The sequence below is a fragment of the Mus musculus genome, chromosome 2 (assembly GCF_000001635.26).
Source record: "Mus musculus strain C57BL/6J chromosome 2, GRCm38.p6 C57BL/6J".
Taxonomy (NCBI): domain Eukaryota; kingdom Metazoa; phylum Chordata; class Mammalia; order Rodentia; family Muridae; genus Mus; species Mus musculus.
Window position 1 is genome coordinate 151892399 of NC_000068.7, and position 141911 is coordinate 152034309.

General features: G+C 50.1%; 3 protein-coding genes, 1 long non-coding RNA gene and 1 other non-coding gene across 15 annotated transcripts; 2 read left to right on the top strand and 3 right to left on the bottom strand.

The window, feature by feature from the left end:
* The first annotated feature begins 18808 nt into the window (after nucleotides 1-18808).
* On the top strand, nucleotides 18809-52939 carry Angpt4 (angiopoietin 4). Its single transcript, NM_009641.2, has 9 exons — nucleotides 18809-19269; nucleotides 32989-33144; nucleotides 34666-34787; nucleotides 36982-37220; nucleotides 42009-42124; nucleotides 44269-44370; nucleotides 46507-46673; nucleotides 50906-51036; nucleotides 52096-52939. The coding sequence occupies exons 1-9, from the start codon at nucleotides 18934-18936 to the stop codon at nucleotides 52254-52256; spliced, it is 1530 nt and encodes a 509-aa protein (NP_033771.1). The 5' UTR covers nucleotides 18809-18933; the 3' UTR covers nucleotides 52257-52939.
* A 1637-nt stretch (nucleotides 52940-54576) lies between these two features.
* On the bottom strand, nucleotides 54577-63686 carry Gm14154. 4 transcript variants are annotated; one of them, XR_001783513.2, is made up of 5 exons: nucleotides 63482-63686; nucleotides 58186-63087; nucleotides 56738-56943; nucleotides 56476-56640; nucleotides 54577-55024 (listed from the first exon to the last, which is right to left on the bottom strand). It is a non-coding gene; the product is annotated as a predicted gene 14154 (long non-coding RNA). The 4 variants fall into 4 exon arrangements; XR_001783514.2 differs by lacking the exon at nucleotides 56738-56943 and adding an exon at nucleotides 57265-57345; XR_001783512.1 differs by lacking the exon at nucleotides 56738-56943 and having other exon boundaries at nucleotides 62923-63087.
* An 11444-nt stretch (nucleotides 63687-75130) lies between these two features.
* Mir1953 (microRNA 1953) lies at nucleotides 75131-75219 on the bottom strand. Its single transcript, NR_035478.1, has one exon. It is a non-coding gene; the product is annotated as a microRNA 1953 (primary transcript).
* A 1778-nt stretch (nucleotides 75220-76997) lies between these two features.
* On the bottom strand, nucleotides 76998-87821 carry Fam110a (family with sequence similarity 110, member A). Of its 6 annotated transcripts, XM_006500268.3 has the most exons (3): nucleotides 80901-81004; nucleotides 79942-80092; nucleotides 77000-78526 (listed from the first exon to the last, which is right to left on the bottom strand). In XM_006500268.3, the coding sequence occupies exons 2-3, from the start codon at nucleotides 80043-80045 to the stop codon at nucleotides 77560-77562; spliced, it is 1071 nt and encodes a 356-aa protein (XP_006500331.2). In that variant the 5' UTR covers nucleotides 80046-80092; nucleotides 80901-81004; the 3' UTR covers nucleotides 77000-77559. The 6 variants fall into 6 exon arrangements, with proteins under 6 accessions (NP_666239.1, NP_001276079.1, NP_082942.2 ...); NM_146127.3 differs by lacking the exons at nucleotides 79942-80092; nucleotides 80901-81004 and adding an exon at nucleotides 87595-87821 and having other exon boundaries at nucleotides 76998-78526; NM_001289150.1 differs by lacking the exons at nucleotides 79942-80092; nucleotides 80901-81004 and adding an exon at nucleotides 81505-81583 and having other exon boundaries at nucleotides 76998-78526.
* Nucleotides 87822-104112: 16291 nt separating this feature from the next.
* Slc52a3 (solute carrier protein family 52, member 3) lies at nucleotides 104113-116860 on the top strand. Of its 3 annotated transcripts, none has more exons than NM_027172.3 (5): nucleotides 104113-104253; nucleotides 111654-112280; nucleotides 113134-113621; nucleotides 115083-115206; nucleotides 115548-116860. In NM_027172.3, exons 2-5 carry the CDS (start codon nucleotides 111723-111725, stop codon nucleotides 115758-115760), a joined length of 1383 nt encoding a protein of 460 aa, NP_081448.2. In that variant the 5' UTR covers nucleotides 104113-104253; nucleotides 111654-111722; the 3' UTR covers nucleotides 115761-116860. The 3 variants fall into 3 exon arrangements, with proteins under 3 accessions (NP_081448.2, NP_001158291.1, NP_001158292.1); NM_001164819.1 differs by lacking the exon at nucleotides 104113-104253 and adding an exon at nucleotides 107468-107540; NM_001164820.1 differs by lacking the exons at nucleotides 104113-104253; nucleotides 113134-113621 and adding an exon at nucleotides 107468-107540.
* The last annotated feature ends 25051 nt before the right edge of the window (nucleotides 116861-141911 follow it).

A 141911-nucleotide genomic window follows, 5' to 3' on the forward strand; every position in this document is an offset into this window, starting at 1 on the left:
TGCCTGACTCCAGAAATATCCTACATCCAAACACTACTGAACCATCCTTTGCACATGTGGACCCAGGTGCTGTCGGTATTTGTGACAGAGTGCCCTAGGATGGAGGCGAGAACTTGTTTCTACCAGTACTGATTGCCAAGGCCACAGAGGAACAGCCATCTCTAGCAACTGGAAATGAACAAGGTGAGGGGCCTGGGCGTTGGGGAAGGCCAGTGGGATGTCAGCCTTGTGTTTGGGAATCACCTAGGACGCAGGTCTCCAAGGAGGATCAGCTGAGAAGGAAAGACTCACTTGAATATAGGTAGCACCATCCCATGGGGCGGGAAGGGTGAGAACAAGCATGAGAACCTGAGTTCAAATCCCCTGAACCTATCTATGTTTTTTTTTTAAAAAGAAGAGAACTGAGCAGGGCAGTCCACACCTATAATCCAGTCCAGTTGGAGCTACAGGATCAGTGAAAAACCCTATCTCACTGGACCAAGGTGGAGAGAGGTTGAAGAAGACACCTAATGTTAACCTCTGCTCTTGACACTCTCTCTCCCTCCCTCTCTCCCCCTTCTCTCCCCCTCTCTCTCTCCTTCTTTCCAGCACACACACATATCCATGCACACCAGCACACACAGTGTTCACACATATCCACACATATATTTATACACAGCAGCATCGGTCCAACTCTGTCCCCTTCCTGCAGTGACAGTGCCACCCCACGCTCCCACAGTCGTGGATGCCCTTGCATTCATGGGCTGTAACTTTGAACTGTGAGCCCAAATTAGACCCTTCCTCCTGCGAGCTGCCTCTAGCCTTGTGTTTGATCACATCAGTGAGAAAAGTAACTCATAGAAGCGGGGGAGGGGAGGGGAGGGCATTGGGAACTCCACACGAGGACACAGTCTAGACCAGCCTGCCGGTAAGGTGGACTGTGGCTGAGTCCAGCATTAAAGAATGCAGTGCCCATCGGCCTCCAGTCTAGTACACTCCCTTGGAGAATCGGGCTTGTGTGGACACAGTGGCACCAACAAGGACTTCCCCTCAGCCCTGCTAGTAACAGGACACTAGCCCCAGCTCAGCTGCCCCACAACAGCAGCCGTGTGGCCCAGCCACAGTGCAGAAAATGATGCAGTGATGAAAAATTCTGACGCACAGGCTCTGTGCTGACAGGTTATGTGCAGAGCCCATTGTTGCAGGGACAAAGGAAGCTGCTGGCCATCGTGTGCAGTGTGAGTCCTGAGGAACTGTCTGCGTAAGGAGCCGGGAATGAGCAGGAAGCGGGGCCAGGAGGGGACGCATGCGTGCAAAGAGTTTTAACTCACCGGTGACCTTATACCTTCCAGGCCTTTCCCCACTGAATCAGTAATGACATATCAGATTTTTTTTAAAGAGCTGTGTTAAGCACATAATAGGAACACAGTTCAAGTTTGATGAGGGTGTTTTGAACCCTTGTAACTGTGTGGGAGCATAGCTGCTCGCCAGTGTATGCACTGAGCATTCCGGGGAACTGGGAGCTGGGAATAGGAAGGAAATGGACCAGAAGTGGATGCATGAGCACAGTGTGCCTGAAGCCCCTTCCCCAGAACTCCAAGTGTCTGGTGGGTGGTAGCAGCAGGAAGAGAGGACGCTAGGAAGAAAGGAAGGGAAGTTGGAAGGAGGAGCCTTCCAGTGGGTGTATTGAGTACTGGTTGTGGGCCAGAACCATTCCCCTGAGAGAGCTTTACCATCCCATTTTCCAGATGGGGAACCTGATCCCAGAACACTCGCATCCCTTGCAGCCAGCAAACAGCAGCAGCATAAGCCACACGTGCTGGCTGCCACCACAGCCTGAGCTCCCAGCCTCTGCTTAGCTCTGCCCATGAACCGTGACCAAACTGCCCCCCAACTCACAGGCCAAGAGCCTGAAGCCTGGCTCCAGGTCTACACTCGTCCCTTCCAGTGGAGGATGAGGGCAGCCAGCAGCCGGTGGCTACTTAGCCAAGATGCCTGGGAGTGATTAGGACCAAGCCCAGAGCTCTGGACAGAGGCGCCTTCTGAATTTTAATTGCATTTTATTGGAGCTGGGCCACAGAGCCCATAGGCAGGTCACTGTTCTGCAGTAGAGCAGGCCAGCCTTCAGGAATGTGAAGACAAAATGCCTCCCCGTGAAAGAGGAGGGGAGGGGCAAGGCCCAGGTAGAACTCTGGGACAAATAGGAAGACTCAGTCCTGAAGGAATCATCTGTTCCCACTCCCACCCCCCAGCCTAGGTTGAGCTTCCAAGTGTCAATAGCCACCCTCCCACACACTGACTACTGAGCCGTCCACCCTCTCTAAAGCCAGAAGGGACCCGGGTCAGGGTCTACATAATTATCCTGATGACAGCCCTAGCAGCAGCCACAGAGAGGCAAAGAGTGGGAATTTCCCACAGTGACTGATGAGCTACCTCATGGTGACCTTGGGAACTGAGCCATCCTTGTTCCACAGATGAGACAGGAGCTAAGGACATGCTCAGAGACAGACAGCCACCAAGTGTGGCTTCAGACTAACCCACTCCTGAACAGGGAAGAGGCGGGCCCAGAGAGGGCTCAGGGCAGAGCCAGGTCACACAGTGAGTCAGGGCTCTTTGGGACAGTGAGACTGTGATCTAGGTTCTAAGGGCCTGGATTCAGGCCTGAGTCTCTTGTCTTGGGAGACTCAACCTCTACTTGCAAAGGACCCGGAGACAGAAAGTGAAAACTGGAGAAAAGGCCAGGAGGCACCAGCTTGTCATATGGTGGGGACTGAGACATTCCCATCTCCAGGATTCTCTCCCCTACACCCCTTGACGCTGGCCTTTAGGTAAGGCCTTCTACTACTGCCCAATAGAGTTAACCTTCTCGTCACAGGTCAGGCATGACAGTCACACCATCTCCTTCCTTCTCCACTTGATCATTCTGCTCTTCCTTCCACTCCATGATGACTGACGAGCTGTTCAACCGCAGGACCTTTGCACGAGCTGTTCCCTCGGCCCAGAGCAGTCTCCTCACCAACACTTCAGGGGTCTCCTCTGCCACAATGTCTAAGCTCCAGGACCAAAAGCAGTCCCCAATGAGGAGGACCCCAAGCCCTCCTTGTCTGTGTCTTAGGGTCTTCGTGGCACTCATCCCCACCAAAACTCTTCAGGTTTATTTTCTCACCTGTGTGTCGTGTACCCCTTTCCCCTGATGAGCCATGTGCCTCAGGAGGCCCAGGGTTTCCTCACATCAAGCTCTGGTGAGCATGGCTGTAAAGGTGCCAGGTGTTAGCCCAGAGATCGAGCTGAAGACCTGGCCTGGGGAGAGCACACCAGTACGAAGCTCAGAGACGGCTCTGCCCACCCAAGATCTGTGTTTTCATCAGTGAAGCGGGCTGACCTCAGCAGTCTTCTTTCTGCCTGAGCTTGGATTGGATGACCTCAGCTTGCCAGCCCTGGCCCCTCAATGCCCTTGGATGCTACAGAGGCTCTGTGATTATTACCCTTGTTACAGTTAGTGTCCTGTCCCGTCGCCAGACCCTCTGCCCACTTGGGCGCCGTCTGGTAGTCTGGGGGAGGGATCTAGAAACGTCTGGCCTGGGCTTCACAGAGTGGTCACCAGGACTCTCCCAGGCACCTCTCTTGCCTGCCTGCCCCACTGGTGCCCCACTGGAGGCCCTGGGATGGGCTGTCATTGATCTGCAGACCTTTGAGGGCTCCGGGCAGAAGGTACAGACAGAGTAACGTGAGGAAACCAAAAAGGGCTTTGTGCCAAAGCCCATGCAGGCTGACTTCCCCTGCCAGTGTCTAGCATAACAACCCCTGCAGAAGGAACTAGCAGCCCTGACTGACCAGCCCAAGCCCAACCCCCAAACTCTGGCACCTCCAAAGAGGAGTGCCATCACAGTTTCTATTGCTGTGATAAAACACCATGACTTAAAGCAGGTTGGGGAGGAATTGTTTACTGGAGTTTATTTGACTTAAGCTTTCACATCATGCATGGTCTGTCACTGAAGGAAGTCAGGGCAGGAACTTGAACATGGCCAGAACCTGGAGGCAGGAGATGATGCAGAAGCCGTGGAGGGATGCTGCTTACTGGCTTGCTCCATGTGCCTTGCTCAGCCTACTGTCTTATACAACCCAGAACCAACAGCCCAGGGATGGCACCACCTACCATGGGGCTGCACCCTTCCCTATTAATCACTAAATAAGAAAATGCCTTACGATCTTGCCTACAGTCCAATCTTACAAACACATTTTCTCAATTGGGGCTTCCTTCCTCCTCACCACTGAGAGGGAGGCCTGTGGACAGGAGCCTGGTCAAAGGCCCCTCTTCATCAAGGCAGGGCCCTGGGAGACCTAGGTGAGGCTGTTGCTTTTTTAGATGTTTCCAGCCCTGGTCCTAGGACAGTAGGATTGCTGATGAAAGAGAGGAGGGAAGGGGATGAGGAGGGGAGGGAGGACAGAGAGGAGTCAGCATTCCAAGGGCTAGGGAGAAAAACAGTATGACTCCATGACCAAGCAAGGCAATGCTGGCCTGGAGGCCAGAAGGAGGCCAGTGCATCCTGTTCTCTGATTCATGTATCATGGCTTAAACTTCATTCCCAGGGAGATCCCACCTGTATTAGTCAGGGTTCTCTAGAGTCACAGAACTTATGGATAGTCTCTAAATAGTAAAGGAATTTATTGATGACTTACAGTCGGCAGCCCAATTCCCAACAATTGTTCAGTCGCAGCTGTGAATGGAAGTCCAAGGATCTAGCAGTTACTCAGTCTCACGCAGCAAGCAGGCGAAGGAGCAATAGCAAGAGCTAGACTCCCTTCTTCCAATGTCCTTATATTGTCTCCAGCAGAAGGTGTAGCCCAGATTAAAGGTGTGTTCCACCACACCTTTAATCCCAGATGAAAGGCGTAGCCCAGATTAAAGGTGTGTTCCTTAAACTCGGAGATTCAATCTTCTGGAATCCATAGCCACTATGGCTCAAGATCTTCAAACCAAGATCCAGATAAGGATCTCCAAGCCTCCAGATAAGGGTCACTGGTGAGCCTTCCAATTCCGGATTGTAGTTCATTTCAAATATTGTCAAGTTGACAACCAGGAATAGCCACTACACCACCCAAATGAAAAGTCCGGAGGAGCCATAAACCAGAGCCTCCGTGTGCCAGTTTCTGTCATAGGAACTAGAGGGCCAGGAGCATGTCACCGCTGACGCAGGACAGGAAGTGTGGCCCCCACATCTCTCCTCTGTGGGAAGACCCTCCCTGACTTGACGCTAGGAACTGTCCACATACACGCATCTCCTCAGCAAGTATGGCCACCCAAGGAGTCAGGGTGTATCTGCACCTGCTGGTCATATGATCCATTGTGCAATAGGAGTCTGTCCCAAAGAGAGAAGGAAAACTTTTCGTTGTGGTTTGGTTTTTTGAGGCAGAATCTTACATGTTCTAGGCTAGCCTTGAACTTTCTATGTAGCTAAGAATGACTCTAAATTTCTAATCTTCCTGCCTATACCTTTGGAATTCTGGAGTTCCAGGCATGCACTACCATTCCCAGGTTATGTGGTACTGGGGACTGAAGCTGGAACTTCACACGTGATAGGAAGCACTGTACCAGGTGAGCCACATCTAAGCCCCAGAAGGACTCAGTTGAATAGCCGAGGGGGTCAGCATGAGAAAGAGTGGCTGTTGGAGCCAACCAATGCCTTCCTAAGGGGTTTGGGGGCTTTGAGGCAAAAGGTGAATAACTCAGAATGCTCTCTGTTGTCCTCAAGAGGAATCCTGTGTGGTATTGAAAAAGATCAGTTTAGTTTTCTCTTAGGTTACAGGGTGACCTTAAGGTTGGTCCAGCTTGTTTTTTAATGTGTCACCCCCTCTCCAAATGCTGCCACCAGTCCTGCTTTCTGTCAAGGTTGCAGAGTGATGTGCAATCCAGGACATTTAAAGCAGGCCAAAACAGGGCGGCATAGCTCCAGACATATCTGCCTCTTGGATCTGTGCAGCAAACATCTCCCCTACAGCCAGTGTCCACCCACATCTCTCAAGCTAATCTTGTCATACAGAATGACAGGAAAGGGGACATTTGACTGCACAGTCCCTGGAGGAGGAATGGGTTAGCCAAGGCAGAGTTCTGGGTTAGCCAAGCCTGAGTCCCATTCCAGGGTGCAGGTCTTCAAGCACCCAGGAAGGTCTCACAGAGAGCACAGAGGGAGCCTGGGGAGGGGAACAGGAGAATTCCAGAGTCGGTGATGGGCACAGTAAGCGGTGAGCTCCAGCCTGGAGCCAGCAATCTAGGAGAGGGAGATGGTGGGGGAGGGAGCAATTCTCTGCAGTGGCCGATGCTAGAGAATGGAGAAACGAGAGAAAACGGGCATGTGGAGCAGCCCAGGAGTCGACCAGACATTGTCTTCTGTTGGGTTTCAGGAAGCCACTGATGTCACGAGATGAGCTTTGGATAAGCTTTTGTTTGTCTGAATTCTGCTCCTGTGGCTTGAATCTGCCTTCCCAAAGTCCATGGATCCTGTTCTGCCCAGATTGCTGCATCTGCCTGTGGACTGTGGGGCCACTCTGTAGCCGGTGGGGTCTAGTGCAGGAGGTGGGTGACTCTCCTGGTTTCACTCGTCTGGGAAACAGGGATGTACCTAGGCCATGGGAGCCCAAAGCCTGAAGCGTGTTACTGTCGGCAGCCAGCACGGTGTGTAGAGATATGATCGTGCAGACAGAGTCTGTTATATGGACCAGTTTGGCAATGAGACTTAGTCTGCAGTGGAGACCATTTGAGCCAGCATTGTGGACTGAATGGGTGCTGCACCTCGGGCTCAGTGTGGCTCCATCAGGCCATCCCTGCTGTTACCCAGATTAACTGCCTTGCACTGTCCTCAGTCATGGAGTGAATGACCTGTCTCTGCGTCTCTAGTCTATGGGAAGTCCTTGGTAAATGTTCTAGTAGCCACAGAAAAGTGATATCAATGCCCATAATGTGAGTCTGGCCAACCCTTGCTGCAAGCACTGATGGCGTCGAATGCTGATCTAGTAACATACACCTGAAATGATTTAAGGTTGGTGAATACAGGACTAGACCCATTTTACAGGCAAGGAAAGTGAGGCTCGTGGACAACAGACCCAATCAGCCGAGGAACTGTTCTCCTAATCTTTCAATCTCTCCCTGTCACCATTGCTGTCTGTGCCCATCACTGACTATGGGAGGATGGCAGATACCAACCTCAAGTGCCAACACCTAGGATGCCATCTGAGGGCCTGAAGCTGGAAAATGTCATGCCTCTCAACCCCTTGGCACTGCTGTACTGCCCCCAAGGAGCTAAGCAGCAGTCTTGTGGGAGAGAAATGGGCTAGCCAGTGAGAACAAAGTACATACCACCGTTCCGTGGGCAGGTACAGAAGGCTCCAGCACCCGGAAGCATGACAAAACCAAAGCCTTCACTGGGACAGCCAGAGCCCAGGATGGACTACCGGGAAGGGAAGATCTCAATAGATAGTTCAAAACTTTCTTGTCTCTGTTTTTTTTTTTCTTCCTTTGTTTGTTTGTTTGTTTCAAATTCAGGGTTTACCCTCCCCCTTCATTGTATTTATTTTACATTCTGACTACAGTTTCTCCTCCCTCCTCTTCTTCCAGTCAGTCCCTCCCCTACCCCTCCCCTCTCACTCCCCACCCAGCCACTCCTCCTCCATTTCTCTTCATAAAAGGGCAGCCTCAATGGCCATCAACCAACCATGGCATAGCAAGTTGCAGTAAACCTCTCGCCTCTGCTTTTAATGGGTTGTTCTTTATTTGACCTGGTCACATCTTCATATGTATGTAACTCCTTCCATCAGATACGTTCTGCGAATATTTTCTCTCAGTCTGCAGTTTTCCTTTTCATTACCTTACACTAATAAATTTTAAGGAGTAAAATGATATTGAGTTATGTTTATTGTGTGCAGCAGATTGACAGGTTGATAAATGGGACCTCACGATACAAAAATGCTTCTGTAAGGCAAAGGACATCATCGATAGAGCAACTCAGGGAAGCTAAATAAACAAGAAGGGGTCAAGAAGCCTATGGAATAGGAAAAGATCTTCATGGACCCCACATCTACAGAGGGCTAATTTCCAAAATGTATGAAGAACTCAAGAAACTAGACATCAACAAACTAATAATTCAATCTTAAATGGGATAGAGATCTAAACAGAGAATTCTCAAAAGGGGAATCTTGAAGACAGAGAAACACTTAAAAAATGTATAGCATCTTTAGCCATCAAGAAAATGCAAATCAAAACGACTCTGAGAGTCCATCTTACACCTGTCAGAGTGGCTAAGATCAAGTGACAGCTCATGCTGACAAGGATGTGGAGCAAGGGGGGGACACTCCTCTGTTGCTGGTGGGACTGCAAACTTGCACAGCTATTTTGGAAATCAATATGGTGGTTTCTCAGAAAATTTGGAATCGATCTAAATCAAGTCCCAGCTACACCACTCCCGAACATATACCCAAATATACCCAAAGGATGCTCCATCCTACCACAAGGACACCTGCTCAACTATATCCAAAGCAGCTCTATTCATAATTATCAGAAACTAAAAGCAACCTAGATGTCCCACAACTGAAGAATGGACAAATAAAATGTGGTACATCTACACACTGGAGAATTACTCAGCTGTTAAAAATCATGACATCATGAAATTGGCAGGCAAATGGGTGCAACTAGAAAAAAATCATCCAGAGTGAGAAAAGCCAGACCCAGAAAGGCAAATATGGTATGCACTCAGCTAGAAGGGAAATTAGCTGTAGAGTAAAGGATAATTACGCTACAATCCACAGACCCAGAGACGCTAAGTAAACAAGGAGGTTTCGGGGAGACAAACGGATCTCCCTGGGAAGGGGTAATAGAGTAGATTTCGTGGGTGTTCTGGAGGAGAGTGGTGATGGGGACAGGAGGGAGTCAGGTGGGAAGGAAGGACGGAAGGAGAGTGCTGGGGAAAACAAGTGGAACTGGGGGAGTGGGTGGGGTGTCTCGGACTCTTTTGCCTGCTTTGGGGACCCTTTTCCTCCTGCTGGGCTGCCTCCTCCAATCTTGATATGAGGGGATGTGCCTGGTCTTTTTGTAACTTATATTTGCTTGATGTTCCTGGGAGGCCTGCTTTTTTCTGAAGGGAAACAGAGGAGGAGTCTGGAAGGAGAGGAGGGAGGAGAAGCTGTAGTCAGGGTGTGATATCTGAGAAAAGATTAAGTAAGTATGTACACTTTGAAAAATAAATTTAAAAAAGTAAAATGACTAATTTTGGTGAAGTTCAACTCATGAGCCTCTCATCTTTTTTTTTTTAATTTATTTATTTTTATGTGTGTGAGTACACTGTCGCTGTCTTCAGACACACCAGAGGAGAGCATCAGAGCCCATGACAGATGGCTGTGAGCCACCAGGTGGTTGCTGGGAATTGAACTCAGAACTTCTGAAAGAGTGGTCAGGGCTCTTAACCGCTGCGCCATCTCTCCAGCCCAAGTCTCTCATCTTAAGTCACAGGTCCTGTGACATGACTTTTGTGTCTGAGACCACACCTGACAGAAACACCTGACAGAAAGACCCCTCCCTGCCAAGCCCAACCCCTAGGACCTGTCTCTGCCAGCCAGGCCATAATATCTCCTAAAGGCTCCACAGCCATCATAGAGCCCACCCCCCCAAGCTGGGTTTAAATCATGAACCTGTGGGCACTGTACATATTCAAACCGTGATATCTGATTCGATTTTGTTGGTGGTGGTGGTTTGTTTAAGACAGTCTCTTTCTATGTAGCCCTGACTGTTCTAGGACTTGCTATGTAAACCACACCGGTCTTGTACTCAAAGAGATCCACCTGCCTCTGCCTCCCAAGTGCTGGGATTAATCTATGAGGGTTTTTTTTAACCCTATGATCCACTTTGAGCCTTGCTCTGGGATATTGAAGCCTGTGAGTTTGTTCCTGTGAGTTTGTTAGTTTCCTTTCCTGCTTGGAGGAGGAGGCTTCCAGCAGATAGCAACCAATCCCCACAGGCATGGGGGGAACCTCTTTGGGCTCAGAGGACAGCTGGCCATCCACCACACAGGACTCTCTCAGTGCCTGCCCCTCTAGTCTGTGCACAGTGGGCATTGCTTGGGGAGAAGACTGGGCATGTAGTAGTTGTACAGTCCACAAATCAAGCAGACACAGGAGCAAATGAACCTGACCTACTAGCATGCTCCAAGTGCCCAGGAAAGCCTCACAGACTCCACCCCATAATGTCCCAAAGAGGTCCCCTCCCTTGGTGGCCATATTAGACAATGGATTTTGGTATATCCCTTTCCCAGTCCACCTGAAGTGCCACAAAGCCAATGCTTAAAATGACAAAAATGGCCTCGCCCAGAGCTTTGTACCAGAAGGCTGTCATTGCTGTGCTTTTGGTCTCCCTCTGGTACCATTCTCATCCCTTCCTGGCTCTTCTAAGCCTCTGGCGGTGGCCATGGCAACCAGGGTTGCCTATCACTTGTAGCCCCATTGCTCCATCTTTAGTGACATCTCCACAGAGAACCCTGCCTGTTGAAGGAAACCAGGTGGCAGGTTAGGGAGTTGTCCTGCAGTCAGAGGGAAGGCTATTCAGCTGGAGAAAGATCTTCATACTCAGGGTTACATGTCTGCACCTTCCAGAATACTAAGTCAGACAAGCAAGTTCAGAATAGAACAACCAAGAAGAATGCTAAGAAGTCAGGAAGGTCACTTGTTGTGTCTGGGATGTGGCAGTGACAAGAGCTGTGGGGATCGAGTCCTCCCTGTGTGACCTTCACATGGACCATTCATTCCATCCCAGCCACAGTTGGGAACATACTTGTATTCACCAAATTACAGAGACTGAGGCTCACAGCCTGTGGGCTGGCTGGCCAGGACCGCCTTGGCCCCTGCTTCCTCACAAACCCCCACAGTGGGTATCTTGAAGGACCAGTGTCCCCCTCTATGAGTCACTTGGGCTCCATCGTTCAGGGTGACCGAGTCTGTCAGACTGAGGCAGGGTGACACAAAGACCCACTTGGCCATGTCTTACCCTCTAGCAGGTTAGCCCAGCATCACTTTCAAGGTGGCCCCAAGGGTTCCCAGGAACCAGCAAACCACGGGGCACATGGCCAAGCCAAGCCTCTGCATGCCTCTGTCTGACAGTGTCTCCCTGGCCAAAGTAAGTCACTTGGCCACAGCCATTCTGGAGAATTGGGGAAGAGAGCCGGTAGGAGAGCCGATGAGCTGAGGGCCTGGGGAATGGAAGAGGAATGTGCTTCTGGACTTGCGGGGAGGTCTACCACAGAGAAAACCCTCTGTCCAACAACAGGGGGCACTTAGAGAATTCCCACTGGAGGCTTGGAGGCAGAAGCCACTACTAAACACAATTACAGAAGATTGTGCAGAGGAAAGTGGCTCTTTGTGTGTCATGAAGTAGGAAAGGCAAGCTAGAAAGGTGCGCAGGCCCTTTCCCAACCAGCACATTGTCACAAAGAAAAAACTGGACAGTACCAGTGGCAGGTGGAGTGATGATCCAGACTGGTGGGAAGTAGTCTGTAGAGCCAACCACATCCCAGGAGGAATGCCCTTCACTCAACCCTGAGACACATGAATCCTTGCTCTGGGTCAAAAGGCTCTTGCGGGTGGCGGGGTGGGGAGGGGAAGATACACACAAATTCACTAGGAAAACAAGTTTCTGGATGGAACCAGCATCCATCTGCAAGGCTGAAGGAACATGGGGTATAATTACAGGATGCAGCACCTCCCAGCAGGAGAGAAAATGACCCCAGGCCCAGGGCCAAGCCAGGATATGCAATCTAGACAAACCTGGAAACTGGGCTGGAAACAATGGCAGAAAAGAGCATCCCACAGAAGACTGCCGGTCTGCCTTTAGAAAACACAAAAGTGTCTGTATCGATTGTGTACCTCTACAGGGACCAAGGAGCTCTGTGAAGGAGCTATAGGCATGCCTGCCTTGCCTGGACTGTTTCAGTCCTTTCAAAGTTGAAGACAAATATACAAACCCTTGACGTATGTGAGGGGTGTGTGCACTGCAGGGTGGTTTGTTACAATGTTTTTTTTTTTCCAAAAGATAAATCTGAAATAAGTAAAATAAAATTTAAAAATTGTTTACAGACTAGCCTTATGTGTATGTGTGTGTACAAGCATGTGGTGTGTGTGTGTGTGTGTGTGTGTGTGTGTGTGTGTGTGTGTGTGTGTGTTTCAGAAAATATCACTAAAAACTCATGTGCATGTAGAAATGGCTGAGGGGCACGACTGTGAAGCTGACTGTGGATTCTGCCCCAGCTGGGGAGCTCTTCCCATCAGGGACATGCTGTGCTTGTTAAATGAAAATAAACAGAATCCAGAAGGGGCTGTTGGGTCTCTGGGTCACAGCCTCCTCCGGGCCTCTGCAGGGTCCCAGGTTCCAAAATAGACCTGCACCCCCACCACCACCCTGACCTGGCAGTCTTGGTCCTCTCCTCCTGGAGGAGAGCCAGAGAATGGCTGGGGCTGAGCTCCTGGCCTGAGAAAGGACAGGCATGGCCGTGGCCAAGGCTACCCAGGGCAGAAAGGATACACAGCTTCCGCTGTGGTCCTCAGGACCTCTGGCTTGGCAGGACCAAGGTAATGCTCAGGAGCCCAGGAGGAAGACAGGCCAGGAGGATCTTCCACAGAGCCCATGTATTGACCACAGAGGCAGCTGTAGCTGAGGCCAATCTGTTTGGGCTGCTGCTGCCACACTGGGTGACTCAGGACAGAGCCGATGCAGTTTCTGGACCACTTTCTCTAGCATCATACATGGAAAGAATTCTACCTTTGATTGCACGTTCAGGGTCACCGGGGCTGAAGGATGATAGGGTGCAAAGAGAGGCTGGCTCCTTCTGACACCAACACAGATAACAGTAAGCCACCCGGAGTTCTCAGATGCTAGCATTTAAGTGGGGCTGCCTCACCCCGCTCTGTGGTGACCAACATACCACCCAGAGACGGTGAGGTGCCTTTTACCCTGTTCCCCAGTAAGGATTAGGTCTCTTCCACTTGACCTTGACTACCATGCTGAAGGCTTAGGTTTGAGGGACTTGAACACTCTGTGTTCCACCCTCCCTAGGATATCTGTCTTGGAAACCAAAGGGCTGCCATGCCATGTATATCAGAGCCCAGGCCACTCAAAGACCCAACTGTCTTGGCCAATAGTCATAACTGAGGCTGCACATAGTCAGGGAAAAGGTTGCTTTTATTTTCTCTCTTTCTGGTGTGTGTGTGTGTGTGTGTGTGTGTGTGTGTGTGTGTGTGTGTGTGTGTGATAGTGTAGGGTGTTCTGCATCTCTGGGTTTGGGTTTGAGTGATGGTTACTGGAAGTAAGAAACTTGTGACATACTGATATCTTGGTGAAAGATTATCAAGGGTACCTGATGCATGAAACTTGGTTCCTGGCATCCTGGGGACACTAACAGACCATCATCTGGGGTTGTCATTGTCTCCAGAGCTTCCTGCCAGGACCTTACCATCAGTGCTGTGGGAGATGCCCGAATAATGACCTCTGGGAGTTGGGTAGCACTGTGGGGCCAGGCTGGTGGTATCCCTCAGTCACTACCCAGAGGATGAAAAGCAAAAATCTGGGGGAAGTTATTGGAAGATGAAGGATGCTGGGTGCTGGGTAGTGACCATCTGTGGGGCTCTAGATTGGTGGCATTTGTCTTCTTTTTGCTCCAGATACTTCAGGAGAACAAATCAACAAATGGCTGGCACATCAGGAATGGCTCATTTCACCACCGAGCTCCTGAGAGCAAAAAAATCAGTTGTTCTGGACCACCAGGTCCTGAGTTTGGCTTTGGATGATAGCCTCCCTCTCCTGCACTGGATGTCAGTTCCCTGTGAGATAACACAAGGCAAGGCCCAGGACCCCACAGGCTCACTGAGGACGTTGGTGTGGAGGTGGGCAGGTGGACCATGACTTTGTGCCCCCTTGGGTTTCCGAAAAGACTACCAGGGTCTCAAGAGAGCAGGACCTGTTCCACTGCTCCAGGCTTTGGCAGTATGACCAACCCATTCAGCCCTCTAGCTGTAGCGATTGGTCCAGGAACAACTATGTGCTCTGAGCTAGGATGATCCCAAAGCTATCTAGAAAGAGGTATTCATTTCTGAGGGCTGCTGAATTGATAGAAGATGGTAACAGTCATGGCAGGGATTGTCAGAGGGTAAAACCAACAGAAAAAAATCACCCTGGACAAGAAAGAATATCTTTACTAGCTTTTAAATATCTAGATCCAGCCATGTCTAAAACTAGAGCTTAACTTCTCAGCTTTATTGCTTACTCATTTTTGGCAAACTATTTGAGCAAATGTCAGTGTGCCAAATAGCAGAAGTATATTCTCCACTCTCTGCCCCCATGCTGGTAAAGTCTAAGTACACCTTGGGGTTGGCCGGTTTTCTATACTTGGAGACAAGACACTTACAATGACTCAAATGGGACTTCCTGCTGCCCCTGCCCTGAAGGAGAAAGATGGCATCCATGCCTCTGCTTTGGGGCATTACTAAGCCAGCTCCTGCCCAGTGGTGTGGAGTTATTCACTCAATAAACTCCCACAAGTGTTTCTATGAACCAGACCCTTGGACTGGCACCAGGGGCTAAGACAGAAAAATGACCACAAGCAGGGGGTGCTGAGCCTGGCTCTAAGTACATCCTTTATGAGTCAGGGGAGTGCTTTGATGGGGACACCGTGGCAATTATTAAAGGCAGAGAGATGGACAAGGTTCTTTTCCTCCCAGGGGAATGAGGGTGGTCATAGAGTGACTTTCAGGTACAGCTTTCTGCAAAAATGTCAGCCTTGAAGCTCAGATGGCAGAGCACACACAGAGAATCCAGCCAGATAGCAGACAGGCCCCTCAAGGGGTCTGTGAGTCACCAGTTTACTTCAAGCCAGAGAGGCTTACAGCACAGAGGTTGGGCGGGTGTGTGTGTGTGTGTGTGTGTGTGTGTGTGTGTGTGTGTGTGTGTGTATGTCTGTGTGTGTATGTATGTGTGTGTATGTATGTGTGTGTCTGTGTGTATCTATGTGTGGAAACACTATGGAAACACATTGCTGATTGCCACTTTGGAAACAGACAAACACATCTTCCCAGCAAGTGACAGGCAGTCCTCATTACAGTGACAGCAGAATGTTCTGGTCCACACAGGCTGAGATGTAGCAGAAACCATTGACTCTCAGTTCTGGAGTTCTTTCAGGAAGCCCAAAGCAAGGTGCTAGCTGGAAAGGCATCTGGGAGCAATGTTCTGCGCTTCAGTAATCCCAGATGTCATTCAATATCAATACCTCTCTCCTCAGCACCCCACCAAGGACAAAACCCCAGGCTTGCCATGCCCTTCTTGGACCTCTTTTCCATGGCTATTAATCCTGTTCATTAGGCCCTGCCCTGCCCTAGACACACAGCCTCAAGGGCTTCCCATATGATATACAGACTTGATTAAGTGTCAACGTATGAACTGGGGAGGAGGGCAATAACCCTTAAACCACAGGGTCTTTATTTAGTACATACTATGTATTGACTATAGGATTTCCTTTCCTAACTTTAAGCATTAATCAGGCAATGGTGGCTATTAGCCCATTAGACAGAGTCAGAGAGGTGATGTAACTTGGCCATGGCCACAGAGACAAGAAGCTAGAATTGCAGGCTAGCTCAGCCAGTGGGCTCAGGACATGCAACTGGAACAAGAAGGTATGTGCAAAGGCCAGTGGCAAAGCAAGGCTGGCTGGCTGTGGAGCCAGGGCAGAGACAGAGTGAGATTACGAGATTACGGTGCCCGGGCAAGCCCAGCTACACAGCCCAGGCCTCAGCACCGAACACAAGCCAAGCCCGTTGTGCTTTCATTGAGAATTCTCAGACATGACAGAGTGTTAAGCCCACTCATTGGTGGAAATACTTGAAATAATTTCTAAAACCAAATGGCAAGCAAGAGATAGTGTTAGCATTCCTTCTAGGCTCCATCCAACAGTTACCTGGCAACAGGAAAGTAGACCTGGCTTGCTATAAAAGAGGCTATTTGGCTCTCTCTCTCTCTCTCTCTCTCTCTCTCTCTCTCTCTCTCTCTCTCTCTCTCTCTCTCTCTCTCTCTCTCTCTTCTCTCCCTGACCCCTTTTTCCCTCTGTCCTCTTCCCCCTCCCCCCTTCTCCACATGTTCCTGGCTGTCCTCTCCTCTCCTCTCTTCTCTCTCTCCCGTTCTCTTTCTCTGTCTCTACTCCCTTCTCAACTCCCCTTCCCACACCCCTAGATAAACTCTATTCTATACAATACCCATCATATGGCTGGTACCTCAGGGGGAAGGGATGCCTCAGCATGAGCCCGCAAAGGCACACACACACACACACACCCACCTCATCATACCTAGCTCTACAAAACATATCCCGCTCTGTTTATAAGACACAGCCTTCCTCTAGCTCTCAAGATCTGTGTGCCTCTGTGAGAAACCAGGCTAAATGAAGCCACTGTGTTGGTGACATCTCTGAAGAGACCTAGGGAAGGTCAGCTGCTGACAGAGAGAGGAAACCTTCAAATAAAGTCAGAGCAACCATCATGCTTCAGTGGGGAGGATGAGCAGAGCCGCAGGGAACGTCCATGCTCCTGACCTAAGAGATGATAGTTGGCCACTGCACCTAAAGCCACCAAGCACTGGGATGACTTGTGGGTGCTGTGATAAATGGAGAGGCAGAGTAGGTGAGCAACAGTGCTCTGGACAAAGAATGCTGTGTGTGCCCATGTGCAAAGGCCCTGGGAGGAGGGCAGTGCTGAAGGCAGTGGGGCCCATGGGTAGCCATCCCAACATGTCCACTGGAGACCCAGCTCTTCTATTGGTCTTGCTGGTGTTCTTCTTTAAAGTATGACAGTCTCCTCTTTGTGCTGAGAGCTGTTCACATAGTTCCGTGTCTATTTGACAAACCTTGTGCGGGGAACAAAGCCGTGCTTCATTCATTCACTCATTCATTTGTTCTCTCCATCTCTCCTGTGCAAGAGGCTTTCCACTGTCATCTGGAGGCCACATCACACCCCACAGGAGGTGTGAGGACTATTTCCTATGTCGGCTGCAGACAGGACCTGGGAGGGCTGAGGGTGCCCACACTGCCATGGGTAAGAAGCAGAGAGCTCTGGTGGGAATTGGGCTGAATGGCTGCTGAGTCTTCCATGCTCTCTCCATCTCCTCTCCCATCCAGTGTAAGGCCTTTCAGACTGTGTGTCTTTTAGCAGATTAACTCAGCTGCTCTGGGCCAGGTTTGGTTTTCTCTGTAGTAAAATGGAGAGGAATCCCACAGGCCTCATTGGTATCAAGAAGCATGTTAGCCAATAGCCATGAGGATGGCGCCCTTTAGCCTACACTCCTGTGTGTCAGGCACAGGGCATACACGGAGCTGCACTGCTGTTCTGAATTCATGTGTTTCTGCCTCCCTGGCCTCATCTGTGATCAAGGCAACCAAGACAGAGCTGGCCTGCTGAGCTCTGGCAGGCAAGCAGGCAGGCACCTCGAATGTCCTCATGTGCAGCTGTTTTTCTTACCAGAGCCTCCTGCCAAGGTCCTACCTGGGCCAGGACTCAGGTCACAATGAACTCTTATTCGTTCGTTCATTCATCCATCCATCCATCCATCCATCCATCCATCCATCCATCCATCCATCAGGAGTTCAAAAAAACATAAGAGAAGAAACACACCATGAAGCTGGGCTGCCTATACCCTGAAGCACAGACTCAAAGGCACCCCACTAGAAGCAACTACCAGTCCCCCACCCCGCACCCCCATGACCATGGCTGCATGACTCCAGAGACCAATCCCTGCATTCTCAGGCTCTCAACGCTGTATCTGAAGGAAGAAGAGACAGAAGCAAGTGGTGACACTGTGCCTCCCCAGCATGTCCCTGCACAACACGACCTGACTCGCTTGTGTTACTGTCATGCTCAGTGGAGTGGGTACTGGGACTTTCCTTGCTCAAGAAGCTAAAGCACAGAGGTTAACAGACTCGGTGAAAGCCACACAGCTGGTAAGCGGCACAGCTAGGCTTTGAACAGCAAACTGAAAATTCCTCAAGTCCCGGAGCCAGGACATCCACGCATTCCTCAAATAAGAGCTTAGTCTTGCTCTGTTTTGCAGCAGGAGTGTAAGATTTAGGGCCAGCTACATCTGATTCTAGGGGTACTGGCCAGGATACTCCCCTGGCCCAAGACTTACCACCCAGAACAGGAAGTCCTGGGACAATCTACCCAGGAGACTTCTGGTTCCTGGCGCCACCACGAAGCCAGAGCCGCCACAGGGTGGAATGCCCCCACCCCAGGCCCCAAGGGAGAAGGGAGGCCAGGAGCCAGTTGTGCTGGGCACCCACAGGACTCTATTCCAGCCTTGGAAAGCTCTCTGTCTCCGGGCTGTTTCCCCAACATCACTTTGCTCCCTCCCTCCCCAGGCTGCTCTGGGGGTCACTGCTTGTGTTCCAAGCCTAACTTGGAATCAGAGGGGGAAGGTGGAGGGACTGAAATTTGAGAACCGGGCTTTGGGGGACAGGGGTAAGAGTGGAGAGAAGAGAAAGCTAGGGAGAGGGGAGGAAGAGACTCAATGCTTCCCACTTGGGAGAGAGCCTTGCCTGAGCTGTGGTCCAGCGTGTGCGTGTGCGTGTGCGAGTGCATGGGCGGCCTTGAGCACGCCAGGGAAGACAGGCCCCACTGCACAATCAAAGCAGAAGGAAGAGGCAGGAAGGGACAGAGAAAGGACAGAGGTGGATGGGGGGGGGGGAGCAGGAGGCGAGGCCTCAGAGGGGAAGCCAGCAGCTGTGGCTGCCCTGAGTATAAATAGCCCAGAGGAACTGGCCCTCAGGACTTACAGCAGTTGGACTCTGCATCACAGGCCCCAGCTGCACAGCACATCTGGGCGAGGGCTGGCTGTGAGGAGTTACCTGTCCTGGTACCTGACAAGACCACCTCACCACCACTTGGTCTCAGATGCTCTGCCAGCCAGCTATGCTACTAGATGGCCTCCTCCTGCTGGCCACCATGGCTGCAGCCCAGCACAGAGGGCCAGAAGCCGGTGGGCACCGCCAGATTCACCAGGTCCGGCGTGGCCAGTGCAGCTACACCTTTGTGGTGCCGGAGCCTGATATCTGCCAGCTGGCGCCGACAGCGGCGCCTGAGGCTTTGGGGGGCTCCAATAGCCTCCAGAGGGACTTGCCTGCCTCGAGGCTGCACCTAACAGACTGGCGAGCCCAGAGGGCCCAGCGGGCCCAGCGTGTGAGCCAGCTGGAGAAGATACTAGAGAATAACACTCAGTGGCTGCTGAAGGTACAGCTGGGGTCGTGTGATGGGCTAGAGGGTGGCTAGGGGACTGCCCGATCACCAGGTGGCGTCAGCCCAGAGGTGTTCATCTCAAGACAGAGAGGCCCAGGCTCTATGTGGTATAGAGCCTTTGGGATGTGGGGTCCAGAGAGGGCCCTGGGTGAGGATGGCTGTGAGGCCTCCTGTAAGGCTGAGCACCATTTGGCCAGGCTTCTCTCAGATGTCCATTCATTCATCTAAGAAGAATTTGCTGAGTGCTGACCATGAGTCAGGACCATTCTAACCATCCGGGTATCCCCACAAGAACAGAACAATACATTCCTATCTAATGGGCTGGGGAAAGGGTGTGAAAAAGTTGTCTGCTCTGTGTGGGACCGTGTCACACATGGAGGTAGAGACTGGAAGAAGGCACAGGGGGGCTTAGCCAGGTCAGATGCTTGGGGCGTCTCTGAGGAAGTAAAGAGAGCAATGGGCACCTAGAGGGCATCCTAGCAGAGGTGAGGGTACAAGACAGAGCACATAAGTTGGGAGTAAGAAGGGACATGGGCATTCCTAGACAGATGAATGAACCACAAAGGCATTTGGGACTTTGGCTTCTAAGTGACTTGGCTACCACTGCCTTGTGAACAGGCTGAGACTGGTGAATTTGGTTTAAGACATTATGGGGTGGAATGGTCTCTGGGAGGCCAGGTGTGAGGTCTCCATGGATTCTGCAAGCTCTATACATGTGGGTCTGAAGACCTATAGGATGGGCGTCTGATTCTGATTTATTCTGGCGAGTTGCTGATAAACTGGAAGTCAAGTGGCTAAAAGCCAGGAGTTAAGGTATAACACTGCAGTGTAAGCCCAGTGCCAGGGGTCTCTGGTCATTTTGCTCCTTCTGCAAATGCTGAACAGCTTATACCTCGGCAAGCACTGGCTACAGAGCTGAAGGAGGCAGGCTGGGCTATGACTGTGTGGGCAGCGTCCTGTCCTGTGGGGCCAGGATGTGGCCAGCCAGAGTCCCTGAGTAAGAGTCACCCAAGAAAAGAGGAGAACTAAAGACATATGGGAGAGGACAGAACCAATCCATGGAGGCTTAAAACAAGGTAGACAGCAGGTATGCCTGACAGTTAATAAACCAAGTAGGATAATGGCCGTCCAGAACACTTTTATTGCCCCTGTGGTTCTAAACTGCTGGGTATTATTATTGTTGTTGTGGTTATTATTAATTATTATTACATTTATTAACTTATTTACCTGTGTGCACATGTATGTTGGCATGCACATGCCACATGTGTGGAGGTCAAAGGACAGCTCTTGGGAATCACTTTGCTCCCTCTACCATTTGGGTCCCAGAGTTCAAACTCAGGTCACCAGGCATGTCAACAAGGACCTTTACTGGCTGAGCCATCTTGCCAGACCCTGAACTTCTTAAATTATACACTCAGTTGATAGGAAAGGCTTGCTCTCCCATAGAACATGCACATTCATTATTTACACACATGAGCCCATACTAACATAACACACACCCCTGGGTGATCTCCCTGTAGTGAGTAGGCTGGACTACATGTACTGAAGTCCTGTCTCCGCACGCTTTCACACCCCCACTCCTGCCACACATGAGCCTGCTGTCCCTGCTGCATCCCAGATGCTGCTCCTTGGCTCCTGTCCCTCGGGTCTCTCAGCCCACCCCATTCTGTGCCCATGTCCCCAGCCTCCCTTGCTGACTGCTTCAGGCTGCCTGAAGCCCGGTTCTGTGGGCAGCTGACCCCAAGTTCTATGAGATATCTGAGCCAAGCCTTCCTCTCTAACCTTCTCCTTCTCTCCACCCATCTCTCACCAGATGTGTCCCAGCTATAATAAACAGTAGAAGGTATGGGGACTATCCTATGCCTCCCAGTGCCCAGATCTTGCTCAGGCTCAGACAGAATAGGGGCCCTCAGCCTCCTCGGCTCCCCCTTCCCACATCAACTTTTCTCTCTCTGCTGCTCATCTCCTCCATGTCTAATCATTCCCAGGCACCCCCTGTGCTCACAAAGATGGCAGTGTCTATAGTCCATACTCTGCCTCCTTTTCCTCCCAGGTCCCAAATCCTATGACCACAACTCAGCTCATCTTCCTAGACCTCAGGACAATGTTAGCACTCGGCATCATCGTCTTGGGTTTTCCCAGAAGCACTCTTCTTGCATCCAGTCCATCTCTCATAGCCCCACCTGGACCAGCTGTGCACTTCTCTGTGCTCACTGGCCCAGGACTTGCCATCTCTCCTCTGGACACTGCCTTTACTTCCTCCTAGTTCCCTACCCCAAGTCCCACCCTCGTGTCCCTTGAATCGCCCAGTCCTGGTGTTTGGGAAACAGTTGAGTCAACAACAGAATTTGACTTGATGATCTTTGAGACAAAGTCACCTGCCCCAACACTTTCTATGGCACAGGATCGTACCTGGGTGTCACCCACCTAGGCTGATAATCCAGGGAGTCCTGTGGGGCTGGCTGAGCAATGATGAGACAGTCCTCCATCCTGACCTCACATTGGTGAGCCAGATTTTTCATGTGGCTGTGGATGAGCAAGCCTGTTCCCTCATCTGACAGAAGGTCAGGTGGTGCTGGGAATACTGAAACCCTCAGGCTCCTTTCACTGCATGTCCCAGGAGTATGAATCACACCCGAATGGAGCAACTCTCCACAGGCGCAGAGGCCGGGGGTGGGTGATGGGTTTGTAGCTTCTCAGTGCAGTTCACACCGGAGTCATTCCAACTCTGAACTCATTCACGGTCCCTCTTAATCACATGGGCCAAAGGGCAGTTAGATATCCCTTGGGGCAAAGGATGTCACCCATCCATGCCAGATTCTCAGCAGATTCCAGTCTCTGGGAGGCAGTCTTGCCAGCCTCAGGTAAGGGGCCTCTTAGTTGAGCACAATCTTTTATGCCCCTCAGCATTCATGCCTGGTGATCCCACACCTGTAGAGACTGCCGCAGATAAGACGTACGGACCTGCACAGATCTAGAAACCACTTGGCTTGAATACGTAACCTCCTTGAGAAGCAGCAGAGCCTGGAGCGGGAACACTCTGACCCTGAAGCTTCCATCGAACCCTCCCTTTTCACTGGGGTGTCGGTGTGTGCAGATTGTTTGCTCCAGGGTCCTCTTGCAAACAGATGGAAGTCCTGAAGGTGTGAGTCTTTCACTGCCTCCCAGTTGAGATGTGTAACTCCTGGCTTTGAATACACACACACACACACACACACACACACACACACACACACACATACAAGTACACTCACACACACAAAGATCGTCCCACACAAATTCTCACCCCTTGAACACACCTCATCCCAGGCAAGGGATGCTGTGCTGCCTGTGGATGCAGTGGGACTCTCTTTAAGCTCCTGTTCCTATCTGGCGTGCCTCAGAACTACTGAAACTCAGTCTCCTCTTTGACTTTTTTTTTTTTTTCATCTTGAAAGAGTTTGAAAACATTCCCTGAGCACATCTTCATCACTGCAACCACCACCATAAGCCTATCCAAGCTCTCTAACCACAAGGTCCATTTCTTTGAAGCTGCAGGGGGTAGGGGGACAATCCCTGCCCCCTGCTGTGAGCTCCAGCAGCCTGCAGTTACTCCATGCTTTTAGCTCCCTGCCTGTTCCTACCGTGCACCTGTGAGGAAACTGAGGCAGAAGGCAGCCATTCTCCCTCCAGCTGTATATGCCATCTCCTAACTGTGGAAGCTGGGACTCCTCTAAGTCACACTTTCCCGAGGTGTGGCTGCTTGGGTCATCCACACTCATGTGTTAGCTCCAGTCTCACCTTTCTTCTCCCCCTCTTCCTCCTTGCACCCCCCCCCAACACCTTTGCCCTTCTTTATCCCACTCACTCCTCTCTCCTAGAAAGTTCAGTGACTCATGCCTATTGTGGGCATCGGTGATCAGGCCCCCACCTGGGTAAACTACTGCGGCCAAGAGAGATGAGGGGGCAGGCACAGGCAGCTAGTGAAAGGGGTTCCTGCTGAGCAGTGTGGTCCAGTGGTTAGCCAGAGACCTCCTGGAGTGATCAGGATCCTTTAGTTGGGACAGCAGCTATAAGACAGAAGAACAACAAAGATAGCTAGCTACCCTCTTTTTCTCTTTGTTTCTCTGTCTCTCTGGCCTCTCTCTGTCTCTATCTCTCTACCTCTGTCTGCTGTCTGTCTGTCTCTCTCCCAGTGCCTCTTCTCTTCTCTAACTTTTCTTGTCTCCTTCAGGGGCTCTCCCCAAAGTCCTTAAGCCACCCCTCCTGACTCTACCTCCCCAGTTGTCCAATCTGGAGACCTTGGACCCAGGACCCCAAGACTAGTGCATTCCCCCCGCCCCCAGCCAGGCTGCTAAGCTGGGGTCACTCTGCCCTTCTGTCTACAGCCACTCTGGGAAGGAGTCAGCCTCCACTGCGGTCAGGCTCCTGGCAGCAAACAGGACAGTAGGTCCCTCAGCCCGGTGGCCTGGCCTGCAGGCCAAGGGTTAGGAAGGCATTCAGCAGGAGCCTAGTGTGGGGTCCTGGCCCCCCTGAGACCCTCCCTGGCTGACAGGGGCTCTCAGCAGCCCTGGCCTCCCCAGGCTGCCTGTAAATTCTTGGCATTTTCAGCCTTCGGTTATGCAAACAAGAAATAAATCTCAGTTGCCACAAGAAATAAATCTCGGTTGCCGAACGGAATAGCTTGGGGTTGATTTCCTAACCGCTCCACTGGCTTTCTGGGCAGTCAGTGCGGGGGATGGGGTGGAGCAAGTGGCCTCTGCTTCTCAAAGGAATGAGATGATATTTCCAAGAAGGGCTTAAAAACTGCTGTTCCAGAAGTCCTGGCTTGGGGATGAGCAATTGGCTGATATTCAACTGGAAGCAGCAGCAGCAGCAATAGTGGCCGCCGAAGACCACTTGCCCCAGAGGGACAGGTTTATTTGTTCATGTGGCTTGGCTAGTCAGTCTGTGAGCCAGGGCCATGTGTGTCGAGCTCTCTCCTCCAGTGTCTAGAGTGCCCAGGCTAGGATGCACATCCTCTCTGTCTCCCTCAGAGCAGGAAATGCAAGCCCCAGACACATCGATGAGCTGTACTTTCTCCGTAACATTTGATCCCTCAACCTTAGCCACATTCAGTTACTTCAACTTCAGAATGGCCCTGGAGTATATCTGTGTTGGCCTTAAGGGCCACCCAGTACCTGCGGCACATGCAGCTGTGGTGAGGAGCACATCCCCAGGGTGCACCGGCCAGCAGTGGGACAGCGGGGGAGGTCCTCTTCATGGATGGTTTCTCTTGGAAGTGGACGTCTCCATGCTCCCTGCCTCCCGGCGTAACCGACGAAGGATCGGGCCAGGGACATTATGGTTGGCATTCACTGGGCACCCAGATTGTGCTCTGTACTTTGTGTCGATCTTAGCATTTAATTCTCACGGTGGCCTTAGATGACGAGGTGGTCAGTGATGAGGAGACTGGGGCGTGAGGAAATGGGTGACCCATCCACGATCACATGACCAGGGAGTGTAAAGTCACGATGAGAGCCATGCTTTAAGCACCAAGACCAATTTCTCTGAGTTGTGGAAGCTTAAAAGCCAGGGGGTGCAGAACCTCTGCATGGGGGGGTCCCCAGCTGAGACACCCCAATCTTAGCCAGGCCACAGAGGTGGCTTCTGAATGCTTACCATCTCTGTCTTTACAATCACTTGGCCTCTCTGGGCCTCAGTTTTCTACCACAGGAGGAAATGCAAAAAGATTGATCCATGGACAGGGCAAGGAGAGGCAGGGAATCGACACTGGAGTCAGGCACACAGGTCAGCTTCAGTCTCTCCACTTGCACAGGAACCTCTTTGTCTGTTTTTTAACACACACACCCCTAAGCTTCAGTTTCCTCATTAAGAATTTCCTCAAGCAGGGCAGTGGTGGCACATGCCTTTAATCCCAGCACTCGGGAGGCAGAGGCAGAGGCAGGCGGATTTCTGAGTTTGAGGCCAGCCTGGTCTACAAAGTGAGTTCCAGGACAGCCAGAACTATACAGAGAAACCCTGTCTCAAAACAAACAAACAAACAAACAAACAAACAAAACAAAAAAGAATTTCCTCAAGTAAAGACAAGGTCAAATAAAACCTGCAAATATCTGGTGGGGTCTCCAGATAGAGATACTTCACAACCCTTGAAGTTGAAATCGCAGCCACCTCCCTCAGGAGGTGAGACCAGCAGAGCTTTGTGGACCCCTTCTCCTGATCCTAACCCAGCCTCTATAGGTCGATAGCACACCACAGGACCACCATGCAGGGGTGACAGAAGGAAGACCATTTCTGAGCACCTTCCTCAGGAAGCTCTTCAAAGGGATGTCTCTATCTCAGAGGGAGAGGAGGACAGGAGGGAGGCCAGCAGCATCCATCTGCCTGGCATAGTCTGCTCCTGGCCAGCATCTTTGCCAGGATGCTCAGCTTGCTATCCGACACATAAAGCCTTCGTGGTCCTCCCCATCAGCACCAGCTTGGTGTTTGCTTGGTTTCCTTTGGGCACTTTAAATGTTTGCTGAAATGGCTCAAATACATGAAAAGATAGAGAGAAGAGGCATCCAGCTAAAAAGGCAACGTTTCACCAAGGCCGTCATGCTCCTGCCTCTGCTCCTTCCTCCCAGCACAAAAAGCTATTCTGAACCTTGTTCTGGGATACATACTCTCTTCCTGTTTCCTCCGAGCAGGAAATGCAAGTCGTCAGGCCCAAACCCTGCCTGTGGGCTGTACAGCCTCTACCACACACGATCACACCAACCTCCTCCAGGACCCTGTACCTGACCCCACTCTCATGTCCTGAATGCCATCTTCAGGGTCTGCCTTGGCTGCCAATGGCTCACCCCAGGCCTGAAGAACATTGCCTGCCCTCTGATTAACAGCCACATTTACTGGCTTACTCAGTTGCCAAGTAGGGACAGTCATCCTTTCCCCCTGGGTTGCTGGGGACTAGGTTAGAGAAGGGCCTCGCACTGGAGCTAGCAGGGAGGATGGGGAGTGCTCTTTCTAGATCAGACTCTGAGGCTGGGGAGCACAAGCAAGGCCAGAGACTGTCTGAGTTCTGTGTAGATTCTTGGCTTCACTGATAAATGAGCTGGTTTGAAGCAGAGTTGGATTTTCTTCTTAAAAGCAATGTTGACGGTGGGGTTAGTAGAAAGAGATACTGTGGGAAAGGACAAGGCGCTCCCAACTGTGGATATGCAAGGTCTCACTGAAGTGTCTCAGCAGAAACCACCTTTTCGATTTTTGATGGCTCCAGGGTCTCAAAAAGTTGCTAAGAAATTTTTTTCCCGCTTCTTTTCCTTTTTAAGTACGTAGGGTTGCAGGGTAGTCCTAGGGATGCCTTAGATGGGGAAAAAAAAAAACTTGTAAGATAAAGGCTTGGGTCACAGGGTTGACAAGGGCATAAGGCATTCCTTTGACAGTAAACGGCCGTTTCTTGTGAGATTCCTAACAAATTGCAGGTTTGCAGTAGGGAAAAGAGAAAGGCCATGTGTGTGTAGACCTCAAGCATGACTCGTCGATATTTTGACTTCTTATTTGAAAACATCTTGATATCAGAAGAATCCTGTCTGTATGTTGGCAATCCTCACCGTTCACGTTCAGTGTGCTGGAACTTTTGGCTCGGGGAGACGGGGGAGAGAGGGTTTGGGGAGGGGGGTGAAAACTTCAAGCAGATTCCAGAATGAAGTGTTCCTTTTGCTCAGTGCCGCCCAGTGGCGTTAGTCCAGGGGACCTTGCCGAAGTGTGACCTGGTACAGCATTCCTGTAACCCAGCCATTCCCCTTGGGAAGGTCATGCTGAGTGAGCTTGTAGCAGAGGGTGTAAGCAGGCTCAGCTGTGGAGAAGGCCACAGTGAAGGGGGGGGGGGCTCTCTCCCAGTGACCACAGCAGAGTGAACTGCAGCTGGGCAGGGGTGGGAAGCTTGCTGTTCACATCATTCTTCTTGGCTCCTTGCCTTCAAAAAAAGTTAAAGTTATAGCCTAAATATGGTGCACGCCTGTAATCCTAGCACTTGGGAGGTAGAGACAAAAGGAGATGGGTGTCTCAAACACGAGACCCTGACTTTATATATATATATATATATCATAAATATATGTGTATATATATAGCATATATATTATACACACACATATACACACACATACCACATACATACCACACACACACACTCACACACACACACACACACACACACCACCACCACCACCACCACCACCACCACCACACACACCAAGGTCAGAGGTTAATGTGCAGGGTTTGGCTCCTGGGATTAGACTTAGGTCATCAGGCTTGTCTGCAAGCTCCTTACCCTCCTCTGCCATCTTTCTGGCCTTTCATTGTACTTTTAAATCCAAACTTATTTGAGATGTCATCTCCCCATTGTCACTCCTCCCTAAGACCAGTCACTGTGTCCAGCAGCCTGCCATCCATGCCCTCCATCTGTGCATACACAGAATACATCCCCAGCATCTTTCCACAGAACTCGGACCATGCCATGACAGGTGTGGATCCCCACCATGACCCAACTGAGTTTGCACTATTGGTGGTGCTTTGGTCATGGCCTGTGTTCACTCACACGCCTCTGGAACATCTCTGTAAAACTGCAGTGAAGAGGCTCAGCCAAGCTGTAAGCCTCTTTGCTAGGAGGAGACCTGCAACATATACATCCTAGGGTTTGTTGCTCACTGGTTACATAACCATACAGAGCTGTTTTACGCAGTCACCTCCACTGTGCTCTCAGCATTCCTGGGGATAGAAGCTGAGAGGGTGGCAACCACTGATCCAAGGCATGGCCCACTCTACACTGACAGTAAACAGTTGCTTATCTGAATCCTGAGCCTCATGCACCTTTCCCGCAGAAAAGACACAAGGAGCATACGGCTGTCGCAAGCCTCCAATCCTTGCACCCTCCCATCTCCCTCGGGGGCCTTTTTACTTGCTTTCCCTCAACCTGAAATACCTCCCTCCTGGCTTTCTTTCAGTGGTTGGGGTCTCATCCTTTCAGCTCAGATGACCCTGACCAGCTTGCCCCAATTGTTCTTCCCGCCTGGTTTGTCCGTGGTTCACATCACTACTGCGGGTTCACTCATGGATCTAGTCAGAGCCCTGGAATGAGAATACTTGTCAACTCTGCTCATCCCTGAGTCCCTATACCGAGGACAGAACTGGCACATAGCAAGTGTGCCTGAGTGGGTGTGCCAGAAACCCAAGGTCCCACACTGGTGTAAGAAAACAGTTCAAATTATAATACATATTTATCTGGGACTTTTTCTAGAATCTTGTGCTGGCAAGTTTCTTCTTATTGAGACATAATTCACATATAGGAAAATCCATGTACTGCCATTTTATGACATAGGACAATGTCAACATCCCTAAACATTCCCATGTCCCTTTGAAGTTACACACACCCACCACAGGCCTGATGAAGGTCGGTTATGACTTACTAAAAGGTCCCCTTGGTAGAATCCCACATTTGCAGACACCAAGTCTGTGTTTTTCACTTTGGAAACCTGTCGCCGTGACTGGGCACACTAAGGGGACTCATCTGTTCCTTCTCACGGCAGACTGGAGCCTACAGGGTGACTGGAGCTCAGCTATTCAGCTATTTTCCAATTAAGATCCATTTATATAGATAACACAGGAACAAAACAGGCTCGCTTGGACTGCTCAGCCACCGAAGCCACACCCCCACCCGGGTCTGCATCTTTCCTTTCATCCTTATTCTCTGCCTGGTGAGAGACTTTCTTTGCTCTCCTCTCTCCATGCCCTCTTCCCGACACAGTTGTGCTTATTGCCCCCATAGAACATATTTGTACAATGATGCCCAGGAGCCTGCAGAATCCCTCTAGAACTCACACTGGAATGCAGCAGAGTTGGACCTCGAGCCCAGGGCCAAGGCGAAGCACAGGCTGGGGCTCGGTATGTATGCTGCTGGCTCAGATTATGAGTCTATGCTGCTCCAAGGTGCTAGAAAAGGCACTGACGGTCTGATGTCCAAATAATAGCAGATCTGCCTGCGTCATTTTCTCAAGTGGATTCCTTTCCATGGCCATTGGCTGGTGCCTCAGCCTGGGAACGTCCCCAGACGCCTGTCTAGCCTGGTGTTGGTATCCAGAACCTCAGCCTGGCTGAACCAGGCCATCTGGCTGGGATTATCTGCTGAGGGCCCAGGCCAGTGGGTGGGCTAACAGATCTGGTAATAGGATCCAGCTGTGGATGGCCTATGCCCCACCCATCTGCTTACAGCCACAGGCCCACTAGGGAAAAGCAGAGAGTCTGCTTTTAGGGAATCCTACTCACTCAAGAGGGCCCTAAGTCACCCTGAATCCCATAGGATGGGGGAGGCTCGTTGGAACCTTGGGGTTCGTATATGTGGATTATAACTTGGAACCTACCCTGTTTAGGAGAAGTGACCTTCACTCTGAAGTGTGGAGAGGTGTCTAGAAAATTCTCTACTCAGGAATGAGCTTGCTTCTGACTGTCTAAGTAGAATCTTGGGGCCCTGGAGTCTACATCTAATCCGTGTTCCAGAAGGCTCCTGCTGAGCAGAAGAATCTAATGCAGACCCGGCAGTGTCTGCTGCACCCTAGCCACTGTGGGCCCTAACAGCCACTCGGTAGCATCCCTGGGGAGCTGAGGGAAGAGGCAAACAGACTGGAAGCTCTTGCTGGGATCTCAGGAGACAGACTTAATAGCAGGACATGTGGGGTGAACAGATTCAAGGTTAGGGCCTGGATTCTTGACTTCAGGAAGGGAGGGACACTCACTGAGGTGAACAAAATGAAAGCATAGACGTGGAGGGAAGCAGAGCTCCCAGTCCTGTGCTGGGCACTGGAGAGGCTAGTGGATTGTTCTGAGACAGGGACTCATGTAGCCCAGGCTGGTCTTGAATTCACTATGTAGCTGAGGATACCCTTAAATTACTTATCCTCTTGTCTACCTCCAAGTGCTAAAATTACAGGTGTACCTCCTCATATTCGATTTTAGAGGTGCCTGTTTGAAACCTGTGCAGATATGCATGGATGTCCAGGAAGAATTTCTCATAGGGAATGGTGATTCATGAGCTACAGAGATCCCCAGAGTAGCCAAAGCACACAGGCAGTACCCTGGGGTGTTTGGAGCACTGGGTCCTTTAGCATCTAGCCCCAGAGAAAGCCAATGGATTTTCTTAGAAACACATAAAATCAACTAGGTATGGTGGCACATGCCCATGACCCTAACAGGACGCTAAAGCAGGAGGATTGTTGCAAGTTCAAGACCAGTTTCTTAAACACTGGGCTATAGAGCAAGGCCCTGTCTCAAAAGGCCACACAAACACACACAAAAGAAAAACTAAAGTCAAGGCCCTTAGAACAACATCTAATAATTCTGCAGTCATAATCCAAATATTAAAGACTAAACTGAGTGAAATTGTTGCCTCATCCCTCATCCAGTGGTGGGTTGGTAACTCCCATAATTCCATAGTCACACTGAGTGAAAAAAACAAAACAAAACAAAAGGTTCTGTAGACAGCATGCTGGGGATGCAACATATTCAGAATTTCTCTCTACCATACAGTCCTGGGGCCTACTGGGGCCACCTCTGCTTCTTTGTGGCCCGAGCTAGAGTGGAAATGACAAATTGCCATCACAAATCCATGTTCAATGTCATCTTGCACTCACTCAATGTCATGGACTCCTGGGATCTCTTCACAGACCCTCTGATCTCCTATTGAGGACCTCTGACCTAGGGAAAGAAGGAACAAGAAGCCAAAGAGACCAAGACTGGACCACAAGAGGGAGGTTTCAGTGGTGCCCGGGTTGTAGGAAGAGGGCAAGTTTGGGCGTATGTCCAGCAGCTATGCTGGTGATAGGTCCATATGAACTATAAGGTCAAGGAGATCATAACAAAATGACCAGCCTGCGGATAGAGCACCGGCCACACAAGCATAAGGGCCTGCGTTTGGATCCCTAGAACCCACAGAAAGCAAGATGCAGGTCACACACATCTGTAATCCCAGCATTCCTGCAGGATGGGAGACGGAGAGAGGAGAATCCCCCAGAAGCCATGAGGCCAGTTAGTCAGTAAGGGGAACACAGACCCATCTGCAACAAATGAGGACCAACACTCTGGGAATAGAGAAACTGGGAGGCAGCTGCAGGGATGGGGTCCTAGTTTCTAGATGTATTTGTGAGCACAGATTCTCCAGGAGCTGCAAGGAAGGGTTAGGCCCAGGGATTATGCAGAGGAAGAAGGAAGGTGATGTGCAGAGGCCTGAAGAAGCTCCACACTGGTACATCCATCTTCCTTGTGAGCCCCACTTGGAGCTGATTTTAGCTGGAGGTCTATTAAAGAACACGCAGCTGCCTCTCCCCTGGTTCCACATTCAGTAGTGCTGGGCCAGCTCTGGAAAGTCACCTTTCTAACCAGCTCCCAACTGAGGCTGATTCATGGGCCCTGTAGGCAATCCCTGCACTCTTCCAGTGCACCACTGGGACTTGGCAATGGAGCACGCACCTTCCAAAGTCCTCATGGCAGGAAAAGATGGGTGGGCAGAGGAGGGGGAAAACGAAGGAAGAATTAGCCTGAGTGAGCATGACCTCAAGCCATGCACCCCTCCCTGAGAGCCTTGACCTTCCAAGGACCCCTTTGAATGGCTCCAGTGAACCTTATGGAAGCCTGAGTTCTGGCCTGAGAGACAGAGGAGGGGGATCCAAGCAGTGTGTGCAGCCAAGAGCAGCGAAGGAGCGGCTGAGCCTGAGAACTCACTGTCCACCTCTCCAACTTTCTCTTGGCTTCCAAGGAGAGGAGCGCCATGGGCTCTCAGGAAGAACATAGCCCTGCCAAAAGAAGGGAGCCAGCTCATGGGGTCCAGGGCACTTGGATGCTGTGAGCTCAGCGCTGTTTGGCAGACAGCAAGGCTAAGAGAAAGTTCAACTTGGCAGACAGACCTGGAAACCTGTACAAGGGAAAGATATGAGCCCACCCCGCAACCCCGCAACAGGCTAGCACTCCCCTCGGGGAGAAGGCAGGGCATGAGGGCTACACTCTTATCGTTGTTGCTCCCCTCTCCCCATCAATTCCTTGAACACAATTATTGAGCTCTCCCTGAATACCTGGTGCTGTGGTAGATGTAGAGATGAAATACTGAGCAAGGTTGCATCCCTGGCTTCACGTAATCGACACTCTGGAGGGTAAGAGAGATAAAAAGAGATGCGTGGCATAAACCCAGGGAATAAAAAATGTGTGAGACCAGTGAACAGACATGAGGGAGTGAGCCATGTAGGTGGGGAGATGGTTCTGGAGAGAGTACCGGGGTATAGCATGGCCAAAGGCCCTAAGATGGGTGTGTGCTTGTATAGGAGGGAAGTGTGGGGGTGTGGCCTCTGGAGCGGAATGATGAAGGGAGGAGTGGGCTACCCTTAGAGGACCCTACAAGTCAATATTTTCAGCTTTTCTTGTGAGATTGGGAACCCAGGGTTAGCACAGAGCAAAAGAGGGCTTACCTAGTTTCAATGGGATCCTCTGGCTATCCAGCCAGGGACATGCTGTTTGGAGCAAGAATGAAGAGAGAGAGGCCAGTGAGGGAACCCTAGGAGAGGGGATCAGTGGCCCGACGTGGTACATTCTCAGCCAGGTAACCACCTCTAGCTGCTGATCTGTGGTCTGTCATGGAGCTTCATGGGAAGGAGCCACAGGAGGCTTCATCCCCCAGCCCCTGCCATTTCACTGTAGCCCTCTGTTCCCCTACAGCTGGAGCAGTCCATCAAGGTGAACTTGAGGTCACACCTGGTGCAGGCCCAGCAGGACACAATCCAGAACCAGACAACTACCATGCTGGCACTGGGTGCCAACCTCATGAACCAGACCAAAGCTCAGACCCACAAGCTGACTGCTGTGGAGGCACAGGTAACAGGAGAGCCATCAGAAGGCCAGGCTGATCCCCCAGGCTTCCCATCTTTTCCTGTCACTGTCCTGGTGAGGTCGGGGCACTGGGCAGAGGCATCACTGACAAAGCCCCTGCCCCAGGGGTTAGAGTGCACTGGGAGAACTGGGTGATAAAGAGACCATCCAAGCAGCAGGCCAAGCAGGGCAGCCAAGAGGGAGAGCAGGAGTGGGGGACAAGGAAGGAACAATCCCTCCTGTGTGCCAGACACTCTGCCAAACCCTGGCTCCAGTTCAGTGCAGTAAGCAAATCAATCAAGGTACCCTATTGCCCTGGAACTCACCAAGAAGGCAAGCAGGACACACAACCCCTGTATGTTACTCAGTGACCATGCCAGGGACCTGGCACTCAGAGAGAAAGAAGGGTATGTTGCTGGGTCCACGGGCAGAATGGGAGGCAATGAGTCCAGACAGCAGGGTCAAAAGGACACTGGGACACAGTGTTACTAGGACATGAGCCAAGTTGCTAGGAAGAGCACACCAGACAGGGAAAGCAGCATGTATAAACGCTCGGAGGTGGGGGCAGGGGGAGGTCGAGCCTCCTGGCTTCTCCAAGGACATGGAAGTGCAGGGAGATAGTAGAGAGAAACTGAGTCATGGGCCTAGTGAGGATCAGCTTTCCACATATGGGTTTTGTGCAAAGAGAGAATAAAGGGGCCACAGCATAAAAGGCTGCCTCCCTCAGACTGCTGCTATAGGAAAGGGATGAAGTGCATAAGGCAGAAACAGGGAGCCCTGTGAGGCCAGCAGGACACTAGAGTCAGCAGACAGTGAAGCTAGTTGGCATTCTGTTACTGTGATAAATGCCATGATTAAAGGAAATCTAGGGAGGTGAAGGTTGTTTTTTGTTTTTTGTTTTTTTTTTTAACTTATCCGTTCAAGTAACAGTCCATCGCTAAAGGAAGTCAAGGCAGGCACTCAAGCAGGAACAGAGGCAGGAGCCACGGAGGAATGCTGCACACTGGCTTGCTCTCCATGGCTTGCTCACTTTGCTTTCTTATATAACTCAGGACCAGGAGTAGCATCACTTGCGGAGGGCTAAGCCCTCCCGTATCAACAACCAAGAAAATGCCCCACAGACATACCCACAGGTCAATCTTATAGAAACATTCTCCTAACTGGGACTCTCTCAGATAACTCTGGGCTGTCAAGTTGACAGCTGAAGCTAGCTAGGAGGGGCCCAGATTCCATATGGCCTTGGAGGGAAGGGACTGTTAGGGGTCATTTGGAAGATAGGGCTGATGGATTGTATGTGAGGTCTGCACCCCAACAGCCAAAAGATTAATACTGATGTGCAAATGTGGTAGTGAGGAAGGACAAATTAGAAGCCAGCTAAGTCATGTAGGGCCTATGAAAGATAGTAAGCTAATAACCATGGAAACTAATAGCTTTAGACCATGGCAATTGATTGGCAAGTTTCAAGAGTGGCAGACCCTTGGGTGTACATAGCACACATCCCCACAAACCTCCTGCTTATTGGGACAGGTCCTAAACCAGACATTGCACATGAAGACCCAAATGCTGGAGAACTCACTGTCCACCAACAAGCTGGAGCGGCAGATGCTGATGCAGAGCCGAGAGCTGCAGCGGCTGCAGGGTCGCAACAGGTAAGCCAGGACAGGACTAGAGCTGCAGAGAGAGGCTGGACCTGCCAAGTGTCGGGATGGGCCTGGGTGAATGACACCGTAGGATGGAGCTAGGACTGGGGACAAAGCTGGGGTGAAGTTAGAGCTAGATAAGGATCAGAATCAGGCTCAAAGTCCAAACAAGGCAGCTCCAGGCCTGGCTCCCAGCGTTCGGTTCAGTATCGACAGAGGCCACGTATTTTACTTTTCGTCTTTCTCCTTCCCACCTTTCTTTTTTTTTGTAGTGTATGCATGCATGCACATGAACACACACACACATGCATGCATGCATGCACACATACACACCCATGCACACACACATACACACATGCACAGAAGTACGCATGAACACTCACATGCATGCACACACATGCATACAAGTACACACACATATGTATGCACACATACACACATGTGCATACATATTGCCCCTTATTTGGAGTTTTGTTGTTGGCCTTTGGGGGGACTCAGTTTGTCAGTTCTGTTCTTCTTGAGACAGGTTCTTTCTATGTAACCCAGCTGGCTTCAAACTTTCTATCCTCCTGCCTCAGCCTCTGGTACTGGGATGATAGGTTTGTGCCACCACACCCATCTCTCTTTCCACTTTTAATTCTTGTTACTTTATTAAGATACGATTTTCACGTTCTGCTCTCCACATTGTGAACTTTGACTGGTTTCTGTAACTGTAAGCACACAAGCCTGAAGTAACCCTTCCCGAAGAAAGCAGTTCCCAGCATCTGTCCTCATGGTCAGTCTGGTGTTCTCTACAAGTAAGCTCTGGGGACACCTGGGGGAAAACAAACACACAAAAACAGCCCTGGGGTAGAGACAAGGCAGGGAAATATGATGCCAACGCCCACAGCTTGTTTCTGCAATTGAGTGGTTACACACTCCAATTGCAGTGTGTGACCACTCAATTTAATCCTTTCTCCAACTTCCCAGAGTTCCCCAGTGTCTATTTCTCAGGCCCTAGTCAATGGACATTAAGGTCATTTCTGGCTTTGTACTAATCTACCAATGCTTCCATGTTTGTTTGATTGTTTGTTTTGTTTTGTTTGTTTGTTTGTTTGGGTTTTGGGGGCTGCATTGGGTTTTGGCTTTTCGAGACAGGGTTTCTCTGATTAGCCCTGGCTGTCCTGGAACTCATTCTGTAGACCAGGCTGGCCTTGAACTCAGAAATCGACCTGCCTCTGCCTCCCAAGTGCTGGGATTAAAGGTGTGCGCCACCACTGCCCAGTGCTTTCACATTTCTTCTCCCACAGACAAAAGAAAAATGCCTGAAGAGGAGGGGCTGAGTGGAAAGCTTTCTTTTCTTAATCACTCTGCTTTTTATACCAGAATACACCATGTGCTTATTTCCCCAATTCGGCTGTGTGGTATAAAGGCACTCAGAACACTTGCCTGTGTCACACCCCTAGTACTGCAAGCAGATAAAGAAAACACCACAAGTGCAAGCCTGTCTCCTGTACCTGTTCTATTTCCATAAAAGTCCATCCCAGTCAGGGTTCTCCTTCCTTCCGCTCGCCCACACTGAGACACATAGCATCTTTTCACATCTGTCTGTCTGTTCCCAGCACCCCCATACTGCCTTGCATTCCTCTCTTTTTCCTCTCTTTTTTGTCTCCCACATTTGAGGTTCCACCAGAGGCTCTGCGGGTGGGTCCCCACCTCCCCTTCCTAACTCTTTGCCAGTGCCTTCATCCCCTTCCCCCATGGCTATAGCACAGTCCTGGGAACACCACAACAGAACAGACCCACCAGTCCTGGCTGTTGGGCATCTATGATGCTTCTCCTTTCTCACGTATAAGCAGTATCATGCCCACACTCCATAGAGACTATCTCCTTTGGGGTGGGACACACAAGGTCAAAAGACATCCCTTCTGGGCTTGTGCCCCTGGCTCCTGGCTTGTTGCTGGGTCCTTCCACCCTGACCTCATCCCTTCGCACACTTCTATTCATGTGACTCCATAGTCTTCCCCCCTCCCCCCACCCCTTGATCTGAGCTACAGTGGACACAGACTAACAGACTGTGTGACCCTGAGCCAGGCACTGAGAGTCTCTGAGCCTCTGCACAGTATCTGCAACTGTCATATTCAGCCCCACCCACCGAAGCTGGGGGGGAGGTGAATGCTCGGAGTGGAGACCATAGGCTCACCCCTATGTGTCCACCTGGCAGGGCCCTGGAGACCAGGCTGCAGGCACTGGAAGCACAACATCAGGCCCAGCTTAACAGCCTCCAAGAGAAGAGGGAACAACTGCACAGTCTCCTGGGCCATCAGACCGGGACCCTGGCTAACCTGAAGCACAATCTGCACGCTCTCAGCAGCAATTCCAGCTCCCTGCAGCAGCAGCAGCAGCAACTGACGGAGTTTGTACAGCGCCTGGTACGGATTGTAGCCCAGGACCAGCATCCGGGTGAGCAGGAGGGAGTAAGCATGGGCTGGGGTGGAGAGCCAAAGATGGAAGGGAGACCTTGTGTAGCCTCCTCAGCCATTGCGGTCCAGGGACCCATTGTGGGAAAGGCCAGCTCTCTCCTACCATTTGCAAAAGAGAAACTCAATGAACAGTGATTATACTGGCCACAGCAGCCCCTAACAGTATCCAACTCAGACTCTGCCCTCGTCTCCTGGGAGATCTTAGCCATGCCTCTGTTCTACACCTGGCCTCAGTTTCCCTATCTGTTGATTGGAGGTGGCGATAACAACACAGGCGACCACAGCCTACACTGACAAGTCTGTGTCACATCTCTCTTTTTTTTTTACAAAACAAAAACAAGCAAGCAAACAAACAAACAAAAAACAAAAACAGGTCTTACCATATAGTTCTAACCTGGAACTTGTTATGTAGAGTGGACTGGCCTCAAACTCAGAGTCATACCTGCCTTTGTCTTCCAAGTGCTCAGATTAAAAGCATGTGCCGCCATACCCAGTTATTCAGCTTAGCTTGCTACACATCTCCCTGGGCCTGTTTCCCCCAAAGAATGGAAGAGTTGGACACAAGTGCCTGGACCTCCCTTCTTGATGTTCCTGCAAGGCTTACAGAGCCACATGGAAGTGGGAAGAAATGTGGCATCCCCAGCCTACCATAGAAAGGAGACCCATGCACAGCCTCTTTAGCACGCCTGGTTCTCTCTGCAGCCACTTAACCACCAAGCGTTTATTGAGCACCCACTGTGTGCCAGGCAGGGGCTTGAGAGGCAGACACTCAGCAGCACACAGCTGCCATGGTTCCTATCCCCTTCAAAATTCCTTACTGTTTGTCAGGTCTCAGTGGGAAGGAGAAGGAAAGGGCCCACTGTCTGCCAGGCACGCTTACTTACTTAGCTTTCTGCCTTCAGCTAAGCATGCTAAGGGGATGAGCCGCGAAGAGGGCACTTCAACCAAAGGCCAGCAGGGGGCGCAAGAGAGGCTGGATGGGATAGGATCTCTTTTAGAAAGCACAGACTGGTATGGAGTGGAGGGTAGCTTTGTGGGTGAGAAACCAAAGGGGCTCCTGCTGTAGAACAATCTGCAACCACCTTGGGGGAGGCTGGGCCTCTGTAAGCTACCCAGCTTCAATCAGGTGAAGGGGTTCCAGGCTGATAGGGAACTGGTGCAGAGGAGCCCTCCATGAGTTCACCCTAAGTCCAGCAGGCTAGGGAAGCCATGAGTGGGGGAGGTTCTAAGCCGCAGGATATGCAGTGACCAGAAGCCATTACGGGCTTGTGCACAGCCCTGGCAGCAGGACGATCTGAATGAGTCCCATGTGTGTGTGGGTCTCTCACAGGCAAGGACAGGACCTGGGCTGAGGCCTCTCCTTGCAGGTCCATAGCTCTCCTGTCTCCTCCCCCTGAGGCTGAATAACTGTTCCCTAAGTCCAGTGGGAGGTTGTGTCAAGCACCTGATGGATCACTCTCTGTCCAAACACTTGCCTGACTGGCACCAGGAAAAGACTTTTGATAGTTGTTCTTGCCCCCTGTTAACAGATGGAAAACCCATGAAGACTGGTGAATGCGAATTGAGCAGAGGGTGGGACAGGGCATGCTGAAGCCCAGTGAAGAGCCAGCATGGCTACTCTGCAGTCATGCAGTGAGAATAGGGACACAGGCTCAGTTGTGCACTGTGTAAAAGCAGCGTACATACAGTGGTCCATTTGCCCAGCCTCCCTGTGTTCAAATGAGATATCCAACTCCAGGGAAGGGTGGAGAGGAGAAGGGCTAGCCTGTGGAGTAAGCAGAGTGGGGGAAACTGGATAGATGAGGATCCAGGACACACATTCCACTGCACCACTTCATTGCCTATATCAGTCCAGTTGTATTTTTAATGCTGTCCTCTGAACCCTTTTTCCTGAGCCCAAGATGCTCCCAACAGAACCTGGCTCCTAGGAAACCCTCCAACACAATAGTCCCAGGTAAAAGCATCTTTATTGGACTTTTATGGCTGTTGCTATTGTTCACTGAGGAAATGGGCTGTAGACATAGCCTCAGAGAGAGTAGCTAGAAAGAAACCCCAGGCCAGCTCCCAGCCCTGCCCTGGTTCGTTAAGTACAGTGTAACCTGCCTCTGATTACCTCTAAGCCATAATGTTACTCGAATTTGCTGGCCTCTCTTTCCCTGTGGCTGTAGGGATCTGAGGACAGCTGCCATGCTGCCACTAGAGACTCCTGCCCAGGAAACATTCTAGACACTTCATTTGTGATATGGAGCAACCCCCTTCAAACATGTCTTCCAGTGCCAGGATCTGGGAGCCACCATCCAGGTGTAAGGCCCAAGCCGGAAGTCTCATCCCTAGTAGCATCCTGTTGGGTTGTTTGTTTGTTTATTTGTTGTATTAATAACCATTCCTCCACTATTCGAGCTCCATCTTTAGGTACCTGCCTCTCAGAAAGGTTGGGTTTTAGTAAAATCCCATGCCAAGCCTACTAAGCAGGCTAGACAGGATTTTTAACTCCCTGTATCTATTGGAGTCATGGAAGATTCCAGTCTCCTAGTCTCAAGAACACCTTGCTTAGGAAATGTATATGGGCCCTTGAAGGCCAGTGGTCAGCTTCTAGGAGGACAGGATGAGGGGTCTCTAACTGGGGCTGCAGGAGAGCCAGTATATCAGAGGGGCACAAGAAAGCCCAGGTCCCCTCTGAAAGATACTCCAGGAAGGGAAGGCTGGAAGCCCTTGGGTCAGTCCTCATCCCGAGCTTCAGTTTCTGCCCTGGGACATGGGAAGTGTCTCCATGTGCTGGAGCCTAGCAGCCCAGCTCTGGATTGCCTGTTTTGACATTTTCCGGGAGCCAGCCTGGCCTGGAATGGTTTGAAGCAAGACACAGCATCTGACTTAGAGGTAGCTTTAAAGACTGATGGTCTCTGGCCTTCTAGCTCTCTAACTATACTGAATGCTCGCTGATAACTTCTAAAAAAAAAAAACAAAAAACAAAAAAAACAGGGCAACACCAGGGCCAAGAAGTGGGAGTGGGTGGGTATGGGAGTGTGGCGGGGGGAGAAGGTATGGGGTACTTTTGGGATAGCATTTGAAATGTAAATGAAGAAAATACCTAATAAATATTAAAAAAAGAAGAAAAAGAATGTAATAAAACTAATTTTTAATTGGGTATTTATTTCATTTACATTTCCAATGCTATCCCAAAATTCCCCCACATGCTCCCCACCCACCCCCTACCCACCCACTACCACTTCTTGGCCCTGGCATTCCCCTGTACTGGGGCATATAAAGTTTGCACAACCAATGGGCCTCTCTTTCCACTGATGGCTGACTAGGCCATCTTCTGATTCATATGCAGCTAGAGACACGAGCTAGGGGGGGGGGGTATTGATTAGTTCATATTGTTGTTCCACCTATAGGGTTGCAGATCCCTTTAGCTCCTTGGCTACTTTCTCTAGCTCCTCCATTGGGAGCCCTGTGATCCATCCAATAGCTGACTGTGAGCATCCACTTCTGTGTTTGCCAGGCCCCAGCATAGTCTCACAAGAGACAGCCATATCTGGGTCCTTTCAGCAAAACTTTCTAGTGTATGCAATGGTGTCAGCGTTTGGAAGCTGATTATGGGATGGATCCCCGGATATGGCAGTCTCTAGATGGTCAATCCTTTTGTCTCAGCTCCAAACTTTGTCTCTGTAACTCCTTCCATGGGTGTTTTGTTCCCAATTCTAAGAAGGGGCAAAGTGTCCACACTTTGGTCTTTGTTCTTCTTGAGTTTCATGCGTTTAGCAAATTGTATCTTATATCTTGGGTATTCTAAATTTCTGGGCTAATATCCACTTATCAGTGAGTACATATTGTGCGAGTTTTTTTGTGATTGGGTTACCTCACTCAGGATGATGCCCTCCAGGTCCATCCATTTGCCTAGGAATTTCATAAATTCATTCTTTTTAATAGCTGAGTAGTACTCCATTGTGTAAATGTACCACATTTTCTGTATCCATTCCTCTGTTGAGGGGCATCTGGGTTCTTTCCAGCTTCTGGCTATTATAAATAAGACTGCTATGAACATAGTGGAGCATGTGTCCTTCTTACCAGTTGGAACATCTTCTGGATATATGCCCAGGAGAGGTATTGCGGGATCCTCCGGTAGTACTATGTCCAATTTTCTGAGGAACCGCCAGACTGATTTCCAGAGTGGTAAAATCCTAAAAACCTAATTGCTTATTCTATGTTAAAAACCACTGGCTTGGGCAACTAACACCAGTTGCCTAGCAGTAGGGAATTAAGTAAAAACTTAATCGCTATTGCTCTATTCTCTGTCCAGGCAGTCAGAAGCCTCTCTGGCTAGGATGGTTAACTCTTTATGAACCAGAGAGGAAGAACTGGAAAAGAATCAAGATGAGTTATACAGGCAGATATGCACAGGCACATATACATTCATACAAATTTACATTCTCATTCACATTTTCATCTACACATTAACACATTCACATTTTAGTTGGGTCCAACCTCCTGTCTCATACACTCCATTGCTAACTTCCTGCAGATGCTTTCTTTTCTCTCTCTCTCTCTCTCTCTCTCTCTCTCTCTCTCTCTCTCTCTCTCTCTCTCTCTCTTCCTCCTTCCCCTTTCTCTTCCCATTCTTCCTTTATTTTTCAAACAAGATCTTATGGTCCAGGTAGGTCGTGAATTCAAGATCTTCCTACCTCTGCTATAGAGTTGTTGGCATTATGGATGTGTAATGCCATGCCTGCCTGGCCTCCCAGCTGACATTCGATTTGTCCTGTTGCAGTTTCCTTAAAGACACCTAAGCCAGTGTTCCAGGACTGTGCAGAGATCAAGCGCTCCGGGGTTAATACCAGCGGTGTCTATACCATCTATGAGACCAACATGACAAAGCCTCTCAAGGTCAGAGGTTTTGAGATATTGCTGAACTGGGGGCTTCCTGACACACCCACCCTCACCCTGCCCCATCAACACTAGGCTTTATCCACCATCAGAGAGCCCAGAGGAGGAGGGAGCCATGTTTTTGGAAACTCTCACCAGGCAGGTTTCTAAGGAAGGGATGAGGCCGAAGCTCACAGAGCCAGCAGTCTACCCTTGGGTACCATCTTCTCCAGAAACAAGCTTCTAGGCAGAAGGAAACTGTTCGATGCTGGTAAAGATGGCAGCCACTCTTGTAAGTGATGGTCCTGGGCACACCTATTTGTCTTTGCCAAAGCAGGTTATTTCATTCACACACAGTCCAGGAGAAGCAGGAGTTGGGTCTGTGAAGTTGGTGATGGCCTAATGGGGATGCCACCATCCCATGAGAGGCTCCAAGGTTGCTCTGAGTTTGACAGTTCCCCAGTGATAGGGGGTCAGGGGAAGTGCAAGTGTCAGGAGCAAGGTTTGAGGCAGATTTCAGACAGAATGGGAGCAAACATTCCTATGCCCATACACACACACACACACACACACACACACACACACACACACACACACGTAGGGTTATGGGTCCCGCATCTGCTCTGCCACAGGGCTTGGCCACTTGGACATGGGAGTTGACCTTGACCACACTTACCCCAGGCTGGGTGGGTGTTGGGCTGTAGAGAAGCCCCAGAATATTGCTCCAGAGGTGGGGAAGCACAGTCTGTGGCTAGAACTGGTTTGGGGGTCCCCAGGCCTGCAAAGAGGCTGAGGCCATCTGGTTCTCAGGCTCTTAGACATCCAGGTGGAGCTGGAAGACATGGAAGACCTGAGAACAGAGTGGGGGCCTGCGGGCTGGTTCTAGCCCAGGGCCAGGGGGAAGACACGTGGGGGGGGGGAGAATCAAGCTCGAGCTGGTCCTGCAGGGGAGTCCTTGGCTTGAAGGCAGCTGCAGGCTTGGGCTTGCGCTTGGGGGCAGCCATGGCTGGGAGCACAGAGAGGCCTTCTACAGTAGACTAGATGGCAGCTCTATAGCCAAAGGCCTTCTCCATGGCTCCCCACTGCATATCCCAATGAAAAGAGGCAGACCATGGTTTTAAGTCATTTATTGTCATGACGGAAAGTAGATGTATAAAACCATACCCACTTCTCAGGGCGGGCCTGAGGTTAAATACCTTTTGCAGGGAGGAGAATCTGGGAAGGAAAGCTTATTGGCTAAGTCCTTCAGGCTTCTAGGTACCTCATTAAAATGGAGATATGTCTTGAACCTATATGACCACAGGTCACATCTTCTACATGTGGAAGGGCTTGGGGCGTTGCCCTTATGTGACTGATAGCCACAAATCTATTGGGGGGGATGCTGCAGCTAGTGACAGGGGCCTGATACCCAAGAACAGCTGAAGCGCCTACTGTCCCTTCAGGGTTTCAGAGGCTTCAAGCCTTAGCTCTACCATGGACCAAGCTACCTTTCACGGTCCCACTCACATACACACATACACATACGTAAACATCACACACATATACACTGCACACATCACACAAATACATATACACTCATACCCACATAAATACATACACATCACATACATATACACACTTTCACACACTCACAGACATACACATCATATACATACATATACACTCATACACACACACATATATACATACATACACACTCACACTCATGCCACCGTAATGTTTTGTCCCAGTGCAGAATGCCAAGCAACTGAAATGCTCTTAAGCCATGAGCAAAATAAGTCCTTCCTCCCTCAAGTTGTTTCTGTCAGGTGTCTAATGTGAGCTTCGACCCTGGCTGCACCCCTGCACTAATTAATAGCAAATGAGAAGAGCTTGCATGTGTCAGCCTCTATTCTGAAATTTTCACAATAATGTTGGTTTTTGCAGTATAAGCATCCCTACTCTGTAAATGGGGAGAAGGCTCTGAGAGGGTATCACTCACTGGCCTCTTGAACAGTGATGACAGTGGGCGGGGAGTCTGCGTCTGTGCTTTCCTGATGCCCTTCACCTCCGGTTCTCTGTTGCTAGAGGAGGACAGAGTTCAGCCAAGGTAGATTTAGGCTGCCGGAGACTTGGCTTGTGGCCCCTCCAAGAGCTTCAGGCTGTGTTGTCCCACCTCCCCCCAGGTGTTCTGTGACATGGAGACTGATGGAGGTGGCTGGACCCTCATCCAGCACCGGGAGGATGGAAGCGTAAATTTCCAGAGGACCTGGGAAGAATACAAAGAGGTAATGTTCTGTCCAGAGGGCTCCTAGCCCAGAGCCTCTGCAGGCAGGTGCTGGGGTGGAGACTGGAAATCCCTAGCTCTAACCCAGGGAAAGCAGAGCTCACCTAAAGCCAACTGCCCAGGCTCACTTGCTTTTCCAGACCTGGCCTCAAACTGAGCCCCCTTTGACATTCCTCATGTGTCCTAAGAATGAAATTTGATATTTGTTTTAATATTTGAAAAATTAACACATGCATGTTGATTTTTTTAAAAAGAATCCAAAGGAGTGACTGGGCAGGTATCTCAGTAGATGAAGTGCTTGCTCTGTGAACACGAGAACCTAAGTATGATCCCCAGAACCCACATAAGAAGGCTGAGAAGGGTGGCATGTATCTGTGGTTCCAGATCTGGGGAGGCAAAGAGGGACACACAGATCCCTGGAGCTCAAAGACTAACCAGCCTAGGTGAATTCTAAGCTCCAGGCTAGTGAGAGAGCCTATCTCAGAAGCAAAAGTGTCACAACTGAGTCACACCTGGCACTGACCTCTGGACTGCGCGCGCGCACACACACACACACACACACACACACACACACACACACAATGCAAAGAATAGAGCAAAAAAAAAAATACCTCATCATCCCTGACTATATGGTTCAAAATAATTTCTTCATTGTTTTTTGGTGGTTTTTGTTTGTTCAAGACAGGGTCCATCTATATAGCACTGGCTGTCCCATGTAGACAAGTGTGGTCTAAAACTCACAGAGATCCACCTTCCTCTGCCTCTGGAGTGCTGGCATGAGCCACCAGGCTCTTCAAATTTCCTCATCTTTCTATACATTTGAAACATGTCTGCAAGACAAATTTCTCTGCCTCATCTTCTGGATTTCATGTACTCAAACACTCTTTGTAGCAGAAGATGACCTTCAACTTCTGATCCTCCTGCCTCCGCCTTCACAATGCTGAGATTATGGGGCTATACCATCACACTTGGTTTAAGACAGATTCTTGAAAGTGGGACTGCTCCAGAGAACACACGGATGGAAAGGAGTGCCCAGCTGCCTTCCAATGTTGTTTTCTGTTAAATTTTGAATTTAGGAATTGTGGCAAGCTGACTTAAAAGCCCTTAAAGCTTTCAAAGTAAGAGAAATAGAAAGAGATTCACAAGAAATCAGTGTCCATCAACTGTCCACTAGATAAGAACTTCACAGTGGCTAGCATTAAGCAGCCAGATCAAGTGGACACTGTGTGCCCCTGTCCTTGGTCCTGAGAGCTTGCTCTGCCAAAGGGCATTGGTTTCTTGCCACCTTGGAGCTTGGGTTACAAAGACACTGTGAGGACTGGTAGCCTTACATCTCTCCATTGCTGAAACTGTTTGGCCTCCGTCCCGCCTCTAGGAAACTGTTCTCTGCCTCTCCTGCCTGGCAGCTGGCTCAGCTGTTTCCTTCCTGCTGGGGCTTAACATGCATGTAGCAGAGCACACAACTATAAAGCAAAGAGCTCCGTGAATCTCCCCACAGGCTCCTCCATGTGCCTGCCATTCACAGCTCAATACTCAGCTTTCCAGCAGCTGGGAGGTCCCCCTGTGCCCCATCTCCCTAGGTGTGTCCCCAAAGGCAGTGGCTATTTCTTTTTATTATCTGTGTGAGTTTAGCCATGCAGTGTGTGTATGCACACATATGTTCATGCTTGCATTCATGGTGGGAGGCCAGGGGAGGGCGTTGTGTCCTGCTCTATCTTTCTTCGCCTTACTACCTTGAGTCGAGCCAGGTTGGTGGCCAGCAAGCCCCAATGAGTCTCCTCTCTGCTTTGGACGTGGGTTTTGGAGATTCTGACTCCGCCCTCATTCCTGCACAGCAATTGCTCTTCCCCACTGAGCTATTCCAATTTCTATCACCACAAATGAGTTTTTGAGTGTTTCTGACTTTAGAGGAATGTAATTTCAGTTATTTTTAGTGGGCTTAAATTTCACAAACACCTTCTCTTTGTTCTCTAGAGGGGAGCTCCTGTCCCAGGCCTGTGCACACTGTTCTTATAAACTTGTTCATTAGCACTGACCTTGGCTAAGTGGCCATGGAGCCTTGGCTGGCCCAGCTCCTCAGCCACAGACACCGCCTCCCTCTTCAGCACACAGCCACCCTTTCCTCTCCTCCCCACAGGGTTTTGGTAATGTGGCCAGAGAGCACTGGCTGGGCAATGAGGCTGTGCACCGCCTCACCAGCAGAACGGCCTACTTGCTACGCGTGGAACTGCATGACTGGGAAGGCCGCCAGACCTCCATCCAGTATGAGAACTTCCAGCTGGGCAGCGAGAGGCAGCGGTACAGGTGGGCTTGGGGCCCAGGCTTGTGGGCGGTTTGGGATCCCAAGGCAAGTGGCTGCAGAGTCTGCACCAAGGGTCATTCTCTGGGCGTCTCCTGCTTCCACCATCTGGCCCCCATTTGGGTGCACGTCACGGGATCTGGAAGTGGCCACCTAGCACTCAGCACATTTTGGACACTGGGTGGGGTAGAAAGACTGTCACTGACGCCACAGTGACCAGAGCAAGAAGGGCTCCTCCAAGGTTAGCCACCCCATTTACAGAGAGCAGGAGGGAGGTTGGCTTCTCGGTTTGCCCGGTGCCCTGTGGTGAGATGCAAAAGTCCCCACACTGGGAGAAAGGAGAACTGTTCTCCGCACTGCTATTTGCAGCCCTGAATGAAACTTGGGCACATCAAGATCAACTTTCACTGTGCTCTTCAGCAGTATTAGGCATAAGGCTACGGTCAAGTCATCGAGGGTTTCCACCCCTTCCTCTGTCTGATTTGTGGTGTGTGTTTAGGAAAAGAAGCATGCATTTCCCAGGTACCTACTGTGTTCTGAACACCGCTTAATCTTCTCCTTAATCTTACGAGGCCGACATTACTATATATGCTTTAGTGATAAGGAACCTGAGGCACTGAGTCCTTTGTCTAAGGTGACAAGTTAGATGGGTCCTGGATGGGAACTAGGTTCTCTCTCTATCTGCACTCTGAGATGTCACCTCTTTGAGACACTCGCTCATCTTCAAATTAGCTTTGAACCAGGTCAGGATGAGCTCATGAGCTCGCCCACAGTGCTGAACGGATGCTCCTGACACCTGGCTCCTCTACAGCTGCAGACACCTTCCAGAAAGCTGAGGAGACTCTGACTTCCTCTTAGGGAACCTCTAAATGTCTGTTGCTTCATAAATTTACTTCTATGGACTTCCCTGGCATTTCCCCCCATGCCTCCCATTTCTTATTAACTGTCCCCACTTCCTCCAGCAGAGTGGGCCTGCCATCCTTCCTCGTGAGACCCACCCTGATGATGGAGGTGCAGGGGACAGAGCTGGAGGGAAGGTCCCTAGGGCTGAGCTGTGCAAGGCTGAGTGGGAGCCCCAAGCACACCCTCAATCCAGTTCAGAGAGTGCAGGATTCCATCCAAAGCATCTTCAGGGTGCCAGGCAGGTAAACAGTGTTGCAATCGCTATCACTGTTGCAACCCCCATGTGGCACTGGCCCTTTCTGTGAGAGCCAGAGTCTGGCATCATAAATCCAATAACCTATGCTAAGGCACCTAGCATACAGTGACTGCTGGGTGAATGTTGGAGATCTTTAAATGCTAGATTCTAAGGCAGAACTACACCACCCCAACATTTGTCTAACAGTGTCTACAAGTATTGTGTTCACCATGCAAAGTTATGCTCAGTTTCCAGCCCTTCCTATACTCTTGCATGCAAACTGAGTGTACAGCTCTGGCTTTGTCTCTGAACTATGGAGAGTTCCCTGCTACCAGCTCTGAGGACCCTCAAAGAGCAGCAAGTACTTAATTGGCGGCAAAGTACTGAAACTTGCCCTGTGCCAGGCATGTTATGGTCACTAGAGAAAGACTCTGCCTAAAACTGTGTTCTCAAAGCTGCTCATACACTAGCTTGGTAGTAGTTGAGCGTGGGTCAGACATGTTCATAGGCAACCCACTTACCCCATAGGCAGTAGCTTCCAGGGGCAATATTCAGGGGTCCAGAAATCCTGGACAATCAAAGAGTACTCCTGGGAGGGGCAAGGCTTGGGGCAAACGAGTCTTTTTTGGAGGATAATCCCAGAAAATGGGGTGTTCTCAAAAATAACAGAGCAGGGCAGGAGAAATAGTTCAATCAATAAAGCCCATGCCTTTTGAGCATAAGGACCCAAGTTTAATCCCAGAACCCGAGCTTTTGAAGTCAGGCATGGTGGCATGTGCTTGTGTCCACCGTGATGGAGAAGTGAAGATGAGGCTCATTGGAGCTCAGTGGGCTAATAAAATACCCGGTCTCAAAAAATACCTGAGGAAGGACACTAGAGATTGTTCTCTGGCCTCCATATGTACACAAACATATATGTACACTGGTACACATACACAAACATTCTACACACACAAGCACACACATTATAAAAATGTCAGAGTTTGCATCCAGCTGGATCACAAATTCCCCAAACCCAAATGTTCATTCACTAGGGCTCCTGGGACCATACCGTGTCCACTCATATAGGCAAGGCTTGGAGGGCTAGCGTGGGGGGGTGGTTGGGTTGGGGGCTAGAACCACTGGAAGCCCTGGAAACTGCAAAGGAGGAGCAGGGGAGAAGGATGACAGCTTGCCCTGGGCCCTATCTCCAGGTCAGTGGCTAAGTGGGAAGATCCACAGAGAAGCCAGAGGCAGGGATGAGGGGACTAGTAGTGGCAGACAGGAGGCGCCCTTGTTTGTTAGATGCAGTGTCAGGAACTGAGCAGAGATGGGACACTTCATACTCTCTCATGGGGATTCACAAGAGATTCAAGTTTCTGGGTTTCCTAAGGCACATGAAATCAATGGGAGGTTTCCTGGACCCTGAGGTAGAGTTCCCCAGAGAATCAGACTCCTGTTCCAGTTCCCAGAGAGGAGACAAACATTACTGAGTCTTTAATGGCCAGAGGAAGAAGCCAGAGCCTATAAGTGGGTGGGCAACCTGTGAGTCCCAAAGCCGGAGCCCCTAGCTGGTCACAACTGTACTTGACACTGGTCCCCAGGGCTAGGAGAGCATGCTTAAGGGTACGTTTATGTCTTCATGGCTGGTCATGAACATCATTCCTTACTACAGACAGGTAGAGCCTGAGGGTGACAGGCATGGACTGAGCCAGTCATATAGAGACCTTGTGCCTGCAGGACTAGCTCCCAGGTCCTGCCTGGCTGTCCCTGCCATCTGCTTCCCTCTATGTAGTAGTATATAAGCATATATATAAACATATATACTGCATATATATGCTTATATACTATATATGCTATATATTTACATATTTATATATAAAATATATAATTATATGTAGTATGTGTACTATCATTGTACTATATAGTATATTGTGTATATAGTATACATATATACATACCCCTTATAGTAATATATAAACATACATATTCTTAAATATATAAGTATATATAATATATGTATAGTATATTTTATTATATAGTATACTATATATTGTATATATACTATATATATATACTGCACACATATATATATATACTTATACTATATAATATATATTGCATATAAGTATATATAATATAGAAGCCTCTTAGTGACCTGAGCCAGCTCCTGCCTCAGCGGCTCAGGTAAGCTTTCCCTATGTTTTTCAACCTGTGCCAAGGACTGAATGCCGGGTCCTGAATGTGCAGGGCTCTCACCAAACCCGCCTCAGCACACTCACTGAATGGTATCACTAAATCATATGGTGAACAAAGTCACAGTCTCTTGTCACCTATGAATAAGTGAAGATGAGTCTCAGTGGAGTGAAGATGCCTTCCCAGTGCCAGGCAATGACAGACTGGACATGTTGGGGTTTGAATCCAGGCACCCTGACCTACCCTAACCCCACAGTCATGATCACCCTGGAGGCTTGGACATAGTCACAGAGTTTGGTAAGAAAATAGAGACCCTTTGTCCCCTTGTAGGAAGGGGGGGTCCCTGAGGATTGATCCATGAGGGCTGGACTGGCTAGGAGGGCTTTATGAAAGAAGTGTGGAATAGACCAGCTGTAATGTTGAACTGGCAGGGCTGGCAGGCAAAGAGCATGTAACCCCGCCTGTACCAGGCTGCTCCAGACTGGACACTGGCACTGCTGGTGACTGAGTCTGAGAACCTGAGCAGGTTCCTGCGGCTCTTGGCATCCCCCTTTTCTTGCATAGGAAAAGGTATTATGAGGTTTAAATGAAAATGAGTTAGCCTTCTCAAGACACTGTAACAATACCTGGCCCAGGGCAGATGCTTGAAAGACTTCTACCTGCTTTCCTCACTCTGTGTCTCCCACACACAGCTCCCACATCCAGCCAGTATAAAAGTCCCAGGAGCGGTGAGCAGCGGTGAGCGCTGTGACCCCAGGGTGGCAAATAAGGAGGGCACCATGAAGGACAATGACCTGGTCAGATCAGGGTACATTTCTCATGCAAAAACAACAGGTTGGAAACTTTTCCAGAGCAGAACCTGTGGAGGAGCCCCAGCCTGACTCTCTGTACCCCTTTCTTACCCCACCTCACCACTGCCTCCAGCCTCTCTGTGAATGACAGCAGCAGTTCAGCAGGGCGCAAGAACAGCCTGGCTCCTCAGGGCACCAAGTTCAGCACCAAAGACATGGACAATGATAACTGCATGTGTAAATGTGCTCAGATGCTGTCTGGAGGTGAGTTTATCATGATGAAACCTGTTGGTGGGTGTGTCCAGATGATATCTGGAGGTGAATGTGTTCTGATGCTGTCTGGAGGTGAGTGTATCCGATGATACCTGCTGGTGGGTGTGTCCAGATGATATCTGGAGGTGAGTGTATCTGATGATACCTGCTGGTGGGTGTGTCCAGATGATGTTGGAGGTGGGTGTATCTGACAATACCTGCTGGTGGGTGTGTCCAGATGATGTTGGAGGTGGGTGTGTCCAAATATTGTCTGGAGATGGGTGCTCCTGGTGAGACTCTAGCCAAACCTCCCTCTTTCTAGTCACTGGAGTTCCCACTGGGTTGTACTGGGAGATGGCAAGGGTAGCTCCAGGAAGGCATGATGTTCCCATCCATCCCACCCTCTTGTCTGAGGATTCTCCTACTCCCCAGGCCAGGAAGAAACATCATGAGAGAGACCAGAAGCAGGGAGGGCAGCTCCCCTGCCCACCTCTCTGTCAGGCGATACTCCTGGCAGGGAAAAGACCAGAGGCTGAAGATGGAATGGGAGCAGCACTGGTAAATGAGACCCAACTCACAGATACAGGGACCAGAAGAGGCAGTGACATAGGTGGCAGAGGCAGAGAGGTGCAGGTGACAGCAGACAGCAAGGAGAGGACTAAAGTCCAATAGGTGGGCTAGAAGTGTGCAGAACACACTGGAGACAGAGCCCCAGGGGAAGATAGGGCAACAGAGAGACATGACACAGACAGAGGACATGCAGAGGGACATCCACAAACACAGAGACCACTAGAGTGAACAGGAAGACATGGCAGAGCCTGGTAGGAGATCATCAAAGGAACAGGAAGAAGAGAGGGGTGTCAGAGGCACAGCAGGAAGTCACAAAGGGGCCTGCGGTGTGACTGGAACCTCTCCTACCCTCCAAAGCCCTGGCCCATACCCAACCCATACCCAGCCCACCACCTTCAGCAAATTGGCACCCCAAAATGACAGTCCATGAGCCTTATCCTCCCTGAATCTCGGCCACCAATCTCACCTCCTCCAAACCCTCTGTCCTCCCTCTTCCACTAGGGTGGTGGTTTGATGCCTGTGGCCTCTCCAACCTCAATGGCATCTACTATTCAGTTCATCAGCACTTGCACAAGATCAATGGCATCCGCTGGCACTACTTCCGAGGCCCCAGCTACTCACTGCACGGCACACGCATGATGCTGAGGCCAATGGGTGCCTGACACACAGCCCTGCAGAGACTGATGCCGTAGGAGGATTCTCAACCCAGGTGACTCTGTGCACGCTGGGCCCTGCCCAGAAATCAGTGCCCAGGGCTCATCTTGACATTCTGGAACATCGGAGCCAGCTTACCTTGCCCCTGAATTACAAGAGTCACCTGCCTCCCTGTGCCCCTCTAGTGTGAAATGCTGGGTGCTTGAGGCACCTGCCTCTGTGGAACCCATACTCTTTCCCCTCCTGCTGCATGCCGGGACTCCCTGCCATGACCTGAGGCAGACTGAACTTGACCCCCTCAGAGGGTGGGGTTGCAGCAGGTGGGGAAATCTTGCAGCCTGGGGTGCCCTCCTCCAGGTGAGAACGAGAGTCTCTCACTCTTCTCTAATTCCAAGTTTCTCTCGGCTTGAGATGTCCGCAGACTTTCTTTCCAAGGCTGGTGAACACTGTTCCCACTCCCAGTCCCCAGTGCTAGCCACCATTCCCCGAGCCCCGTGGCTCTTGGACTTCAATGACTGAGTCAGACCTGATCTCTCAGAGGCTTCTAGAAATAGGAGAAGGGATCTTTTTACGCCAGTGTGCCCTAGAGTGTTTTCCATAGGTAATAACTAAGGCTCCTCTCTAAAGTACTTTGGATAAAGTGAGAGAGAAACAGCAGGTTAAATAAAGAGAATAGACTTTCCTAACTGCAGGACTTGTCAGCGTCTTTCATATGTTTCCAAGCCTTACAGTCACCCATGAAGAAGTTAGGGGAAGCAGCTTTCTCAAAGTTATTTCCTTGAAAATAGGACTAGGCCTGGCAGTGGTGGCGCACATCTTTAATCCCAGCACTTAGGAGGCAGAGGCAGGCGGATTTCTGAGTTTGAGGCCAGCCTCATCTACAGAGTGAGTTCCAGGACAGCCAGGACTACACAGAGAAACCCTGTCTCAAAAAAAAAAAAAAAGAAAAGAAAGAAAAAGAGAGAGAGAGGGGAGGGGAGGGGAGGGGAAGGGAGGGGAGGGGAGGGGAGGGGAGGGGAGGGGAGGGGAGGGAGGGGAGGGAGGGGAGGGGAGGGGAGGGGAGGGAAGGGGAGGAGAGGGAGGGGAGGGAAGGGAAGGGAAGGGAAGGGAAGGGAAGGGAAGGGAAGGGAAGGGAAGGGAAGGGAAGGGAAGGGAAGGGAAGGGAAGGGAAGGGAAGAGAAAGAAAAGAAAATGAGGACTGGGGAGATGGCTCCATTGGTAAAATTCTTGCCATGCAAGTGTGAGAACCAGAGTTCAGACCCCTAGAACTCTTGTAAAAAAGCTGGTTGCAGCCATGAGGACCTGCATTGACCCTGAGAGGCAGAGACCAATGGCTCTCTGAAGCTTGCTGGCCAACCTAGCTGAACAGGTGAGAGAGAAAAATAAGGTGGAGAAGTAGTTGAGGAAGACCTGAGTTGACTTCTGGCCACCACATGTACATATATGACACAAGAACACACACACACAATTTTTTATGGAGACCTATTTGTCCCATCTCAGGGCTATGAATTTCCTTGGAAAAGCAGGTCCTCACCCATCATGAGGAGCCCTCAGGACACGTCCCCCCACCTCCAGCTTTACCCCACCTTTGCTGGCTACAAGAATCATAGGGGTGGCCTCAGACAACCTCTAAAAGCCAGCTAGAAGGAACTGTGCATTAAAATAGACATGCCGCCGGGCAGTGGTGGTGCACGCCATTGATCCCAGCACTTGGGAGGCAGAGAGAGGCAGATTTCTGAGTTCAAGGCCAGCCTGGTCTACAGAGTGAGTTCCAGGACAGTCAGGACTACACAGAGAAATCCTGTCTCAAAAATTAACTAATTAATTAATTAGACATGCCATTAAAGAAGGTTCTAGAACAGAGATCCTGTCTGTGCTAGGAGTTGATCTCCTCCAGGGATCTTTCTGCCCACGGTAAGCCAGACCTCTGCCTGTGTAGGGCTCAGCCTAGCAACTGTTAGGCCTGATACCAGCCAAGGGATCCTTCCTGCCTCCAGGTCAAGGCCTCCTGCCCTCATCCAACATGGTGCTACCCCTCTGTCCCTGAAGGAGGTGAACTGGCAGTCATAGGAACCCATGACCTCTAAGAAGCTTTAACATGCCTGTCAGATCACTGTGTCCCCTTCCACAGTCCTCACAGCACTGTTACACTCTCCTGACACCACGCCCGGTCAGGAAAGCATCTTTCTCAGGTCTCCTGGGCAAGCTAGGGCTTCAGGGATGGGCTCCATCCTTCTTGGGGTCCAATGATGCTAAGCGGGGGGTTTCCAGCAGGACTGGAAAGGATTCGGAATCGGGCTGCTGCACACAGAAACTCAAGTCACCTTATTAAGCATTCACCCAGCAGAGCTTTTTTACTACCTACCATGTGAGACCAGGCAGAATTTGCTGGGGGAGGTCATACTGTCCTTGAGACCCGAGGCTAGTTGCCCAGCTTCTCATAGTCTTTATTGTCCTGCCTGAGAGATGGACTCAGGAATGCTTCCTTCTAGCTGTGTTGTGCTATGGAGAAATGAAGCCACCTGTGTCAATGTCCCAGTTTCCCAGCAGGAAGCAGGCGGCCATGAATGCTAGCTAGTTTCTGAGCTGAGGAGACGGCCCAGTCAGTAAAGCACCGGCATGGACACATCTTGAGAAACAGAGCTTGTTCCCAGAACCCCCATGAAAAGATGGGCGTGGTGCATGCTCCTGCAATCCCAGCACTGAGGCAGCAGAGACAGGCGGGTCCCTGCGGTTCACTGGCCACTTGGTCTGGTCTAATGGACAAACTCCAGATCTGTGTGAGAGACAAAATGATAGATAGCTCTTACAGAAGGACATCTGAGGTTGATCTCTGGCTTACACACACATGCATGCGAGTGCACACACACACACACACCACATGCACATACATACCACACCACACACACCATATGCACACCACACACCATATGCACACCACACACATCTCACACACACACACACACACACACACACACAAACACACACACACCCCACATGCATATACATACCACACCACACACACCATATGCACACCACACACATCACACACACACACGCACACACACACACCCCACATGCACATACACACACACCACACTACACACACAAACCCATATGCACACCACACATACCACATGCACACACACACCACATGAACACACACACACCACACACACCATATGCACACCACACATAACCACATGCACACACACAGTACATACACACAGACCACACACACACCATATGCACATACACACCACACTACACACACACCATATGCACACCATACATATCACATGCGTGCACACACACTACATACACACAGACCACACACACAGACCACATGAACATACACACACACACACACACACACACACACACACACACACACACACACTAATTCCCCAGTAGGCCAAAGGAATAAGAAAAGCCACCCCTTCCCAATGTATGCTACTACTCCTAATCCAGGCAAGCAGGGAGTACCCTGTCCTGTGTCCACAGCATTCATCTCTGTGCTGTGACATTTCTAGTCTACTGCTGGAAAGTAGCCCCTCTATCTGTTCACCCCTGGACTCCTGCTCCTAAATATCCATACTGTCCTTTCATCTTTCTTCTTCCTCACGGAACACAGAAACAGTATCCTGAAGATAGGTTGCCTGGGATACATGGGGCAGTATCAGGTACAGCTAGTTCCAGGGGCTCAAGGGATTCCTGCCTCCACTTGTATGTCACATCCCTGGTTGACTGCATTCTCAGCCAGGGTTTCTGAAATGATGGCTTCGGCAGCCTCAGTTCATGTCCCAGCTCAATGTCTTGAGCCAGAAAATTGCTCTGGCCCAGAGGTTCCAGCCAAAGATGATTCTCTCCGGTCAACATGAGCCCGGGATTCTGAGCGTACAAAGCCAAGTTACATGATCATATCCAGCCAGGGTAGGGCTGCTCGGACCAAACCAAGTCTTGTTTGCCAGAAGCAAGGAAGCAGGAGGAATTCCACTTCCTCTTCTCTGTCTCTTACCGCTGTCCCTGTCCCAACCTCCCTGCTCCCCAATTTTTGCCTCGGGTAGCAGTTTAGCCCCAGGTTGCCTTGGATAATCAAGGACCTGAGGTGTCCTGCCCAGAGGCCCCAGGAATGATTCTGAAGAGCCTTGGTTCTCTCTGGGAGTCAATGTCTCATGAAGCACCTGCTAACCTCTGACAGCCCCGAGGACAGCAGTGCCAACCCACCACAGCTGCTGTTGGAGTCCGGCAGGGACAGGGATGGCTTGGAGAGCAGGCTGAATCTCCTGGAGGCTGCAGTTCCTGCAAACAGGATCGGGAATGTTTGCAGCTGAAATTCCTACCCCAAATCTTTGATCCTTCTTCTTGCCTCCACTCGGTGTCCTATCATTTCTGTGGTGAAGGGAGAAAAAGGTTCATGCAGGTGCACAGCCATTCACTCCAGCTCACCTTCCTTCCTTCAGCTCTCTGGAGACATGTGTCCACCTACCATAAAAAAACTAAAGTGCTGTCCTTGCTGCCCATCACAAGGCTAACAGAACTTTCTGGAAGGATCTCCAAACCAGGCTGTTCTCATTGGTGCCTGGTGGGTCCCCAGAGGAGGCAGCCAGACAGCACACACTGTTCCTGAGAGCACTGCATGAGGCCAGTAAAGGCTGTTGCTATACTGGAGTTCACTGTGTTCATACCACGGACCTAACCAAAGACAAGAGGGAAGGTGGCTCTTAGGGGAGGGAGGGAGGAAACAGGCAGCCTTCATTGGAAGGGTCCCACAGTGACTTCAGAAATGGATTCTCTGGTTTTCCTTCCCATTACTGTCTGTGTGAGCCTTTGCTACTCTCTTTTAAAGATGCTTTGGGAAGCAGATAAATTGTTGCCTTGGCAACTGCATCAGCAGCCTCTTTGATAGAGCAGTTTTTCAGAGATGTGCAGCGTTGGACCTGCTGGGTTCATCTGAGCTCACTCATTCTGTATGGGTGCATTCACTTGTACAGCTGTGAATGGTTGAAGACCTACCTGGACCAGGCCTGGTGGGGTAATGGAGATGGAACAATGTATAGACAGATGTCTACAGCCTGCCTCACTGAACTGAACAGGCTTAGAGGAAGACAACCAAAAAGTAGATTAAAGTTAGTCAGGATGAGGTGAATAAAAAAATATACCACAAATGAAGACAATATGCAGGACAGACCAGAGAGAATTACAGAGAAAACAACTAATAGACCTCTAAGGAGGAGATCTGGTGTGTGTGTGTTGCTTGGATATATTTATAAGCACCATGTGCGGGCTGGTGAGATGGCTCAGTGGGTAAGAGCACCCGACTGCTCTTCCAAAGGTCTGGAGTTCAAATCCCAGCAACCACATGGTGGCTCACAACCACCCGTAATGAATTCTGATGCCCTCTTCTGGTGTGTCTGAAGACAGCTACAGTGTACTTACATATAATAAATAAATAAATAATAAATCTTTAAAAAAAAAAAATAAGCACCATGTGCATTCCTAGCACCCAAGAAGGTCAGAAGAGAATATCCTTGATCCCTGAAGCTGAAGTTACAGGTGGTTGTGAGTCATCATGTGGGTTCTGGGAACTGAACTAGGGTCCTTAGGAGATAAATGCATGACTTTGGCTACAGGGAAAGAGAGGGACTCCTTTCTGAGGTCACCAGGAGATACATGGGGTAACAGCCTTTGGCTCCCAGTAGGCTCTATGGTCCTGTGTTACAAGTCTCAGAGACATTAGAGTATAGGCTAAGCTAATGGAGCCAGAATTCTGTGGATTCAATAGACCTGGAATGGAATAACCACGCCTAGTAGGTAGCTCTGGTGTTCCGGGCCAGAGCTCTCTTCCCTGCACAGGGGAACTGACACAATGGTGACATCTAAGTGGCAGGAAGGGACTAGGACATGTGGCCTACCTACCCTCTAGCCCCATCCTACCTCCATCTTTTGCTCCTAAGAGATCATACTTCCCTCCTAGAGTGCGTTCCTCTTGGCTAAAGCCCTCAGGGACCCTAGAACTCTAAGAAGAGATTCTAGAATTCAGCCTACAGCCAGGGCTCTCCATGACTTCTGAATCTGCCTCGTCCCAGGGTTCCTACTATGGAGTAAGAGTCCAGGTGTCCATAGGCTGCCATGGAAGAACTGTCCGTTTCCAGTTGACTTTCATGTCCCTGTGGCATAATTCAGGGCCCTGGTTTTAGCGCTGGTGCAAGAAACACAGAAGAAGCTTTGTCCCCTTGCAGAGGGAAGGCGAGATCCCTATAACCTAGTAAGTCATCAGGCCTGGGAACAGAGCGATATCCTGCCCATTCCCTGTGACAACCTATGGAATTCCTCTCCATGCCACTTCCACGGCACAGGAGCCGACCTTCAGATATTTCTTTTTTTTTTTTCCATTTTTTATTAGGTATTTAGCTCATTTACATTTCCAATGCTATACCAAAAGTCCCCCATATCCACCCACCCCCACTCCCCTGCCCACCCACTCCCCCTTTTTGGCCCTGGTGTTCCCCTGTACTGGGGCATATAAAGTTTGCAAGTCCAATGGGCCTCTCTTTCCAGTGATGGCCGGCTAGGCCATCTTTTGATATATATGCAGCTAGAGTCAAGAGCTCCGGGGTACTGGTTAGTTCATAATGTTGTTCCACCTATAGGGTTGCAGATCCCTTTAGCTCCTTGGCTACTTTCTCTAGCTCCTCCATTGGGAGTCCTATGATCCATCCATTAGCTGACTGTGAGCATCCACTTCTGTGTTTGCTAGGCCCCGGCATAGTCTCACAAGAGACAGCTACATCTGGGTCCTTTCAATAAAATCTTGCTAGTGTATGCAATGGTGTCAGCGTTTGGATGCTGATTATGGGGTGGATCCCTGGATATGGCAGTCTCTACATGGTCCATCCTTTCATCTCAGCTCCAAACTTTGTCTCTGTAACTCCTTCCATGGCTGTTTTGTTCCCAAATCTAAGGAGGGGCATAGTGTCCACACTTCAGTCTTCATTCTTCTTGAGATTCATGTGTTTAGCAAATTATATCTTATATCTTGGGTATCCTAGGTTTGGGGCTAATATCCACTTATCAGTGAGTACATATTGTGTGAGTTTCTTTGTGAATGTGTTACCTCACTCAGGATGATGCCCTCCAGGTCCATCCATTTGGCTAGGAATTTCATAAATTCATTCTTTTTAATAGCTGAGTAGTACTCCATTGTGTAGATGTACCACATTTTCTGTATCCATTCCTCTGTTGAGGGGCATCTGGGTTCTTTCCAGCTTCTGGCTATTATAAATAAGGCTGCTATGAACATAGTGGAGCATGTGTCCTTCTTACCAGTTGGGGCATCTTCTGGATATATGCCCAGGAAAGGTATTGCTGGATTCTCTGGTAGTACTATGTCCAATTTTCTGAGGAACCGCCAGACTGATTTCCAGAGTGGTTGTACAAGCTTGCAATCCCACCAACAATGGAGGAGTGTTCCTATTTCTCCACATCCACGCCAGCATCTGCTGTCACCTGAATTTTTGATCTTAGCCATTCTGACTGGTGTGAGGTGGAATCTCAGGGTTGTTTTGATTTGCATTTCCCTGATGATTAAGGATGTTGAACATTTTTTCAGGTGCTTCTCTGCCATTCGGTATTCCTCAGGTGAGAATTCTTTGTTCAGTTCTGAGCCCCATTTTTTAATGGGGTTATTTGATTTTCTGAAGTCCACCTTCTTGAGTTCTTTATATATGTTGGATATTAGTCCCCTATCTGATTTAGGATAGGTAAAGATCCTTTCCCAATCTGTTGGTGGTCTTTTTGTCTTATTGACACTGACCTGTGTGCTCAGGTTTCTGGCTTCCTGACTGTCCTGCCATGGTTTCAGGACACACAGGCACATGCCAGACAAGTATTCTGCTGCTGTACTATGCTTCCTGCCCTGGAAGAGAGTTCAGGTGTTGATTCTGGTCTGGAAAGGGGTGAGGGTCGGGGTGTGGGACCAGAGTGTCTCCTGGCTGTCCCAGACCCTTCCTGAGTGGCCAACACCTACCACTTCCCATCCAGAGTCTGGAAGCCATTGTGTCTAGACTTTAGGAATAGAGTGGGTTGAGAGAGCAGTGGATTAGAACCCATACGATGACTGTGCAATTGGTGACCACTGTGTCAAGGGTGACCTAGGGTACTACTGTGTTTTCCCATCATCCCCTGCTTCTTGCTCATTGTCACTACTGAAACTCAGAAATGGACCTCAAAGGCTCTCAACACAGAAGCCAGTCCAGGAATCTGTTCTTTTTCCTGCTGATTGGGAAATGATCTCAGGGTTCCATGGAAACACAGTTTGAGAATAAGTCCCAAAGAAAGGTAAAAGATTATCTAACACCCTTACATCTGTGTCCCTGGGCCTAAGGGCTGTGACCAGAGCTGGAATTCAGAAAGCACATTGTAAGTAGCCTCTGAGAAGCAACAGAAGATAATGAGTAAGTAGTAGTAGTCAGACAGTGGAAGGCGCATCTTCACTTGGAGGAGGCTCAGCGCAGTGTCCAGGGTCCTGGGAACGCTGGCTTCCCAACCTTTGTGATGGCTGCAGGTGTGTTCAGTTTGTTCTTGCACTTAAAGTGTGTCTCTCCATGAAGTCAGGCATGTGAGGAAGGAGCAGACATGTTCACACACACTTAAAAGGGAAAGAAAGCCATTCTGGGAAGAAAATATGATTTTGTAGAGGAATTCGGGGGCAGTTAAACTGCATGTGGCTTTCCCTGTGACATAGGCATTGCACTTTCTAGGGCCTTCCCTGACACATCATGAATATTCTGTGCTTCTAAGAAAAGACTGGCTTCCACTCAAATAAATAAATGATACTGTTTATCTGGGCACATTCAAGAACTTCAGTCTTAGTCGCAAAAGCAAACACTCTGCATCTTGTCCCAGTGATGGGCTCCGTGGTAAGGAAAGCCTCCAACACAGGCAGCCTCAGCCTAGGCAGCCACCACACACCACCCTCTGCTTGATCTGGACCTCATCAAGGGTGCATGTGGGCTCCCACAGTTCTCTGCTCACGTGGAACTGTACGCACCACCCATGAGCTGCAGACACCCACTTCCCTCCTCACGTGCACATCTCATTGTCTGATCAGACCTCACTCCCAGCACCAGGCCCAGATATAAGAACTTGGACATGACAGCAACAGAGCCTTAAAACAAGAAGACAGCCCTTTCTGCCCAGGACAAGGCCAGGAGTCATGAAGGGCAGCAACTGGCAGAACTGAGATGAGTCACGGACGAAACGGAGTTCAAGGAGCGATGTGTCCACTGCAGGGGCATCCAAGGCACCTGAGAGTGGTTTAGACAAGGTAAAAATCCGTCCAACTCTTAGGTGAAGTGGGCAATGGTTGGCAGGTCAGCTCTTCCATCAGAAGATCCCCAAACCTCTACAGTCTTTTTAAATCCATGTGGTTTAAATCCATGGCTCTCCTCATGGCCCAAGCTGCTGGGCTCTGGCCATCACACCATACCTTAGATCAAAGGGAAAGTGCTGTGCACAGGACGCAGCGTCTGCCCTAGTCAGCTCCAGCAAGCAGTTTTCCTATCTTCTTCCCAGGTGTTTCTCCTTGTAAAGCATCTGCAGAGATGACTCTGTAGTTGCATCAATGGATCGCTGGATGCCCTTCTGGAGGACTAGAGTTCGATTCCCAGATCACATCAGGCAGTTCCCAACCATCTGTAACTGTGGTTGCAGGAATCCACTGTCCTACCCTCTTTAGGCCTCCACCAGACATACGTAGTACACAGACATACAATCTGACAAAATACCCATAGACATAACATAATACACAAATAAATAAAATTATCTGCAGAACCTAGTCACATGACTGCCTAAATCAGAAACGTGATTTCTACATGTGCATATTACCTGCAGTACTGTGTGTGTGTGTGTGTGTGTGTGTGTGTGTGTGTGTGTGTGTGTGTTCTTTGACAATCTTCCAATCAAGGTGTTTCAACCTCTTGTCCTTCCCCACACTGGAGCCTTATGACTGCTCAGACCAGTAGAGCAGGTGTCATGGTGACCTTGAACATCAGGCCATAAAAGACCACAAAGCTTATGCAAGACTGGTCAGGAGTAAGTAAATACCTGCTTGTTTGAGGCTCAGGGCCTGGGCTCAGGAGCCCATGTATTGATTTCAATGTCCTGCTCCTCAGATTCTCCCACTTTCTCTCTGGTGTCATGATGAGCCACGCCCCCATCCACTCTTCAAAGGGGAAAAGAACCACTTGAATTGCTGTTGTTGTCAGCAGAGAAACAGCAAAACCGACTGACTTCTGGGAGCTGAACCCAGAAGACTGCCAGCCTTAGGTGTCCCTGCAAGACAATCTGAGGCTCACAACAACAGGTTGGACCTGGGTGGGACATAAAGACCTCACAAGACACCATCAGCAGAGATGCCTTGTAACTGATGAGCTGGACAGAAACAAGGCCTCTCTGCCACTGTCTATACAAAACCCAACATAGCCATGACTGGGCAATGACCTGGCTTGATTTCTCCAGACTGTGTCCGAGAAGAGGAATCACTGTTTCCATGTGGGTTACAGCTCTGGTCTCCATCCTGCTCTGTCTGATTCCACTACAGTACTAGATTTATTAAAGTACCACTTCATTACCCCAACATCTCCATGGTACCCAACCCAGGGCAAAGCTCACCCCCAAACTCTCTTGGCAGTCACCCAGATGCCATCACGAGCCCTCACTAAGATAGTCTTCCTGTCACTGAGGGTCACCGGCCAGTATCCCTCTGCAGCTGCAATGATGCTCTCATTAAAAGCTTTGGGACAGCTCCCTTGTGCTTTCAAGTTAGAGATCTTCAGACTGAAAATGAATTAAAAATATTTGATATGTAATATATATCATATATTTAATAAAACATATGAGAGGTCAGCCCCTCAGCCTAGAGCTCTCAGCAGACCATAACACTGCAACAATGTCATCAATATTACACATTTCAGAGTATGTCTTTTATTCTTTGAAAATTTATATATGTACTCAGTGTGTTGTGCTAAGACCCACTTCCTACACCCTCCCTCCAACTCCATCCTCAACACATCTCTCTCTGCTTCTATCAATTTATGCATAATTATTAAGATAGTGATGTTAAGTATCAGTACTTATTCACCTCAACTGTACGGTCATAAATACGACTTGCTTCAGGAATTCGATTCTCATAACTCTCTGTCCCTGAAGAAACGTAATCCCATCTACTTACCATTAGGCTGCACTGCTCATAATGGGATGTTCAAGGAGATTGGTGGCACAAGCCTGTGACACCAGCACTCAGGAGACTGAGGCAGGAAGACACAAGGCTGGGCCTAATCTGAGCTACATAGTGAGACCCTGTCTTGAAAACAAAGGAAGATTTGAATAGCCCTTTTAAGCAGTTTAAGCCTTTGCTACATTAAAAACAAAACAAAACAAAATACTTACTTTTTAAAAATAACTTATAGTATAAAAGGGACATGGTAGGGCTGGAGAGATGGCTCAGTGGTTGAGCACTGACTGTACTTCCGAAGGTCCCGAGTTCAAATCCTAGAAACCATGTGGTAGCTCACAACCATCCATAATGAGATCTGATGCCCTCTTCTGGGGTGTCTGAAGACAGCTACAGTGTACTATATTTGATAAAGAAATAAATCTTTAAAAAAAAAAAAAAAAAAAAAAAAGGACAGGGTACTAGAGTGCATGTGGCCCAGGGCCTGACCTCTAGATTTGCCTGATTCTGGACAGGTTCTGAGGGGACAGCAGATTCTGACTGACCATGTATCTGTGGGCGGCAGACCAGCTCAGAGAGCTGCTTGCTGTGTGCCTCTGCATCCTCCAGCAGCCTGGCTGGGTTGCATGGTACTCGCCTGTGTCTAGCTTTGGCCTTCCCTGTTAGAGGGAAGGCATAGAGAGAGGCCAGGCTTTGAGGGGGCTCTGCAGAGTCATGTCTCACCAGGCAGCTGAGAGGATGGAATGACTCTCACACTGCTGAGAGATGCCCACCTCGGTGTGTTTCTCTCCCATGTCAAGGAGTCTGCCAAACCAGCTGAAGCCAGTAGACAGCATTGTTTTTACAAGGCTGGAGAGCAGCAGTGGACTCCAGCTTCCCAGATAAATATGCATGAGTCATATCTACATAAGCCAATTATGAGATATTAAGAGATAAACTTCCATGAAGAAACATTCTACATATGCATGTGAGGCCACCTAGACCAGATGGAAACTGTCCACCCCCAAAATATGGGCTACGCCTAGGACAGAAGAGGACAGAAACAGAGTGGCATAGTGACAGAAGAGGACAGAAACAGAGTGGCATAGTGATGGGCAACCTGCCAGAGGACTGATGTCTTTTCAAAAGCACATGTGAAGACAGCAAGAGGGGAGGGTGAGGCAGGCTCTGCTGCCTTTCTTCAAACACGGAGTCCAAACAAAAAGAAGATATCTGAAAATTCACAAAATACCTGTCAGAGCCCAGAGGAGCCAAAGGAGAGACATGACAGCTAGATTTTAGAAAGCTGTCCTGGATGGACCTTCAGCCCGGGGCCTTGGGGGTCGACTGAGGTCGAACCTATCAGCCAATGATGCTGTGACAATATTGGTTAATTGTGATGCACGCAGTACAGTGTTACTGATGCATGCAGCATACAAGCCTGGGACCTGGCAGCCCTAACCCCCATTCTCCATAGGCCAGTTACAGAGGCATGTCACGGTGTAAAGCAGAGAACGGAGATAAATCCAATTCACGTTGGGAAGAGGAACAAAGACATCCAGTGACCACTCAGGGACCACTTGTCCTCTCCTGACAAGCCCTTCCAGGGTCCTGACATGAGGCTTATGTTGAAATGGAAGGTCAGAGGTATGCATAGCTTGAGCAGTGAAATCCCTCTCCTGGAGACAGTTCTTCCTCTGCCTAATACCAGCCTTCAACTTTGTCCTTTTCCCAGCATAAGACTTGTGGAGACCCCAGTTTCTTAAGGACCACCAAGGAGGGCACAAGTGTCTCTCCTTGGAATAGCTTCACCCATGCTGGGGCCCTTACATCCTAATATGTTGGTGGTGGGGAAATGACATGACATACAGGGACTCTGGCCTGTCTTTCAATAGCTATGTTGTTGCTGTTGTCTGTCTGTCTGTCTGTCTGTCTGTCTGTTTTCTTTTTTAAGGCAGGATCTTTCTACTTAGTCCTGACTGTCCTGGAACTCACTATACAGACCAGGCTGACCTCAAACTCACAGAAATCCACCTGCCTCTGTCTCCCAAGTGCTGGGACTAAAGGTGTATGCCAGTGTACCTGGCTTTTGCAATAACCCTTCAATATAAAATTGTTCTAAAACAATAGTTTCTTAATTTTATGCATAAGGGTGTTTTGCCTGCATGTGTGTGTGTGTCTACCACATGTGTGCTCGGTACCCACAGAGGTCAGAAGAAGGCATCAGATCCCCCTGGAACTGGAGTTACAAACAGTCGTGAGCAGGGGGAATCAACCCCACCCTCTGGAAGAGAATCCAGTGCTCTTAAGCGCTGAGCATCTTTCCAGACCATGACTGGGTGCTGCTGCTGCTGCTGTTTTCAGATTTGTTTCTTTATGTGTATGAGCACTTGCCTGGGTTTATGTATGCCTGTTGCCTCAGAGGTCTGAACTGGAGTTCTAGACGAGTTCTGGGAACTGAACCCAGGTCCTCTGCAGCAGCAGCATGTGCTCTTAACCACTGAGCCATCCCTCCAGTCCCCGGCTGGTTTTGTTTTGTTCTGGTTTGCTTTAGGTATAGAAAGAGTCTGACCAGTGCAGACCTAAGTTGATGTGTCATCAATGTTCAGTTCCTCCTTACCTCAGGTTGCTCCAGCTGGACTTTAACAGTTCACTTTTAACCTTTTGATTCAAGATGTCAACTGAGCTCATCTTAATCCCCGAGCTCTATGCCAGGGGAGAGAGAGAGAGAGAGAGAGAGAGAGAGAGAGAGAGAGAGAGAGAGAGAGAGAGAGAGAGAGAGGCAAAGGAACTTTCCTCCCAGCTGCACAAGTGCCTCTCCTGGAGATATGTTACAGAAGTCTCACTTAATGGCTTGCATTTCTGGTAGTCAGTAGCTTCAAGAGTCTATGTTTGGAGGGGGAGAGGTTGAGACAGGGTTTCTCTGTATAACAGCCCAGGCTGTCCTGGAACTTGCTGTGTAGACCAGGCTGGCCCTGAACTCATAGACCTGCCTGCCTCTGCCTCCCTTAGTCCCTGTGCTGGGATTAAGGGTGTGCAGCCACCACTGTAAACACTACAGTCTACTGAGGAGGGGAAGAACAGATTTGGGAAAACAAAGAAGCAGCAGAGAGCAAGAAGTACAGAGGCAAGCAATAGCCCTCTGGGCTAATCCAACTCTAAGTTAGAGATGAACATTGTACTGCTTGAGGGTTTTGTCAGCTTGAAACAATCGAGGATTATCTGGGGAGGGGGAGCCTCAACTGAGCAAATGCCCTGTCCGACTAGCCCAAAGGCAAACCTGTGGAGCATTTGCTTGGTTAATGATGGATGTGAAAGAGCCCAGCCCTCTGTTAGTGGACACTGTTGATGCCCAGTGCCATGGCCAGGTGGTCCGGAGTTCTATAAGAAAGCAACTGAGCAAGCCAGGAGGAGCAAGCTGATCCGTGGCATTCCTCTGTGACTTCTCTTTAAGTTCCTGCCTCCAGGTTCCTGCCCTGCCTCCTCTCAGGAGAGACTATGATTGAGCATCTGTGACTGGAATGTGTAAGGCAAAGAAAATGTTTCCTCCCCAGTTTGCTCTGGGCCGTACGTAGTGTTTCACCATAGCAACTGAAATCAAACTAGGACAAACACACTGAAGGTCAGGAGGGTCAGGGACTTTCCCAGAGCCTGAGCTGCGGATGAGGAGGCTGTCAGATCTGAAGCCACAGCCCTGACTTTTGGGAGCTGGGGGAAGGGCTCCGCAGGTGATGTGAAGTGTGAAGCACTTGCTGCACACACATGAGGACCTCAGTTGGATTTCCCAGAACCCACATAAACAGCAGGGCACTGCATACACCTGTAACCTTGGTAGTCGGGACTGGGGTGGGAATTGGAGAGTGGGAGGGGTGAGGAGTAGTTCTTAGGAGCTCTAAATAAGTTCAGAGAGAGACCTGCCTCAAAAAATAAGGTGGGGGCCAGGTGCAATGGCACACGCCTTTAATCACAGCACTCAGGAGGCAGAGGCAACGTCCAAGTTCAAAGCCAGCCAGTTCTCTAGAGCAAGTTCCAGGACAGCCAGAGCTACCCAGAGAAACCCTCTCTACACATGGCACATACCCGCGTGCACACATATTTAGACATGTGTGTGCACACACACGCACATCATGCACACACATACAATAAACAGTGCAATAATTAATTACAAAATAGGATGGAAAGCGACAGAAGAAGACACTCAGCATCAATACACACACACACACACTCACACACACACTCACACACACACACACACACACACTCACATGCATACACCCCACCCAGGCCCTGATTCCTGAGTGCATGCTCTGACCATTAGGCTATGCTGCCTGTCTTCAATATAATAGGGTTAACCAAAGACACGCTAGTGTTGTTTTGCTGAGGCTGAGCTGCTACCGGTAGTGTGGATATAGGACCATCAAACAAGATGCCATTCCACCCCGGGTCATTACACACTTCCACCCAACTGTGCCGATAGATAACCCCTTCCTCCCACCACGTGGCTCTACGTCACTCACAGAGAAATTTCTTCCCACCTTCTGCCTCTGTACCACACAGCCTCAGCTCAGCAGGAATTCATCCGTGCATACCAGAGCCACCTCCGAGCTCTCCTCCCTGGAGCCAGTGGCCTGTTGGGAAACCCTCTAGGCATGATTATAGCCCTGGTTTTAGATCTTGTCTGATGACTTTGATGCTAGTACCTTAACCTCCCAGGGCCTTCCTTGCCTGCCCGCATCTGGGCAGTGTTAGCAGTATTTCTCTAAGAGGGCTGTAAAGCTTCAGAGAAAATGGAGGAGAGGCACAAAGCACAGTTCATTGTACACACACACACACACACACACACACACACACAGAGCGAGCAAGACCCAAAGTCCAAATGTAAGGTCAGATGGGATCCAGCCACGCTTGTACTGATGGTATGTGGCATGGTGTGTGTTAGTTACTGTCTTAGGGTTCAATACTACAGAAAAGAAAATAATTAAAAATTCCTTTATCAGGTTCACAAACCTTCTCTCATAGCTCATCCCAACTCCAGTTTAACTTCTAAGCAAAAAAAATAATCACTTCTCAATTCTGGCTCAGACTCTAATTCCACTATGAGATAATGGTATAACATTGAACATGGCTTTGCCCCGTTTGCCCAATCAGCTCATGAAACACTGCTACTGGTGCCAGGGCTAGGAATTGTATAGAAACCCAGGGTTTTGAGGTACAGGGGAGAACAGACCCCTAAAAGAAAGAGGAGTAAGCTTCCCAAGGCAGGAGGGTGTCTTCAAAGGCAGGGGTGGCTCTCCTGGGTCTACCCTAAACCTGTGGTGTGGCTTTGCACCCCCTCTCCTGTATCTTCCACTGCATCTGTTCACTGAGGTTCCCCACCTCACTCCTACTGTGCTAGTCCACACAAACAGTGACTCCCCACCCCACCCCACCCCACCCCCGCCCCCAAAGCCAGCCATCTGATTCTGGAGAATCAGATTCCAAGGACAGTGCTTTTCCCAGACACTCGTGTGATCACTCCCACAGGCCAGAGGCCACCAAGGTATCTCACACAGCCCCAACAATGTTGCCTAAGTGGTTACCTTGGCCAGGGGGAGTTGAGTGACACCAGAGAGTGACTAAGCCGGAGACACAGCTGTAGTTACAGGCTGGTGTTCCCAGGACAGAGCTGGGTGAATTCAGGCAGTCCAGCATGCTGCTTCCCCCAGCAGGCCCCTGCAGAGACCAACCAGAGCCCGTGGCTTTCCCCTGCAGGGTACCAGAATGTCATGGCTCTGCCCACCTCTACCTTCCTGACCTCACTCATGACCCAAGTGCCTAAGAGAGAACTGGCAAGTGGCTCCAGAAGGCATCTGTGAACAGAGGGAAGCAGTTGGGGTGAGCAGGGCCTTTGTGGTGACAGCCCCTCATGTGCCCAGCATGTGCACAGGTGGTAGCCAGTGTTCAAAATGGAAGCCAGAGAAGATTCTAGGAGTTGGGAACAGTGTATTTCTTCCCTCATACTTCCTATGTGCTCTCAACTCCAAGTACTAAGAGCCGGGGCTAGCTGCACCAACAGCCAGAGGGCTGGAGGGAACTAGCTTGTTTAGTTTTCCCAGAAAGACAAGCAGGTCTGGTCCAGCCCAGCCCATATCATTCATCTCCATGGAAACCAAACTTCTCCGAACCTGGAAGGCAATGCTTGCTGTTCCTTTCTGGTGGCATGCTAACAATGACGCAGCTAGCTGACATTTTCAGGCCTTGTACCATCTGACCTGCATCTCTCCTGTCACGGTGGATGTTATCGACCATGTTCCAGCTGAGAAACCTTGGGCTCAGAGAGCATCAGTGATTTCTCCAAACCACAAAGCAAGCTAGAGGCAAAAAACAGAATTTCAATCTTTAGATGGCCAACTGTTAAGGTCCTGCCCCAAACCCTCAGATTCTTTAGCACTAGAAAACCTAAGGCTTGTGGACAGGAAGTCTGGGGGTACACATTTAAAGAGGTCCCCAAAAGTTTCACGACCTTAGCCCCACAGGCAAGTATGCCCTCAGGGCCTAGAAGAGGATTTGAGGCAGAGAGGATGCTTACTAAATACAGGAAAAAGGAAGGGAAGGAGGGAGGGAGGGAGGGAGGGAGGGAGGGAGGGAGGGAGGCAGGAACCCAGTCTCTGCCACCAGGAGAGCTGTGGGGATGGCTGGTACACACAGAGCCACAGTAGCAAATCAGGAGCCAGGGAAAACTGGCATCTCTCCATCCCTCTTCTACAGGCTGCATCATCCTGCAGGTATGCAGACCACGCCATTCCTGGTGCTTCGTCATACCCACAACCAGGCTTGGCAGACACCCAGCACAAAACCTGATGTCTATTGGCTGGGTTTTCCTGTGGGTGTGTAAACCAAAATATTACCCTAGAGGTGGAGCCGCGTAGCCAAGCTGCGCCAAACCCGAAAGGCAGTTGAGGCGTCCAGCTGGGCCTGTCTGTGTTGGGCTTCTCGGTGGCGGGCGACTACCTTTGAAATCTGTTTACTTTTTCTGCATAGATAACACATTCATATATGATCCCAACTCTCAAAGGCACAAAAGGAAAAGCCTCCCTCCCACCACTGACCCCAGCCACCCAGTGGATTCCATCGTCAGGGATGGGGGTGGCATGTACTGGAGCCCCACCCCCCATGCCTTTGTAGCCATGCTCCTGTTCCCACAAACAGCCAGCACTGCAACTGGCCATTCCTGTATCCTTGCACACCTAGTACATACAGCACTTTTGACTGCTACATAAGGTTTTGTGGTGTAGCTTGGTCTGAATTTTGCAATTTTTACAGAAACGGCCATTTTCTATTGCTAATACAAGCAGTGGGGAGAGGAAGAAAATCCCACACTTGCTGGCAGAGTCTGTGCTCAGCTCAGCTGCTTGTCCACACTGAAACTGTGAGGGCCACCAGGTACTGAACATGTTCTAAAGCCCCACTCCTCAGGACACCCTGTGCTCTGATCCTGCTGAGCCTGTGGAGGAAGGTGGCTGGGGCAGGCCTCTTCATTTAGCACCATCACATACCCACATCTGTGGAGGGATTCACAGATACCCAGGTAGTGATCAACTGAAGTAGGTGTTTGTGAGCCTCTGCCCTCCCTCCCTGCAACCTGAAGCACGTGACTTCCCCTTCTAAGACCATATCAGATCCCGATCTACTCCATGCCAAGCCCGCACCCTACCCTGCTCTGTGGGTGTCTGTGGTTACGGAGGAATTCATTACTGAGTGGGCATATGGCTTTCCTTCCAACAATTCAAGTATTTAAATATTAACAACAAATCAAAGTTGGAAACCATCCCCTCCCACGCCCCCTCCACCCACCCCCCATGAGCAGCACATATGATACTCATCCTGACAGTGTCAGCAGGGATGGCAGCACTTCTTTGCTGGACTTGACAGCAGGGTGAGCAGTACACCCCATGTAGAGGTAACAAAGTAGGATTTGAACCCAGAACCCCCTATGTGACTCCATCATATGCTCTTGGCCACCAGTCTCACTGACCCCAACCGACCCACAGCAAAGAGAGCATTCTTTGAAAGCATGACACGAACGTGTGCGCACTGATAGAGTGAACAGGCCTACTTGCACTCCAGTGGAAGCAGTGCTCTGCCCCAGAATGCCCACTCAGTCATATGGCCGCCATCCTATCTAAACTTGTGTCTTCACCAGCTAAGCAGCCACTGCCTAGGAGTGGAATCAGATCCCAGGCTGAGAGCAAGCTTTTCAAACTGTAGGATTAAGGGATTATCCCACCCCCATGGACATGGAGGGAAGGTTAGGTGGGAAGGAGACCAGCCTGCCAGTCAGAGCTTCAAAACGTGGGACCAGCTGTCAGGTGTTACAGCTCCGCAGACTTCAGCCCAGCGCCAGGCAGGAGGCTCCAGACAGAAACCCGGCTCCAGCAGGACACGGTAAGAGGATAGGGGCCTCATTAGGGGTCATGCTGCGCTATTTTCAAACCTCAGGGGCCAGGCAGAAGGCCAACTCTGCCCTCCCACAGACTTCGCTCCTCACAGCCGGGGGCTAAGTTTGCCAGTCCGGGGTTGCTCTCTGGCTTTATGATACAAATGGGGAAAGATAGAACAGGAAGAAGAAAGACTGTCACCGGGCTAGAACCTGAACCCACTCACTCTGTCATTTATCCTCCGGCCAAGCTGGGGACAACAGAGCAAAGAGAACTAACTCCCTGCCTCCTGCTGGATTGGGGAGGCGGAGTTCTAGTGAGACTGACAGCGCACAACCTCCACGTAACACATCCCACATCCCGGGTAAACTACAGCAGGTGGCACAGAGACCACCACTGCTGCTGGTTATGTGTGGGCTTCAGGTAACAGGACAGAGCTCCCTGAGGAGGTAACCCAGACATAGGATAAAGGAGAAAATGAATCGTGTGGGTCTCCAGCCTTGGTAAGAAGGCAGCAGGTACAAAGGCGCTGGAGAGAAATGTGTGCTGCACTCCTGGAATACTAGGGAGGTAGCATGGAGTGTGGAGGAGAAACAGGGTCAAGGTCGTGACCCTGGTCAAGCCTTTGGTCAAGACTTTGACCGTGAGGATGTAGTCCAGGCTGCCTGACAGAATGGGCTCAAGGCTCCCCGACAGCTCCGTGTGCCAAGGTCCAGCTCCAGGTCCAAACCCACCTTTTCTCTAGGCTTCCACCACAGGACCCTTGCTTCCAGCGCACTATGGGTCCTCAGGGCTCGCTTCTCTTACAATTTTTCTACAGATCTAGGACTTTTTTTTTTTAAGTGGCTTCAATGTAAAGGACGGGGGTTTATTCAAAAGCACCTGGGAAGAGAAACTTTCCCCCTCAAGGGAAACTAAAACCAATAAATGAACCACTGTCTGTCGTACCACTCTGGGGAAACTGAGGGAACTATGGCCGGGTTAGGAGGCACCAAGCAAACAAAAAAAGCAAAGCAAACAGCGACCCGTGGAAAAACAATGATCGGTACAAGAGAGGACATGCAGAGGAGACATGAGATGCAAAGGGATGTGAGACAGTATTTGTAGAGTTGTGACAGAAATATTGTGCAATGAAAAATTGTGGTTCACATCAAGTTAGAAGAGTAGGTGAATAAAGGCTAACTTCCTTGATATCAATCAAAAGGAAGTTTGAACCCGGGCTCATGCATCACGCTAAGCACATACGTGTATCATTCTAAGCACATGTGTGCATCATGCTAAGCACCTGTGTGCAAGTCCTCCCAACAACTCAATCACCTGAAAGCTCATGACTGCTTACAAATGAAAACTGACCACATGACCAGTGAGGGGAAGGGAGGAACTGGGGCAGGCCAGCAGGCTGTTGCACTCTCTATGAAGACAATAGATGGCAAAACCAATCACTATTTGTCCAAAATTAACCCAGGGTGGGGGGGCTCCTTAGAAATACCGAGGCAGGTACCTGGAAAAAACAAAAACAAAAACAAAGAGCTGAATGTGGTTGCTTTGGAGGAAAGCATCTGGAAGGGACTGAATGTTTTCATTGGGCTGTTTAACCCATACAGATGTAAGGAGGAGCTGCAGGTGGGAGCACGTTGGGAGGGGATAACAAGGGGACTTCCCACATGATGGAAATAGGGCTGGGGCACAGTGATCACTCAGCAAGTGATGAGCAAGTGATGGCCTTTAAAGAGCTGTGTGTGTTTCATAGTTTAATAATAAATAATAATAATAATAATAATAATAATAAATACATGGGGCTGGAGTCATGGCTCAGTGAGTGAAGTGTTTGCTGCACAAGCATGAGGACCTAAGGTCAGCTCTGTATGTCCACTGCAGTGACACGCAGATGGTCAGGGACAGACACTGAGCGTGCCAGTGAACATCTGCAGCCCCAGTACTGCAGGAACACACACAGGTGGCTCCCAGGGGCTTGCTGGCTAGCTAGCACACCTGAACATAGAGAATTCCAGCTTCAGCCAGAAACCGTTCCTCAAAAACTACGATGAAGGGTAACAAAGGCAGGCAACAGATGTGGCCCTCTGGCTGGCACATGTACATGTGCAGAAAAGGGCACCTGTATAGACATGTGTACACACACGCATCACATACAATAATGTTATATCATACCCTGGAAGGAGGTGTGTTGGTGTGCACATTTTACTTTGAAAAGCTTTATAAGAAGTGTTGCTACAATGGAGAGAGATAGACGGGTGGGCAGATGGACTCCCAACAGAACAAATGCAGTGAGACATTAAAGTGCATTCAGGGGTGGCTAAGTATTCACTGGATAATTTCTTCACCTTTCAAGTTTTTTTCTAATAACGAGCCAGGGAAGACAGGCCACTTTGGGTGTTATTTGAAACACACACTATTGCTAAAAACCTAGCTGGGGGCCTGGAATGAGGACCCAGCAGTTTGCTTGCTGCTCTTTCAGAGGGCCAGGGTTTGATTTCCAGCATCCGCATAATCCATCCCTAATTCCAGTTCCAGGGGACCCAGTGCCCTCTTCTGACCTCCACAGTCACCAGGCACACATGCAAGCAGAACATTCATATTTAAAAAATACGATAATCTAAAAACAACAAAACCAAAAAAACAAAAACCAAACTAGTAGGGTTGCTCTGCCCACACCTGGATATACCACACACCTCTGTGCATGCAGGGGTAGCTGTCACTATGCTCTAGCCTATGTCCCCACTGCGCTCTGGGGACTCAGAGTTCAGGGGACAACAGCCTAACTCCTCACTACTCTGTGCTCCCCAGCACCCAGGGCACAGGACAGATGGGGAAGTCTGCCCCGGATGTCCTGGGATGCCTTGTTAGCAAAAAAAAAAATAAAAAAATAAAAAAAATTTCACCAGAGACAGCCCCTTCAGCTAGCACTCTACTGTCTGCCAGAAGGTAAACTGAGGCTGGGGGGGGCGCTTTTTACACCTCTAGCACTGAAATGGATCACCAAACCACAGTCTCCCAAGCTCCTTTGTGTATGGTCAGCTAGTAGGGAGGAACAGAAAACAGGTCTCTGCCTTAATTAGGCAAGCCGGCAGCTGGGGCCAGGCTGGCTGGGAGCCCCCGGCAGCCAGGGCAGCAGCTGCCAGGTCGGGTCTCCGTAGAGCTGAACAACAGCAGCAGAAGCGCCTGAGCTTAGACTCCTGATTCTCACACCACGGGGGAGGCAGAACAATGGAAGAGCTGGCTCCCCAGATCTTAGGGCTGCCAGGAAGAGGGGAACCTCACAGCCTTCTGCTCCTGCAAATTCTCAGAAGCCTGAGAACTTTCCCAAGACCAGGCAGCACCTGGGGGAGAAATCAAACCTGGCCCAGCCCACCACCACTTCCAGTAATGGCCTCCAGAGTCCTCGGCTACGGAAAAGCACAGCTCTACATTTAGGGCTGATGTCCCTTCTGCTTTAGACTCCTCCATCAGGTTAACTGTTCTCCCTGAACACTGGGATGAGGACCATGTCTAATAGGGGTACCCAGTGGGTACTTAGCTGATAAGGAAGAGAGCTTAAGTTCACGAAGAGGAAGAAGCTCCAGGGTGGGGCAGACTACTTCAGAGTGTCTGGAAGACCATCCTGCCCATAACTTACCACCACTCCATGTTCCACTTCCTGCTCTCAGACCCCACACCTACCTCTCCAAACATCACCTCACATATCTGATGAGAGGTGTGGCCAGAAATAACCCCTCCTCCAGGAACTGGGGTTCACTATTGTTCCTGAAACCAAAACCTTAATATCTTTCTGTTTTGTTTTTCAAGACAGGGTTTCTTTGAATAGCCCTGGAACTAGCTCTGTAGACCAGGCTGGCCTCCAGTTCACAGAGGTCCATCTGCCTCTGCCTCCCCGCTGCTGGGATGTAGGTGTGTGCCACCAATACCCTGCCAGAACCCTCATTTCTTCACATGCCAAGTGCAGCCAGCTCACCTACCCTTCTGGGTGGCTGGGGTACTGAGGGTCACAAGTCAGAAAGAGACTGTGACCCAAGGCCAGCAGGGTATCTAGAGGGGCAGGGTGGCTGGCCTGGATCTCTCCCCAACCCCGCTCCTTTTCAGGGTATGCCAGGTCACTGCCCTCCTGTACCCATCTCCAGATGGGGTGGGAAGCAGTGTCCTCAGTTTCCCCTTCTTTCTCTAAACCACCCTGGACGTTGGGGGTTGATGGTAAACACACAGCTATGCTGACCCACATGTTTGTCAACAACCCAGGGGAAATCTCTTCTTTAATGCTTAAAATAAAACCATCATCAACCTGTCACCACCACCCCTTCCTATGTTTCCTGTTTCTGAGGACTGGAGCCAAGGCAGCCTGCAGGGAGGAAACATCACCAAGACACGCCCCACCCCCACCCCCGTGGGGGACAATCAAGCCATCCCCCAGATCACCCTTTGTGAACCCAGGGGTCCCTGCTGCTCCACTACACTGGGGAAAACTAAACGGGGAGTGGACAGATGTGCGGCCACAGCATCAGCCACAGCATCCACGGTTGGCTGCTCTGCGGGGCCCGGGCACTGGGATACAGATTACTTCAAAACTTCCAGAATACAAGGTCCCAACCCCAAAAGACTATACCACCTAGCTCTCCACTGAGGCACAGAAGCAAGACTGGCCTGTCCAGGGTCGGCTGGGATCACAGGCAAGGCCACCACTCTGGGCTGTTCTCTCCCAAGTCCCTCTTGCTCTAAGAACTCCATCCTCCAGCCGCTCCTCTGTTGCCTGGTGACCAAGAGTGAGGGTTTTCTCAGGTTGAGCATCCCTTGGCAGCTCAGCACGGCTCAGCAGCTCAGGGATGTTCCTGCCAGCCTTCTCGCTGAAAGCCCCTTCCTTCCAGAAAGAAGCCACTGGGTTCTGGTTCCACTCACTGGCTAGCTGTCTCCTGACCTAGAGAGGACCCTGCAGGCTTCTGGAGAAAGTGAGGTTGCCCCTGCTGGATGCGTCTCACGTGTGGCCTGCCCACGCTGGCATAGGAGAACCACTGATGTCCTGCACACCAGATCCTGGTTCATTCCATTCTGAAGGCCCTACCCCAAGACTTTTCACACTCCTTTCCCCGTGAGCAGAGAAGAGTCCAAAACCTTGAGAAAACGAACATTTGTGTTTATTAGCCACAGAGACTTCAGAGCACCAGGCTCCTAACCAGTCCCTCCTACAAGTCTACCCACCTAGGCCAACTGCCAAAGACCAGGAAGACCAGCAGACAGGCCCCATCCTCTCAACCTCCTCCCCGGGGTGAGTTCCCAGGAAGCAAGGGCCCTCTGGGTAAGGAAGAGGAAGTCAGCAAAAGAGGACAGACAGGGAAGAAGGAAATAGGGCCTGGGGCAGACAGACTTGGCAAAGCACTTGATCCCCAACTCAGTGGAGGGTACGCGACCCAAATCCAGTGTCACCGGAGGAAACAGGCAGAAGCACACTTGTGTCGCAAACTTTGTTAGGGGGTGGGGTAGGCCAAGGGCAACAGCAAACTTCTGTGGGTCAGTCCTTGCTTGCCAGAGGATGCTGGTCTAAGTCTTGGCCTCTACATTAAATTCACCCAAGAGTCTCTGGGTCTGCAGGAAGGCAGCCAATGGATACAGGAAAGGACAAAGTGCCAACTGTCTCTTCACGATGTCTTCCCGGGAAACCCCAGTCCAGGAGGCCTAACCCTCAGTGGTGGGAGGGTCACGAGCCTGCCGCAACCCATATAGCCACTTGATCACACGAGCGTTTCGCTCGATCACAGACACCCCATAGGGGACACGATCCAGGGACCGCTCTTCCACTGTAGCAGAGCTGCGGCGTGAGCAGCCCCCTTCAGAGCTGCAAGGTCCAGCACTTGGCCCGGCTAGAGACACGATGTCCGAGCTGGCCCTTGCTAAGTGGGCCACCCCCAATCCTCGCGCTTCCTCTGGGTCCAGGCCACAGAAGTTAAAAAAGCGCTCAAGATCGGCTGCTGCCCTGGAAAAGCGCTCACTCAAGTCCGACTTGGACCGCTGCAGGCCAGGGGGCCGGCCGGGGCTGGAAGTGGTAGTGGTGCCAGGTGATGGATAGGGCCGAGCAGGTGAAGCAGGCAAGGGACGAACGTCCACTCGGCGCACCGCGACAGTACTGGGTGGCGGACGAGGAGGGGTGGCTGGTGGGACCTTGTGGGCAGATCCTTCTGGCCTTCCAGGTGTTCGGCTGGCCTCAGATGGGGACACAGGACTATCACACAAGTTGATGAGGCTGCTAAGGATGTCGAGGTCCAGTTGGGGCCGGCGGCCAGAACAGGGCAGGACTCGGCGACTGGGTGTGAGCACTGGGCCGCGAGGACCAGGGCTGAAGAGGGGCTGTCTGACCAGCGGGGGCTGCACCGGCTCTTGGCGGGTGTTGGCCACACGCAGGCTCTTGACGTACTTAGCCTTATCAGCCTCCAGGCGTTCCACAGCACTCGGTTTCCTGGCTCCCCCGTCTGCTGGCCTTGGTAGCAGGTAGCCGGGAACCTTGGTTCTCAGGCGAAAAGGTAGGGCGGGAGTGGCGGGGGCTCCGGGGCTCAGCGTATCCACAGGCATGGCCGTTACATACCCCGAGGGCAGTGGCGAGAAGACAGATACAGGCACAAAGTTGGCAGCAGGATACCGGGCTCCGCTGCAAGCAAGGAAAGAAGACTGGCTGAGCACGTTCAGACAAAGGCTCACTGGCGGCGAAGCCTGCGCTATTATAAGGTAAAGGGCACGCCCCTGCCTCGCAAAGAGCCAATCACCAGGCAAAATGTACTACTGGAAGGCTTGTGGCCACACCCACTCCATTTCCCTCCAGTAGTGGGCGGGGACCCGCACAGCTGAGGGAGAGGAAAGAGGTAGAGAAGTCAGGTCCACTTTAAAGAGAACAAAACAGGCTCAAGACCCAGGGTCCTCTCAACAGCCCCATTTAGGGATTAGGAAACTGAAGCTCAAGGAAGCAATGGTCTTGCTTAAACCATTCCCTTCTTCCGAGAGAGGGGGTACTAGCGACTGGACAGTTGGGGTTGAGAAACCATCATCCACATCCCACCTGAACTGTACAGACAGCCAGATACCACCAACACCCCGCAACTAGCCCAGGCAGGAAGCTGCGCAGTGCCAACCACCTGCCTGGGCATGATGGACCCACAAGGGGCACAAAAGCAAGAGGCTGCAAGGGAGGAGGGAGCAGAAAGTCCCCACCCCCACCCTAGTAGAGTCCAGATTAGCACTTCCAGGACATGGCTCTAAGGCCAAGCCCTGTAGAGATCCAGGCATAAACATCAGCCCCGAGCTCTGCTGTTGCAAGAAACTATCCAGAGCATGTCCCACCCAGTGCTGTGCTGCTGACCACCTGCCATGACAGTTGCCCCATGGGCTGCAGGACCCTTGTAGGTGCTCAAGGGTCCCTGTGGGTAGCCAAGAGTCAGGTGTTAGACCATTCCAGCAAGTCAGGCCAGCCATCTCTGTTTCCAAGGAAACAAGGTCAGAAAGTGCCAGTTTCCCCACCACTCAGACCCCTCAAATATGCACAATGTAAAGCCCACATGCCAAACCTCCTGGTCTGCAAATGGGGGGAGGGGAGAAGGTCCCCCAGGGCACCAGCAGTTGAGCGAGGTCACTCGGCATCTAGCATCTAGTCACTAGCTCCTGAATCACACCAGCCATGCTTCCAGTTCTCCACGGCTGCATGGCAGGTAGCTGCTATACCAGACTGCGTGCCCAAACACAGTAATAGCCTGGCCGGAACAACCAGACATCTCAAGACAAGGATCCCCACTGTGTGCCAGACACTCAGAGCTACTCTCCTGTACCTCCTCCAAGAGCCTGGAAGCCACTGTTACCATTTTATGGCTGGGAAAACTGAGACTCTGGGAGTGACTTCCTTCCTTAGGTCCCAACGGAGATTAAAAAGGCAGATTCCCATGAAGCCTAGCCTGAGCACACTAATTCCTGTCACACCACTTCTCCACGTACCACACACACACACACACACACACAATCTCTCTTTTCTCACAATCTCTCTTTTCTCGTTATATCCATTAGTACCATATAACTTACTGTGGATAAGGCTCTTTCTTTCTTTGCTGTCCCCAATCCCCTATAATGTCAGCTCCACGAGGGCACAGGTTTCGGCTGCTTTGTTCACTGAGTCTCAGCTTCATGATGTGGCTCTCAATACATGCTAGATATTCCACAAGTGTGTCCTAAACTAAAATGCCCGTGGGGGTCAGCTGAGAACCAGTACCCCAGCGCACGAGAGAGGCCCTGCCCACCACAGGCAGGTGGGTCCAGGGTGAGGAGTGGAGTGTCACCAGGACTGGCAAACCCAGGACAAGCTTTCTCTAGGTTTTTAACTGTGAGCAAATGCCATCAGCATTTTTAAAAGACAACTAGTACTCACTTGGCAAGCATCCTACGTCTACGGATATACCTGTTCCTTCATCTGCTCCCCCCAGCCCCCACAGAAACCGCAGCACAGTTTTGGGGAGGAGGGGAGCGTCTCCCAAGGCTGTTGGGCAGAAAAGGAAGGCTAGCCCCATACAAACAGACCCCCAACTGACCTTGGGCGGTTAAGGTCTAGCCAGCAGAACTGCTACAGAGCTCTGTCTAGGTAGCCAGACTCTGCCCTACCTCCCTAACCCCCACAATCTGCTCTGCCACCCAAACCAGTCTAACCCGTTAGTAGTGGCTGAGGCAGTCACTACTCCCCGACATCACCTAGGAAAGAGGAAGGAGGTCAGAGGGGCAGGGCTAGGGCAGAAACTCCCCCCTACTACCACCTTGCTTTTATACCCACCACCTAACCCTACATAGAAATGGGGGCGGGGACAGATGAGTGTTCCCAAGCCTGGTAGACAGACACCAGGTAGACATCAGGGTCCCTGTTCTCCCACCAGCCTTGCACCTTGCACAAGAGGCAGCTCTTAACAGGCCGTTCCCCTATCTAAACACAGTTAAAAATAGGCCTCCCTGTCCCTTCGGGTCACCGCTGGAAAGATCAAACGGGTTCGCAGCACCTGGAAAATGGGCAGCGCTCCGGAAACCAGACGCACTGTCATAGACTGAGGCTCTGACTGTGGAGTGAGTAGACCCCGCCCCCGCCAAGGGTCTCTAAGCCCGATCCAGAAGGGCAGACCTAAGCCTCAGCTAGGACAAAGGCGACAGCTGGTAAGAGCTGATCACAATGAGCCAGCGGATCCGCACCAACGCACGTCACAGGGGCCCCTTCAAGAGGAAGCTAGGATCCCGGTCGCCTAGTGTGATTTAACGTCTCTTTTGAGGTCTCTTTTCACCACGGGCTTCCAAATGCTACCGCAAATGCACCAACCTTGAGCCTTTCTGGTCTATTCCAGTGCCGTAGCCCGATTTCGTCCCTCCCTTCAGGCTCCCAAGGAGTAAGTAGATCAGGAGGACTCCGGGAAAGCCCCTAGTTTTGTTTCGGGTCGTCCTCACTTGGAGGCAATCCTGGAGACTCAGACGGTGTGGCTTGGGCTGAGCGAAGGCTGTGTGACCCCCGCCATCTGCTGTGCCTCTCTGAGCAGGAGTTGGCCCGCGGCTCGAATGCAGAGACTGAAGGGACAATCCCTGATGCGCCCCTCACCCCCAAACACCGCAACAAACCTGGCTGTGCAAGCCGCCTCCTTCCAGCAGCCTGCACGCCTCCCGCCCACCTGGCTCAGGTAGCCGGCTTTTGCGCAACTTCCGGGGCCTGGCAGGTGAACCTGCCGGCTGGGAGTGTTCCAGGAGAGGGAAGGAGGGCCAGGCAGTGACCGCAATGGGTGACTGACGGCCCGGTTTGGGAAACTAGCCGGAACAGCGCCCCCAGGCTCACCCAGCCGGGCTCTTATCCGACCTGGAGCCTGCACAGCCTGACGAAGTTGTGCGGGATTCTCGCTGATGTCTACCGCCAGGCACAGGAAAGTGTTCTATCTGGGCATTTAATCTTTCTGTGATTAAACGGGGCGCAGGGAGCATTAGTGTGGTTTGGGTAGCCTTCCTGTGAGGCAACTCCATTGTCATCAAGCTGACTAATGGAAACCCCAGACAGGCCAGGTTGAGTCATTTGCCCAAAGTTGACGAGGGGGGTTGGGGGTGGGGTCCAACCTGGGTGCTTTCCCTCCCACCACTCCTTGAATGTCACCCTCTTCTCCTGTGTGCCAGCAGGTGGCTGGGCCACAGTCCCATGAATAAGAAGAGTGGGACCTTGGGGGACAGTCCACTGTGAGCTCTCAAGGCTTGAGGTTGCTGACTACAGCTTTGTGCCAGCTGGAGTGATAAAGAGGGAAAGCCACAGTAGAGCGACATGAGATGGCCCATTTAACCCCTGAACAGCAGGACCACCAGAAAGTGGGCAATCTGAAACCCATATTTCACAGAGGAAACTACAACCCTATTGGGGAGGCTTGGGAGGGGGTCCACCTGTTCCCTCGGCCAGTCCAAGCCTTCTGTCACTTTCCAGGGTATTGTGAGGTCCAGAGGAAGGGGATGCCCACCAAAACCTCAGATCCCAGGGGCCCGGGAATAGCACCTCTGTACCCAGGTAGAGGCTGGGCCAGAGCTGGGGAGGAGGAGACAGGAAGTGGTCCCTATCCACTTTCCTCCCTCTGAGCACTGATGCTCCCTTTAGTCCTGGGTATTAATGAGGATGGGGTACAGGTTATCCACCATGACCTGCCAGTCCACTCAATATCTGACCCTAGCTGGGATAACAAAGGGACAAGCTTAACTGACAGCGCAAACTACAAAGACTGCATGTGTCAAGGTGAAGCCCGTTCATTTCTGCACATTTCCTTGGCAGCAGACCTTTTTTTTTTAAGCTTTGTATTGTTGCCATTTGTGGAGGATGGGTGTTTGTTTTAAACAGGGTTTTACAGGATAGCACAGGTCATGCCTATCTCAAATTATATGTGAACTCATCTCATCCTTATACCCATTTATGCGGTAGCTACTGCTATTGTGCCCATTCTACAGATGAAAAAAAAACTGAGACTTAGAGAAGTGATGCCACCTCCCTGAGATCACAAGCCAGCAAATGACAGAATCAGGATTTGAACCCAGGCTTGGATATGGGAATGAGAGAAACAAGAGACAGAATGCGCCTCCTGGGAAATCCACAAGACCCCACAGACAGCTTGCTTGGGCTCCATATGGAGCTGCCACCTATAGAAACACATTCAGCTATGTTTTGGGCTGTAGTTCCCTCAGCTGTCTCATGGGGCAATAATGGCAGTGTCTTCCTACCAGATCGCACTGTGCTTGACAGCTATCCTGCTATACATTCCGGTGATAAACTCCTGCCCCCCATACAGACCTCCACCTCTGCCCACATCTACCACTTCATCCACACTGTCATTCCTGGGCCGGTCACAAAGCCCCCCTGACTAATTCTTTACGAAGGTCTTTCCTGCCTCAGGACCTTTGCACCTGCTGCTGTCTAGAATCTCACTCCTCACTGTCTTCAACCCTTATTTTAGACGTCACCCCTCTGAGGGCCCTCCCTGTCTACCCCGGGAGGGCCCCGTAGATCTTCTTTCCCCCTTTTTCCCCTCAAAGCACCTTGGCTGATCTTGGTATTCCCAGTGTCTGCTTGTGATTTCCCAGCTGCCCACTGGACTGAGCCCCAACACTCTGCTGTGTGTCTTCCTCCCAGGAACAAACAGGAGGGAGCATCGCTGACGGAAAGGCTGAAGGAGGCCCAGGCTAGTATCAAGATTCACATCAAACACATAGACTTCTGTATGTCAATCACACTCCTATTTCCAAAGGAAGGAGGGGGAGGGGAGGGAGACCAAGAGGGGGGAGGAAGGGAGGACCACAGTAAAGGGAGGAGCACAGAAATGCCCTCATTCATGCCCAAGTCCCCAGCACAGCTTCTTGGTAGAAAGATTTGACAAGAGCTTAGTAATCAGCCAGTTCACTAGTCAGTTCCCCCTTGTAATTAATAATTAGCCAGGGGTGCGGGAGGGACCAGGATCCCTGAGTGCCAAGTCTCCTCTAGGCTTCCACATTACACTGCCTTTCCACACACAGTCCTATGCCGGCCTTCCATCAACCCTGTTCCAGCCGGCACACTTCCAGCCTGGCCTATTCTTCCTCCAAAGTTGCAGAGTCAAAGTCTTCAGGGCTCTGGCCCATCCTACCAGAACCACTGCAGGGATGCCTCCATACCTCAGTTTCCCCAACTCCATCAAAGTGAGAGCCATGATGGCTGTTGGACAGGCAGCTTCCCCCAGAGCCCGGCTCTGGCGAAGGCAGCCACCAGTACACTGCATGGACAGGAGCAGCAGTGTGGTGCGGGTCAGTGGACGAAGCCCTTCCACATAAAAGAAAATGAAGCCAGGCATGGCGGTGCATACCTTAATCCCAGCACTAAGGAGCCTGAGACAGGAGGATCATGAGTTCGAAGCCTGCCTGGGACACACACACACACACACACACACACACACACTCATTCACATGCTATTGATAGAGCGGGTGAATGTATGGAACTATACTCAACATCACTTCATTGAACCATTAAAGGAATACAAATCAAAATCACAGCAACAGTGTCAGCCCCATTAGCACAGATCCTATCCAAAACATACGCTATGCTGTTAAGTGTTGGTGAGGAGGAGCGACCTTAGAACCCCATTCAGTGGCGCCGAGCGTTATAGACACAGCACAGCAGTCCCTTACAGGTTGAGTGGTGATCAGAGAAACACCTAGGACTAAAGACTTCTAAACACTCATCTCAAAGGATCTACAGTGTGCCAGCAGAAACCCTTGCACTGAATCTCCGGCAGCATTAGTCACCACAGCCAAAAGTGCCCACCGACGAGTGAAGGGGTAAAGAAACGTGAAACACACATGTCTGGTCGGTAACTCGGCCTTTAAGAGGGAAAGCTGCCGGCTGCAGCATGAACGGAACTTGAAGGCAGCAGGCTGAGTGCGGTAAGCGGAATCCAGTGAGACAGCGACTGCACTCTTCTGTGTCCACAGAGTCAAAACACCAGGAGCGGGGTAGGGTGGCAGTGCCGGGGAGTCTGAGGGTGGGAAATGACTGGTTATTGGGTATAGAGTTGTGTACTTCAAAGTGGTGACGCTGGGGCCAGAGACATGGCTTGGGGTGAAAGTGTTTGCCATACAAGCCTCGTGATCCGAGTTCAGTCCCCTGAGGATCCAAGTTCAGTGCCACAGTAGAAGGAGAGAACTGACTCCTTTAAGTGTCCTCTCACAAGCCTGCTGCAGGATACGCATCCATGCATTAAAAGCAGCAATCCCCTCACTTCATAGAGTGGACCGAAATCACAGCTCACACTGCTAAAGTTCTCAGCACGGGGCAAGCATTCTAAGCCCAGGCAGCCGTGTGTCCTCTCTTCCCAGTATAAGGTGGGATTTCTAGGGTTGATCATTTTATGCGATTCTGTACCTCCCACCTGCTTCTCTGTCCTTTCAAAGGAAAGCCGGATCAGGCTCCATAGACAGGGAGGCCTTTGGCTGCTGCAGGAGAGGATCAAGAAGGCTCCAGGCAGTGGGGAAGAGGCAGCCCAGCTGTCCAGGTTGGACGCCCTGCTGGGCATTCTCCAGGGCAGGCCAGGTTCCAAGCTATTTCTGGAGTTTTCACTAGGCTCATGCCCTGGCTTGCCCTGGAGTCAGCCTTGCTCAGAGTAGCTCTGTACAAACCTCAAGGAGTTAGGAGTGGGCTGCCATGGGAGGGGCCAGGATGCCTAGGACAGTGAACTCCTGCGTGAACCACTCCAGCACACACTCTCCACTTAACTCAAACTCTGGGGACTCAGTTTGCACCCTGACAAAAATGGGAACAAAGGCAGACTTGCAGTGAAGGAGGAAGAGAAGGAGAGAGGAGAGACAGAAAGACTAACAAGCAAGGCCTTAGGGAAGGGCCTGCCTGACCCAGGATAGGAAGGTGAGGCTTGAATTAGGCCTGTGGCCACACCCACTTCCTGTCCTGCCTAGGCCTGAACTCCACATGCAGTGTTTTACCCCAGCTCAGAAATGTGAAGAAACTTGCCCAAACTCACACAGCCAATGACAAACCCCAGGCAGGGCAGTGACCTCATAACTTTCTGTAGATGTAATCACTATGTCTGTGTCTTCTCAATTAGTTGGCCCACAGTCAGGGTTCAGGATTGCAAAGCGCATCATGCTATGTGTGTAATTCTCACCCAGACCCTTTGCTAGTCATCTATGTTCCTCTTGGTGCCACAAAAGTATCTAAGGAGTTTCGGATTATTTCCCATCAGTCCTTACTGAGGGCCATTCTGCGTCTGTCCAGTTCTTGCTTGCTGCAAATCACTGAAGCACGGAGGCACCTGTCATTTTGCCTAAAGTGAGGTAGCTGGAGGAGAGAGTGTGTGTGTGTGTGCTCATAACAATGCCTATGCTGGCTCTGCTGGCCAGAGTCCACCTGAGTGACACCACCCTATCCTGCTCCACCCCCAGCACAATACACAGCAAATGGCCAACAGATGTTGGCTTTGATCATCTTGATTCTGCAAGTTTCGGCCACCCTGACATTTTTGTGCCTGTGCTAAGCATCTCATTTGCCCGACACATTCCACTGGGGAAGATAATAAACTGCTTAATAAGACACCTCACGCATAATATGGAACAGACGCTACTGAGAAAAACAGGACACTCGGGGAGAGATCAGGCTACAGGAAGCTAGACGACGTGGAAAGAAATGAGGCAGTGGTGTAACTCATCTAGTAGATTGCTCTCTTAGCACAAACCAAGCCCTGGGTTCTATCCCGAAAATGGCACAGAACTGGTGTGCCAGTGGCACATGCTTGTCATCCGAGGAGGCAGATTTAGGAAGACGGAGAGTTCAAGACCAGCCTGGTCATACATAGTAAGATTGAGGCCAGCTTGGGCCATACAAGAGTTGGAGTAGGGAGCATGACACAAAGACAGATGGACAAGCACAGCTCCCCCAGAGCCAGAATGAGGCTCAGAGGAAGAGTAGTTCCCTTCATAAGAGATCCTCCATCGAGTCGGTGATTCCCTGTGTCAAGGACTGAAGACTTCTGCATAGTTAAGTCTGTGCCTTTGAGCAACAGCCTCAACTTCACAGAACCTCAGATTCCCCACCTACGAAACGAGATCAACAACAGGGGGGTAGGTAAGAGTCCAGCCTAAATTAGATGCTCTACTTGGGAGGGTCTGACCCTGCACCCAACTCTCAAGTCCAGTTCCAGCAACTCTGGCTTAGAGGTACCACACACACACACACACACACACACACACATCCACATGACTTCCAAGGCCTTTGGATCCGCAGTCCTAGGGACTCAACCCTGCCCTGCAGTCCTAGGGACTCAACCCAGGGAGGCCCTCTGAGAGGGCAGCACTGGGAACTGGGACTCTGTAGAACCCTGTAAGGCAGAAAAGTTGCGAATGGGGAGGGAATGGTATATGTCCTGAAGGGGAACTCCAAGGGCCGGTAGGGCACGGGTAGCCTAGCCCTGGGATCCCCTGAGCCACGTCTTCCCAATAAGCCCCTTAAAGAGTAACCCGCGGGGTTCCTCTGATCGGCCAGGAGCGGGAACTGCAGAGTGGGAAAGGGAAACAGCCTGGATCCTTTGCTGGCCCCCTGGGCTGGACACTAGACACGAACTCTCCTCTGTCGACCCCCTGTACTGAGACTCTTGCCCGGGTTAATGCGTGGGCACTGCCCCGGGACCCTCCGCCTCCTACCCCCATGCTCACCTGCAGCCCACGTCCAGAGGAATCCCGCTCCTCGCCGGCTGCCGAGGCTGACAGCTGGTGGTCCCTGCAGACCTGAGAAGGCTACTACGTGTGAAGACCGGCGAGCTCTTCCGAGTGGGACGCCCTGGCTGTCCCACGATTCCCTCCGGGAGAACGTCCCTGGGGCCCCAGAGGAAAGGGAAGTGAGCCCGCCGTCCCCGTTGCTGCAATGGTTCGCCCCGGACTTCCTGATTGGCCCGTCGCTTCCGTTCGAACGGCGCGCCACCCGGGTTGCCAGGCAACATCAGGAGCCGCAGATGCAGCAGGGCGACTGCTGCCCGGAGCCCAGCTGGCCGCTTGGCCTTCCGGCTGCCCAGGCCTTGGCAGACCTTTCTTCTCTTCCAGCTGGACTTCCTCGGTCTCCAGCTGCAAGAGTTACTAGTCCCAAATTTGTTTGCTTGGTTTTGCACAGGCACTAGTACCAATATTTTTGGGGTTTTGAGGCAGGGCCTTCACACATAACTAGCCTAGCCCAGGCTGGCCACAACCTCCTTAGTACTAGGATTATAGGTCTATGCCATACCTAGCTTTCTCTCCCTTCACTTTTTTCTTTGGAGGCAGGGTCTCACCAAGTTGCCCAGGCTGACTCGGAATTCATGCGTTTTGCCCAAGTAGTCCTCACACTTGCTGCCTGACTTAAGTCTCCCCATGAGTTGGTACTAAGTGACCACCCCCCAAACTAGGCCCTACTTCCAACTCAGCAGCTACCTCTCTGTGTGTTTACCCACAATCCTCTCTCCCTCTCTGTTCCCCTAACCTGAAATGGCAAGTCAATCCTCAAACGGGCACACCCGTAGCTCCCACTGTGCTTATCAAAACCAGATCAATTATAGACGTCGATCCTGGGAAAGAAGCTGAATCGAGCTTTCTACATAATTCTTGTCAGGACTCATGACCCAGCTCTGAGGTACCTACCTTCAACGCCGCTTTCCAGCTGGGAATACCATGCATTAACTTACAACGATTAGATTAAACGACATTTAAGAACAATGGGAGAATGCTAAGGAAGTGTCATGTTTTAAGCATACTTCAAAACTCTCTGTACAGCATAGATAGATATTAAATACATAACCATACTATTTAAATAAACATAGCCTATTTACAATAACAAACAGCAACTAATTCCTTTACACTTAAAAGATAATACTTTTATTCATTCATTGAGAATTTAATACATAAACACAGTGTATTTTAGTCGTATTTACCGCACTCTCTCCCCTTAACTCCTCCTACACCCACCCTCTCTTCCTCCTGTTTTTGTTTTTTTAAAAGGCACCAAGTCTAATCTGCTGCAACCCTTTAAAAAACTGACTTTCCTTCCCCCAGAAACATTCAGCTATAACTAACTAGCTCCTCCAGTGGGGGCTCATAGCCTCTCCCCTCTCTGTACTGAAATGTTAACTGGCTTGATCATGTACAGACAACCACAGCTGCTGTGGTTTGCCGGCGCAGTGGCCCTGAAGTGCCCACAAGAGTCTGTTTTACTCTGGTCCTCTCTGACCTCTGGCTCTTACAGTCTTTCCGTCCTGATTTGATACATATTTCACACCGGTGGCAGAGCCCTCCACAGACTCTTATTCCCAGCCCCTCGACCAGTTGTGCTGTCCATGGCACAGAAAACCTTCTCTGATGGCGTCTGTAAGCTGCATTAGTTTTATGGATATAGAGTGAATTTAGAAGGCAGTTTGATAGTGTGACCATTTAGCAAATAATAGCAGTAGGTTCACCCTGGGACCAGTAGGCTCCCTAACCATGGGTTCTTGGCCAGATTTGCAATACCAGACATGCACATCCTCCTGTGGAACAAGCTGTAAGTCCAACCAAAACGCTGTTGGCTACCACGAAAGCATTTGTGCCTTGCTGGTCACTATTGCAGTTCAGAGGATTCACATCTGGGTAAGACTGCTGACATCTCTTCTCTCCCAGCAGCCTACACTGCACCTCTGGCTCTGTGAAAGCTAACCTGCAGGAAAGATGCTGCCTCTCAGCACTTAGCTTCTTATTCATACTTCTGTGACATTTGCAAATTTCCAAGTCTTGAACTGTCACAGAATTTTTTAAACTTTTGTTTGTATGTGTGTGTGTGATGCATTCATACATGTGTATTGCAGGATATTTGATCACACTGTGAACCCCCAGACTGTGTTAGTTACTGAAAAAAAAAATCTGTCTCTAGTTGTGGTGTGGCTCAGCCCTTAGCACACACCTTTAATGCCAAACAACAAAGGTGAAGTTAGTTTGTAGAAGGAAGCATCGATGTTTGAAAGTGATGTCTAGTTGAGCGGCAGATAAAGTGATGAATCAGAGAAAGATTTGACAGAATAGGATATGCCCAACTCTCAGGAGAAGAGAGAGGACAGGGAAGATACTTGGGGGCATTGCAGAGAGAGGAAGGAGGCAGTTTGACCAGGACAGTTGTACGGAGACAGGTTAAAGAGAGAACAAGCTAGACACAGATGGAGATAGATACAATGAGCCAGAGAATAAAAAGGAGCCAAAGATTAGAACAGATTTCTAGAATTAACATGAGGCCAAGCTAAGCAATTCAGGAGAGAGAGGGGGAGAGAGAGAGGGAGGGAGAGAGAGAGAGAGAGAGAGAGAGAGAGAGAGAGAGAGAGAGAGAATGAATCAGTCAACTTAGAGAGAAATTTGAGCCAGAACAGCTGAGTTAACCAGCCAGCCAGAGTTAAGAAGGAACAAGAAAGGGTGAGCTTATTCAACAGCAAGTCTCAGGCTGAAAACATTCTAGGCCTAGATAAGATTGTTCAAAGGCTAGAAGCTTTTGGGACTATGCCTAGGTTAGCAGATAGAGACAGTAATCCTCTCAGATAATTACTACATGAGAATAAAAGTTATATTTACACACGTGTGTTTAGGACATGTGTACACAGAGACTAGAAGAGGAATTTGGGTATCCTGTTCTCTGTGTCTCTGTCTCTGTCTCTGTCTCTGTCTCTGTCTCTCTCTCTCCAGGCTCTCTCTATGTAGCCCTGGCTTTCCCAGAGCCTGTTATATAGATCAGACACACAGATGGCCTCTTACCTCTGCCTTACTCTCTTTTGATTTTAGTTTATGTTTTTGCATTTTCTCCTGGGGGCAGGGAAGTGCACTCACCAGTGTGCATGCACAGGTAAAGGACAACGTATAGAAATCAGTTCTCTCCTTCTATCTTGTAGGTTCTAGGGATCTAAGCCTGGTCATCCACCTGGCCCTCTCCATCCTGTTCTCTTGAGATAAGACATCTCATTGAGCCTGGGACTCAGCTGGTGGCCAGCAAGTGCTATGAGCCTCCTATCTCTGCCCTGCCACAGCCTGTGGTCACATGTAGCTTATGTGAGTTCTGGGGATTTGAACTCAGGTCCTCAAGCTTGCACAGCAAGTATCTTACACAGTAAGGGATCTCCCCAGCTCAGGAAAACTTAAAAGAAGTTACCATGAGTTAACTGTGGCTCTCAGTTAGTGTGTGTATCTGCATTGGTCGATCTGCAGCTATCCTCTGTTCCATTCCACAGATTCATTGACTGAGCACTTACTGTGTGTCAGCTTTAGACAGACAGGGGAGCAGCTAATAACATCAGAATAATAATAATAATTCAGAAGAGATCTCTGTCAGCAAGGACAGGGGAGTCTAAGGCTATGCCAATTTCATCTGGTCTGGGAAAGTAATCAGGGTTAGGCCTGGTTAATACTCACATGGGGCCAGGTGTGGTGGCACATGCCTTTAATCCCAGCACTTGGAAGGCAGAGGCAGGTGGATTTCTCAGTTCGAGGCCAGCCTGGTCTACAAAGTGAGTTCCAGGACAGCCAGGGCTACACAGAGAAACCCTGTCTCGAAAAACAAAACAAAACAAAACACTCAGATGGGAAGAAGGTCGGAGGATGCTGGATGGTACAAGGAGAGATCCAGGGGCTTCAAGCAAGCTCCCCCCAGACCCCCAGACACCCCCCCCCAACTCCGCGGCACCATGCTTATGGGAAATGTAAACAAACTGTGCTGTGTTTTCTCTCAAAAGGTTAAATGAGACAAAGCTCCATTTTAAAAAAAAATTGTAAAGAAGCCACTTGGCAGAAATCTCAATCCCTCCAAACCCAGCACTTTCCAAAAATCAAACGGATTCTCAAGTTTCCTTTTTCCCCAGAAACTGTGTCCTTCTGTATGAGTCAGTCACGAAAGAACACGAGGCAGAGCTCTGGTGGCTGAGAGCGAGGCACAGCACATTTTTTTCCATTGGTAATAAAAACCAGTGGATGGCCGCTGGTGTGCTTTCGAGCATCTACGCACCGCTGGGCAAAAGCAACACACCATGCTCACAAGAAAATCTTTCTAATTCTTTCGGTTGTGTGGCCTTTTGTGTAAGAGCCCAGAGCCATTTCTTACAACTTGGTGCTCTACGTGGGAGCTTTCTCTCCATGGCCAAAGCTCTTGGGGACTGATCCCCATCCTGGGAGCTGCATCCTTGCAGTGGCTCTGGCTGTGGAGACACTCTCTGGCTCCAGAACTAACAGAAACCTAAAAACCAAAAGCAGAGCAGTGACTTGGAGATGAGGGTTCACAGCGAGAGCCTCAGCAACCAGGCAACTCCATGTAGGAACCGAAGTAAGAAAATTGGGCTATCAAGTACTTACTGTCTTGGTGGTTGAAGGTTTGGGGTGGGGGGTAGGATGAGAATGTGACTAGGGTGACTGTCATATGGTCACTCAGAGAATGGAGAGCATGGGTCCAGGGGCCTAGAGGGCACTAGAGGTGCAGGGGTGTTGAGTACGTCCAGGCAGGACCAAGATAAGGGGCAATGAGGAATCTCCCTCTGACATCCCCCAATCCCCATTAGGGTGGATGTTGAGAGTCTGTGAATGCAACTACCAAACCAACGTAAAGGATAAAAGATCTGAGGCCCACAGGGATAAGATTCTTGGGGCTTAAGAGATGGCTAAGCAGTAACAGCACTAGTTGGCCTTCCAGAGGACACATGTTCAAATCCCAGCAGCTACTCAGGGCCTTACACTAGCTGTAACCCCAGTTCCAGGGAATCTGATATTCTTTCCCGGCCTCAAACTCAGCAACGTGTCTGCCTCTGCTTCCTGAGTGCCGGGATTAAAGGTGTGAGCCACCACCTCTAGGCAATCCATATACATATTTAAAAAGAATGATGTTCTCCCAAGTAGTCCTCTGAGGCACAAGCTCCAGTAATGGGAAGATATTTCCTGAAACAAAATGAAGCTGAGGACTCTGATAGATCATATGAGTGACACATCAACTGGACCAATTTCTTGGGCCTTACTCTCTACCTGTCCTGATTTGACATTAGTATTGAGTATTTTCTTCTCTAGTAAGAAGAGGGGGAGGTGAGAAGAAGAACCTCTCAAGAAAGAAAAACATCAACCTGTAATACAGGTGTCATAGCAGCAGATGAAAAATTCCCCAACCAAAACCAATGTGAAATAAAAGCAATGAGACCCATCAAGGCCACACCATCATGAGGGAAATTCACTACCCTGCCCTAGAATATGGAAAAAGAAGGCTTTACTTTGCAACATGAGAAAGAAGAGGGTCATAAGAGTTCCCAGAAAGAGAAAGTACTTCCTGTTAGACACAGAAGAGCCCTTGGGACATGGGATGCTAAAATTACATTTGGTAACTAACATCTGGCCAGACATAGCAGAAAAGTTGCAGAAGACTGGGGGGAGGGAGTGGAAGGTCAGACACTTGAGTTATGGAGGGAAACCCAAAAGGTATATGTAACAACGGATGAAGAAAAAAGAGAGCAAAGGCTTTCAAAAAATCTACTATAAAACAAGCGAAGCAGTAAAGCAGGACCCAGGAACGTAAGGTCCAAGTCACCAGGCAGAGGAGCCCTGTCTAGGTTTCCTTCTCTGTTTCTGTGGTAACACACTGACCAAATCAGTGTGTGGGAGGCGGGGTGGTGTTTGTTTAACTTGTAGGTCCCAGTCCCTCACTGGTGGAAGACAGGGCTGAAACTGAAGCAGAGACCATGGAAGAACGCTGCTTACTGGCTTGCTTTCTGTGGCTTCCTGTTTGCTTTCTGAGCCAACCCAGGACCACCTGTCTAGCGGTGGCACCTCTCACAGTGGGCTGTGCCCTCCCACACTGATCATTAATTGAAAAACTGCCCCGCAGATAGATTTGCCTACAGGCCAATCTGATGGAGATGTTTTCTCAATTGAGATTCCCTCTTTCCAGATGATTCTAGTTTGTGTCAAATTGACAAAAACAAAACAAACAAACAAACAAAACCCACTAAAACTAAACTATTGCAACCCTCTGTAGGACTGGGGCAGAAGAAAAAAGAGAAAAGGAGAAAAGAGAAAACAGTATTATAAATGTATAATGGAGTGAAAGGATATTTCAAGGGAGACTGCCCCGTCTTAAAACAAAACAAAACACAACACAACAACAACACCACCAAAAACAGATTCCTTTTTAGCAGGTTCCAATTGAGCTGCTCCATTGGTCTACAGATGGCATGGAAGGGGAGGGAGTGGCTGTTTTGAGGGCTGCGTGCTGCTCTCTATTCTAGCTAGACCAGGGAGAATGGCTTCTGCTTAGACATTTGCAAAGAAACTTTTACTTCAAGGTTACTAGTATCTCCAAGCTGCCCACAAAAATGGAAACTTTTTATAACTCTTGGGCTGGGTCAGACCATTGAAGGAGGAAAGGGTGTAAGAATCCAGGCAGAAAAGAGTTTCACAGTAGGGAAAAAGTTTGGCACCTAAAAGTAAGTGTCCAGATGATCCCCGGTCACTACCATGTGCACATCTAATCTGGCTTCAACTCTTGTTTAAGGAAATGAAATAAGAGACAGGTATACGAGAGAACAGTTGAGAAGGCTGTAGTTATGAGGTTATAATTTTGGTAACAAGTGTTTGAAAAGAATAGACAATACTTTAGATAAGGGTGGCTTTTGTGAGATAAAATAGCTTCTTCCTGAGAACGAAAAATTACAGACGGGGGTAAAAGCCGAATCACAGAAGATCTGAGCAAATTGTACAAGGCCTGTGAAGGGCAGGGCTTAGGATGACATGAGTTTGATGATCAAAGGCTCTTCGTTGTTAAACTCTCCAAGGCTATGCCAAGATTCACGGTAATCTTTACAAGAACAAGCAGGGATGTCTGGTGGAGATAATTATTTGTGGTTTTGCTAACTCTGCTGAGATTTAACTACTTGGAGAAGCGGAGTCATAACAGAAATCAAGATTCATTTAAAGGAGCCTAGGTTGCTTTGTCTAATCCTCACCTTCATGCTACACAAAAGCAGATTTGCATGACTGGGAAAGCCGTCCTCGATTTCAGCTACCAAGTCCCAGAAGCCCATACCAGTGAGGAGAGAAGGGTCAAGAGAGGACAGCTTCTTGGCCTCCAAGGCTAGCCAGGACTCAAGACACAATGGGACCCCTCTGTAAATCCCAAAATCTCCAGAGACTGGACTCCAAACAGTACACATCGTGTACGGAAGGGAGTCACCGGGGAACCCTGGCCTAAGTGTGATACATCGCAGAAGTTATCAACGTGAGTCAACTGAAATAGTTACTAGCCATAGTAAACCACTTAACTAGCTGGATGGAAGCCTTCCCTCTCCTCTGTGAATGAAATAACCATATAATGAAGATACTCTTAGAACCCACAGAAAATACCAAGTCAGACAACAGAAGCTATTTACTGCCACCGTCCCAAACCTGTTTGGACCTTAATTGGGACTATCATACTCCTTGGTACCTTCCCTCCTCAGGGAAAGCTGAAAGAGCAAATCAGATCCTTAGATGACAAATTACTACGCTCAGTTTAGAGTCTCATTGCCTTGGGCCAAGAGTTTGTTTGCCTGTAGCTTTTGCTTGGAATCCCCACGTCCCTCAGAAGGACCTCACACTGTCCCTTAGGTTGTACGGGTTGCCATACCTGGGACTGACCTTACCACGTGCAAACTATGTGCTGGACCTCTCTTTCATTTTGCTTTCTCTTAGATGACAAGACCTTCCTGCTCTGACCTGTCACTCAGGTGTCCAGCCTGGGGGCTGAACAATGATAAAAGTCTATAAAGAGAACTAACTGGACTAATTGACCTGAGCGGGGCCCTTTCAGTTGTTGTTAGCCAGGGAAACTCAGGTCTAGATGGGCTGAGGGAAGCTGGACACATTATCCCTGTGTAAGAGGGCTGCTGACAACAGCACCCAGGGAAACTGGTGGATCCAACCACAAGGAGACCTTCTGAAATGAAAACTAAGAAAGAATGAGCTTTAGCCTTTTTATTCTGGGTAAAGATCGTGGGAAACTTAGTGGCTGATGTCAGTAAAACAACCTTTGCATTAACTGTTCCATTTGGTCCATGTCGGGTCACACACTGTTGAACCCAGAAACCCAGAGATTCCTAAGGTTGATCATGGGTAGTAGAAACTTAAGATTTAAAGCAGACTACAGAGGTTGGAACTGGGGTGAGGGGAGAAGTGGATGAAGGGTTAGGAGGGATTGAAAACTCTCTCAGTGCCTTATATAAAAGTGACTGTTAGACCTGCCCAGCAAGGGGGCCAGAAACTTGGGTGGTTCTGTTCCACTCCAAAGGACCACAAAGGTCCTGGGGATAGAATGCACTATCTTCCTTTTCATTGTGTAAATTTATTTCCTCTTTTTCCCCGACCACCTAGGGACTGAGGCAGAAACCCCAGGATTATCTGACCTCTCTTGTTAAGTACAAATTACTCCTGCCTTGAAAGGTGAGGAGAGAAGTTGGAATTCTTGGGGAATTTGTCTGGAGAGAAGGGCCTCTGTGCCTTTGAGGATGTAGCGTGCTAGCCTGTGTATTCCCAGGGGAGCAACCTGGTGGTATAGATAGGACCAGTAATAGAAAGCTCACCAGCCAGTTGGAGTAGGACCTGTGCTTTGGTCCAATCAGCTGGCTCTTTCACTATTGCATATCCTTTCATTGAGAAGGGGTGCATCTAAGTTGGACAGTGATGGCACACAATTTTAATCCCAGCACAGGGGAGACTGAGGCAGGCTGCTGTCTATGAATTCAAGGTCAACCTGGTCTATAGAGCAAGTTTCTGAACGGTCGAGGCTACACAGAGAAACCCATTCTTAAAAAGAAAAGCAGAGGGTGGGGTGTTTCTGGCTGTAGAATGGCCCTGACACTCCACTAGAGGGCCAAGAGGAGTTTAAAGGCTGATGAGTTCAAGGCTAGGAACCAAATAGCAGAATTTGAGTTAGTACTGCTCTGAGCACCTACCATAAATTTGAGTATAGACTGGAAAGAAAATAGAGGCTGGATCTATTACATGTACTAAGTTATATTAGGGAGCTTTATCAAGGGTACAAATGACTGATTGGATATCATCTGGGATGGTGTGGGAAAACATACCAGCTCTAGACAGGACGTTAGCAGAAAAAGGTGTCGTCCATGTGATGACAGGGGTCAGTATTGTGCTTTTGTTTTTAATGATACGGCTCCTGGTGACACAATTATAAAGCCTCGCTGGGGACTCTCATCAGTTAACTAAGACCTCAGAAGCAAATGATCCATCTTCTAATCTAGTGGAACGAGGGTTTGGAAAAATGGAAAAGGGATCTTCATTTCTCAACTTCCTTAGTAGCTGCGGGGCACTGTGTGATCTTGTGCACATGAGGGTTAACCCAAAGATGAGCTGAAAACAGCTACATTTGACAAAGCTCCTGTGTCATAGCAAAATAACATGTTATCATCGGTGAGTAGCTCAGAGCAGGAAGGCCAGGCAATGGTCACTGAATGGGAAGAAGAAGAAATATAAACAAGGGAGGAAATTGTGGGCAATACAAACTAAATGTACCAACTGTTCTATCAAAAGATTAAATGAGCCGGGCGTGGTGGCGCACGCCTTTAATCCCAGCACTCGGGAGGCAGAGGCAGGAGGATTTCTGAGTTCGAGGCCAGCCTGGTCTACAAAGTGAGTTACAGGACAGCCAGAGCTAGACAGAGAAACCCTGTCTCGAAAAACCAAAAAAAAAAAAAAAAAAAAAAAAAGTCAAAAGATTAAATGAGACAAAAATTCTATTAAAAAAATAAAGAAGTCACTTGGCAGAAATTCAAATTCCTCTGGGGTCAGCACTTCCTGAAATCAAAATATATGTTTAATTTCATTTCTCCTCTGCATTCGCCAATCATCCCACAGTGAGTAACATTCAAATCCACTGTGAAGACTACCCACCACAGCATCTTTAAAATCCATTATCTATTGATAAACAGAGGATATTCTTATAAAAATAAGTAAGGACATGAACTGAAAGAAAGTCCCAGAGGTCAACCCCTGGTTATCCTCAAGTGCCACCTACTCTGATTTTTTGAGACAGACTCTCTTCTTATGAGGGTGCTTGGGATTGAACTTCATGCTTGTTCAAAAGCACTTTACCAACTGAGCCACCTCCCCAGCCCTCAAATGAATTTGCAAGTCCAAGAGTTTTATTATTTACTTAATATTTATTCCTGTTGGGCTGGAGAGGTGGCTCAGCAGCTAAGAGCACTGGCTGTTCTTATAGAAGACTCAGGTTCAATTCCTAGCACGTACATGTAACTCCAGTTTCAAGGGATGCACACCTTCTGGTCTCTGAGGCATCAGGCACACACGTCGTGCCCAGATGTATACGCAGGCAAAACACAAATACACATAAAATAAAAAGTTGGCCATCTTTTATTTATGTGACTGTGTCTCTGTGTGTGTGTGCCACATGTGTGGGTGTCTGAGGGTGGCTAAAGAGAATGTAGCATTCTGCATTCTTGGAGCTGGGGATATAGACATTTGTTTGCTGCCTGATGCAGGCACTAAGAACCGAACTCAGGTCTACCGCTGAAGCTGCCTCACCAGCCCATCCCCGTACTTTTAAGCTGTGGTAGACAATCGTTACAGAGCTTCCAGAGTTGATTACATTAAATCTACTTAAGTAAAGCAGTGCAAAGCTCAGCTAAGAAACCTTGGCTCACCGGAGCTGGTGGATCCTGGGTGTGGTGATCACAAGCCACTCCCATCTGGGAAAGCCAGACTCAACACACAGAAGCCAAAGCACATAAAGGAGAGGTGGCTCTGCCAATCTGCATAGAGCAGGTGGCCAAAGCAGGAGGGGACAGATGGCAAGGGCTAGAAGGAGAGGCTTGCATCTTCCCTAGGGCTATGGGGGAAGGGTCTTCCCTCTCCCATCCTCTGCCCACATCAGGGGAGAGGATGGGGGGTCAGAGGCTGTGCTGACAGATGGGATTTTGCAAAGAAAGGGGGTGAGGAGGGAAGGATGTCCCCAGTCTGCTAACCTCTCAAGAAAGAAAACTGCTTTGTCCCCTATGCCTCCCCTAACCCCAGATGGCAGGGCCAGGAGGGAGAAACACAAGGAAAGGGGAAAGTAGCCCCTCCCCCATCAGAAGTTCATGGCCTAGGGACAGAGCCTTTGTAGACACCTGAGACCTTGTACACACACCCCCCCCCCAACTCCCACACACACAAAGCTCCGGCCTTTCAACTTGAACCACCACTTTGTGACACATGCTAATCAAACCCAAGTGACCTTGGCTTTGCAATACTGTCTCAGATTTGCAGTCCACAGGTGCCTACTCAGCCCCCTGGCCCAGACTCCCCTCCTGCATCCTGCCTGAACACTATCCCTAGCCCTCTCCTATGAGCCTCGAGCACCAGCAGGCTCCTGTCTACCATCTGCTCCCAGTGTTAAACCTTCCCTCGACCTCTGTGTCTCTTCCCGGCCTCTCTTTCCCTTCCACTTAAACAGTTGGCTGTAAAGTCCCTAACACTCTCGGGAACTCAGTGCATCCTAACACAATGGATGATGACACCCGTGGCCCCTTATCTTCCTGTCCTCTTACTTGTCCCAACTTCCTGTACCCCATGCAGGGGTCTAGCCTGCCCTTCCCTGCCTATAAGACAGCCCAGCACACAGGGAGTACTCCACAGATAGCCATAAGGGAAGCAATGGGTTGTGGAGGAGGCGAAGGCCAAAAACCCAACCCAAACGCCAGAGGCAGACTTGTCGGAAGAAAAGGTGAGATGCAAATACCATTTGCTCCTTCAGCAAACGCCTGCACTCCTACTGTGCTGGGCTTAGCCATGCTTGTCACCCTCAGCTGTCCTGCCTCAGATGTTCATGTCCACACCCAAGGCTGGAGGGTTTACCTGGGCCAGAACAAAGTGAGAACAGAAAGCCTCAGGCCTGGAGCACTGAGCCTTCCTATATGACCTGGCCCGGGCTGCAATGCCTCTTTTCTGAACAAACCAGAACACGGGAAGGCCCACACCCTCCAGACTCTCACAGCTCCAGAGGGCCTGTAGGACATTCCCAGAAAGAATCTCAGAGGCCACTGTCACCTTTTCCCCTATGGCAGGGGCCACCTCCCACACCTCAGACCAAGGGACTCCTTCGTGGACTTCCCTCCTCTTTCAAATCTTTTTTTTTTAAAGATTTATTTATTTATTATATGTAAGTACACTGTAGCTGTCTTCAGATACACCAGAAGAGGGCGTCAGATCTCATTAGGGATGGTTGTGAGCCACCATATGGTTGCTGGGATTTGAACTCAGGACCTTCGGAAGAGCAGTCGGGTGCTCTTACCTGCTGAGCCATCTCACCAGCCCCTCAAATCTTAAGATATGGGTTTGAAGGCATCCTTCGCACACTGCTTAAGGTTACCCTGCTGACCGCATCTCCCTGAGAGGATCAGAGCAGGCTCCATTGTCGGGGTGCACTGTGTCAAGTTTACCGTTACTGCAAAGCCCTTGTCAACTAGAAATCACACTTGAAGGACAGCAGGGGATCGGTGTGTCCGCTGTTGTTCAAGGCTATGGTGTCAAAGCTGCAGGCTAAGGTGTCTAGTGAGGAAAAGTCCCCACACTTCTAACTTGCAGAAAGAGCTTCAGGAAGAGACAACACAGACACACAGGTGCTGGGAAGGCCAGCATGATGGCCGTGTGGTCCTTAATGTCGCTAGTGTCCTGTAAGACTGAAAGGATTCCAATACAACCTAAGCATGTTGATTTAAATAGAATGTTCCAAAACACAAACATCACGGCTGGTTCTGGATAATGACTGAACTCAGTAGGAGGAGACAAGAGCGGGATGTAGGAAAAACTTTCTGCGCAGACACACCAGTCCTGGGTATCTCGGTGTCCGTGGCCCCTTCCCCTGGGACCCCTGATTCTCCTCCCTGGAGATGGCTTCTGGTGCTCTGAGGACCTTGCTCTAAACCATGTGTCCCTGCACACCAGACTGAGCAAGAAGAAAAAGGCACAGCTCAGCTATTCGCCCTAGAGACCAAGCGATGTCACAGTGAGCTGAGGTCCTGCTGCAGGGCTCAGCCTTCCTTCCTCACTCACACCTCTGTGTCAGGCCGACACTTCTGTCTCCCCCTTTGAGGTCCAGCCTGTCCCCTGGCCACCCAGATCCCTTCTCACTCTCTGGCTGTTGTACGCTCTCACAGAGGAAAGATGGCCAGAACACAGAAAGGCTGGGCACATGGAAGGGAAGGGCAGGACTCTGCCCGTGGTCTTGGATGGCTATGTACCAGCAGGCTAGGCTTCTCCTCCTTAGTTGTGTCTCTCTGCACTGCCACTCCAGATGCCATGCCCTGCTCAGGTAGGAGCCCCAATTACCCTCACCTCTTCCCTCTCCTTTATCCCCAAATCCAAACTTTAAACACCTGTGAGCCTAGCCTTATCAATGGCTAAGCCATCTCTCTGGTCCCTTTAACCATGTGCTATGTTACAGTTCCTTCTGGTGCTGTAGACTTGGAATGTGGGAGTCTACCCGTGCCTCAGAGAGAAACCAGAGTCAAGCCCATTCCAGACAGGACCTCTGCCTCTGAGCTATGTGCCTTGCCCACGTTTTCTGGAGATATATGCACCACTGGCTGGCCTTGCACTGGAGATCCTCCTGTGTCTACCTCCCAGGTCCTAGGGTAACAAGCTTGCACTACCATACCTGGCACTGTTGTCTGCAGAGCATGAGTCAAATACTAAGGCCTCAGCCATGAACAGAACAAATATGGTCCCTGTTTCCCCAACACTAGTGGGGAGACAGACCCTAAACAGGATGCACAAATGAACACACAGTATACCATAAAGGGCAACATACAAAGTTCCAGAGCACCTTGACCAGCTAGGCATTGGGACAGGGTTACTTTAGTGAAGCAGTCACTTCTAGAGGCAAGAGTGAGCAGAGAAGCCAAGGATGGGAGTGACACACACCTTTAATCCCAGCATTCGGGAGACAGAGGCAGGTGGGCACATCTCTGAGTTCAAGGCCAGCCTGGTCTGCAGTGTGAGTTCCAGGACAGCCAGGGCTACACAGAGAAACCCTGCCTCGTTGCTGGGGGTGGGGAGGTTAGCAGGGACCTGAATTTGCTGAGGAAGGAGCCATGCAGCTGCCTCAGGGAAAGGGAACAAAGAATTCAAAGCTCCTGACCCAGGGACTAAGTTTGTCACATGGTGCAAACCGCAAGGGGGCCATTAAGGAGTTGAGTGAAGCCTGAGGCAGGGAGGGAAGAGAAGCCACCCAGCTTCCTGGGGCAAGTGAACAGGATACTGGCGGCCGGACGGGGCAGTGAGGTGCTATGCAGAGACAGGACAGGCAAACAGCATCGCTAGGGCCGAGTCTCAAGTGAAGGGGGGAGAGAGCAGACAGTGAACCAGGAGATTGCCACCTTTAGGCAGGCCATGAAGGAGGCTGAGGGAGCGGTGCCTGTGGAGGTTTGTAAAAGGCTGGATCCTGGGTCCTACGCATCTCTGGAAAGGTCAGTCTGACACGCAGTCCATAGGGAAGATCTTAGGTCTATTTGGGGGACATGTCCCTGCTGTCCTTCCCTGCCGAGAACACAGTGAAATTCGGGGAAGACAACGCCCATCCCAGATCTTCTCTACCAACTCCACGGCCCTTCTCAAGTCATCCAGCCAGCGCCACCTGGTGACAACTTCTCAAACCTGCAAGCACTCAAATTCTCCGCGCAAGCAGTCAGCGTGAAGTTTGCTCTTAATCTTCCTGGCCTCAACCAAACTAACACTTTGACCTGCTCACACCTTCTCGTGGTGCGGGATTGCGCAGCATCCACGCAGGGTACTACCAGGTATTCCCCCACCGTTTATAACCCCGCACTAGCCCTGCTCTGTGAGTGGGGAGTCTCTGTCTCAGCAGAGAGAGGGGTATTTCCACGTTCCTTTACTCCCCGGGTCCAGCCTTTTACTGGGCAGCAAAGGTGTGTACAAGTGTCCATCCCTGCCTGCACACCCGGGATTGGCTCTCTGCCCCACCCCATTCCTCAGACTTGGTTAGAGGGCATATAACCCCTTACCTATGATCTGTATGTATGAGATTCCCTCCACCTCCACTCCCCAGCATGCCTAAAACAGGTGTGTCCAACTTTTTAACATTGAAACTTGATACTGTCATCTACAGAGAACCGGGCAATAGACTTACTAAAAATATTAAAATCTCATCGTGTAAGTTTACAGTTTTGGGTCAAGCCCTATCAATAGCTACATTTAGTCACATTTAGCAGACATGCCTGCTAATTGTAGTTTTCACAGAAGAATAAAGAGACCTGTCACCTCCCTCAACCTGTGTGCAGCATAAATTAGCATCAGATATAATTATTTTAGATTTATTTATTCCATATATGTGTGTACACTGTCACTGTCTTCAGACACACCAGAAAAGGACATAGGATCCCCATTACAGATGGTTGTGAGCCACCATGTGGTTGCTGGGAATTGAACTCAGGACCTCTGGAAGAGCAGTCAGTGCTCTTAACTGCTGAGCCATCTCTCCAGCCCACATCGGATATTTTTGTTACTTTTAAAGTATGTTATAAGTTTAGGTTTTAAATAATCAACAGGTTTACATATTCACAGATGGTTAAAACATATCTGTTCAGGCCAAAGTCCTCTTTGCTCCTTCTTCCCTCCCCCTTCCTGCGCCCTTGTACCCCCACCCCCACCCCACTATCAATGCTTCTACATGTTTCTTGTGGATGCTAAATTTCACACATACATCCCTAAGGAATTTGTGGGGTATATTCGTGAGGATGGTTTTCAAACGAATAAAGTTACCTGGTGTATATTTACCAACCCCTCCCTGCCCCGCACTCTTGAGCTGTATTCTTGAGTGTGTGGTCAGCTGCTTTTAAACTGCGAGGTGCTGCCGCCCCGCAAAGGAAGCAAATGGGTCCTTGGATGGTCTGGAGTCCTTCCCTAACCCTGTTCTCTCTTGGCACTTTAGCCACACTCACATTTCATGCTTCACTCCCATCTTCTCTTCACTCTTAGCTTTGAGGACCCACCGATCGCACCCTGGAGTGGTGGTAAGAGCACTTAGCAGTGAAATTCTAAGAACTACCCCTCCCTGCCCCCACCCAACACACCTCTGTAGACGCAGGCTTTGCGCCCCTGGCGGCTGCTTTATGAACTGCAGCGGCGCCTTCGCGCCTGGACTTCCTACTCGAGGGCGCGGTCAGGAAACTGCGCCTGTGGTGTGACGAGAACCTTCCTTCTTGTGCGACCTGGCCAGATGGGGACAGGTTGGTCTCTACTTTTGGGGTTCTCCAAGGAACGTGAGCCCCACCTCGAGTTGCCCGAGGATCTACATATTTGCAGGTACCAGTTATGGATGAGTTGTTCTTTTGTGTTTCTTCATGAACCAGAGTCTTTTCTAGAACATGTATTTAGGGGAGGAGGGGGCAAATGCAACACTGTGTGTGTGGGTCAGAGGGCAACTTACGGAAATCGATTTTCTCCTTCCATCATATGGGTCCCGGTGATCAAACTCAAGTTTGGCAGGCTGGGCGCAGGCGCCTTTACCTGATGAGCCATTTGACGGCCCTTTAGTTTTGTTTTCAGAAAGACATAGCAGTGTCTTGTTCTGGAGTCCACGCTGGCTTTTGATTCTGCTTCAACTTCCCGAGAGCTGAAATTACAGGCCTGTGTGACCGCTCCAAACTTTGTAGTTGCGATCTTTTCAGATAAATGAGCGCCGGCAATGGGCGGAGCTAAGCTGATCCGACAAGAAAGAATCCCTGGCGACAGGACAAACAGGTTGCAGACAGGAGCACTTCCTCACCTTGGCTCCCCAGGAACTGTCCTATCCAGAGGGCGCCCCACCCACCCTTCTCGGGCTCCCAGCCCCACTATAAAATATATATATATATGTATATGTATGTATATATATATATATGTGTGTGTGTGTGTGTGTATGTATATGTATATATATATATACACACACGTATATGTATATGTATCTTATAAAGGGGTAAGCTGCTGGTGCATTCATCTCTGCTAGAAAGTGGGTTTGCCAAGGGCCAGAACTTTGAACCCTTGTTCACTTGTACATCCTAAGCCCTTCCCACGGTGCCAGGATTACAGCTAGCTATTAACTGAAGTTGTTGAATTAACTGGACTTGATAATGAAGCCCCTAAAGAAAGACATAACTTTTTTTCTTTTCTTTTCTTTTCTTTTCTTTTCTTTTCTTTTCTTTTCCTTTCCTTTCTTTTCTTTTCCTTTCTTTTCTTTTCCTTTCTTTCTTTTCTCCTCTTTCTTTTCTTTTTTTTTTCTTTCTTTTTTTGAGGTTTTTCTAAACAGGGTTTCTCATGTAGTCCTGGCTGTCCTAGATCTCGTTTTGTAGTTCAAGGTGGCCTCGAACTCAGAGATCTGCCTGCCTCTGCCTTCCAAGTGCTAGCTAGTATCAAAGGTGTGCGCCACAATACCTGGCTTGAGAGGTCTCTGACTTTAAGCACAAAAAGTAACTTCAGAATCGAGGAGTTGTTGGGGATGTAACCCAATTGGTAAAGCACTTGCTTAGCATGCACAAAGCCCTGGTTTAGATTCCCAACCCTGCATAAAACCAGGAGGCGGAAGGCTCAGACGTTCAAGGCCCTCTCTGGGGAGTTAAGGAATTTGAGGCAAGCCTGGGGGCACATGCTTGTCTCAAAACCAGAGGAATAAACAGACTGTGAGTTTAGCCCCTGTTCCTTAGCCCAGCTTGTGCATATAAACATTAAACTTTCTGTAACCTTTAAACTGCTCAAAGGATTTGGGGGTGTGACTCAGTGTTAAAGTACCTATCTAAACCCTGGGTCCATCCCCATCACCAAAAATGCAGGCTGTAGACTGGGAGGAAACTATTCAGAAGTAAAGGCTTTTTAAATAAACAAAAGCTATAAAGGACATTCTAAAGGATTGCAAGTGTCAGGGAGGACTCACACACAGGGAGGGGTCCATTCACGTATGCAGTGAACAGTGAGCCACGCCCACACAGCCCATGCAGGTGGCTGTTACAGACAAGACAAGAGAGTGCCTTAGTGGGAGTGGCACTTGACATTCGAGGATAAGCTTGGATCAGGCAGAACGGATGTCCCATTGAAGGATAAGGTGGACTACAGTGGCTCAGAGGTATTTCTGAAAGTAGCCAGGGCAAACTGGTAGGAGTCCCATAAGGCGTTGAAGCTTACTGGTCCCCAGTGGGAAAGGACTTACTTGGAATGATTAGATGAGCAGCACAGAGCCTCCAAGGGTTGATAACGGTTCACTGAAATAGCAGTACCACGTGGAGCACCTGCGAGAGGCTGGCCACTGGCTGGGCACAAGGAGGGTGGTTGGAATGGAGGGAATCCCTACTGGACCTGGGAGGACAGCATTCCAGGGCACTGGAGTAGCCTCTGCTAGGGAGGCTTCTCTTTCAGAGCCAAGCCTATGTCCCTGAGGCTAACACGTTTGGCCTTGGTTCAGGCTCTTCACGTGTACTGACAGACACGTGTATGAATAGGAGACACATCCGCGAGAGGAAGCCCAGCCAAAGTGCCACAGAATCTGAGGCTAGGAGCAGGGTCAGGGGTGGGATCGAGTCCAGGAGGTTTCATGACAAAGGGGCTTGGGAGGGGTGGTGGCACCCAGGTTATCAGGGAGAGGAAGGCAGAGCACACGAGTGAAGATTCTCTCATTAGAGAGCTAAAGTGTCCTGGTGATAAGAGCTGTCTATGTAGCCATCTATTGTGTAGATACACTATGACTCTTGGCCCGCTTTCACAGGTAGATGTAGATTCTGTGGCCAAAGGCCTCAGGCTGCTTCTGCAAGCCTGAGAAGGACTGGCTCAAACTGTACCAAAGATGGAAAGATAACTGCTTGGGGTAGGATAGGGTGAGAGATGCGAGACCAGTTGCTATCTTCTAGGTACACTTTGAGTAGTGTTTTCTGAGCCGCATAGCACACTGCCTGCTGAATGGGGGTGGGGGTGGGGGGTGGCAGGTCTCTGTCACAGAGGGATCTCTAAGAGCTAAGAGCTGCAGACAGTTCAGAAAGCTGAATTGCTCACAGAAGGCCATTTGAAAGGAGGCTGAGTTCCAAGACTTGTTGGACACTCCCCCCTCCTCCTCCCCCCCCCCCCCCGGTTTGGTTCTGACTCCAGGCCTAGCCCATGCTTCCTGTTACATTTCCCTTGGAACAAGCATATTCCTTCCCGAGTCTCAGTTTCCCCATCTGTGAGATGGGGCAGAAAAGCATCCCCTGCCCTGCAGGTTTAAGTTACTGTTGCCCAGACACCAGAGGCTTGAGGGTCCCCCCAGAGCTGTGTGGCTCCATTCAAGCCCTCACTTTCCTCATCTGTACAGAAGTGCTCATGTAATAAATTTCCAAAGGCAAGAGTGAGGGGTAATGGCTAACTTACTTCTGACTGCAAGAGACTCTGCCCTACCCCTGACTTGTTCCCGAGGGAAGGAGAGGGGCGGGATGTAGAAAGCTCAGGTCCTGCGGGCTGCAGGCAGTGGTTCCTGAGTGCTGTCACAGGGCCACTCCCGGGTCCCGCCTACCTTCCTGCCACCAGGGCGGGGACAGACAGGTGCCGCCACAGACTTTTGGAGTCACCGTGCAGGCAGACCTCCTTGACTCTCGGTGAGTGGCGGTTGGGCATGGGCAGGGGGTGTTGGGCAGGGGACAGCGGGTGGCCTATGACCTTTCCCCTAGTTCCCGACAGGAGGGCGGCTGGGATAAGCGGAACAGCTGTGGATAGTGAGCCGCCCTTGCGCTCCCAGCCCGGCGGCCCTGCTTGGTGTTGGATGCTAAGCAACACCTGTATCCACCTGCCCAGCTTCAGCCACCTGGCCTGGGTGCACAAGGTCCCACCAGTCTGGGGATGGCTCTCCTCCAAAGTTCGGCTGGTGTGGGAGGCCGGATGCCTTTCCTAGCCTGCAGGGAGGGGAGGAAGGAAAGGAGCCTTGAGACCTACTCCCTCCCTCCTTCCCTGAGACCTGGGTCACTAAGCCATGACATACCCAGGCCCTTTCACGGGTGGGACCTCCTAGGAGGCTCAGAGAAGATGAGCAAGTGACCCGAGATCATAGATGGAGAGAGCACAGGCCTGCATGGCAGACAGCTCTCTGAGATCAGGATGGGCAGGGTGCCACTGCCACCAAACTGCTTTCTGGGTGTGTGGTTGCCCAAACAAGTCTTTGCAAAGGGAACTTGAATTGGCATGAGTTGGGGGCCATAGGTGAAAACTCCTGTCCTACTTGGATGTGGGAGGGCCCAGGCTCCTGGCCACCCCGTAGCAGCTCCTGAACCTACACCTCCTCTTTGTCTCTGCCTCTGCCTCAGCTTCTCCTGTCCCCTCTGTTCCAGCATCTTTCCTTCAGCCTACTTCAGGGTCTGTTGGCTCTCTGGGCCCCAGTGCCCTGTCACCCACCCATCAGTCACTCTTTCACTTTTCCTCACCCCCTTTTCAGCACCCCACCCCCTTCCCGAGATTGGCTTTCTGGTCCCCTGCTCTGCTACCCAGAGCAGGTCCTTACCCCATCCCCAGGGCCACCTGCAGGCCAGGGCCGGCTCTCTCCAGTCTGGGCCCCCTCCACTCAGTGCCCACCAGCTGCCAGCCTATCTATGCAGAGAAAGCGCCCAACCATGGCGTCTGGGTGTAGGGTGGCCCAGTCCCTTGCAAGCCAGATGCTGCCTCCGCATAGGAGTAAATACCCCCACACATACCCCAGTTCCCATGGGAGAGCTCTGTACTGACTGATAGACACAGATAGATAGGTTCCTTGACTAGCTGGCTTCTGAGGATCCTGAGATGGCAGGCTTCGCACAGGAGCCAGGAAATTGTTACAGTTCAGGACCAAGGTCAGGCCACACAGGGGAGGAGGCGACCCAGTGCCACACAATGGGGCTGTGGGGCTGCTGACACTCAGTGTTTGATGTAAAAGTAACAAAGAGGGTGGTGTAAACTTGCTTAGCATACACAAGACCTTGGTTCACCCCTGCAAAGCACACACACAGACACACACACTCACACACAGAAGGGCCAAGCCTAATCTCATCCTCTGATGTCCCTTGTCACCACTTGCTTCTGGACCTTGCCTCAGTCAGAGCCCTTGTCTTGTCTCTCCCCAAAGGGATCCTGGCACCCAGGAAGCAGCTCTATCTTAGGGCCCATGTCTCTGGCCCCTCCCCTCTATCTTACTCCTGACTACCTGGCCCCAGAGACTGAAATTTTAGGTCACTTCTCTCCTCATTCTTTCCTGGTGCCTGCTTTATAGTCCCACACACCCCGAGCAGCTGTGTGACCTCTGACCATTTCTTTTTCCTTTCTGAGCCTCGGTTTTTTCTTCTGTGAAGGAATGGAAGTCAATCCAGGACTGCAGAGAGGCTGCAGATGTAAGGGGTTTAATACAGGTGGATCCCAAGCAGCCATGATGGCTCAATGTTGGTCAGGACCCTGCTTCATTTGTGGCTCCCTGTCACAGTCCTCACTGCAACCATCAAGACTGGTCTTCCTTCACCTAGGAGGGGTCAATGAGGACACATCCACACTGTCCTTGAAGGGCTGGTGACTTCCTCTCGGCTTCTCTGCCGCTCTTAATCTTAGAGCCACAGTCATGCTAGCCCCAAGGCTAATCTTAGAACATGGAGAGCACCCTACACTGGTTGACCATCTCTACCTTGGACCCTCAGTCCCCAGACTCCTCTGACACCCATATTCTCACCTCCCAATTCTTCTTGGCTCTGAAGTACTCGACGCTGCCTGGAGCGGCTCTGCATTTTGATTTTCTGTTTCCTTGGTGACAGATCTATTCACATTCCTAAGAGCAAAGACAATTGTTCAACTAGGTATAGGCACCCAATAATGGCAGGTTACATACCCGAGTGAACAAGAGCCAAAAGGCCTCTGAAGATAGGGCAGAAAATACAGACACTGGCCCATGCATGCCTCATGACCCAGGCCTGTAGTAACAGCTTTTAGGGAGGCTGAGGCAGGGGGGTGCCTGTCTGGACTATAGAACGAGATCACAGCTGGCCTGGACAACTCAGTGAGACCCTGTCTCCAGATTAAAAGGACAAGCAGTGGGGCTGTGCATAGATAGCTTGGCGACAGAGCTCCTGCCTGGCATACATGGATCTCGGAGGTCAATACCTGAGCCACACCCCAACTCACGCTCATCTTTTAAACATGTCCCTGCCACACTTGGAGCCTTCATTGCTCTGAGAGCAGCAGTCTGACTTTCCTACATGTTGTCCCCTCTTCCTGGGACATCCCCCTCGATGTCAGCCACTTCAAGTTCCTTACAGCGACTTCAGACTTAGAGAGCAGGATAGAGCAGACATGGGGACAGACCTTGATGGAACTCTGCCTATCTCTCCTTTCTCGTGACAGTCCTAAACGGGAAGTTACTCCTCTAATTACTGGCTCCCTCTGTTCCCTTTATCATTTATCATTTGTCAGGAAGTCAGCAGAGCAGTGACTGGCAGGGCTAGAGCACCAGCCCAGCAAGGGCGCTAGGAAGGCTCCCCGGTGCAAGGTCTTGCAGGAATCTGGGTGGAGAAGAAACTGCAGTTCAGTACAGCTTTGAAGGTGGGGCAGGAGCTTGGAACTGCCTGTCTCCATCCAGGTCCTCTAGCAACCCTGGGGTCAGGCCAGGGGAGCCCTGGGTGAGAACGAGATAGCCTCCAGGTCTGGTCCCTCCTCTTCTCCCATCTCCTATATGATTTTCTGATCCTAGGTGGGTTTCCTGAGTAGGGACCATGGAAAGGAGCCCACAAAGCATCAGAGATTCCCGGTGAGGTTTGACCATGAGAAAGCTCTAGAACTACTAGAACCAAAGGGGATTCATGAGTGTGGTGGCAAGAATATATCCTGAGGCAAAAGTGGAAAAAAAAATCTGGAGCTCTAGGCTAGCCTGGGCTAAATAGTCAGAGTTTTGTCTCAAAACCAAAGCAGGAAGAAAACAAAAAGAGTTGGAGTCTGCTTGTGGTTACCCAATTAGACAAGTGCTGGCATGGGACCAGCTCAAGGGCACATGAGGAGAGGAAAGGGGTTCCCCCTTACTCTGTACAAGGAGGAGCCCTCTGGAGTGCTACAGCTCCCACAAAGGCACATGCCATATGCTGGCTGGGTGGCCTTGGGCATGTGACTTTGCCTTTCTGAGCCTCTTCTTCCTCACCTGCTCATCAAAGACACTAGTGTGAGACGGGTAAACTTCTTTTGCTATGATTATCAAAAAAAAGTTACATCTGCTGACTTTTCCAAATCATGTGAAAATTAACATGCAACCATGGAAATATAGCATCCTGGAGATGGTAACCTGTTCATGGGTCAAAGACCTACCTATGTGGGGTTTTTTTTTCTCTCTCTCTAAATTGTTTATATCCTTAGCAAATTTGTTTCTGGGGTTTTCAGTTGTTGGTTTGCAACAACTCTTTATATATTGAAGAACCAAGCCTTTTATCTGATTTAACCCTATCTTTCCCAGGTTATCATCTGTCTTTTGACCATGCCATTGATTTTTTTTTTTTTTACAGAAGGTATTTTGTTTGCCTGTTTGCATTTACTGTGTTTGTGAGTTTTGACATTTTGGAAGTTGGATATATAAATCTTTTCTTTTATGATGTGAGGATTTCTGAGTCCTGCCTAGGAAAACCTTGCCCAGTTAAAGGTTATCTGTGAACAAATGCAACTGTATTTTCTGCTAATACTAAGCCAGCTTGTTGATGATGAAATTGTAACTGTCTCACCAGGTGTCCTCCACCAGTCCCTCTGCAGCCTGACCTGGAGGACAGGATATCGTCTGGCCTGGGCTGCCCACAATGGCCTTCCTGACACACCTACTGGTCTGCGTCTTTGGCATGGGCTCCTGGGTGGCCATCAATGGGCTCTGGGTGGAGCTGCCCCTGCTGGTGACTGAGTTGCCCGAGGCCTGGTACCTGCCTTCTTACCTCACTGTGGTCATCCAGCTGGCCAACATAGGCCCCCTCCTGGTCACCCTGATGCACCGCTTCCGACCCGGCTGCCTGTCTGAGGTGCCTGTGATCTTCCTTATCCTGTGCGTAGGCACGGCTGCCTGCATTCTCCTAGCCTTCCTGTGGAACGTGACCTCCTGGATACAGGGTGGACAGCATAGTGTGGCCTTCATCGTCCTCACCTTCTTCCTGGCCCTGGTGGACTGCACCTCTTCTGTCACCTTCTTGCCCTTCATGAGCCAGCTGCCTACGTACTATCTTACCACCTTCTTCATAGGCGAGGGGCTCAGTGGCCTCCTGCCTGCCCTGGTGGCCCTTGTCCAAGGCTCCGGTATCACCACCTGTGTCAATGTCACGGAGACACCAGGGACCACCTTGAACACTATGGAGACTCCCATCACTCAGGTACCCTGTGTGGCCCGGAGCCATTGTTGTACTGTGCTTTGTCCCCAGTGTAGGGAAGGGAAGATGGGCTTCCATTATTTCCCTTACTTGGCATAACTACATATTCTTTTATTTATTTATCTTATTATTGTGTGTATCCTGACACACACATGTGTAGGGCCACAAGCCACAGCACAAGTGGACAGCTCTGTAGAGTCAGTTCTCCTTCCCACCTTCACAAGGGCTCTAGGGATGTAGCACACGTCGTCGGCCTTGCATGGCAACGTGCCTTCACCTGCTGAGCCATCTTGTCCACTAAGGGCTACACATTAAAGTGTGTGGGGTGGGCAGGAGGCAGAAAGACCATTAGAAGTGTGTGAGTGTTGGAGCTTCATACAAGTTTGAGATTTAAAGGTGATAGAAATTAAACTGTCCCAGACAGCAGACAGTGAAGGGCAGGGGCATGGAGCTCTTCAGGGTGTGGAGGTCACTCTGGGAGGGGAGAGGGCTGATGAGCAAAGGTGACTTGTCATCAACTCCGATGGAATCTGACAAGTGACAAGACAAAGGTGGGCTATTTCAGCCCTGAAAATGTCCATACCCCTCCCCAGCGGGCCTTGGGGAACTATGACTTTGTCCCAACTCAACTGGTTTAGAGTAACTGGTACTAAAGTCTGTCTTAGAGTGATGTGTTCTGGTCTTTTCATTAGATTGGGGGCTTTCTAAAGGACTGGGGGAATGAGAACCTAAGGTGGAGATGTCTCTGACCCCCTCAGGCCCAGGTTTTTATCTTCGAATCTGTGATGTAGCAATTGTTTCTGACGCCTCGGCCTCCCCCAACGGCATGGCTGACTGCAGCTTTGTTTCTTCACAGGGAAACCTTAGCCCTTCCCTGCCGTCGCCCAGCTGGCACCAGGAGAGCCGCTACCTGGCCCCTCGCTTCTCGCCACTGCTCTTCTTCCTACTGCTGTCTTTCCTGACAGGCTGCTGTCTGGTGGCCTTCTTCCTCCTGCAGAGGCAGCCCTGGGGACGGCAAGGCTCCATAGAGGACCTCCTCCACTCCCAGGTCACCCTGCACTCTATCAGGCCCCGAGACACAGAGGACACCAGCTCCCTGGGTGCCCCTGTGAGCAGCCCAGGCAAGGGATCAGTGGAAGCCAGTGTGGCTTCGCTCCGCCCAGCCCAGCTGGCCTTCATCTACTCCGTGGTGGCCTTTGTCAATGCACTCACCAATGGCGTTCTGCCCTCCGTGCAGACCTACTCCTGCCTGCCTTATGGGCCTGTTGCCTACCACCTGTCTGCCACCCTCAGCTCCGTGGCCAGCCCCCTCGCCTGCTTCCTCCCCATCTTCCTGCCTAACAGGTACCCCACCCCGACCCAGGGAACTCTAGTGGGGATCACTTTATTTCAGAACCCCAAATGCTAAGCCCCACCTGCTCACTGGCCAATATATGAGGTAGTTGGTGATATGGTCTCCCAGATGTATGAGGTAGCACAAAGCTTTGCCTCTGTGCCTCCAGGGTACCTATCTGAAAAATGGGAGTGACAATCCTTCCTCCAAGGATGTCTGGGAATGTGATATGGGTGGTTCTCAGTGTTCTCTATGAGAGAAATGGAGATGGGTTTGTTCAGCCGTACCCTACTGCCTCTGGCTCAGCCAACCCCATCAAGTTGCACTTCTAGGATAGCTAGGCAAGGATGTGATTGAGGCTACCAGAGTGGATGTGACCCTGGCTCAAAAGTAAAATGAGTCTTGACTCCCCCACCCCCACCCCCAAGGAGAAACATCCACATTGGAATCTCTAAGCTTAGGGGACCTGGCCTAGCTGCCACTGCCCCTCCTACCCTCTAGCTGTTCAGATTTGCTACAAACACAGACCCACCTGGGACCAAAACAGGGGCAGTGATCTGAGGGAGTCCACCAGTTCTCCCTAGGGCTTCAAACTCTGGGGCAGAAACAAGTTCTGCGGGACACAGGCTTGGTCCTGGAAACCTGGCAATAAGAGAGAGGGGGAGGGGGAAAGAGAGAGAGGAAACGACGGAGACACGTACAGAAAAGCTGGGGTCAGGTGGGCTATGCTCACTCTGATGGAGGGAGGACATGTCCTACACAATCCAAAACTCAGCATGTCTCTTCTGTGCAGGACTTGGAGATGGTACTAGTTAGTCTGGGTAGGTGGACTCTGTAGGGAAGCAGTCTCAGGTTGTCGAAACATAAGAGAAGCTGCCGGTGATGGTTTCCGCTAAACACTCATTCTTGGACCAGGGGAAGGCTTGGCCAATTTTCTGAGCCTCACCAAAGGAGAACAATATCCTCAGCTGCCAGCCAGATTCTGAGAATTTTGGCATCACCTCCAAGCCCATGGTTGCCTTCCCCAAGAGCAAGGGAAAGTCCTGGAGAAAGGATATCACACCCTGAAGGGCCCTGCAGAGATCAAAGCTCCTTCTGGTGGCTTTGACAAGGAGCTGGTGCCACGAAGGAAACTATAGCCAACAGTCACAGCTGGGAAGCTGCCCAGCACCTGTGTTCCTCCCACGCCCCAGGTGCCCACCACACTCCCACTGTGCAGGCAAGGATAGGTCAGAGATGGGTCAAGAATCAGTCTCTAGGTGTGGGTGGATGAGCTATGATCTGGTATGAAGATATGAGGTCCTTGACACCTCTCAGGGTCCCCCTTACGCTAAGTAGCCTGGGATTTTTTTTTTTTTCTTTCTATCAAGGTCTAACCTCTAACCTTGGAAGCCCAGGCTACTCCCTGTCCATGAAGGGGACAGGAGGCAGGCTTCTCAACCCCTTCTATGCCCTTCTTCACTTCTCCACAGGTCGCTGTTATTCCTGGGGGTGCTCACAGTGTTGGGGACCGGCTTTGGGGCCTACAATATGGCCATGGCTGCTATGAGCCCCTGCCCTGTCCTGCAGGGTCACTGGGGTGGAGAAGTCCTTATCGTAAGTATCCCCTCCCACTCTCACTTCCCAAGCCTGGAGAACCCCAAGGAAAACCCTTTCTGTTAGCCTAAAAGCATGAAAACAGGGCTTAGGGAGGTGGGGTTGCTATGGATACCACTTCTCCCACATGTGTCTTAGAGAGAGACACCTGGGTTTCCTTTTACCCTGTAAGGATGACTCCTGTGACCCCCTTAGCCCTCCAGGGTCATCTCCATAGGACCTCCTTGTCGTCAGGGGTCATTTCATCTCCCTTAGCTCGGCGAGGCTTCTCTTTCTTTGCACTAGGGCATGCCCTTGAGCACTCTTCCCTTCCATCTCCCCTGGTGGCCTTGTCCCGGCAGGTGCTCTCCTGGGTGCTGTTTGCAGCCTGTCTCAGCTATGTCAAGGTGATGCTGGGTGTGATCTTGCGTGACCGGAGTCGCAGTGCCCTCTTGTGGTGTGGGGCAGCGGTGCAGCTGGGCTCTCTGATTGGTGCCCTGCTCATGTTCCCACTGGTTAATGTACTGAAACTCTTCTCATCTGCCGACTACTGCAGCCTGGACTGCTCCGTGTAGGCTCACTTGGCCACCTCAGGACACCAGGTACCCCCATCGGTGAAGGTAAAAGCCAGAAGAGCCCAGCGACACTAAGGATAACAACCCTTTGCTCCATTTTTCATCCCCATCCTCCACACCCCCACTCCAACCTTGCATGGTCATAGATCGGGGTCTGGGGAGCTGTTAGGCCAGGCCTGAGCTTTTTAACACAAAGGCCTCCTTCCAACCTGGAGTTGCACTGTGCAGCCCCTCCTCCAGCACAGTGCCCGTTGCTTATGAGCCCCAGTTGCAGACTTTGTTCTCTGTCTTCGGAGAGATCCGTTTGTAGCATTCAGTTGGAGGCAGCCTAAGGATGTTAGGGGAAGACTCCTGGGAGGTTTAGCTGCCTCTTGCTTACTGTGAGACCTTAGGGAAGTTTCGTGATTCTCTAGGCCTCTGTTTGCTCGATTAAAGGAGGGGTATAGTAAACAGCCTTTCGCTTGTAGGCTTAGGCATCTATCAGGTTCTCCTAGACCCTGTCCTGCATGGACACCCTTCTTAATACAACCTGGAAGTGATCGGAGGACTTGGGAGGGACCCCGCCTCCATTCCTTTTCTGCATCCCAAGCCTGTTGTTGGTCCTGGGTCCCAGTACAGCCCTCTGCCTTCCCTGTCTCCCAGAATGGTGAGACCCTGAGATGAGTTGAAGGGGGTCCTGCGTGCATCTGAGTGAACCCCACCAGGACACACAGTGGACAGTGCGGACCTCAAAAGGGGTAGCTCAGGCAGGATGAGTTTCGTCTGTAATTATTATTTTGTTTTGCATTTTGTTTCTTTTTGTAAAAATTAAAGCTGTCTATGCTTTTACATGATGGGCTGTGTACACACAAGAAGCCTGGTGAGGGCTACACTGTATCAGCCTAATTCTAATCCATTTTCAGTCAAGGTCGAGAACCAAGGAAGCAAGAGCAGAGAGAGGCCTGATGCCCACCCACTTTTTTTTAGACTGTTGTCTTACTGGCTTGTACTACCTTGCACTCCTCTTTATTCTTAAAGTAGGGCTGGAGAGATTGTCCAGCTGTTTAAGGCAAAGTCCCATGACCAAAAATCAAACTACTTAAACGGTGCTTATCCAGGTACTCTTGACTTGTGTGCTCACGCGCGGCGGGCGGGAGTGGGGGTGGCACTGGTGGGTGGTACAGGCCTGGCCTGGAATACCCAGCACTCTGGAGACCGAAGCAAGAGAATGAAAAGTTCAAGAAATCCAGCCAGGAATAGTGACACACACCTTTAATCCCAGCCTTAAGGAGACAGAGGCAGGCGGATCTCTATGACTTCAAGTCTGCACAGTAAGTGAGTTTCAGGCAAGCCAGGAAGGGGCAAACAGTGAGAGTTGTCTTAACAAACCAGAACGGCGTGTACACACACATACACGAACACGTTCATTGCTTCCTGTTCACCCTTCCAAAGTAACAGGAAATACAGAGACTTCCTTCTTGGACCTCAAGATACCGAGAGTCACAAACCACGGTGCATCTCATGCCTTTTGGTTCAATGGAAACAGAACCTGCTCATTTTTTTTTTAACTTAGGTTCATTAGTACTCTACTGGGGGTGCCCAATTATTTGTCCACATTTGAAGATACTAGGAGCAAAATGAAAACTAAAATCTGGTGATCCTCTGCACAGGCAGAGGGGAAAGAAAGCAGTGTTGTTATCTAAGGAATAAGTTGCAAATCTGGCAGCCATGGGTATCACAATCTACTACAGAGATATGAACACAAAGGCTGGGCATGGATCGCAATGGCAGTGTGATCGCGTGATGCATGCCAAAGTTCCGTCCCAATACCGTTAAAAAGAAAAAACAGTTTCTGGACATTGTAAACAGAAAAGTCCTCCCTTTACATAGCCAGGTGGGCATGACCCATCACACAGATACTCTCAAATATCTAATGAGGAATGCTCAAAAAAGATGACTGGACAAGGCCATTGGTCACACAGGACATTCTGAACTCCCCTGGCAATTGAGTGTCCATCATTGTCAGCTGACTGTCTTTATCCAGGCTCATATCTTTATGACAGGTATTCTTGCCCTGAAGTAGGCATCTGCCCTCCTCAGGAGGCTAAGTGACCAGGTGCAGATTTCCTTGATATTCTTGGTAAAAGCCGCCAGGTCAGCAGATGTTGTGATAAACACCGCGACCAACCTGGGAGGAAATGGGTATAGGGACCTGGAGCCCGAACCAAGGAGGAAGGACGTTTACTGACTCACTCTCTCTGCCTTATCTTCACCCAGCTTTCTGTACAACCCAGGGCCACCTGCCAGGGTGGCACCACTCACAGTGGGCCGGGTCCTCCCACATCAATCATTAATCGAGCTGATTTCCCTCAAACATGGCAACCTCTCTGTTGAAACTCCCTCTTCCTAGGTGACTCTCGATTAAGTTGACAAATCAAAACTAACCAGGACAGACTCCTTCAGCTTTCAAATCGACCCAAGGCTCAAACAGACAGAATTGAGATGTTTTCTCCATAGATACTCCGAAGAAAATGAAAACTGTCTCATCTTCGTGTATCAGGGAAAGTTAATTTGTTTGTAGTACGAGAGAGCAAGAGAGCGGAAGCTAGGGCCTTGTCCTTGCTAGGCTCTCTCCATCCCTCAGCTGCCCTCACCCCCAGCCAGAGTACACTCTGTGTTTGCACTTTCCCTTAAACAGCCAGTCAGGATGTAGCCATGGGTATCCAGAGAGCGGCATAGATGAGGAAGATGGTCCAAGAGTAACAAATGAGTACAGAGGGCACAGCCGTCTTGGCTCACGCTCTGTAGAGGGAGGATAAGGAGAGTGTGTTGACATTTGGGAAGTCACCTCCACATGGGGATTTGGTCTGGTTTGACTGTCACCCCATCTTAGGAGCCTCCAGCTTGTAAATTGACCCTAGGCAGCATGATTCAGCTTCTCAGAACACTGTGGGAAGAGCTTCACTCCCAGGATTCTTAGGGGTGGGACCGAGTGGCTGTGTGTGTGTGTGTGTGTGTGTGTGTGTGTGTGTGTGCGCGCAGTGTTCAGTACCATCTCTACAAGCAGGGAAGTGCCCTGATCACCACAGACCCTTGATGCCCCTGAGCTGTACCTCTGCCCATCCCACCAGCCCAGGGTGAATCTGGCTGGCTAGTGAACTCCCAGGATTCACTGTCTCGGCCTCCTAAGCACCGGGATTACTAAAGCATGCACCCCCACCATGCCCAGCATTTTAAAGTATGGGTTCTGGGGGTTGAATTCAGGTTAACACTCTTGCAAGGCAAGTACTTTACTGACTAAGTCACCTACCTCCCCAGCCCCAAGTTCAGCCTTGAGTCTGGCTCAAGATGTGGGGTGCTCCTATAGCCAACCAACAAGGTACCTGCCAGCAAAGAAGGACTGTAGTCCTAACTGCTGGGGAGGCCAACACAGGAGAGTCCTTGGAGCCTCAGGGAAAGCTGGGAAGTATAACAATGCCCTGTCCTTTTAATAAATAAGAAAGCAATCAGGCCTCTGGACTCAGCCTGAGATTAGCTTGGAGTTTAGCTAAAGATGCTGTCCCCAGGCAGGTGGGAGCAAAGTGGGTGAGCCTGAGAAGGTGTGGGGGTGGGGGTGGGGGGCGCAGAAGTACCTCCTTGGACATCCAGAGAACAGTGTGTTGCCCTGAATGTATTGTGTGGGGTAACCTTGAAAGGAGCACAAAAGGTGTAAAGTAGCTAAGGCTCCACTGGGGGGCTCAGTGGAGAAAGAGCCAAGTGCCTTGGCTGGGTGAACTGGGCGAGGGCCAACACAGAGCAGAAATGTGGACTTTGTTCTTCCTTCTGCTCTTGTAGGAATGCCTTTCAGGACCCAGTGACCCCTGGAACAAAGGGACTCAGGAACAGGACAGAACAGCCAAGCCAGCAAATGTAAGGCATGAGGGGAGATGAGAGCCAGAGCCAGTGTGAGATCCCTACCTCTGCCCAGGAACCCCAATGAGAGCCACTTCAATCCCTCAGAGTTCGGGGTCTCTCGGAGGCAGTCTATCCTGCCATTTTGTTGGTGTGGTACCCCCAGGGAGATGTTCAGAATGGCCCAGAAGAAACATGAGCCAGACACCAGTCCATACACTGGTTCCCTGGAAAGCCCGACCCAGGCAGTCCTACCTTTGGTCTAGGCAAATCCGGTTCCCTGCCCAGAAATCTTAGATTCCCACCCAGTTCCTGCACAGCTGGTCCTTCCTTCCTGGCCTGGGGCAACCCAAAGCCTTACAGGGCAAAACACCCCCACTGGGTGTGGCCTTACTTAAGCCTTTAAAGGCTTCTGTGTGTGTGTGTGTGTGTGTGTGTGTGTGTGTGTGTGTGTGTGTGTCCATCCCTGTCCTAGCCTGTGCACAGAAACTGGCCAAGGCTGAACTGTTCACCCTGCACTCCACCCTGCCTCACCCTGAGAAGGTTCACGAAGGACTTTCACGCCTTAGTTCCTGGAACTAAGGAACATGCAGAGCAGAGGAGTTTGCAAGTAAATGAAGGGAGCAGGCTTGAAAGTCGAGGATCAAGTGGAATTGCCTGAGTGGGCTCCACAAGTCCACATTAGCCTCAGCATGCAGAGAATCACAAGAACTGCCAAGGGAAAGGCATGGAAGTCTGGGGCCAACAAGAAAAACCTAGAGGCCTTGGTGGCTGGCCCAGGTCAGAAGTAGAACCCCTACAGAGAGGCAGGGAGGGAACCAGAATCTCATCTTGCAAATGTGCAGATTGGTTTCTGACCACAGTCTTAGCGATTTTGAAAGAGGTCAACTTTCCTAGAGCCTCCACCCAGACAGCCAATTTCCTCCTTTTAGTTCTGGGAAACCTTGGCTAATTCTAACCTACAAAACTACAGTCAATTTGAATTTCAATCCATTGATCACCGAATAACCCAGAGTGGCCTCAAACTCTCCATCCTCCAGAAAGCCAGGGTCAAGGTGTGTGCCTCCAGCCCCACACTTTCAGAGCTGCTGCTGTGCGGTAGTTTTTTGCAGCATCAGTAGAAACACCGGTGTTTCCTCTTGAGATGCCACAACTCTTGGAGTCCTTGTGCATCCTGATGGCCACAGAGCATGCCAGGCTGTAGACACTCAGGTCCAGATGAGAGAAGGACCAGCGTCCCCTGGAAAAGGTGCTGCGCATTCAGGATACAAAATGATTGACAGGGAGGTGAGGAGATGCCTCAGAGGTTAAGAGTACTTAATGCTCATGACAAGGACCAGATTCAGCTCCTGGCACACACATTGGGCAGCTCCCAGACCCCCTGAAACTCGAGTTCCAAGGGATCCAATCCCCTCTTCTACCCTCCTCGGACACCTGCAGTCACACGGCAGGTCCTGACACACACACGTGGTGCTCGCTGGCTCTGAGTTCTTCCTAGTGAGCTGGGGTGTAAATGCCACGATTCACACTAAAGATTCATCCAGAGGAAAGAGGACCTAAGAAGAAGGAAACAGAAAATCAGGCCAGGATGGCTTTGGAGTCCAGTACACACCGTGTGAAACAGGCACATACATTTCTTTGGGGCTGGTCCACCCAAGCACCCCTACCTACCCATCTCCCCAGAGATCTGCCCTGTCAGCCATCAGCATCATGGCTTTAAAGGGCCTTCCATGTTTAGCCCCATGCCAGGGCCAGAGGCCACGCTTGCCTCCTTCTGTGATAGGTTCTTCCACAAAGTGGGCTTCTACCCTCAGCTTTCTTTGTTCCTTTCTCACAGAATCCCTCTGAAAGAATTCCTGTCCTCAGTCCAGGTTTGTGCACAAAGAAACCAAAGCTCAGTGGGTGTGGCGGCCTATACTTTTAATTTCAGGAGGCATGAGGCAGAGACAAGTGGATCTTTGTGAGTTCAAGGCCAACCTGGTCTACATAGTGAATTCCAGGACGGCTAGGGCTACAGAGTGAGATTCTGTCACAAACTAACTAACTAACTAACTAACTAAATCCCACCAAATAACAAAAAGGAAGGAAGGAACAGGGCAAAGCTCAGGGGTCCAACAGCTTGCCTGGGCCTCAGCACCAGTCTGGTTTCCTAAGCTCCCAGAGGGAAAAACTTCAGACACAGCAGGGCAGCAAGCAGTCAAGAGCTTAAAGAGCTGGGCAAGATGGCTCAGCAGGTAAAGAGGCTCGCTACCAAACCTGATGACTAGAGTTCAATCCCCAAAACCCACTTGGTGGAAGGAGAAGGAAGAAATTCCCACAAATTGTCCTTTGACCTCCACACACATCCTGTGGCACAAGCCTCTCCACCACACAGAGGATAACGTTTTTGTTTTGTTTTGTTTTGTTTTGTTTTGTTTTGTTTTTTAAGATTTATTTACGTATTTTATGTATGTGAGTACACTGTAGCTGTGCAGACGGTTGTGAGCCTTCATGTGGTTGTTGGGAATTGAATTTTTAGTACCTCTGCTTGCTCTGGTCAGTCCTCTGCTTGCTCGGGCCCAAAGATTCATTTATTATTAAACATGAATACACGCTAGCTGACTTCTGACACACCAGAAGAGGGCGTCAGATCTCATTACGATTGGTTATGAGCCACCATGGGATTTGAACTCAGGACCTTCAGAAGAGCAGTTAGTGGCGGCGGCGGTGGGGAGGGTTTGGGGGATTTTTGGGATAGCAGTGGAAATGTAAATGAAGAAAATACCTAATTAAAATAAAATAAAATAAAATAAAAAATTTAAAAAACAAAACAAAGCAAAAAAAAAACCCCAAAATTATGAAATCATTAATGCATAGATCAATTACCATATATTGCATAGATTCACTATCAGAAACTATATAAGAATATCAATAAATGTTTTATCATGAAGTGAAAAAAAAAGAAAAAGAAGAACAGTTATTGTTCTTACCTGCTGAGCCATCTTGCCAGTCCCAAGAATAACTTTTTGAAAAGGAAGAGTTGGGGCTGGAGAGATGGCTTAGCGGTTAAGAGCACCAGCTGCTCTTCCAAAGGTCCTGAGTTCAAATCCCAGCAACCACATGGTGGCTCACAACCATCCGTAACAAGATCTGATGCCCTCTTCTGGAGTGTCTGAAAACAGCTACAGTGTACTTGCATATAATAAATAAACAAATCTTTAAAAAAAAAAAAAAAAGAAAAAAGGAAAAGGAAGAGTTAGACTGCAGTGACAAGGAAGCAAGAATACAGTCCTTAGAGAAAGGGCAGGCTGAGCCCAGCACAGCAGCCAGACCCCATCCTTCTCTCTGCCTTCCCCAGCCTGGATGCAACCAGGAAGGAGACTGCTTGCTTCCAAGGCCCCTTTACCCAGATGTGTTAGATGACCTCCGCCCCCTCACCCCCCACCCCCCCCTACCCCACCCCCGATCTGAGGCTCAAACTCAGGCCATTGGGGCTTAGCAGCAAGCTCCCTACCCACTGAGCCATCTCCCTAGCCCTGCATTGTCCTTTATGTCCTGGTTTGGAGGCTTGTTGGCCAGTCCCTCTCAGAGCTAACGTACGACCAGCAGCCTGAGCCTGGCTTCCTGACGTCTCACCGGGTGCACGGTGGCCCAGAACAGAGGTCACAGTCCTCTGGCTTCCTTGTGTCAAGGATTGGCCAAATTAAGGCAAACGGGGTCTGAAGGGGTCTGATGAAGCATAAAATTCTGGGGCAGGATTTAGACTCAAGATAGAACACCCAGAGACAGAGGGACAGGAGCCCACCAGTTACTAGGTGACGAGAGGAGACGATGGTTTCCAGTGATTTTTTTTTCCCTTTGACACTTTTTTGTACTTTGAATTTTTCTTTGACTTTGCATTTTTTTTTCAAAATTCAATAAGATCTAAAGAAAGGAAGAAGGCTATAAGTAGCTCCCATTGTTTAACTCACCTTCAGCAGCTTCCGCTGGGCTGCCAAGGTCACCTGCACCTGATGTAGGTTTTTTTTTTTCTTTCAATACTTGGCTGTGTTTCCTGTGAGCTATGGGTTTTCTTTGTTTCAGAAGTTCTGACTTTAGACGGAGCTCCTTGTCCCCTGTGAAGAGTGACTTCTTTTCCTCCCTGGCCTAGTGGGCTAGGCTTTGCTTGGGGGTGGGGGGTGGGGGCTCCTGATAGTGGGCTGAGGCTGGGAGCCATAGAAACAGCGAGTTTGTCCCGCCTCCTCTCCTGGCTCGAGGCCAGGCACTGGACAACCTGGGTTCCAGTCCTGCTTCTTGCTCAGTTGCAGTGTGGTGTCCAGGGAGCTTGCTGTAACTCTTGGGGTTCCTATCTCATCATCTGAAAAAAAAATAGTTAAAGCAAGAAACCTGAGCTCAGAACCAGTGTGACCAAAATGAGGATAAACCCACGTTCCCGCTGCATGCCTGTCACGTTTCCTTCTGCTCTGTTCTGATCCGGAGGATAATTTCCAAGTCAGTACTCTCCTACCATGTAGGACCCTGAAGTCAAACTCAGGTTATCCGGTCTAACTGCTAGTGCCTTTAACTTCTGGGCCGTCTTCCTGGTCTGGTTTGTCTTTCTAAAAACAGGATCTCACGGTGTAACTCAGTATGGCCTCAAACTTAATACTCCTGCCTCCTGCTCCTTAAATGCTAGTGTGAGCCGCCACTTCCAGCTGCCGGGCACTAGTGCCTAGCAAGAGTTAGTGGATTTAATCTTCGAAGAATGACTGGGACAATGCCTGGATAGCAGCCCGGGATTCTTTTTGGAAGTACAAACCCCGCTGGCTAGCTTTCCACAGGGAAGCTTTCAGCTTGCCTCTTAGAGACAATGTAACACATGGGAAGTGATTGAGAGTAATGGCACAAGGAAAGGGTGGGGGCAGAGGGCCAAGGCAGGAGTCTTCTGCACACGTTCCTCCCATTCCCCGCCCTGCCCATGGATGCGCCTCTGCAGGTCCGTCCATCCATGACAAACTTGGCCAGTTTCTCCATCAACCAGAGTCTGAATAAGACTTTGTGAGCAAAGTGATAGAGTGGGTTTTCTAGCCCCAAGACCCCAACAGGCCTTGCCGCTTTGGTCATAGACTTTGAGCCTCAGTTCAAAGAAGGCATGTCTGAATGCATAAGGCAAGGTCAGCTGGAGGTCTCTGGGCAGCAAGCAGCACATCTGGCATGGAGGTCAACAGGAGGTATGGAGTCTGATCCTGTAGTGCCAAGTGTCTTAGTCAGGGTTTCTATTCTTGCACAAACATCATGACCAAGAAGCAAGTTGGGGAGGAAAGGGTTTATTCGGCTTACACTTCCACACTGCTGTTCATCACAGAAAGAAGTCAGGACTGGAACTCAAGCAGGTCAGGGAGCAGGAGCTGATGCAGAGGCCATGGAGGGATGTTCTTTACTAGCTTGCTTCACTTGGCTTGCTCAGCCTGCTCTCTTATAGAACCAAGACTACCAGCCCAGAGATGGTCCCACCCACAAGGGGCCACAAATTGACCCCTTGTCAACTTGACACACAAACACATCACTAGTAAACCTCAACCCTTACATTCTTATTCATCCCCAAGGTCTAAATAACTTTAAAAGTCCCACAGTCTTTACATATTCTTAAAATTTCAATCTCTTTAAAATATCCATCTCTTTTAAAATCCAAAGTCATTTTACAATTAAAAGCCTTTTAACTGTGGGTTCCACTAAAATAGTTTCTTCCTTCAAGAGGGAAAATATTAGGGCACAGTCACAATCAAAAGCAAAAATCAATCTCCAACCATTCAATGTCTGGGATCCAACTCATGATCTTCTGGGCTCCTCCAAGGGCTTGGGTCACTTCTCCAGCCATGCCCTTAGTAGCACACGAGTCGTCCTCTAGGCTCCAGATGCCTATACTCCACTGCTGCTGCTCCTGGTGGTCATCTCATGGTACTGGCATCTCCAAAACACTGCATGACCCCTTCAGTCCTGGGCCATCAATTGCAACTGAGGCTGCACCTTCACCAATGGCCTTCCATGGCCTCTCACAGTGCCGAGCCTCAGCTGCTCTGCGTGGTGACCCCTTCATGCCTTCAAAACCAGTACCACCTGTGTGACCCTTACACATTACCAAGTCCTGCTGCAGCAGGAGTACAACCTTGGCTATCTCTGGAACACAGCCTCTTTGTGCTTTCAGAAAACACTTCCCAGAAGATGTCACCTCAATGATGCTGGTCTCTTCTTAATCACCGCTAATGTCTTAGCTCTAGCTAACCAGCATCAATGGTCCCAGTAATGCAAAGTTTTTGCTTTAGTAGTTCTGGTATCTTGTTAATCACAGCTGATTCTTCAGCCCCAGCTAACCAGAACCACAGAATCTTCACAACCAAAGTAACAATGGCCCTGAAAAGAGTCTTTAATTTTCCCTCTGAAATTTCACAAGCCAGGCCTCCATATTCTGCATAAGGCATAAGAGCAGAGGGAAACTGTTCTCAACATTATCTTCCAAGCTCCTACACAACATCTGACAGAGCTCTTAACACTGAATGGATCTTCTAGCCCAAAGTTCCAAAGTCTTTCCACAGTCCTTCCCAAAACATGGCCAGGTTGTCACAGGAATACCCCACTCCGCTGGTACCAATTTGTCTTAGTCAGGGTTTCTATTCCTACACAAACACCATGACCAAGAAGCAAGTTGGGGAGGAAAGGGTTTATTCAGCTTACACTTCCATACTGCTGTTCATCACCAAGGAAGTCAGGACTGGAACTCAAGCAGGTCAGGAAGCAGGAGCTAATGCAGAGGCCATGGAGGGATGTTCTTTACTGGCTTGCTTCCCCTGGCTTGCTCAGCCTGCTCTCTTATAGAACCAAGACTACCAGCCCAGAGATGGTCCCACCTACATGGGGCCTTTGCCCCTTGATCGCTAATTGAGAAAATGCCTTACAGTTGGATCTCATGGAGGCATCTCCCCAACTGAAGCTCCTTTCTCTGTGATAACTCCAGCTGTGTCAAGTTGACACAAAACTAGCCAGTACACAAGGATATGTTAGTGATTTCTCCCTCCACTCCCCCAGTAAAAAACAAACAGGAGCCAATCTGATACAACTTACATCAGATTGTTACATCAGGGTCTTTATTCTATACCAGCTAGCTCATCCCTGCCCCTCCCACTCCAAACACACAGCAATCACACAGGACGATTTTGGGAGGGGGGGGAACACCAAATATCTATCGGGGCAAGGCTTTATAGTTAGCAGCAAGCAGGGAATATGTGTGCAAGCATCTAGTGTGGACTACACGAAGCTCAAGAAGAAGGAAGACCACAGTGTGGATACTTCAATCCTTCTTAGACGGGGGAACAAAATACCCATAGCAGGGGGGAGGGGTGCTGGCGAGATGGCTCAGTGGTTAAGAGCGCCGACTGCTCTTCCGAAGGTCCCGAGTTCAAATCCCAACAACCACATGGTGGCTCACAACCATCCGTAATGAAATCTGATGCCCTCTTCTGGAGTATCTGAAGACAGCATATAATAAATAAATAAATAAATAAATAAATAAATAAATAAATATTTAAAAAAAAACCCATAGGGGGAGATACAGGGACAAAGTTTGGAGCAGAAATTGAAGGAAAGGTCATCTAATAACTGTCCCATCTGGGGATCCATTCCATACACAGTTACCAAACTCAGACACTATTGTGGATGCCAACAAATGCTTGCTGACAGGAGCCTGATATAGCTGTCTCCTGAGGGGCTCTGCCAGTGCCTGACAAATACAGAGGTGGATACTCACAGAGGTGGACTGAGCACAGGGCCCCCAATGGAGGAGCTAGAGAAAGGACCCAAGGAGGTGAAGGGGTTTGCAGCCCCATAGGAGGAACAACAATATCAACCAACCAGTACCCTTAGAGCTCCCAGGGACTAAACACCAACCAAGGAGTACACAAGGAGGGACTCAAGGCTTCAGCCACATATGTAGCAGAGGAAAGGTAGTGTGGTCTTTAATCTAATTTGCTGGTGCTGGGAGTCATATCATAAACTTAATTTCTGCTCCCCTCTGCATTGGTGGTCATTAGGCCGGGGGTGGGCTTGTAACCTGGGGGTGCAGGTTTGTTGGGTGAATAACCTGAAGACACTGGTCTTGTTGGAGATTAGCCTAGAGACAGTAGCTAGGCTCAGGTTTTGTTAGGGGGCAACTTGGAAACTAATGCTAGGTACCAGCCTGTTAGTTTACCTGACTTCAAACTTAGGTCAGGGTCTCTAAAATGGAGTCTAAACTTACAAGATTTGGCCTATTAATCCCAGCTTCACACCCAGCTCTGGGAGACCCCATGATGAAGTGTCAGGCTGTTTGGAACACAGACTATGGGTGCGTGGAAGTGAGCTTGTGCATAGCAAACAGCTCCTGCCGGGCTGCACTGGATGCAATGTGGAATGTGACCATCAGGGGTCACTGTCACTCAAAAAGCAGGGCAAGGGTGGGCACGTACCCGCTGGCAGGAATAAGCTGGGATCCTCAGAGGAAGGCTTTGGAGATGAGGCCCCAGAGAGGAAGGCCCTTCATCATGGCCAGCCTCACACCAGAAAGAGACTTCTCACTTACAGTTAGAATCGAACTGTAGAGGTGAGGAAGTGACCTCATGTCCTAGCTTACGTAGCAAGTGCATAACACATCTGGAATTTGATCTGTGCCTGGCCATCTCTGATATAATTTCTTCAGGGAACCTCTCTAACCCAAGTCTCTCAGTCCAGCCCTGGCGTATCCTCCTCATTATCAGTAGTTTTGATTTCTCCTCTCCCTGCCTAGTGGGACTAAGGCACACAGAGAGGTTACTTGCCTAAGGCCACGCAGACAAAGCATGAGTGTTTTGCCCTGCACAGCTCAGCTGCTGGGAGCAGGCACAAAGTAAAGCGTGGTATCCATCCATATACACGTTCCCCCCGCCCCCATACACACACACTAATGCTCCCTAGGCCCATGCCCTAAACTAGGGCATGTGGCCCCTTGGGTTCATCTATGTGAGCAGAAGCACAAACTCACCATGTTCTCCTCTGTGACACTACTATGGAGCCATATCTACGGTGATGGTCAGGGGAGGCCTCTCTTGTAAGGACCCCCTGCTAAGGTCCCACAGGTACCTTGTCCTTGCAGCCCAAGGGCCTATGGGTAATCCCTTCCCCTGTACTCCCACAGATCCACCCAGGGGAGTGGCAGGAACAAGACAGGCCAGAGTAATGGGAAAAAAGAGTAAGCCATCAAGAGGCCAAGATAAGGGCTGGAGAGATGGTTTAGCAGTTAAGAGCACGTGTTGTTCTTGCAGAGGATCCAGGGTCCACTCCTGGCTCCCACGTGGTGATTCAAAATTCCACTTCCAGAGGATCTGTTGCCCTCTTCTGACCTCTGTGAACACCAAGCATGCACGATGCCCTCTTCTGACCTCTGTGAACACCAAGCATGCACGCACTGCACATGCAGGCAAATCACTCACTCGAAAAATAAAATGGGTGAATCTAATTTTTAAATAACGAGGCCAAGGCGAGGGTCAAGGGATGGTGGTGGTGACGGAGATGGCCAGGGTGGCTTTGCAGGGAGGGAGGATATGGGTCTGACTATACAGGAAAGGAGGAAATGACAGGACTCAAGGAGTCTGACACGTGGGCATGTGAGAATTGTCATCATATGTAATCCAATGTGTTGATATCCCATGTCAAAAGATCAGTTGTTACATGTCAAACCCTAGCAACTTAAGACAATGGCAAGCATCCATGTCTGAAATCATTGCTGGTAATCAGTGTTTGTGGCTGCAGGGTTCTCTGCTGCTGCTGTTGTTGTCTGACATCTTTAAGAGGACAGAGGATCACTTGTGGGTCACTCAGGAGCAGTCAACAGTGGGCACCATACTGATCAGTAGCCTCAGAAGCAAATGCATTCATCACACAAGATGGCTCCAGCTGTCATGTAAACAGTTCCAGGCCTGGACCACTGTTTATATAGGTTTTGGAGGCCACCTTTGGGGGCCTTGGAGAAAAATGGTTTTCTTTTCTTTCCCTTCCCTCCCCTCCCCTCCCCTTCCCTCTCCTTCCCTTCCCTTCCTTTCCTTTTCTTTTCTTTTCTTTCCTTTTTTTTTAAATTGAGATTTTATTTTTTAATAATTCTGTATGTTGCTATGTGAGTTTATGCAATACAGTGCAGTAAACTTGGAAGCCAGAAGAGGGCACCAGAATCCCTGAAACTGCTACAGGCATTTGTGAGCCACCCAAGGAGGGTGCTGGGAGCCAAAAATGAGTCCTCTGCAAGTGCAATACTTGTTCTGTTTGTTTGTTTGTTTGTTTGTTTGTTTGTTTAAGATTTATTTATTTATTTCATGTATGTGAGTACACTGTAGCTGTCTTCAGACACATCAGAAGAGGGCATCAGATCCCCATTACAAATGGCTGTGAGCCACCATGTGGTTGCTGGGAATTGAATTCAGGACCTTGGAAGAGCAGCCAGTGCTCTTAACCACTGAGCATCTCTCCAGCCCCCGAAATACATGTTCTTAACCCCTTAGACATCTTTCTAGTTCCAACTGGGAAAAAAAAGGATCACATAAAGTATATAACGTTAACCATTTCTAAGTGTCCATTTTATTCAAGTAAGTAAATTAATTCACCTTGTTAGGCAACTGTGCCCATCCATCTTCTAAACCAAAACTCTAGGCACTAACTCTACAGTAGACCTCGGCCAGCCCCTGGCCACCACCGTCCCACTTGCTATGTTGAACTGAGCTGTTGGCACCTTCCACAAAAGTATTATGCAGTATTTGTCTTTCTGAGATTAGCTTCTTTCATTTGCTTGTGTGTCTTCAGGGTTTGCCCACAAGTACCACATATAAGGATCCCCTCCCTTTTTTAGACCAAACTATATCCCATAGTGTGTACATGTCACTCTGTAAATGATCTTTTATTTTCCTGCTGTAATTGTCATCTAACCTAGGCCTAGCCTTGGAAGATTCTAGCCTCTGTATAATCTAATCTAAGCCTAGGATGTTTTCAGCTTCTGAGACTTACTGCTCACCCTTCCTGTTCTTTCTGATCTCTGGCTGGCTGGTTCAACTTAGCTGTTCTGGCTCAAACACCTCTCCCAGCTGGCTGATTCAGTCTGGCTTCTCTCTCGGCCTCTGACTTTTTGCTTTCCTTGGCCTCAAACTAACTTTGGAAATCTTGTTCTAATCTTCTGGCTCCTCCTCATTCTCTGGCTTGTTCCATCTTCAGCTGTGTCTAGCTTGTTCTCTCTCTGCAACCTGTCTCTGTACAACTGTCCCGGTAAAAACTGCCTCGTTCCTCTCTCTGCACTGCCCCTAAGTAGCTTCCTGTCTTCTCTCTTCCCGTGAGAGTTGAGCATATTCCGTTCTGTCAAATCTTTCTCTAATTCATCACTTTGTCTGCCACTCAATTCAACATCACTTTCAAACGTGAGAGCTTCCTTTTACAAACTAACTTTATCTTCATTGTTTTGGAGTATAAAAGGTGAGATTAAAGCATGTGTTTGAAATCTTTAAGCGGGAGAGAGCAGGGCCAAGCCAGAGTGAGTGAGGTCGACCAGAGCGAGCAAAGGTCCTAAATTCAAATTCCCAGCAACCGCATGATGGCTCACAACCATCAATACAGCTACAGTGTGCTCAATAAATAAACAAACAAACAAACAAACAAATCTAAAGCGCGTGTTTGTATTCCGGCCAGAGAGATTAAAGGTGTGCGCTAAGGGCTGAGCCACATTATAACTAGAAGCTGGTTTGGTTGTTTTTGTTTTCAGTAAACAACACAATCTCTGGGTGCAACACTACTCTTCGTTGCTGTGGCATCTCTCCATATCAGGAGTTTGAACAGCTCTAGATGCTGTCCTAGTCTTACAGAATCTTATTCTGGACATCTCCTGAAGTCACGCAGCAAGTCAGGAACCCATCTTTCTCCTCACCCCTCTCTGAAGCCTGGGAAGTAGACTCAGGAATGCTCACAGTACCCTGGAATCACTCACTACGCTGTGTCCCGGGCCCAGAGGAAGAAGGCTGCCAAGCACGAAGCTTTTCAACACCTGATAGTACTGGCTCACTCGTGTTTCTAATGTTACCTGGTCAGGGAGGGGGTGCTTGCTTTATTCCTGGTGGACAGCTACCTCTGTCTGCCCCGTGTCTGCCATTCTGTCATCACAGGGGATCTTGGTGGATGCTAGTCTCTGGCCAGCCTTGAGTCTTTGGCTCTTTGCTTGGAGATCAGTATCGCTGGAGATCTCAGCCGCACAGCACAGAGATGGTGGAGCCCTTTATGTCCAAAGACTCTAAAGGAGAACCTCACCAGCTTTGGGCGGCTCTTGGCATGCCCTGGCTTGAAACCACATCTCCACTTCTTGCATCATCTGCCTTTGTGGTAACACTGCCCCCTCTTGGTGTTTGCCTCTCTTTTACCTGGGCACTTGTGATGGTAATAAAGGCCCCCTTAGACAGTCCTTATGTTCTGATTCCTAATTTAATTACATCTGCAAAGATCCATTTCCCAAATAGGGTCATACTAACAGAACACAGGGATGAGAGCTTTGGACTTGTCTGGATGGCCATTATTCAGCCTCCTGCAGTGGCCACGGGGCACTTTTCTGATTGATGGGCATGCTCTATGTAGAGACTGTGGCTAGTCTGCACCATTGTCATGTTGTGGCCCTGTACCCAGGGTGCTCACTGTGCTGGCCCTGCTTACAGTATAACCATCAAGTTCTTGGTGGGTCATGGCTTCCTCTGCTAGTGTCCGAGAGAAAGTCTGACGATTGCAACTGGATATGCCTACAGCAGCAACATGCCACCATTCTGTGGCTAGCCCTCCTGAGCTCTGCCGGAGTTCCCAGAGGCTGGAAACACTGTCCACCTTGGAACCAGGAGGGCGATCATCTGGGATGCCCTGGCCTGATGGGGGAGGGGAAAGCATGGTGCTACAGAGGAAAATGATGGCAGGGTGACGGCTCCTCTGTCCCCAGGGACAAGGCCTGTGTCCCCTCCATTCACTTGGCCCAGCTGATGCACACCTCTCACCAGAGCCCTGCCCTTCCCTCATCATCTGCAGGGCTCAGATGGAAGCATAACCTATTAACCCCTTCCTGGCCCCTCTGCTTCACTTTGCAGCTGTCACACTCGGCGGCGGAGCAGGGAGGGGACTGAGTAGTTAATCACAATCACCGCAGTAGTATATCAGCTGCTAGGCTGTCTCTGTCATCGGCTGCCAGCCGGCCTCGACCAAGGGACAGCCTGCAGCAGCCACACTCTAGATTCACCCCTGGGGATGGCCCCAAGATTCCATCCACGTGACCTCCCTCCATCATCAGAATTCCATCCAATAGCTCTTGCATTCCCCAAGCAGCGCCAGTCCTTCTGCAGGGTCCCATGACAGCCCACCTCCTCCTAGAGGTCCCCCTCAACCACAGCGCTCCCTGTTACCTGCTCTGTTCATGTTTACCTCATCTTGGCTTCCGGCTGGCTTGAGATTTCAGGTGTGAGCTACTACACCCGGTGGTGGTTGCTGTTTTATGCAGTATTGTTACTTTATGTGTTTATGTGTGGCACGTGTGAGAGCCTGTACATGTGAGAATGTGTGTGTGTGTGTGTGTGTGTGTGTGTGTGTGTGTGTGTACTATGTGTGCATGCATGTAAAGGCATAAGGTTGATGTCTTCCTCCATCAGTCTCTACCTTACTCACTGAAGCAAGGATTCTCAATTGAACCCAGAGCTCACTCATATGGATAGTCTAGCTATCTGCTTGTTCCTGGGATCCCCTAGAATTGAAGGCATGCTATCCTTACCTACCCAGCATTTTGGATTGATTCTTGGGACGCTAGCTTTGGTCCTCATGTCTGTGTGATAAATGCTTTATCCACTGAGCCACCTCCACAGCTCCTATTGAAGTTTTTATTTAGTGCCAGGGATCAAATGCAGGTTTTTGTGACTGCTAGGCAAAAACTCAACTTAGTTAATCCCCTGTCCCCTGTGGGTCTGTCTCTGGGTGGCTATTTGGAAATGGCAGAGTCAGTGCTGGCCCAGCTTACAGTCTGCTCATCATGTCCTTGATGAGCCCTCTTTCCTCTGCTAGTGGCCAAGGGAAAGTTTGGTAATGGTGAGTGGGCATGCCCACAGCAATAAGACACTACCATTCCATGGCTAGCCTCTCCTGAGTCTTTGGAGTTCCAGGAGGCTGGAGACACTGTCTGTCCACCCTGGAAGCAAGAGGGTTGTCGTGTGGAATGCACTGATGTGACTGGTTTCATTCCCAAAAGCATTTGCCTAGAACCACCCTAGGGATTAACCTGCTGGCATGTGTTGGCTTCCTAAGGCTCTCGTCAGATCACCCTAAGCTGGGCTCAGACCTCAAAAAGATGCATCTTCTTGAGCCTGGAGACCAGAGTCTGAGTCTCTTCTTAACCTGAGAGACAGGGCATCACTGAATGCCCCTGGAAAAGCCTCCCTCACTTTATTCTTAACAGCTGTGGGCTGCAGGCTAGCCTCTGCCTTTGACCCAACCTCCATCTTCCTTGGCTTGCAGACATAGTATCCGAGAGTCTTTGCCTCCACAGTCACATGGTGTCTCCGGATATGTCTCTTATCAGTATATCAGCCTTTGGATGAAGGCTACTTTATCCCAAGACAAGGGCTACTTTGCCCAAGACTGTCGGGGCTACACAAAGTGTGGGTACATGACTGTTTCTGCCGAGACTCTATCTCCAAATAAGGCTGTGCGCTGGAAGGGCAGGGTCAGGATGTGAGCATCTTTCCTTGTCAAGAGATGGGTTCTGTCTGTGGCCATTTTTTTTAAATAAACAACTTCTTTGGGTTTGGCATGATAGCTCAGTGGGTAAAGCACCTGAGCTTGGATCTCTAGCATCTACACAAAGCTGGGCATGATCGTACGCATCTGTAACCTTAGCACTGGGAATGGGGATAAAGCATCCCCTTGCTGGAGACAATGAACCCCCAGAGCTCACTGGCCAGCGAACCTAGCCAATAGGTTGAGCTCTAAGTTCAGTGAGAGAGTGTCTCAAGAATGAGGGAGAAAGCTACAGAGAAGATGCTTAATGTTGACCCCTGGCCTCCAAACATATATGCACACGTGAACATCCACATGCACCCATGCACACACATCACATGGACTATACACACACATGCATGATTAAAATAAAGAAATACTTAAAAATAAATAATAAAAGTGGTCAAGTGTGGTGGTATGTCTTTAATCCCAGCACTTGAAAGGCAGAGACATATCTGTAAGTTTATAGCCTAGTTTATAAAGTAAGTTCTAGGACAGCCAGGGCTATATAATGAAACCCCTGTATCAAAAAAAAAAAAAAAAAAGCAAACCAAAAATAAAAGTGTGTCCGGATTGGGAAGATGGTTTGACAATTAATAGTTCTTACTACTTTTGCAAAGGAGTCAAGTCTAGTTGCCAGCAGGCACATAAGGTAGCTCACAATCACCTGTAACTACCACATCAAGGTGTCCACCTGGCTACTGAAGGCACTGCTTGACGTGTGTGTGTGTGTGTGTGTGTGTGTGTGTGTGATCCAGGTTTCTGCCTCAGGTTAGGGTGAGACCAAGAAAAGGAGGCTCTGGTGTTCCAGCGTCAGGAGAGGCTGGCACCCGAGGGACAGACCTGGAAGCATGGTCCCCATTAAGATAGCTTCTAGAGCCAACGCAGTGAGCATCAGGAAATGAATTGATTAATGAGGAAAAGGCTCTTCCACCCAGAAAACCAACTAGAGAAATGGCAGGAACTTCCCCAGGAGCTGAGCCTGGGCAGTATGGCAGGTGTGCAGTATAAGAGGCTAGGGCTGAGCCATTTGCTAGGCAGTGGGTGGTAGCTGCAAAGTCTAACTTTATTGCAATTGTCAGGAAGAACCATTAGAGAGGATACCCCGTGTGTGGATACACGCATGTGTCACTGAATATGTGGAGGCTAGAGGATATCTGGTGGTTTCTTGCTCTCTACCTTATTCCTTTAAGGCAGGGCCTCTTGGTGACCCTGCAGCCGGGGTTTTAGCTAGACTGGCAGTCAGCAAGCCCCAGTGCCATAGTGATATTCTGCTCAGAGCTACATTTACAGCATCAAACCAGCAAGACCATGGTTGGTTTGTTACATGGGTGCTGAGCTTCAAAATCTGGTCAGCAATGGCTGTTGATGGGTAAGACATCTTCTGCGGCCCAAGGGGTGGGGAGAATTTCTTTTTAGTTGGAACAGTGATGTCAAATGCTTGCTTCTGCTTTTTCTCATAATTAGTATGTCATGTGGCAGAACATTCTCTGTGTTTAAGATCATCAGGTAGAGCAAGATACAGCCCCACCACTGCTCTGTATCCCTGGTGTGTGTTCTCTTGTGTTGTCTCTGTCTCTGTCTCTGCCTTTCTCTCTCTCTCTATCTATCTCTATCTCTCTCTCTCTCTCTCTCTCTCTCGTTTTTCAAGACATTATTTCTCTGCCTAGCTGTGTCTGTCCTGGAACTCACTCTGTATATCAGGCTGGCCTTAAACTCAGAGATCTTTCTGCCTCTGCCTTCCAAGTGGGAGGACTAAAGTGTGCCATCACCATAGCTAGGATTACAGGACTGGGCCACCAAATTCGGGTTCTTTCTCTTTTCTGATAACTGGTTCTCATCTAAAGATGCAAATGTAACAGCAGGAATCCACACAGCCATTTGTAGCCATGCACTAAGAACAGTGGAGTAGTAAGACAGGAGTCCAGGCTCCTAAACTGTGAGGTGCGTGCCAGCCTTAGAGTGCCTGTCTCTAGACTCTATTTTCATGAAAGATAGATGTCTCCACCTTGTTGGAGATGACTCCACAGGCCTCCCCTTCCCACACTGTCAGCACACGTTTTCAGATAGCCTCACTCACCTCGTGGATCCTCTCTACCTCTCTAAACAGTGAGTACCAACCCCTCCCCACCATTTTGCTGGGTCATCTTGCTCAGACTTTAATCCCATTGCTCTCCTGCCGAAACATCTTCATGCAAGCTCTCATTCTTTTTGCTCTCCCGCTTGGTCTTGTCTCAGAATGGGCCTCCTCTTGGAAGCTGTTCGCTGCATCTTCCTTCCTGGGAGTTTGTTCTAGGCCCGCGAGTTCCATTGTTGCCCTTCTCTGGCATCCACCAGGCTGTAGTCTGTCTGTTTGTAAGTTTTTTGGAGTTCTGGAGTCTCATGGAGCCTTTCGTGGTGCAGACAACGGAGATCTAGATACGTGTGGGACAGTTGACAATGTGGATTCTCAGTTTGTCCCCCACCTCAGCCCAACACGTTGACTTCAGCCCTGCTGATGGTGACGGAATGGGAGAAGGACAAAGTGGCCGCTAGAGGGCGCTGTAGCTCTGCAACCAAACTGGATGGGCGGGGTCTGGGGTGGGGCGAGACCGGGGCGGAGTCAGGTTGTGCAGGAAAGGGCCGATCCCTCCTACTGCCTAATGTCCTGGAACCGCGCGCCCCTCCCGCCGCAGATAATTAACTGGAGCCAATAAAACGCTGATGGCGGCGCCTTTGTAGGCACTGCGACGGCATTGTTATGGAAAGTGCGGTCCCCACCCGTTCGGTCCCCGCAGCTGGCCGGGAGTCGCCCGAGCCACCTGGACGGGACCCCGGACCCGCGCCGGCCCATCTGCCGCGCCGTCAGCTGCGGAAAACAGGGGAGGAGGGCTGCTCCGAGTCTGAGAGTCTACAAAACTTTAGGTCAATGGTGGCACTGAAAACCAGCCTGCGCGCAGCCGAGATCAGGCGGGCAGGCCGGATTTTTCATGGGATGCGTTCCGCGCAGTCCGCACCGCAAACCCCAGAAAAAGTGTCCGCGATGCTTACGGAACCCCAAGCGAGGGAACCAGCGCTGTCCTCTATAGAGAGCTCCATTTCAGCTGACAAGTTCATGGGGAATTACCTCACGCCTCACCTCACTTCTGCTGGCGGTCAAATGGTGGGCCAGAGCTTCCAGTCCATGGTCATCCATACTGGTACCTCCCATCCTGCCTAGTCTGTGGTCACATGTTGGTTCCCCCACCCACCCCAAACTCCCCGGTCCCCTCAGTGTAGCAGACAGAGGGCTGTCTTTCCTCAGAGAGAAGTGGGATGGTAACAGCTAGAAAGTTTTTAAAAGACAGCGCCAGGATGTCTTTTCAGTACCAAGCCAAGGTACTGTGTATTTGCTGAACCTCTGGGGAAGTCCACCACTAACTTGTGAGTTATGCTTATGTGGCAAGTCTTTCGTGGAAGAACAGTGCAGCTTAGGATTCTCCTCCCTGGATGGTCCTTGCTGCTTCTGAACTCACAGCTGCCTGACAGCTCTGTCTCCTATCTGTCTACTCCTTAGGGAGTTCAATGAAACCCATACCTGGGGGTGTGCGGCTTAGTGGCAGAACTTTGCCTTGAAACCGGGAGGCCTTGGGTTCCATTCCCAACACTGAAACAAAGCAAAATAACTTTGCCACCACATTATAGATGTGTATGAAATGTATACTCCAGCCCTGTCACCAGATGTTAAATCTCCAACAAGCAACCTTCGTGGCTCCTATGAAGTGGCTGTGGAAAAGGCATGCCCCTGCCTCACCTCTCTTTCCTACTCTAAGCTAAACCTACCAGTGCTGGGCTCTGAGCTGCCAGCAGATGAACCTCCCCTCTCCATGGGCTGATGGTCCCAGGTTCTATAAGAAAGCAGGCGGAGCAAGCCAGTAAGCAGCATTCCTCCATGGCTTCTGCATCAGCTCCTGCTTCCGAGTTCCCACCTACTTTGAGTTGCCTCAGTAGTTTGTAACTGGGGACACATAAGCCAAATAAATCCATTCCTTTCGAGTTGCTTTTGGCCGTGACGTTGCATCATAGCAATCACAGTTCTACTAAGACACTGCTAAAGATCCGGGTCCTATGGGATGGCTATGGGGATACAGATGGTATGACTTGTTCCGCAGGGTAGCCACCAGGATAGACAAGCGGGAAAACAAATCAGAGATGTATGTGGGCCTCACACTTTACTGTGTGTAGCGTGCAGCTTTAGGGATACTGTCCTTGCCCCCCCACCCACACACACATACACACACACACACACACACACAAACATAAGCCCATAGGGAGTGACACTATTAGTAGGCGTGGCCTTGTTGAAGCAGGCGTGGCCTTGTTGAAGTAGGTGTGGTCTTGTTGAAGTAGGTGTGGCCTTGTTGGAGGAAGTGGGTCACTAGCCCGTGGTCTTTGAGATCAGCGCTCAAGCCAGGCCTAAGGGCTCACATTCTTTTCCTGCTGTGTGTGGATCCAGGTATAGAACTCTCAGCCACCTCTCCAGAGCCATGGCTTCTTCCATGCCACTATGCCTCCCACTGTGACAGTGATGGACTAAACATCTGAACTGTTAGCCAGCCCCACTTAAGTTTTCCTGTATGAGAGTTGCCATGGTGCCTCTTCATAGCAATAAAACACTAAGACACCAAGTCTAGCTTTCAGGACAAGAAGAGACCAGTCCCTAGGGCACCTGATCTAGCCTTGACAGCAGAAGGAGATGGGGGTAGGGGTTGATTCAGTCCCTGGTGTCCTTCTGTACCCACCTGTGAGACTCTCCCTACTGAACACAGCCCAAGGTGGGGGAAGAATGAAATCAGGACTTTGATGTAACGATCATGGTCTGCATGATGGTCTGTACTGCTTGTCTTCTCTGGGCCTCAGGCTCCTCATCTGAAAAATGGGACAGTGCTTTTCCAGAACACTTGGAGAGAACTGAGACAGAAGCTGAGTATCATATACGGTGTTCCTTCAACCTTAAGCAATTGCTGTCATGTCCCAAGGCTCTGTTTGCTGGTCTCTACCATGAGATACAATAGGATCCTCGGTGCACAGAACCACTGTGACAAGAAGAATGTTCATGAAGAACAGTACAAGGATTCTCAGCCCTTGCTTGAACTACTGCTCATGTGGGTATTGGGGGAACTGGGTGGCTGAAGGCCCAGTCAGCAGCCAGGAAACGCCCTTCAGGTGGATAAGAGAAAAAGAAAAAGCAAAAGAACAAAGGAGGAGCCAAGAGACACCGCTACTCAGGGCAGCTCCCAGTTCCTGCGTGTGGCCAGGGAGGCTCTCCAGCCACCTGGCTTTGTCCTTTTATAGGGTTGTGAGAGGATGGAGCAGCCAGCACAGCAGGGGCAAGACGCAGGCATGGAGAGACACTTAGAGGGAGAGTAGAAGTGGAGAAGAAGACAGAGACACTGCAAACTATGAGAGGAAGAGAGCGAGGCAACAGGAAAGGAAGACAGGAAGGTCCACTGTGGGCTCACAAGAGACACTGTGACTTGCCAAGAGTCACAAAGTCTGTTGGTGGCAGAGCTGGGATCCAAAGCTTAGCGGGAACATCCTCTGAACTGTGACAAAGGAGAAGAGGGGATGGAGGGCACAGGAAGGAAGAAGAGAGTCGGGAAGAAGATGGAAAGGGATGAGGAAAAGGAGGAAGATGAAGAGAAACCAGAAGATGGTGGGGAAAGAGGGGAGGAGATGTAGAAGGCAGAAACTGAGTCAGGAGAGGCGGAGAGTCGGGAGGAGGGAGGAATAAAGGAGGAGGCTAAGGAAGGAGGCGGGGCTATCCTCAGCCCTATCCTCCACTTTGTTTTTCTCTGGCCACTGTGTTGAATGCCACATGGAAGAAGTTCACATAGGCCACAGGGAGTCAATAAAGTCTCTGGTAGTCTAGCCACTATCCCAGCCAGCAAGGAGGGCCCAGAGTGAAGGACTAGGGACACTGTGCCCCTAGGGACGCTGTGCCAGGGGCTTGTGTTGCAGCCCTTCTAGGCACAGCCTCGCCACCATCTTGCAGAGGAATTACTGTCTCCAAAGCTGAAACCCCAGTCAAAGAGTAAAGTCAGTCCCCTGTGAGCCCCAGATGTGGGGCTTGAGCCCAAAGTCTGCTCAGGAGCTGCCTCTTTAAGCTGCATATTGCTGTCCTCCTAGAGATGGAGGCAATGGCCAAATGTCACTCCCAATGGGAGTTGAATGTCACTGGGATACACTGGGTAAGTCTCCTGTGCCCGTGGAAACTGGAGTTTCCACACTGTTTCTCCTACAAGAAACCCCCTGTGGTGGTTTGAATAGATCTGGCCCTCACAGACTCGGGAGTTTGAATGCTTGGCCCATAGGAATTGCCACTCTTAGGAGGTGTAGCCTCATTAGAGGAGGTGGGGCTTTTGAGGTCTTAAATGCTCAGGCTACACCCAGTGTAAAATCAAATCCAGTCTCCTCCTGGCTGCCTTCAGATCAAGATGTAGAACTAACTCTTGGCTCCTCCAGAACCTCGTCTGCCTGGACGCTGCCATGCTTCCCGCCATTTTGATAGTGGACTAAATCTCTGAAACTGTAAGCCAGCCCCAAATAAATGTTGTCTTTTATAAGAGTTGCCTTGGTCATGGTGTCTGTCCACAGCAATGGAAACCTTAACTAAGACAACCCTATACATCAGCCACAGCCCAGCCACCAGGCAGCCTTCTCTGAGGGACAGCCTGCCAAGGGTGCAGAAGAGACCAGAAGGGGTCAAGGCCATGTGCAACCAGCCCAGTCTAGCTAAAGACCTGAAGCAGCTTCTACTATGCACTTTCTGTGGAAGCAGCTGCCACTCCTCATGAGGTTCAGGGTCTATGGGAATCCTGTGGGGATCTGGGATCTGGGGATGCAGTTTCAGATGGCCTGGGATTTCTTTGAAGCCATTTGAAGGTTTGCTTCCTTGTGTACCTGAACTTCTTAGGATGGCTTATGGTTTGCTGCCGACTCTCACTGGATGCAACAGGTACAACGGAAGAGGCCAAGAAAGGACATGGAGAGAGCTCTGTGACCTGACACTGCAGTACACATGTAGTGACTTTACCAATAAGCATAATCGGATCCCTATGTCCCGGGGAGGACTTCAAATGGGCATGGCCATGTGGTTCTGGCGTACACGTGCTGGGGTACACACTTGCAAGGTGGCTTATTCATATGACTTCAGGTCCGGACTGGCTGACAATGGGGCCTCAGTTCCTGAGAGACTCCATAGCATAGCAGTTGGCTGTCCTATAGACAGTGGCATGAGAAGGAGGCAGCAATGGGATTATCTGGTGGCACTGTGGGTTAGTCAAAGGCACGGAGGCATAATGGAGGCATTGTGGGTTGTTGGAGAGAACTGAGGATTATCTGAGAGCAGTGGGGGGGGGGGGCGTCTGAGGGTATGGGGGCCATCTGAAGTTACCGAGGTTATCTGAGGGCACTGACGGTTATCACACAGAGTAGCTACCTGATGTGCTGAGGGTTATCTGAGGACCCTGGGGG

Excerpts from the sequence above, each read along its gene's own strand:
- Slc52a3 (NM_027172.3), top strand. The coding sequence starts at position 111,723 with ATGGCCTTCCTGACACACCTACTGGTCTGCGTCTTTGGCATGGGCTCC. Across the intron at positions 113,622-115,082 it reads CCCATCTTCCTGCCTAACAG|GTCGCTGTTATTCCTGGGGG; the intron begins GTACCCCACCCC and ends ACTTCTCCACAG. Across the intron at positions 115,207-115,547 it reads GGGGTGGAGAAGTCCTTATC|GTGCTCTCCTGGGTGCTGTT; the intron begins GTAAGTATCCCC and ends TTGTCCCGGCAG.
- Fam110a (XM_006500268.3), bottom strand. The coding sequence starts at position 80,045 with ATGAAGCTGAGACTCAGTGAACAAAGCAGCCGAAACCTGTGCCCTCGT. Across the intron at positions 78,527-79,941 it reads AAGAAAGAGCCTTATCCACA|CGGAGCCCGGTATCCTGCTG; the intron begins GTAAGTTATATG and ends CCTTGCTTGCAG.
- Angpt4 (NM_009641.2), top strand. The coding sequence starts at position 18,934 with ATGCTCTGCCAGCCAGCTATGCTACTAGATGGCCTCCTCCTGCTGGCC. Across the intron at positions 44,371-46,506 it reads CCTGGGAAGAATACAAAGAG|GGTTTTGGTAATGTGGCCAG; the intron begins GTAATGTTCTGT and ends TCCTCCCCACAG. Across the intron at positions 46,674-50,905 it reads AGCGAGAGGCAGCGGTACAG|CCTCTCTGTGAATGACAGCA; the intron begins GTGGGCTTGGGG and ends CACTGCCTCCAG.